Consider the following 144,179-nt stretch of genomic DNA (forward strand, 5'->3'; position numbering starts at 1 on the left):
TTTCTGCTGCTTCTTCATCCTCAGGGGGAGGACTCCTCTCATCGTTCCCCTGCTCCAGCATGGAGTCCCTCTCACGGGGTGCAGACCTTCAGGAGCAAACTGCTCCAGCGTGGGGTCCCTCCCACAGGGTCACAAGTCCTGCCAGCAAACCTGCCCTGGCGTGGGCTCCCCTCTTCACGGGTCCACCGGTCCGGCCTGGAACTTGCTCCAGCGTGGGCTTCCCACGGGCCACAGCCTCCTTCAGGTGCCTCCACCTGCTCCGGCGTGGGGTCCTCCACGGGCTGCAGGTGGAATCTCTACACCCCCTCATCCTTCCTCCATGGGCTGCAGGGGGACAGCCTGCCTCACCATGGCCTTCACCATGGGCTGCAGGGGGATCTCTGCTCCGGCGCCTGGAGCTCCTCCTCCCCCTCCTTCTTCACTGACCTTGGTGTCTGCAGAGTTTCTTACATCTTCTCACTCCTCTCTCCGGCTGCAAAAGCTCTCTCTCTCCAAGTGTTTTTCTACTTCTTAAATATGTTATCACAGAGGCGCTGATTGGCTTGGCCTTGGCCAGCGGCGGGTCCGTCTTGGAGCTGGCTGGCATTGGCTCTGTCAGACACAGGGGGAGCTTCTAGCAGCTTCTCACAGAAGCCACCCCTGTAGCCCCCCCTGCTACCAAAACCTTGCCACGCAAACCCAACACAGCCTGCAAACAACATAGTGTTTCCTAGCTACACGTGATGGATCTGCCAAAGCAAGTATCGAACCTGGTAGGGTGTGTACACATCTTACACAAACCACTTACATTAAAGTGGGAAGAAGGCATTAAATAATTTTCTTGCGAGCGAAGGAAGTTCTCGGAGACTCCACATTTCTCAAAGAGTGCAAATAATCCTCCCACAGCAGACAAGGTAGGGGAGCTCACTAGCTTCAGCTGCTGAAACTTACCCCCCCCACCCCAATTTTTTTCAGGTAAGTAGCAAATGCCTGGGCGCTGTCTCGGCAGGACCGGAGCCTAAAGAGGGGAAGAGGAGGAAGTTTGTGCTGCGCAGCTGCCTCAGCCATACCAGTCTCAGGGAGAACGGATGCAAGCTGTACCGGTGTTATTCTATCTTTCCGAAATAAACATTCTTCTGAGCTACTTAAACATCAGGCAGTTTTCTAGTAATGTTTTTCTTTGTTTGATTTTGGTTTGTTTTGTGGGGTTTTTTCACATGCCATTTGTTTTCTCCTGTTTCCTCCTGTTATCTCCATTCCCTGCTTTCTGCAGTCATCTTTGGACATTAAGCACTTTCTCTGATTTTAAAGGCTGAAGATTTAGCTGAAAGACAAGGTCAGGATACTTTGGCAAATGCTTTTAGCGGTGAATAGGTTTTGGTTTTTATTGTAATAGAGTCTTATATCTGTTCCTGGTTTTCTGAGACTTAAGGATTTAATAGTGAGAGAGCAGGCAGTACATCTAAGCCATTTTAGCTGGCAGAAATACTTATAGAATACCTATCTTATAGGTTTTTTGTGTTGCATGCATCCTAACAGTATTTTATATATATGTATATTTATATATACTTCTAGATATGTAAAAATATAAATATATATATGTATGTTTTACAGTTTCTGAAGTCAGAAGATACTCCACATTCAGCCTGAGCTGAAAAAATAATACCTTTTGATTAAAAAAAAAAAAAAAAAGACAAACCACAGGATTTACTATGTCAATATGACACCTTTGTTCATGATGGTTTTTATTGCACATGCCTAACACGGATTTCAGAAAGCAGGGCATGGAAGCAGATGCTTTTAAGGAGGAAGACTGTCTATCACAGCAGACTGCCAATGATTTGGCAAGCATGGTACCATCTTCCAAAATAATAATTGAGAAGGTCATGCCTTCTTTATCCCCAGGTTGGATCTACAACATGAATGAGTCCTCCGGCGAGCAGTGTCCATTTTTATACAACTCAGAAGCCAGTGGTATGATGGGCAACAGAAATGACTCAACACATAACTCGGGCCATGACCAAGCTTTTCAGCATGCAAGGCAATTATGTTATTTGGCCAGCTCTAATTTTTCTCCTCAAAAGCTGGCTTCCAGTGTAACCCAGGCTGGAATTCATGATGCAAGTGACACCTTGGAAATGTTCACTGCTCCTCTGCTCCCTGCCTTAGAGCCTGGGATAAACCATTGTGCTCCCACCTACAAAAACATGGAACAGGTTAGTTTGCTTTAAAGAATCACTGAATTTACAGCTGCATACTGCGTATTTCTAGTAGTTGCACAGCCTCTTTAGGACGGTAACTTTCGTGTCTGTCTATAGGTAGGAAGCTTTACTTGCAAACACTGGGAAGTGCATCGTAACTCTGTGTTTGATTATGTTGCTCTAATGCATCCATGAAATAAAGTGCTTTTCCCAAAAGAGAATTAATTTTTCTCTTGTTCGTCTTGTTGGATAGTTACTGCTCTCTCCTTCCCTCTGGTGAAAAAGATTGCATGTTCCGGCTCTGCATTCTCATGTTTGTAATGATTGTGAGGCATGTTCATGTTCTTATTTCTGTACATCTTTCTATCAGTCCTCGTCCTCCATCTCCTTGTTTAGCTTTTTTCCATTTCTGACTTTTTCTCTTCTTAGTTTTGACAAAGAGATGGATGGGAGTAACTCCACAGTGTCTCTTCCACTGAGTGCTCCATGTGCTTCTTATAAGAGTAAACAATACAGTGCCTTAGTTACACATTTTAAGGAAACTCGTGTTTCAAAGATAGTTAAATTTATTATTTAGGATGTGTCTATGCTGGCAGATCTCAGCCCTTTGTCCATTGGAAGTCTATCATAATTTTAGGCTTTTTGATGATATGAAAATCAGAAGTATCGGTGCTAACAAGGCTGCATGATCTGCCTCTTGCCCTAAGCCCACCTCACCTCAGGGCTTCTTTTCTTATTGCTGTTGGTACTAGAAACATCGAGAAATGTAGTTTGATACTATATCTTCATGATATTTTCAGACTTCAGGGCAGCAGGACCAGGTGATGAGGCAGCATGTGGAGCAGCTGCAAAGGCTGGTGGCTGAACAGCAGAAAATCATTGCGCTTTACAACCCAGGTACTTGGTGCATCCCTCCTGCCGCTGCAGCACCCTCGCCTGCTGGTGCTTGCACTCCAGCAGTGAAATGTGGCAGTTCCTTAAAGAAAGAGGTTTGGTGGTTGTTTCCAGTGGCTGGGAGCTCTTCCTCTGGCAGTCAGGCTAAAACACTCATTTCTTTACATATGCATAAGCTGTAAACCACAGAAAACATTTCTTTCCACTTTTGTACACTAAAATTCCAGGAGAACTATAAGGAGTCGTCCTTTATGTTTAATAGCACACCTCCTGTACAGACTTCTATTGAAGTATGGATTTGAATGGTGCTGCAGAAAATTATAGTATAGTGGTGATCATTCAGAAAAGCTGAAATATCCTTTTTTTCTGTACCTCTATATGAAAGCTACAGCTTTTATGTAGAAAAAAAGGAGAGGAAGAAAGTCAACACACCATGCTTCTGTTAAGACTCTTGCCTTTAATAGTACGGCCTGTTCCTCACAGCATGATAACAACTCCTTGAACGGCTTCATTTTACCAGTGGCATTGCCAGAAAATTCCATCTGCTCAGCAAGTAGAAAAAGAGGACACCCCTCCTCCCCCTCCCACTCTGTCTACAGTGTTAGCACGTTCTTTTCAGCTTGTGACCCCATGGTGAAAGAAGAATTTAGGGAAATTATGTAGAGTCGTGACGGCATTGGACAGGCTTTATAAGGGCTGCTTGTGCATAATGTCAGGCAGGGAGCATCCATAAGGGCATAGGAAGACCAAGTGATCCTTGGATTGCTGCTGCTCCTCAGATGACCTGCAGGGGAGGCAGCTTCACCTAACCCATGTGGTAGGAGCCTGAGCAGCCCAAGGCATCCCCCGTCTGCATCTCTGCATTGATCCGGCATCAGTTTTCTCAATCTAATTTCAAGCTGCTTTGTCAAGTTGAGGAGCTGCAAGGTCTCATTCTGCTAAGACATCAGAGGATAGTTAGGAGAACACAGTGATGGCACCTTGCATGCTAGAGTTCAGTGTAGCCTGATGGGCTCTTACAAATAGCTTTTCAAAGCTGAAAAGCTACTTTTCTTTTCAAAACTTTCTTCCCATGTTCTAACCATACATTGTCAAAGACAGCCATGTCTTTTGCTGCTCCTCCATGCATGTATAAAAATGCTTCATAGCGCACCTAGTTTGACCAGTTTGGACGGAATCATTTATAATGAAAATTCAATTTCAGTTGCCATATGAGGAACATCTGCTTGCAGAGGTCCACACAAAACAATAGGCATTACTTAGGCAGAGTTAATGACAATAATAAAACCACCAAGAATTTATGGTCTTTTGCTTCCCCCCGCCCCGGAAACTCTGGGAGCTGGCACTTGTTAGTTGACTTTAGGGAAACATGACCTTACATTATTGTTGCCATAAAAGAACCCAAAATTTTAGCAAGTTTCATCTACCTCACTAATGTATATAATAGCAATTATTAGCCAACAAAATAAAAAAGTATAGAAAAGTGGAATTAAAGAACATTGGCCAGGAAAATGCTTTTAACTTCCAAGCCGTGTGGCTGAGAGAGCTGCGGAGCATCTACACAAGCAGGAGGCGTACACTGGGGTATATGCACCAGGGCCAAACCCCAGCCCCATAGTGACCATCAAAAGCCTGGCTTTCAGCAGCTTAGGTTGTCTGCTTGTCTTGTGGGGACCTTTCTGAACTTCCCGATGACGCCAGCAGTGCAAAGCAAAATGAGAGTGAAGAGAACAAGAAACTTCACAGCATCACAGAAAGAACACAGGGTCACATCAGTTTGAAGGTCTCATTTTCAAACCCGATGCTGTGTGACAATCGGGTTTTTTGGTTGGGGAGGTAAGCAGGATCTCAACCATCAACCTTGCAGCCAGCAGCCAACCCACACCAGCAGTGATACCAGCAGGCCCGGCTGTCATTGTACCGATTTTCCTGATGGAGCTATGCCACTGCGAAATAGCTGTCAAAAGCCACTGCTGTATACTAGGGAGACAGCTTCAGACAGAGACAGGATGACGACTATGGCTGAGTAAATGAAATCTTCATGATCCTGTGCATGTAGCCTCAGAGAAAAGTCTGGTTGAAATGGCAGGCAAATGCTCAGCAAGCTGTCTGCGATGACCAGGTTGAACAAGCACGCAGTCTGTGGCTTCAAAGTTTTCTAATCAAAGCAGAACATTCACAGAGCAATTATGTCACTCATTAATCCCTGCCCAAATGCCGCAATCAGCAAGATGCTTGTTGTTGCTTCCACCGGTTCGCTGTGAGCAGAAGAGTTAGGCTGCAACGCTTTCTTCAGGTTCTCAGGAAGGACTGAACAGTGCGAGAAGGAAAGCGCCCTGGTCCTGCTACGCTGCATCGTGCAAACTTCTCTTCCCCCTGCCCCAGTGCTCTAAGTCACTCGAGCATTTCTGAAGAAAGGAAGTACAGTTTGTATCGTGAACGCAAGACCAAGATCATACAGTAAGAAATATATTTATAGGATGCTGTTTGGGTGTATTTACAGATCCACATACATTTAGCTAACATATAAAGCCACAGAAAAAATGGTTACTTGAATGAAAAGCTGACCAAAATCTGCACTGAAAGTTGTGATTTGTTAGTGGAGGCAGTGTAAGTTTAGGATAGCAAAAGACATTGCATAATCTGGTCCCATTAAGCTGTAAAGAGGTAAAATATGAAAAACTACTAGGGCTATGATTTATCTTATTATGATAAAGGTAGTTGCTTCAATATTGCCATGCAATTAAAGAAATAATACAGTGACCAACAGTAAAATCGAAACCTCATTGAACTACAGGTTGTCATTTTGATGTCTCATGGTAACACAGACAGAGGAGGCTCTGCCCACCTGCTAGCTGCGTGGTTAGAGCATCTGTGCAGAAGTAACGAGTTGGGCCGTCTTTTGAGTCTGTGCGAGACACGATTTGAAACCACAGAGCAGCCGTCTTCCAGAAAATGCCTTAGTGTGGGGGTGAGGCAATTTCAGTAGCAGGCACCCTCTGCTCTTGTTGAAGTCAGGTCACAGGACAGAAAGGAATCATGATGTGAAGAAAGAAAATAAGAAGCAAGCCTAGTTTTGTAACCTTATAAAGGGGTTTATTTCCTGGAAGTAGTGAGCCTGGCCTCTGCTCCCTGTGCAGAACTGCTTACGTCTTTTCCGCTTGGAAGTCTTCTCATAAAACGTGTAACCAGCCATCCAGAGCTAAAAGGAAAACCTTCCCCTCTTTTGCACTGAGGAGTGTCTCAGAGATACTTTGCAATACTTAACTTTTACCTGCTAAGGGACTTAAGGAGTCCTAGGGGAAGCGTGTATTTTACATGCTCAGGAGTACTTTGCAAATTTTCTTTAATTCAGCATCTCTGTAGCATACAATAATGTTGGTTATGACTGGTGGTTGCAGCAAGCATGTTTTACAATTTAAATAAAATAATAAAAGCAGAATTTGGTTATTTCACTCTGAACATGCAAACCACCAGGGAACATGAAAGCAACATTGTTTTTGTGCAATACCAGTTTAGCAAGAGATTTCTAGTTTGGTGCAAAATATTTGTCTTAAGCTTCTCTAATTTTTCTTCTCTGGTAATTATTTTTAGGCTTTTCTGTTTCTCCTGGGGTACCTTCCCACCTAGCCACAATGCCACCCCTTCCGTGCTTTCCAGCTACTTTCATTCCTGTCCAGTTCCCATCAGAAAATTCTTCCCAAGTTGAGAGCCCGGAGTGCTTGCAGACCTCTCCCTTGGCAACGCGCTCTGCTTGGCAAAGCAGATCCCCACTGTTAGTGCCAAATGAGAGCAGTTCAGAAATGTCAGGAGAGCATGTGCAGCTTTCAGATTCAGGTGGGTAAAAAGCGCTGGAAATCTGAAGCTAAGGCTATTGTGCAAATGTTGTGAATTTTTGCCCTTGCTCGTGACTGTTACTGATTTTATTGCAGGTCAGGGAAAGGTACTTTGTTTTTATGGTGGCTTGTTATAAAAGCTTTTAAAGTATTTCAAACTTGATTTTTAAAATTTTTGAATCACAGTCATCCTGCCTCTCGTATTGACAGAGAAATTGGACATTGTAGATATAAATGGAGCAGAAAGCCATTAAATTGGAAAAGCAAAATAATATGAAGTAGGGAATATGTTGTATTTAGGGGGATAAGCATGAAAAGCAGGAAGTGGATATAGCTTCCAAAGGTGAGAGAATGTGTTTCATTAGCTAAGAAGGCCTGGTCTTTGTCAGCTATCTCGGTGTTCCTCACATTGATATGGGGTTGCATCATTTGGAGAAAAAACAACGTAAGCTGCTACTTGGCATCTTCACTTTGCCAGCCTTTTCTTCTCTGGGAAGGTACCAAAGGGTGAGAAAGAAGAAAGAATGATTTGCAAGAAATCAAAAGTTGATTTCAAAATGGGGGGGAAGAGGAACAAACAGAAGCGGGAATGAAACCACTTAAAAGGGAAGAGGATGTAAATCAGACCTGCATCCTGGATTCCTTTGAACTTTTATAGCAAGTCCTGACTGTGAAGCTGTGAGACAGTCCCATAGTACAATTGAAACTTTAATTTCATATTCTTCAAGCTAGCTCAGGACCAGTACTCTCACTGAGTGAGCCTTGCCTCCTTCTTGTGCCTGGCACTATTATTTTCTTGCTGGGTTAACTTGAACCTGGGTTAGTTGCCCAGTGAAGCTTCTCTGGGAGCTTTAGAAGTATTTCCACCAGCACAAATGGGGACGTGGGGTGTGGATGAGGACAGCAGGAACCTGAGAGCAACATATTAGGATGGGGGGAGGTATGACTGCTTTTTTTGGATGGTAGTGATGACTTAAACCTGTGCTGTGTGTGTAAAACTAAGGCTGGAAGGTGCAAAGGCCTTAGTACATCAGGTTAACTCCTGACTGGAATCTGCCTTTGAAATATGCTTCAATGGAATGTGTGATTGAGAACTGGGCCGAACTGAGACCTTCCTGACTGTTGTGATGAGTGTGGGGTTTTACTGCTGGAAACATAACCACGAGTGTACCAACAGCTTGTATAACACTTCACATTCTTATTTAAAGGGATAAGCACGGAGCCATTGCTTCAGTGTACTGGGAGCCCCACAAAAAAACTTTCCAGACAAGATGGTCAAGAAGAGAACAGAGAAGAAAGCAAAGGTGAATTACACAGCTGCTCGGACACATTGTTCTTGCCTCGCACTGAGAAACACTAGTTGAAAATTACAGTGCTGGGGCACCTCTCCTATCAGAGCATTCTGGTGACAGCATAGCCCCACACATGAAACTGTGAGGGGGGACGCATGGGTTCTGCATCCCTTGCAGCTGCCAAACTGCTGTGTCATCTCTGGTCCCCCAGACGTATTCTGGTGCAGGGCAAGTGAGAATGTTGCAGAAACAGCACTTGTCTACAGCTTGTCTACCATCAGACCGGAGATTTTTGGTGTGTAGCTGGGAAAGACTGAGGGAAGGATGTAAAGCTTTTGTATTCCTGTTGTTGGACCAGAAAGTCCTTTCAGTATGTTGCAAAGGTCTTCAGTAGCTCTACGTGCATTAACGTGACGAAGTAAGCTACATAGCTCCTGGCTACAGCAACAGTGTGTAGTATGAATGACCCAGTAAAGGGTTTTTGCTTCAGCTGACAGGCCTAACTTGAGCTAAAAGAGCAAGTCTGCATTAGCTGGCACTTAGAAAAAAGATTAATTGAAGTGGGAGCCTTCTTGTAGTGAACATAGCCAGTAAGCTTCAATAGGAAGATGTACAAATTTGCACTTTTGTGAAATAGAATAGAAAACGCCCAGTTGGAAAGTCTCATGTGTACAAATACTGCTTGTTGAACTGTTTAATGAACTGGCTTGCAGGTCACATAATTACAGACACGAGTAGTTCAGTACTGTCTAGCAAAGTTCTGCAGTGAACACATTAACAAAGCATTACAAATATGTAGAGGCAAGGCGTACAAATCATACCATTTGCTCTTTCCTTATTTCCAGCAACTAGACTGACGGATCAGTAGCCTCTTTTTCTCACGTGTTGCATCCTTCCACCTACTTAATTCAATTGTATTCTGTGAAGTGTTTTTAAAAAATCAAAATCTTGCATATGTTGTTGAAAATATAAACATGTGTAATTGATTTTTATAATGTTTATTTTTCAGTTATTCATTTTACTAAAGACTTTGTTTTCATTGACCTTTTTTCTGCTGCTTAGATAACAGTCAGTTAAGAGAAAGGAGTTTCCCTGAAACTTTTTCTGCTGTCAAAGAAGAACAAAGAGAACAAGTAAAGGAGGAGATTCCTCCATCTCCCTTTGGCATAGAGGGGAAGATGAAGGCTGGAAACATAGAAGACAGGTGAGAAATGTTCTTAACCAGTCAGTCAAGATACAAAAGCATGTTTTCCTTGATTGTACACATACGGTATGTGTTATATTTGCAACACAGAGGCTCTTTCCTTTGCTTCAGAGTGGCAGGTATGCATGGGCAGAGAGTGGACAAGTCTAGGGACTGGCAGTTGATCTACTTCTATATAGTAGGATGCTGGTTTAGCCAAGTTAAATGAGCTGGTTTCGCAACTATGATCTTCAAAGGAGAGAAGTAAGGCAAAAGTTGGCAGGGAGAAATAACATCTTTTGTTATGCCGTCATTTCTTCTGCAGTGGCCTTCCATTTATGATGGCAGCATCAGTCTGAGTAGCTCATTCATTCTTGTCCTTGCTCTGCCTCTTCAGCTGGGCCAAGACCAATTTTTATGTGCCTATATAGTGAACAGGTCGGTGAAGTAATCCTTGTTAAAATTATCTGGAGAGAGAAATGTAACTTTTAACTGGGATCAGTTCTCAGATCTGGTTCATCACTGCATTGCAAAAGGAGCTGTACGAGCACAACGAGGGGGTGCTCGTGGCTAGGCAAGAATGGGTAGGTTGGCATTAGTGATGGAAGAAATTCTTGTAGAGTTGTTACCTTTCCTCAGCTGATGCAGATAGAAGCAGTAGCTTTTTGGCACACCGAGCCTTACATCAAGTGTAAAAGAGAAGCAGGAAACTTCTAGGCAAGTACAGGCTGAGACTAATTGTCATGAGTGTGGTTTAGTACGTTAATCGTGTGGGAGTTGGGCAGGGAAGAAAGACAGGGACTTCCAGAGCAGAAGGCTGGGTAGAGGTGGCAGGACCATAAGCACCTGTGGGCAAGTGGTCCTGTCCACATATACCTTTTTGGCTCAGCAGTGAACTTCTGAGGTCTGTCTCCCAGTCAGTCCCACTTGTTCTGCTTTGGCTCACATTGTGGTCTTAGCACGAGCCGGATGAAAGTAAAGCACAGAACGTTCCAGCTCTTCATGACAGTTTCACTATGGGATCAGGCTAGGGTTGGTTTGAAGTAAACTTCCCTGAAATGCGTATTGTCTGACATTGAGTCCTCAGCAGCAACAGTTTTGCTCTAGAAATCTAATGCTGTCAGGCCATGCTGCGTGCTAATAGACAGAGCCAGACTGACAAACGAAAAGATTATCCGTGGTACAGTGGTGTTAAGTAGAGGTGCAATATAGAAAGAACAGTAATGTGCCGCATAACCAGCACCTCTATTAAAACCAGGATTTAAAAATATTCAGTAGAAATTATTAGTAAGTGACTAAATTAAGGGTCTAAGCACATTTCCAATGAAATAAGATATGTTCATATATGCTGTATTATGCTTCATTTTGAGTCAGTGTTCAATTTGTCCCTCCACAACATTATAGACGTTATTTTTCTTCTCTGTCAGTCTTTACCAGCTAATTCAAACCACTCTGTCAGAGAAATAGTGAGTTCTTTGTGACTGTAACCAGCGCTAGTCTGGAGAAAATGCCTGAAATATTTTTCCTTTTGACTCTTTTTTATTTTTAAGGAGAGACTGATACCAGCCAAAAAATATTACTTGCTAAACACATAATTAATGTTTAGTCTAGGCAGGATGTTTTAAAGTGAGACTTAGATGTCGCATAATACCGGGCTTTTTACTAACATGCTTCACATTTAAAAAAAAAAAAAAATTGCAAGGAACATTTCAGTTCTAAACTCAACATCAGCTCAATGAGAATTATTGAAAGAAAACTATTGGAGAACCTTACAAACAAGTACTTCCTTGTTCCTTGCCTAGGCCAATCACACCAGCAACTGGTACTAGACAGAACATTTCTGAAGAATTTGTTGAAGAAGAACTTAAAGTAGAAAATCATCTCACAGAAAAACAGCAGAAGGAGCAGCAGGTACCATGCCATCAGTGCAATCACTTTGTTTTCATGCTCTCATGGGCTTGGGCATTGTGTGGGCTCTGCTTTGGCTCATTGCATGGAAGCATATTTTTCCACTGTTCTTTCACGTGATATTGGAAGGTTTTTCCCAAAGTAAAAAAACTGTATTATTCAGCTGCAGTCATATTCCCCTGTTTCCCACTGGATTTTTCTCTTTGCACATACTTTCTGGGTCATAGTTTGTGCCCAAGTTTCAACACACTTAGCTAAATTAGACTTCAAGGTTGATCTTGTTAGCTTATTTCATAATAAATGGTCCATGCAGTCTCTTACGTGCCACTAATGTGAGAATGGGGGCATTTCCAAATACAGTTTTTGTACAAGGGCCAAGTACAGTAACGCTGTTCTGATTTTTGCCTTACGTGCAGTTTGAGATGAGTTTATGTCTGACACCTCTAGGTGTCAGACTCAGCATTTTGTTAGGCTTCTTGACTTGGAAGATGCACATTTCATCACTCAGGAATTTTCTCTGTCTCCTTGGCAAGATAACATCTCAAACTGATGCATTTATATATTTCTGTGTCACGTTTTAAAAAAACACTCAAACTTCCTTTAAAAACAAAGACAGACGGAACGTTTCTCATCTTCTATCATATAAACACTTAGCATCATCTTAACCATCTGACTCTACTAATGAATTAATGGAGGTGTCACAGAGCGACTGCTTCTAAGTTCTCGTACCTTCCCTGTAGTCTTGGGGCTGTTACTTACGTATCCTGTTATCCATAGACAGTGTCTTTAAGACTTCTGGTGTCTCAGCTTTTTCAATTATCTGAATATATTTCTTTCTGGAGAATGATTCTCATACTGTGATTGTCAGCATTTTTTGGTGTTTTTTTCAGAGCAAGGCAAAAGTAACACCTCAGAAGGCTTTTCTGAAACGAAAAGAAGGTATGGCAAGGCTCAAAAAAAGTAAACAGAAGCCTTTAAAAGAAGACAGCAAGCATTCCAGAAGAGCTGGTTTGGACCGCTGGGGTCATTTCTCCCAGCCTGGCCAAGTGGATGCAGGCATACTGCAGCCAGGGGAATGCTCTCAGTTAAATCTGCAGGTCAGTAGCTCCACGCAGATGGGTACACGTGGAAAGGAAGGAGACTGTGATTTAGCTGACTGGGAGATAAAGGCTCAGACTGACTGTGAAGCAAAAGTAGTTGAGCAAAGTGCAGAAGAAAAAGAAGTGATTGGGAGAGACAAAGACACAAAGGAAAATCTTGTTGACTTACCACAGAGAAGATGGCCTGAAATCCTGCAACCATGTCCTGAAACAGTAACAGAAATGAACCTACAAGTAGATGAGGAAAGGGAAATTCATCATATGGATTCTCTAGGGCAAGCAGGCAGAACTGATGGAAGACCTGTGGAGGGTACCCTGCAAAAGGACCTAGGTAGGGTGGATCAGCCTCTGAAGGGTCATCTCACAGAGGGAGCAAAAACCCCCTGGGAAGTCCTGCAGAAGCATTCTCCACTTAGGGGTTTAGAAACAGATCTCATCAAGCAAGCAGAGTGGAGCGGAGGCCCTGCATTCACCCAGGATCAGAAGTGGGTTCAGGTGTGCCCACAGGAACTCGCTTCTGGGAGCCGGAGCTCAGAAAGCAAAAGACAAATCCATACAGGGTTTAAGATGGTCAATGGTAAGATAGTAAAAATTACACGTAGCTCACCTGAGGCTGTGGAGAAGGGAAGCTCATCCTCAGCCTTGCAGCAGGAGTGGCAAAGGAAGGGGACAGCTGCCTCGACGTGGCATGGTGCATCTTTGTCCTGTGAGTCAAGCGGCTTAGCCTCCAACAGTGATGATGACTCCAAATCTCATGATGCTCAGTATCCCTCCCAGCATGGGCCTCAGAGAGTAGATCATACTGACGGACATTTGGATATCTCTGACAATGATTATGCTAGTGATGAGCTCAGTGGAACTGAAAAAAAGTCTGTTAAAAAGTGCAGCAGATCACCCCGAAGTAAACAAGATATTCAAGCAATCTCAAGACAACAAGGTCTGTCCTGCAGCACAAGCAGCAGCGATTCCAGTGCTGGGGCTCTCAGGCTGAAAGGGAGCGAGGCGCTCTCTTCTCTTCACCAATCCTTATTTCATGTCACAAGATCAAAAAGGAGAGAACATGAGCCTGAATCAAAGAATGAGAACAGGGCCAGGGATGTTAAAAACCTAGATCTGCCATCTTCAACAGTGGCTGGTGAGATTCCTGCTTTCAAGATTAAAGAAACCCCTGCAGTGGAGGAACCACAGAAAAAACTGTTTACAGACACATTAGGTAAGAGCTACCTGAGTTTTGATTTACATTTATATTTCCATAGGGGAAAAAAAATTTCTCTTGGATTTATGACTCATTCTGTGTGTGCTCCCTAGGTATATGCCCACCTCTGTCAGTACTTCTCAGTCCTAAACTGGAAAAAACGTGAGGAGGGGAGAGATATATCTGTAAGCCCCATGTTATGCTTGGATCTCCATCGTCACTAGCCATTTTTCCTAAGCCTGTTGCTTGAGGTGCACTTTCAGGTGCAGACTTTCGGTCCCATGAGATGGGTGAGAGGTTTGGTGAGTCCCTGGAGTCAGTGCTCAAATTCCCTGTAGCTCAGCTGTTTTCCTCCCACTGACCCCTTGAGAGTGAGATGTTCACATTTTCTATTTAGCCTTCTCAGAGATAATGTGACTTTAAAAAAGGTGGGCAAAATAATTTCTCAAATTTGCATATTTTGTTCCTAACACACAGAGAGCCTCACATCAGTGGAAAATGATGATTTCCTAAGAACAGAACATCTTCACTCAGTTTGTCAGGCTGCTGTTAAAAAAGGGCTTCTGAGGCCTCTTTGAAAGTTACACTCAAAATAAGGTTGAACTATCATGTGGCATTCACATTCCTGAAAAGGAATTCAGCTACTGACACTGATATATACCCAAATCCGTTTCACTTATCATGATTTGTAGGGCTTGAATTGCACTACTAAGAACTATGCTGGGAACAGAATATTTGCATAATTAGGCAAGGGTAGTTTAAATCTGTTTGATAGATTAAACAATAAAGCCTACTGCGCTTACACAGTCTGTGGTGTTAAATACATAGAGAGGGTTAATAAATATTCACAAAGTTCTGTGTACTAACAAAAATGTCTTTATCGAAGAAACCCAGAACATCCTTACCAGAGGATTAGAGACTGGGGCATCTCATGGAGGAAGCCCTTCACTGACTGGGGTGACAGAAGAACAAGAGAAAGCAATGCATTTTCACAGGTAAATCTGAAACTGATTTGCGTGTGCAGTAAGGCAAGTATTTCCTTTCGGATCCTTAAAATCAGGGTGCTACATTCATACTTATTAGCTAGCCTCTTTTCAACTTGTCCATGTTGTTTCAGAACTGAAACCCTTATTCAGCTGTCTAGAGAACAAGTAAAGTGCCTAACTGAAAGGGGCCAACTCTGAAAACACTGGTGCAGTTTGGGTCTTACAGCTGAGTAATGCCAAATGTCTTTTATAAGTTGCTGAACATCTTCAGATTACGGTGAAATCAGTAAGAATTTGGATAATTTACTTTATGGGATCAGGCCTCTGATACAGTGAAGGATAAACTTCTTAGATCACATTCACATCAGAGTAGCCCATATTTCCTAAGTTAACAAAAAGTGTCAGAGTCAACAGCATTATTTCTGAAATACTTATCTTCAGACTAGACTGAGGATGCGTTTGGTACCACACAGATTAAGAACTTGAAAATTCGAGACTTGCTTTTGTAAATTGTAATTATTAAATGCTAAAAATTGTTTTGGTTTTGTTTTGCTTTGTTTTACATCTTCAGAGAAGTGAAAAAATTCCTTAGCGCAAAATTGCTGCAAGAGATAAGTTTTGAAACTATGGGGTTTGGAATGGGTGTGCCAACACAACTGTAACTAATTACAGGTTATGCGAATGTCTCCAATGAAAATTTAGCATGCTTACAATCAAATCAAATCTATATTTTTTAAAATGTGATGAAATCTGTTGGAAAGTACTAGGTACCATCTACTGTAAACACAGGAGAGATTCTTTTTCTTTTTACATTTCAAGCCTAGTTCTTAACTAGTGCCAAATGAGCATAATTTATTGTTTTGGATTTTTAGTATATAATGCAAACTAAGAAATTATTTTTCACATCTGCTTGTTCATTCCTTTTGATTTCAAAGATCATGGGATTAGTGCCAAGGGATTTTTCTGAATTACATTTATCAGTTTGTATTACTTCCTCCTACGGCTGTCTATTAACAAAACACTTTCAATGTCTTAAAAATAAATTATTTCATTAAAGGTCCTTCTTGTTTGTGATCTTGCAAACATATTGGGCGATGATCACCAACTGACCGTGAGGTGTTCCAGATGTGAATATTTGTAGGATTTGACAGTTCATAAAACTACTAATGAAATTAGGTGCCGCTCTTACTTTTACTGGTGTAAATTTTTGGCTGTGGAGGGCTGTATTGGTGCAGAATTACTGCAGTGCACTCTCTGCCAGCACAGCATTCTCTGCCGGCTGACAGTGCTGCCTCACAGATGACATGGCTTTGATTTTTCCATAATAGTGCAGGGTTTTAAAAGAGCTTTTTGTGGATTTATTCATGTCTTTAGCCATAGTGGCCCCTAGCATTTTCACACAGATGTTTATGCAAAAATACCTGCCTAGTACAATATGTGCATCTTTTTACTCACTTTCTGTTATTTATGAGCTAAAACTAATTGCAAAAGGCAGCTTCTCCTCCTTGACTGCATTGGCCCTGTGCTGATTTATGCAATCTGAGAATCCGCTTCATATTTTTAAACCAGCAAGCCTGCTAGGAACACAAGATGGCCACTACATTGACAGCATTTCCCTTGTGTCATGTTGACAACTCGTGCTCGCTGGAAGCCAAGAAAATCCTTTTGAGAGCAGCACAACATGCCTGGACCTGCCCCGTCTATCCATTCCTTCGTTTCCAAGCACTTTGTTTTTAGACCTTTGGAGGCACAAATAATACAGGCAAGAAGGTGCGAGCAGTTGGGATGCAATGTGTTGTGTGTATCTGGTGCCTAACAGAGCCTGGAGAGAGCTCAAGGCAGCAGCAGCCTGTGGCTCTACCCTTGCAGCGCTGAGGTGGTTACTCTTGACATCAGTCAGAGGATTCAATGATTTTCTTGTTCCTTCAACACGGACAACTTGTTTGCCATTTTTAGTACATAATTTCCTTGTGGTATTGACTCAGCACTCTTTTTGGAGCAACAGCAGTAACCAACAGGTTTGGCTTTTTTCCAATCTGCATTTTGCTAAAAGGCTTTTTCTTGGAAAACCACCTTTGCTTCACGGATGTTTTTGCCTCACAGCCAGCCTGCTGTGATGTGCCTCGTGCAGAGGTATGCCTGGGACTCATGCAAGAATTTGAGTTAGCACAAAGTACTTAGCCTTTTTTTCTATATTTTATAACTGTGATGTGCACCTAGTTCCCATTTGCAACTTATAGCTAGGTGTTGTGGTTTAACCGAGCAGGCAGCTAAAACAACCACAGAGCCATTCTCTCACTCCCCCCCCCCACAATGGGGTAGGGGAGAGAACTGATAAGGAAAAAAAAGGTAAAAGTCATGGGTTGAGATAAAGACAGTTTAATAGGACAGAAAATGATGATGATGATGATGAATAGAATAAGCAGAACAAGTGATGTACACCACAACTGCTTACCACCCATAACCAATGCTCAGCTAGTCCTTGAGCCCGCCTGCCTCCCAGCCCACCCCCCACTTGTATACGGAGCATGACATCATATGGTATGGAATATCCCTTTGGGCAGTTTGGGTCAGCTGTCCTGGCTGTGTCCCCTCTCAGCTTCTTGGGCGCCCTGCAACATCTTGTTGTCAGGGCAGTATGAGAAGCTGAAAAGTCCTTGACTGCTTGGCAACAACTACAAACATCAGTGTGTTATCAACATTATTCTCACCCTAAATCTAAAACACAGCACTACACCAGCTGCTAGGAAGAAAATTAGCTCTATTTCAGCTGAAACCAGGACACTAGGGTATGAACTGATTGAGGCTCCAAAGAAGTATTGTGTGTACTCCTGGCATCCTCAGTCACTACATTTCCTCAGGTCACGGCCTGTTTTCTAGCCTCGAGGCAAAGAGGTGCAGCGTAACACCTCCACATGACTAACCTGTTTTACCCTGCAGACCAGGGTCGCTGCACCGGAGCTGTCTGCTGGATGTGATCCCTGGCCCGTGCTCACCTCCAAACCTTGCCCAGCGTTGCCTAGCACAGTGCTGGATGGCTGATGCCAAGACCAGAGGTCGTGCTAGCGGTATGGCACTCTGGGTAATTGCACGCTTGGGTTCATGCTCCAGCTCTGATTAGATTATTTGTACAGATGTAACTCTTGTGCAGTTCTGAAGAGGTCAGTATCAGCTGAGCTGCTGGAAGGAATAGCTAGGTGGATTTTATTTTACAGGGTGCAAGAAACTTAAGACAGTACTGTTCGGTCTTCAGTGGAAGATGTTATATATAGAGCTTGCATCTTGCTTTTTGTTCTAGTATATTGTATTTCAGGGCAACTGGTCTGGATATGGAGCAGTGGTACACTGCACATAATCACATGGGTGCTATTGTTTGCTAATTTAACTGTATTAATGTAAGGAGAATTAATACTTCTATTGACTATTGACGAGATGTTTTTTAGCATGCCTTTAACCAGAATATTAGATAGGCTTATTTAAGATAGAAAACAACAACAAAAAAATTAGGTAATGAATTGTAAAGAGCAGCAAGATATGGAGAGTTTGTTTATCTCTTAGCATCTTTGAAAACTTTAATATTTTGCTGCTGAAGTGCTACACTCCATTACTGAGAGGAAAACATGAGGAAAACATGACGAAACATGAGGTCATGGCCACCTCCTATAGCTCTTGTTGCTGTTTGGGTAATAGCGATGGCCAGATGGTGGCTGTAGGTCACGGAGTGAGCTGAGGCAGGAAGCTAACAGATAATTTAATATCATATTAAAAAATTAACTAAGCAGCTGGATCATAGTCATACAAATATATTCCGTTTGAGGATATGTAAAGATTTATAGTCTTCCCCTCTTGCTGAGTTTTTAAGTGCACTTCCAGACCACCCCTGCCTTCAGACAGAGTTCAGAGGTAAAATCTCTTCTGGGTACTGAGCTCCCACATTTAACTCTTGAAGTATATTTACCTATGGAAAGTAAAGTACTTTATGCTCTTTCATTCAGGTTCATGGAGGTTCTCATTTGTAGGAATGACTGGGCTGCTGGAAACACAGCTCAGCCCACAGCCTTGCAAGATGAAGTGCTTCATAGGTGCAATGCCAGGGAACAAGCTGTGCCTTCTGAAGGTCTGCCCTAATTTAGCTATCTCTCTGAATAGAAAATATGTTTAAAAGCCTCTAAGTTCATGGTCATTACATTGTCAGAAAATTTCAATGAGAATTGTTCCATCTGCTCAATAGAATAAATTTTGCAGCTGAATGCATGCATGAGTGTTCCCAGTGATGAAGGACCTCAATTTTGACAAGTACTGATAATTTGTTGCCACTCCCAGCAGTATTGGCATATATAGGACATGCCCAAGCCCTCCAAAAACCATGTCCAAAGAAGGCGCATCTAAAGACAGTCTTTTGTTACAATATTTATGCCAACTTAAAACTTTTTGTTTACCTTCTGAACAGAACACGAATGGGCCAGCTCAAGACTGTTAGGAGCCAGGAGCTGACTCATCCTTTGGAATACAATAGAGACCAAATTCACCCACTGCAGAAAGAAAAAATTGCCCATAGCAAGTTCAAAGGAACATCTAGAGTCACTGGAGAAAATGTGAAATCACAAGAGATACAAGTAAGCCGTCTTCTGTCGAATAAATATGCAGTTGTCATCAATTAATATCCTTCCATGCAGGAATCTTATGCTAGTACCTGAATCCTGCTATTTGTCGCAGATGGCCAATTATTCATGCTACTTCTTGAGGACAGTTGTGTGTACAGTGAAGATGTGTCAGGTTGATAGGAGATTGCTTTGGTTTGTGTTTTAAATGTACATCCAACTTTCTTTACATAAGAAAAAAATTAGGTTGTGCCTTCTATTTCATAAGGAAGGTTGGGAGGTTCCCGTGTTCCTTCTACTTCCTTGTACTGGTTTTCCCAGATCTGAGCCGGCTCTTGAAAAAATTCCAACTCCTGCCATAGTGGGCTTTACATCTTTTTGATATAAAAAGCCATTGTGCCAGTGGCACAAAGTTATTTGCCATCATTCTCTATTCTCATCACTGAAGTGGGAGTTTGTTTATTTTTTTCTTCAAACTATCCTGGCCTTTGGCTTTGAGGTATTTTGATGATATCTAGCTGTGTATCTAACAACCTAACCTGCCTAAAAACATCCCCGAGTCATTTATTTTGGTTTCTTCTAAGTTCCTTTAGGGGGTTCTATCTGTTTGAATCCTCTATTTCAGTCGTCTTAGTGAAAATGTAATCTCTGAGTATCTGTGGCTATTATCTCTATTAAAAATAGCTCGACATAACATGACTTTAAGTAATTTTCGAGAAGAGTCACTGATAAAGAGAAGAAAAAAATGGTGAGCCATGTGAGACAGTGATAAAGGAGACAGGGACAGCTAAAATCTATATTTTTATAGGATAAAAGAGTTGGCAATGGTAATGCTCAGAAATGTCTGGAACAATGTTCTGCTGCAAAAGGATGTCTAAACCAAACAGATATATTTGACAGCAAACTGACAATTTCAATTATTTTCTTGACCAGAAAAATTTCAGAACAAATGAAACTGGCAAGACAGTACTTTGTTCAAACTTTCTATACTTCCTTTATTTTTCATTTGTACATTTTTGAGATACATATTTTTGTACCATACACATAATGAATGGTTTCTCTGCTCATGTTCCATATTTCTCTAGAGGTAACATTTACCACAGGAAATAATTAACTGTTTCAGGGAGGTTATTTTAGTATTTTGAATAAAAATATTGTTCATATCCTCTCTGCACAATATTTTGAAACATCAGCTTTATTTCCACCTGGGATTTAAAAAAAAAAATAAATTTATAATTTCTGCCAGGGAGTAATTGTGTTTCCTGTCTAGGTCTAGCCCTAGATATGAAGTTTGATTGATAGAATTGTTTTAATATTTTGTTCCCACATGATAACATAGTAAGTGCAGGTTCAAAAAGTTAGTTTTCCACAAAACAATTACAAAACACTTTCTGAGACACTTACCTGTGTGATTCCCAAGTTTAGAAGTCTGCTTCTTCTTGAAAATGCCCAATGGATGTGCCAAATTCTGACCAGGCAGCTCACAGCAAAGAAAGGACGGTGATGAGGACACAAGTGGGCTGATGGACAAGTGAAGGGAAAGTAGGCAAGGGTTGCATGTGACAATTGGTTGACCACAGAGGAAACTGCACATTTCCAGCTTAGCTCCACCAGCCTTGCATTTGCAGTATCCAGCATGGGTGCTCTGAAGGAAGAGGACTCAGTGTTGGCATCAGCACAGGTAAGGGAAGGAGAAGGGAGTAGGGAAAAATAATGGAGATGTATGTATATGGAAAAGTCCTCTCCAAAATGCACCAAATTTCACTACTTTCATTTTCCTGAACTCAGTTGAAAATGATGTCTTTGCGATCCCCTGCTGTTTGTAAGGACTGTTTAATTAATCACACACCCTTGTCACTACATGAAGATCTGATGAACTGACATTTTTGCCATTAAAATATACCTTGTATCCTTGCCTTTTTTTTTTTTTAAACATCCACATTTAATGGTGTTTGTTTGCATGATTAGTTTGCATTTCCTGCTTTTCCTTCACACAGCAAGGACTTCTCCCTGCTTGCTTTGCAATGGTTGGTTTGTTTTAAATACAGGAGTTTGTAGGGCAGTGGGCTTTTTTGTCTGGTTTGGGTTTTGGGTTTTTTTCAAGAAATTGTTTCAAATGTGTTCTTTGTGGACCTTTACATTGAAGACCTTTATACTGTAGACTTTTAAGCCGAACAAAAGAAACCATGCTTCCTTCTGGGTGTATAAGGTGGGCATGCCTAGTCCGGAGCAGGCAATGACACGGCACACTTTTTTCCTACTGGTAGATATTAAAAGAGCAGATTGCGGGACTGCAGGAGGAGTTCAAGAGAAATGAGTCTTGCTGGCATGCTGCCTACAGCAAGCTGAGAGACCAGGTTGAGATGCTGACCAGGCAGAACATGGAGCTTCGAGATGAGCTCAGAGTTTCAGAACATCAGAGATGGAAAGCAGAAGAAAAACCAGAAGCTGTGAATTTCGTGGACAGAAAATCAGAGACCCCGGTACTGGAAGATATTATCTATTTAATAGTGTCTGAAAAATTCAAGCATATTTTTTCTTTGGAGCTGGCACGGATGAATACTGTTCCTCCATTCCTGCCATGCTTAGCCTGAAATGGGGAAAATCAGCTCTGTAGTAAGCCATGTTAAAATATACTCTTTGTGTGGTCCTCTTCCACTTAGTTACCCATGAGGTGGGTACCTCTACAAGTTGATTCAGCCAGCCTGTATTATATCAGGGTAGATGTCTCCCTCCACTACCCAGGGAGTGAGTCTAAATAACTAATTGACCTTTAGTGCCTAAATTAGACAACTAAAGTCTCCTGAAATTAATTCCAGTATTTATGTATATAACACCATTTACCTTTTTAATAAAACAGATCTACAGCAAGATGCAGGCTGGTTTCTGGCAATAGATGTGGTGGGACTTTTTATTAAATCTCATTTCAGTTCTTATTTTGTGCTGTATACTTTCTGGGAAGAAAACACTGTCAGTGTCCTGCCTTACAAAGGCACAAGTTGGATTCCTGCATGGGAGTTACACTGAGGTGGAGCAGGAAAGACGATATAGCTGGCTAGTGTAAATGTCTCTGGTGATCTCCTGAAATCAAAGAGGTTCAGTCATAGGTTAACAGATTCTATTGCCCTTTCTCATTGAGTATCCCATTTGGTAATATACTTGTAGGGTTACTTGCTACCTCACTATATAACTGAGTAACTTCATTTAAGGGAGTTAAAGGAAGGGAGAAGAATGCAGTTAGTTACCCACTTCTTACACAGAAATTAAATGGCTCAGACTATAATTCAAAAGACAGAAGTCTGGTTTGAGTGGGTCATTTAATCTCCCTGTGTATTCGAGGGAGAAAAATATGGGCCTTTAAAGAGGGATCAATTTCATCCTATGTGCGTCACAGCGACAAGAACAGATAATTATCTTCTAGATGGTGCAGTCTGGGGAGATGAATCCTACTCTTCCACAGAGTAGCTGAACCTAGGAGAAAATAAATTTGAGCCATTTACTCCTAGGTATTTCCCTAATTTGCAAATCTAAGTTACAGTAATGTATCTTTGAAAGATGTTAGAACCACCAATTAACCTGTCCTTTGCTTTATGGAGTGAAGAAGTTTTGGTGTCTCTTTTTATTTGAGTTTAATGTACTTGCTAATGAGATTTTTCATCTAACAACTTTAAGTTCCATTGAAAATGTCATTTCAAGTTACATTTCACTTTATTATTAGTTTTCCCAAACCTATCTGTTCATATGACTCATCCTTTTACAGATTGTGAAGGTCAGAAAAAAAGATTGGTGTCACATGTACAGAATGAAAAAATACAAAAATTCCAATAAAAGTAAGGATAAGAAAAAGCTAATTGACTTTTGTTGTAGGCCACATTTTTGTATTATTTCTGCTGCTTTGGGACATTTGGTGATGTAGAACTACTGTTCAAGCCACTGAAGATTTTTGTAGTGTGAGAGTAGTATTAGGATGCTGTACATAAAGATGCGAGGGTGCCATATACAAAGATTGTTGTGTCTGATACTGAGGAGTTTCAGTCCCTAGCAGAACAAGATATGGAATTTCATTCATTGAGTTTAAATATCATCATTTTTATTACAACAGAAAATCAGATGGCTTTGAGGGTTGTTTGATTCTACTAGCTGTGACTTGAACTTAAAATTATGTATTTATAACAAATTCTCCATTAGGTTGCAGAAGCTATTCTGCGAGAGACAACATCTTCGTCCAAACAAGAAGAAAGATCATGGAGAGATAATCACAGGAGCCACAGCATCTCTCATGTGGGGCCAAAGACATCTTTGCAGAAACACTTCTTCAGAGATGTGAATAGCAAATTACCCATTCCTATTGCCAGTAGTCACTTTGCCACAGTTTCATATATTTATTTAAGAGAATGTTCTTTGGAATCAAAATTATGCAAATGAGAGTCTTTATATAAGCATGGTCGTGTGTTCTCGCAGTGGGCTTGTGCTGTGATTCAGTGTAACTTCGCTTGTAGTTTTTCTTCTGGTTTTGCAGTAGCAGGAGACAAAACTTTTTTTGCCTTTTCCAGACTAACTGAATTCCCTGTTGTTTGCAGATACGCTTGGAATTCATTGTACCTGCTACTTCACAGATTGGTTTTACAGGGAACCACCATACCTTGCTTCAGCAAACCATAAATCCAGCATTTTGCCATTTATGCCCTTACTTGCCAATAAGCACTAGTGGCCTTCTGCCTGATAAAGTCAGAGGGAAAATCACTTAGTTTTTTACAAGCTGTGACAAGTTAACTCAGCATGTCAAGTGAGATGCTTGTTTCCGACTGGTATCTCGATGACTGCTCCGCTACCACCAGCTTACCACGTTTCTTACACATCTCACTCTTTAGAATATATGGGTATCTAAATATCTCGTCGTGCTTTTCTTTCTCTTAGCTTTGTATTTCTTGCTATTTATTATGAGCATCTTGATTATTACAAGACCCCTTTCTTCCTTTTGCTCACATTTAGCTGAAACATGCTTTGTTCAATTAAACAGTGTCTCTGAAATTCCTCCTACCTACTGGAAACTCACCTCCTGACTCCATTGTCTTAGCTCGGATTAGCCAACACACTGCTCTCTCTGCCTGTTTAGGGACTGAAATCAAATGTAAAACATGTCAGATGAGAAAGGAGGCAGCTATTCCACTCTAGTGATCATGACAGTGTGTGGCTTGAAAATCACTAGACAGTGACTTTAGTGAATCCTGCATGGTGCCAGACATAAAAAGAGAAAATGATAAGAACAATTCTAAACTGAATATGCTCAAAAGAGCAGAATCAGTCATATGTGAAATAGTAGCTTCAAATAGGATGCAGATATTGTGTGCCTGCCTTCAAGATTGGCTATATTTTCAAGCAATATATGTTGTTTGTAAGTCAGAATGTGGAGGGTTTAGCTGCAGAAAGTCGTTTTATTTGTTCTATACTGATGCTGGATCTCCCCAGTCCCTGCTGCAGCTGGGATCTCTCCATTCCTGTGTGCTGCGGTGGACAGAATTACAAGCCAGACCAGTAATGTGCGATATACTATCTGCAGCTAAAGTGGCCAGTAAAGTCAAAAAGCTATCTTTGGTAGCTTACCCTGGAAATTTTCAAGGTATGAAAGAATTTGTTTCATCTGAACATCTCAAGCACTCTTGTGAAATGAGGGAAAACCAGGAACATTTATTCTACATAGAGACTCCTAGCACCCATTGAGTTCATTTTCCTCCTGTGGCACACAGCCATGTGCAAAAAAAATCATCGCTTCAGCAACAGCTCTGAGAAGGGGGGAGTTGAGGACAGCAGACTTTTGGGCTCGCCGTTATCTGAGCTTTCACCATCCAGCCAGCATCGGATCCAATCCAACTGGAATCCAGTACAAGCATGAGCTAGACTGGTGGGCATAGTGCCCAGACGTCCTGAGTGAACTCTGAAATGTTTGACAGAGACACACATTCTTTATCTGATCTAATGGCAGAAGAAGGCCTTGCAATGAATAGAGTGGGGGCCGATCATTTGAATCTAGAGTTGAAGGCTCTGGTAAATGGCACATGAAATAGAAGCCTAAAATCTGTGTCGTAGCAATAGATCTGACCATGGTGACTCACTTGTGTTTCCTTTGTATTTGAGCTCTCTTGCTAGCAGGGGGATGCTTTCCCTCAAAGATTCTGTGAATCTAGCAATTCTAAGATTTGGATATAGATAAAACAAACTCTCATGCTGTTTCTGTCCAGAATTGAGAAACTGTGCATGGGAACACATCAAAGTGAATGGGATAGCCTTGAGTAACAGAAGCAGAGATGCATGCCACAGGGACATGTGTATACCTGTGTAAGATATTTAAGTTAAAGCTAGCTAGGACCAGTGAAGCTAGAACTTCATCAGCTGTAATCAAGAAGGCAAAACAACACTTAACATTTGACAAAGCTAATAGAATGTGAAGATATGTACAAAAACAATTGGGAAGCAGATTTTTGGAAGACATGATTTTATGAAAAAAAAAAAACCTCAAACCAAAACCAAACCTGTCCGGGAGATTTTCTACATTGCTGAAAAAGACATATTCTGGTTGCCTATAATACTTTTATTAACGGTAATTTCTGTTGGTACTGTAGCATGACCTAGTTGGTGAGGAAGTGGCCACTTCAAGCTGTGCTTTAGTGACACAAGATAAATGTCCATTTTAACAGCGTATCATTAGTGATTCTTTCAGAATATGGCTTGAAAGATGTACAGGTTGGCCAACTGGTTAATATTTATTAATTATTAATGTTTATTAATAAGAATTCTCTCCCAACAAGCTGATTTCTGAATGTATCACATTATACATTTGGCAGGAACGAGTTGCCAGTTTCCTGCCAGACATACAGCTATGGATAGATGTTAGTGATTTCTATGAGAAAAGATACATTCATTTTCACGGGAGGAGTGTTCTCCTGAAAAGTATACTCATAACAATTCTTAATGTTTTTGTTGGAAAAGTTTCAACCAAGGTCAAATGTGCTTACTTCCAATCTTATTAGATGGATTTTGCTGTCTAATCTTGCAAGGGATTTTAATGACCTTTGAGCATGTTAATTCCTTGTCTATGAATGTTCTTCCTGACCATTTACTAACTCTGAAGCAGGGAAGTATGAATTCTGGGAATATGTAGACAGATTTTTGTAGCATTTGAATTTTCACTGCTTTATCCATGAGTATTTGTTGCTTTTTCTCAGCTTTTTGATCTGTTAGTGGGAATATAAATTCTATATGACACCAACTGTGGTATTTGATGTTGTAAGAGACACTTATTTACGGGAATTGACAACAATAATTGACAACATAATATTTTTAAAGTTTCTGTGGTCTAAGTGGGCCCTGAGTAACAACATCCCTTCCTGCTCTCCATTGCCTGCCTGATAGCATAGATCTGTAGAGCTGGAGGAACCTCAAGAAGTCACCTGGTCCCTCCTTTTGCCATGAGCAGGACCGGTGACACTGATGGTTATTTAATCTGTGCTTCACTAGCTCCCATGAGAAAGACCCAAAATGAGCTGCCATCTGCTGCTGCCTACATTTTCTTTTAAACTCCATCTCTTTTGTTGTCACCCACTAATCAGCTGATTAATTTTTATTCTGTTTTCAGTGGAGATGGGAAACACTTGATCTACCTTGTCCATGTTGGGAAGCTGTTTCTTCCTCCAACCCTTTGTATTAAGGGTCTGCATTTACTGGCAATCCACATGTTTCCAATGAAGAAAAGTAAAAAGATTTATTGAGACAATTTGATGGCTTTGTTTATGAAAGTCATGGAATCAAGAACCTCATCATGTGGGATTAACCCAAATACAGAGTACTTGGGTGTCTTAAAAAGTGTAGAGCTAAATTGCAGTGGCTGCCTGGGTTACAGAGATTGCTATGATTTATGAAAAGATCTCTTAGAATGACATCCATCTGTATGAAAAGAGAGACCACACATAAGTCACTAAGCCTGTCTTGATTCCTCTGACATTGCCACTTTAAAAATAGGTATGTTTGTGTATAATTTAAAAATGCATAATCTATGTGATGCATAAAAAATGAAATCAGCAGCTTTTACAATGGTATATGTAGGAAACTGGAGTACCTTTACGAACACTGTTCTGTACGGAGGATCCCTCAACTGAATTGGTTGTTCCTTACGTACATAGAGAACAAACCTCACCATGTTCATGGAAACACCTCTTCTTTCTCTCTGGCTTCATCTTGCTCCTTCATTTCTGCAGTCCAATACATCCTACTTCAAGAGCTCATTAGTTCTTCAAGTTAAAAAGAATAAGCATGTGCCTCTTCTCATAATTTTAAGGCCTGTATCTCTGGTCCCTTGCTAAGGCATCACCCATTGCATTGCATCTGAACATCCTTTTTAAAGGTGGCTTTTAGACAGCTCATGAGGTCTCCTTTTCTAAAATAGGCTTTCTAGGCAGCTCTGTGTTAAAACTCTTGCCATACAGTATTTTATATTTACAAGCCTTATGTAGATAGTTTTTTTAAAAGCTTTAATTGCAACATTCTTTCTAAAATGCATCACAGCAAAAAAAAAAAAAAAAAAAAATGCTGCCACATGTTAGTGTCCGGCTGAAGCTGATGAATATTTGAGCTGCTGTGGCCCTGTTGGCACTTTCTGGTTATGGTGAGCTGGTTCAAAACTAACCAGGCAGACAAAAGCAGTTCATTTTTGCCTGATTCTACTCACTGAGCCAGGTCAATCCCCTTCTGTGGTTGCTGGTGCCATGTAAAAGAGGGGCTGGAAACGTGGCTGGGGACAGAGGAAGAGGAGTGGGACACCAGCAATCTGGGCTGGGATTGGCTTGAGCTGCTGTGAAACTGCAAAAACGGCTTTTCAAGTTCTCTTAAATCACTTGGTAGTTTCAGTCTTGAGATCTTTAGCAATAAAGTGATGGCTTAGGAGCTCTTTTCTTCTATCGGTCTGCAATTTCTGACATAATATATCTTCACCAAAAATAGTTGTAAAGGTCTTTAGTAATATACCACTTGTCTCAAGCTGAAATCCGAGGCATATTTTGGCAGTTTGCCTACTAACTTGTATTTGAAATCATGATTATATTTGGAGAACTCAGGCATATTCACAGAATCTGCCTGCAGCAAACATCTCCAAATTTAAAATAGAAATCATATTCCTTCAATAATGAATTCTATTAATTTCCATACCTTTTAGTATCCTTGTCTGAAAGAGCTAAGCAGTTGCCTATCTCCTGCTCTGAACCATTTTACACTTGGAGGTTAAGATTTAGTCTTTTAAAATTCTACAACTTTCTGGTGTTGCAATAGGGTTTTCTTCTTGGCTCTTTCTTTATAAGCACATCCATTAAATTGTAATGCCATTTATTAATATAAATAAGAGATTGCTATTTACAACAACAAATCCCCAAATTTCATTGAACAAATGGAGAAAATTTTATAGCTGTCAAAAAATGGCGATAGTGACTGTTATAAGAGAATGAATTGTGCAGTCTTCCTGTGTTTGTGCTTTGCTAGTCCCACGTCCCTTGAGCCATAGCTCATGGACTTGGGCAAATGAAGCTGATGGCAAATGTATTCTTTCCATGGACTGCTGACACTCACTGTCCCAAGCAACCACTCTCCAGTATGTGAGACATTTCAAAATCAGAGTACTTGGTAGCATTGCCATGGGGTTTTCGAACATTTGTTTCAGACCATCATGTGGTCACTCCTAATCATTTGCCAAATCAATGCAATAGCGATTCTTCTGCTATCAGTTCCAACAGACAGAGACATCATCCCTTGCCATTTCTGGAATGCCTTCAGCAATGTGGGCAGTGAGACTATGCCTTTGTCTCATACTGCCAGGAATTTCTATGTTAGGTTCAGTACCTTCAAAGTTTTGACTAGGTGCAACCCCAGTTTTCCTGACATACCAACATAATGTTTTCTTTGCAGTTGCCAACCCGTGGCAGTCATTGTATAAATCCCATTTACCTCATGGTGATCATGCAGGAATATTGTATGTTTTCTCTGTGCTCTGATCTAAGGTCTCCAAGAAAAATTGGGGAAGTGCTTTTGAGCATCTGTGACCTTTCCAGTCTAAATATCTGCTATAGTGTGTTTGAAAATGTTCACATCTCATTTTCCTTCTGTGGCTCACATCTGTCTTTGGGTCCTACAAGGCTTGTGTCAGCCTTGGTTGATGGAGAGCCATGAGGGCAAAATGTAAAAAGGGTGGACATCTGGCAAGTAAAAATGAATGGACATGCAATATATTTTACTGGGGTCAGTTCAGTTGTGGTATCCCAGGGATGGATATCTTTCCTGTTGTTGGCAGGGTGGTTGGACTGAGGGATGAGAGCCTAAGGGCAGCTGTTGGCCTTGCACTATGCGCCTATGATTGCCATTGACTTGCATCATTGTCCAAGTAGAGAGAAATGTGGGAAGCAAAATAAGACCCCAAATAGAGAATGATGTATAAAATGTGTGTGTTTGGGTGTGTGTGTGTATGCCTACATACACAAATAAATATTTTCCTAAAAGTTTTAAACACTTAATGATGCACTTGTTGTAGAAGGATTTTAATGCTATTTGAAGATGTTTATATCAACTTAATACAAATGTATTCAAACCTTTTAGGCAATAAAAAGTTCTATGCAAAGGGATGATCCTTTGAGATCGGTGACAAAGGAACATCAAGAAAAGAAACCATCAAATTGCTCCTTTGGCAGAAGCACAACGCCGACTGGCAGGAGAACACCTCACCAGGGAAGACTGACACCTTTTGAATCAGAAAAAGTAAGTCAGTCAGTAGCAAGGTCTATTTAGACTGCCTTTATTTTCTTTTTACAGTATTGTTCAGAAGCTGGATTGGCATCATGATTGCTGTATACCTGTTGCTTGGTCTTCTTTCCCTGGTACTGCAGGGTTTTGCCAGAAATTTTCTTAAAAACTGTTCTAACATTGAGCTATTCGGGCACTTGCAGGCCAGAGCACGGGTGAATGCTTTGAAACCTGTCCCACCTGCCCTCAGAAAAAGTTCAGAGGTGGTCACATCCACCAAGTATCGGGGCATCGCACAGGCTAGTGGCTCCCTAGGGGTCCCCGGGGGGTCTGGCAGGGCAGGGCACATCCCACTGCCCCAGCCAGGGAGAAGGGCAGGCTGGGGATGGGAGTCAGGGTCAGGCCAGAATTGCGATCGTCAAAGCCCATAGTGATGAGGCAGGTCTGGGGTTACACCAGAAAGTCAGCCCATGGGTCAGGGCTGGGGTTTGGATCAATGAGGTGGATGGCCAGCCACAGGCATGACTGCAACACAACCCAACAAGGACCAAGTGTGAGAGCCACAGCTGAAATGCAGCTCCCAAGAAAAGGAGCGGGGGGACACCTGTCTCAGGCTTCTTCCAGCTCTTTCACCCACATTTCTTTCTTCACAACAGTTTGAGCCAAGGTTAGGCATCTGCACCATATCAGCGAGCTGGTTGCATGGCACAGGCAGCTGAACTCCAAGGATGGGGAAGTGCACTCCAGCCATGTCACTGATAGCTCCCATGATACAGTGAAGCATGAATTTATGTCAAGGCCTCTCCATTTTGCTTCAGGTTGTACAGCAACCTTCTCCTACTGGGAGAAGAACAGATGATAGGAAATCACCTGGAGCTGTCTCACATCTGAGTGGTTTTAAGGAGCCTAACTCATCTTCCTATGTAAAAGGTAAGACTGGTGGGGACTTGGAGACATCGGTCCCCAGCTCTTAGCTCACAGGCTATATGTTCTCACTAAAACTCTCCTATGATTCCTAGAAGAATTATAAAATTCCTATTTTACAAGAGAGGAAGAAGAGCTTGTGCTGTTGCCTGCAATTAACTCATTGCGGTTTTTTGTCCTGGAAGCCCAGAAGGTGAGAACAGATGTGGTCTGCACTTTGGTCCAGGACAAAGCACCTTCAGGAGGATGGGCAAGCTGTTAGCAAACATTATCAGTATAAGAAGCAATGTCTTACAAGAATCTGAGAGCTAGCATCTTTAAAAAAACCTTCTGACATAGGTATGGAAACATTTGGAAACATGTTTTCAATGACGCCTTTTGCTTTGCTTTTTTTCATAGGCAGGTCTTTGCCCATTTCAGATAGCTCAGAAGACATGCCCCTCTCACATAATCACAGCAACAACACCTACAGCTTTGCACTCTGCAGTAACAATGAAGAAACAGAGGTACTTCACCACGTAACTCTATAAAATAATTCAGTGAGTCTGTGATCTTAGTTTTCATATACAGCATGCTAATTCCCATTTAGCTGGGAACAATACTCTCTTGGCTTTCTTTTCTTGCCTCTACTCATGATAAGTGTGTTCTTTTAAACAATATTGCAATAGCTTACAAATAGATTTCTTTAGTAGATTTCTTTATTGATATATTCCTGCATGCTTGTTGGACATCATTAACAGATTTATGTTGCTAATTAATATTTTAATTTTGGCTCAGGAGGAAGAGACTTTTAATCTTAAAAAGACAGAAAAATCACTAAAACCTCAGAATAAAGTGGCTTTGGTGTCCACATACAGGAGAAGTGGCGTAACTACATATGACAACAAAGTACCTACAGACAATTCTTCTGCTTTTCTGGATGCTGAGGCAAAGGTTAGAGCAACTCATGGTTCTGGCTCTAATATAATAAGCAACTGTCTTCTTTTCATTTGTGAGCTGAAATAAAACACACCAAGAAAAGAAAATCTTCCATTCGCATTTCCTATGCTATGCAACGGACACAGAGCTTTAGGGATGGGTCTGGCAACTTCAAGCACTGTGTTTACAGCTTTTTACTGGAGCGAATCACCGTCCTGTGGGGAGCAGTACTCCCTGTTCCTTTGGATCCCACAATTCAAAATACATCACATCTTTAAACTGTAATTAACATTAGTTAGTAACTGTTCTGGGTGCTCTGTGCCAGATGTCAATTAACTTAAGGCTCCTTTATGCTGCCAGAGAGTGCTCATTGTAACAGTAAATTGGATGTGTAACATCTTGAATAGCCCTTAGTTACATAGTTAGCATTACCTACAGCTAAGAACCATGTAATTTGTTTTGGAAGAGTGGCTCTATCAAATACAGGTACCTTTCTTTGCAAATCAGTAACTCAATATTCAGAGACTGTTCTGTTCTTTGTTCTTGTGTTTATTCTCTTCCTATAGCGTAGTTTTGCCAGAATGCACTCTTGTCTCCTCATTTTTGGACTTTCTGTATGCTATCTTTTGCTTTGCAAACTGAAGCTCATTGGAGTTGATGTGCAACATTTCTAGTTCTGACCAAAAGATCAAAATCCATTACAAATGCAAGGCAATACCAGAAAAAAGGGCAGCTTTCCTCTGTGTGTGTGAAAGTAAATATGTTTTTTGCACAGTTGATTAAAATTAATGAAAATGTTAAAAATATTTCTGTTTATATAACGCTGTGATGTTTTCATAATACAGCCTCCAAAATCAATATTATCTAGAAGATCAGTATTACATCAAGAAAGAAGAAAAAGTGAGGAAGAGGTGCAGGAAAAAATAGAGTATCGTAATGGAAAGGTGAGATAAAATACGATGCAAAAATACTTGAAGAGATCACCAATAGCACTGCAGTATAGATGGGAATCACTGCTTCAGGTAGCCAGAGGCAATTATGTCTCCAATTAAGTGTCTGTTCCTTAAAGGAGAGCTGAAGTGTAAAGTTCACACCATGAATGGTAGGAAATATGTATAGCTGAAGGGCTGGAAATCTAGTAACCAAATTATTTTCTTATCTATCTCCCACATGGATTTGCTCTGTGACTTTCACCAAGTCCCTTTTGTTTCAGCTACCTCATTTGTGGGCTGGGAGGAATGATATGCTTACCATTAGAAAAGGAAATGTGCCGCTGGGGTAGTGATGGTGTTTTGCAGTGCAAGATTAAAGGCCATTCTTTTCTTTCCCTGGAAGTGACTCTAATGGCAGTGAGCTGTGCCAGCTGGACACCACTTGTGGGAGAAGTCTTTCATTATACACAGCTGGCTGCATCTGCAGTAGCGTCAGCACGTTGTGCTCGATGCAGCCTGTCCAGTTTGCTCAAGCCACCTGTCAAAATCCCCAGTGACTCCCCAGTTGCATTTTGTTGCATTTTATGCATTGCTTCCAGCTGCCCCTTGTCCTGAGGCCCAGAGCTCAGCATGGCAGCTGGTTTTGCCCATTTTCTAGAAATTCCTGTCTTCCATGAGGGGATGAGCAGGCAATTCTTGCTGGCTTCCCATTGCGTCCCTTGCCACCAAACTGGATAATTTGTTCCTGAGTGGCCATGTCGCCTTTCCTGCACAGCACCTCAGGAATGATCTTGAAAGGCTGATTCTGTAGTCTATGCATTGGAAATTTGGCGCATTGCTGTTGAGAAAGGTCATCAGCAAGGTGGCCAAGTGAGCTGGTGCTAGTTTCACGGCTGATAGACAGCTGTCACTGCTCATCTGGGCCAGATCTGAACTCGGTCCCAGATGTCTCTTCAGTTACACTACTCCAAGCAGGCTCATCCTGTTGAAACATTCTCTTGATATTGTCTGAAGGCAATCTATGCCCAACTGCAGTTGTCAATTCTGGGTAAGATTTTTGGCTAGATAAAGTGAAGACAGTAATTCAGTTTCGGTGTCTGTTCAGTTCTGGGCTTCTCTTCTCACCTCACCAATACAGGTGTTGATTAATGACACCTTCTAATGAGCAGTCATAGCAATGGCTTTTGCAAGGTAACAGTTGTTCGGGGAATACTGGTTTGAGATGCCAATTCTTTTATAGCTACTGCTGAGAAGGGCTCTGCAAAAGCTTCTACCAATCACAATTCCCTCTTGTAGAAGTAGAAAATACAATATCTATTGTTTTGATCTTCAAAAGAAAAATAATTGTGAAAAAAGTTCATTCTGACATTTTTACCACTGGATTTTATTCATAAAATTGAGTGGTGGGCTGGACTTTCTCGCGCAACTAGAGAGACAGGTCAAAATGGGGATTGATGCCTTTAGAAAGAGATATTAACACTCATTTAAACTATGTGGAAGTTCTTATAGCAATGTCTTTTGTCATAAGTAGGTGTAAGAACATCTTTCCATTACTAATTAGTAATTTTTAAATAAAATAATTTCTAAAAAACTAAAATCTCACAATCTTGTCCACAGTAATCATTACAATACCTGTTTGGAGAAATGCTGCATTTATCTTCCCTCAAACATATTTGGTGCTTTTTTTGCCTTCCCCCCCCCCCCCCCCCCCCCGGTTGGGACATATTCCCTTTTTGTGGGTAGTCTGATAAAATTGGAACCATATGGCAGAGCTATAGTGCACCTTCTGGTTGTCTTCTTCCTTGGACTTCACCAAATGAATTATATTACGGGATGTGATATATGCTGAACAGAACCAGCTGCCATAGTAATTCCAGGAAAATTGAATAACCAGAGGCTATGCTAGGGATGAAGTCTTCTTTGACCAAAGTATTGTTTGTAGAAGAGCACACTGATGACATTATTGCCCCTTGTTGTTAAGAAGTCTTCAGCAATTTTGCACATCTCTGCATGCAGCCACATTTAATTTTGTAGTACTAAATGTCCGTACAGGCTTAAGTTACTTGGAATAAAATGGTTGTTAACGTATATCAGCAGTCTGTGTTAATACATCAAGTTCAAACACTTTGGTTCACACAATCCAGAACCGGGGTCTCTTGAGTGACTGGTGTGGAATGTGTACCAGCATATATGAAATTAGCGCAGACAGTAACTCACTGAAGTTGGTCAAGAAAAAACCTGAATGGCTTCTCTATTGCCTCAGGGCTGTGTGCCTCACCTCACTTAACAGAGAAACAAGGTGGTGGGGTGGGAACTTGGGCCGAGTGCTAGAAGTGAAAAGAATTTTGTGAAAAGAAAATTACTTTTGGTCTCTTTTCACACAAATGGGGCAAAAATAATATACCTGTGCTGCAGAGATAGCTTTTGAAATCCAACAGCATAGCATGACTTACTTCAAGCTCCAATTTAATTGGAAGGCAGTGCAATGTTACTCATTTCCTTTATTTACATTAGATGCTCTATGTGTTTGAAGGTAGAAGTGGTGCTTACTGATGGACGTCGAATCATCACTTTCCGCAATGGTACTAAAAAAGAGATCAGTGCTGATAAAAGAATGACTACGATTAGCTTTTTCAATGGAGATGTAAAAAAGATCATGCCAGATCAGAGAGTGGTGGGTATCACATTTTTTTCTTTAAGGAAAACTAAATTATGAAGCGATTTTCCAACAAGGTCCTATCATTTATCTTGATCTATCAGTTCTGGGAGAAATTGATGAGGAAGGGTGTTGGTTTAACAACCCTGAGTAGGGAGACTGCTTCACCTGCAAGGACAAAAGTGGCAAGAGATGAAGGTAACAGTCAAAGAAACAAATGGGTAGCTGGCCAAGCAGATTAAAGGAGTCTGAAAGAAGGCAAAGGGCAGGTGCGGCCATCTGAAGCAAGGGCCAGTTCTTATACTTTTGTACGGTAGGTAGCACAGGGGGTTCTTTCCTCTTGGCATTATGTAAATATAAATAGTTAATAATAATGTGAGCTAGAGTGGAAATAAGTGAGGCCCTGGCAGCAGTGGGACTGTTTTAAGTTAATAGTGCATGGATGGGAGCCAAAGCAAAGAGATGGGAAGATGACTTTCATGTGTGCATTGCACGCTACAGAGATGAAAGTAGCAACATCTAGACACAGCCATGAGGAGGGGAGTGAATGAGAGGAAGGAACAGAAATGCAAACATAGATACTTTTATGGAGGGCAGAAAATGACCTTGAAAGAACTTTTTTAAGATGGCTTATTTTTAAGCACATTGTTATGGTTGAATCTGCTTATGCAAATATTGTGAACATGCTGCAAACACTTCACTCTCCTTCCAGATTTATTATTATGCTGATGCACAGACAACCCACACTGCTTATCCAGATGGCCTGGAGGTGCTGCAGTTCCCTAATAATCAGATAGGTATGCAAGAGCTCAGAAATGTGAACTACATGTGCACAAAGGTTTCTATTATGAAAGTGTCATCTGATTCTGACTCCAGCGGATTGGGCTTTTTCTTCTCAATTTGCATTGTCCTTGCATTTGACTTCCAGTATGTCCCATCACTTTACTGCTCAGTTTCCTCCTACAAAGCAAAGATAATAATGGGGTGTAAATGCACCTCTTCTAATTTTGATTATCTGATTATCTGTTCTTTAATTTCTTCAGCAGTATGCTGGATATCATTTCCATCCTCACTACAATGTCTAGAAAAAATCAGATCTATCTCTGTGTAAAGCAACATGAAAGAATACTAGACAGACTTTTTGCATCTTCTTTTCCACAGAAAAATATTATCCTGATGGCACACAAGAAATTTTGTTCCCAGACCACACAGTGAAATGCCTCTATAGTGATGGATTCAAGGAAACTTTTTTCCCAGATGGTACAGTAGTAAAAGTAGAAAAGTAAGTCTCGTGTTAATGACAGGAACCAGGCGTTGGGCACATGTACAATGATACCCACATTTAAAACTGTGCTTTGGTTCTGCAAGGCTGAGAAATTTCCAGATGAAAGGAGAAAAGATTTGTAACAAGGGTTTTGCTACAATAAGGCACTGAAAATTGTTCACTTGGATGATAGATGACCATTTATGACTGGCAAAGTGACTGTGAAATATTCCTCATTTAGTTCCATTTAACTATACACCGGCCAGGGTTGCTGGGAGATCACCAGTTAATAATCTGTGTTAATAATGTGGGTAATAAAGGACTCAGGATGAGGACTGTTGAGCTCTATTCCTAGCTTTTTTGTCTCCCTTTCTGATCTTGGGCAAGGCATTTCATGTATTATCTCTCTATTCCTGCGCATATAATGAGGAAAAATAACAACAGGACTTTCTTACACATGCCTCTTCTGGGCTTAGGGAGGATCCTGTTGTAAAATAGATCTCCTGCTTGCAAAATCTCGAGATCCCTGCATGAAGTCATCATGTAAAATGCAGATCCCACCACCCACTAGGTATTATACTGTGTACTGAATTACCTTTGTATTGAAATCCTATTGTGAAATCAGATCTCTAATGCCATCTCATGTAAATTCTGAGGTGAAGTATAACCTGAGAAAGTTGTCACTTGACATTATTTTCCACTTTCGTTGTGTCACATTAGACAGCTCAGTGAGATAGGTTAATAACAGGGAGTGCCTTCTCATCACTTCATTCATTGCTATTTCTTTCAGGAACAGAGATAAAATAGTGGTATTCAGTAACGGCCAAAAGGAGGTTCACACTGCGCAGTTCAAGAGGCGGGAGTACCCAGATGGCACTGTAAAAACAGTGTACTGCAATGGCAGACAAGAAACCAAGTACTCCACTGGCCGAGTTCGAATCAAAGATGAGGAGGGTAATATCATCCTAGACAAGAAGTGATTCCTCGCCTCAAAGGGCTGCACTGTACATAAGTAGCTCAACCCATTTTCCCGGCACTTCAGAACTGTTAGGAAGATTTAAGCCTTGTGAAAATGAATGGATGGATGGATCTGCAGGGCTGAAATTTGGTTTGGTGACTGGTGCTCAGTTTGGAATAACCTTACCCAAATGACGTGTCTGTTGAGTGAGACTTGAAGGAAATGCAGTCATGCCCTCTTTGTGTATGTAACGTCAAAATAAGTGCCCATAGTACTTCTCACCAAAGTGTTTGTTTCATGATAATGATCACACTTTCCCTTGTTTTTCTGCTAGTTAGTTACAAAAGTGACTACAATTAAAGAGCGTAGCATAAGAACCTCAAATCTACAAAGCTTTTTGAATTTCAGTTCAGTGCTGCCATATGCTGACTAAAACAAATCTACAGGTTGGGGTTTTTTTCTCAGTTAACCATCACAAAAAATGTGAAAGTGATCAATGTTTTCAGTTTGGTTGGGTTCTTTGGAGCAGAAGATCTCGGCATGCATCAGGCCTTATCACGAGCTGAACATTAGACCAAAACCTGAGTAGGAGTTCAGTGAACAGTCACACCTCTGGATGTTTCTTCCAACGTAAATTATTCAGTAATTATATGATCATAATCTAAGAACAATCTCATGCATTCAAAGACACAACGTAGTGTTTATTCCATCCTGGTCGTTATTCCAGATGCAACAGCCTTTTCTTCTTCCTCCAGCTGTCTTTCCTCAGACCTCCTCCGTGTTGCTTTGTTTTTGAATTAACCTCTCCCACTACTGCCTTTATTCTTCCAGTAGTGGAAAAATATCTCTGGTCAATGAATCTCCCCAGCTTCAAGGCTCTTTGGATTGCACTTGATACGTAGGGGGATTAATCATTTATCAGATGCTGCTTTCAACTGCCTTCCCCATAGACTGCCTGTCCATCATCTGTCTTGAATTTTTCTAAAGCACTGAAGCATTTCCCCTGCAGAGCTCAGTTCATTACCTGCCCATTGACTGAGAAGACCAATTATCTCCTCATGCCCTTCGAATTCCTGTAGCAACAAACACACTTTCATAGCACGCTGCTTTAGCCATTTCTTAGACCTAAGTGCAAAGTAATTGCAAGATTATGGAATTGCTCTTTCTTCTTTTGAGTTTCTAGTGGGTGAGACTGTCGACAAATCACCATTCAAATTACAGAGCATCTTTGGAAGAAATAGATTGAATAGAGCAAGAAGTGTTGCTAATATTGATCATACACATGCTGCAGTTTATGAATTCAATTATGATGTCCTGAATATCCATGCAGTTTGATGTCAGCTGGTGTGATAATAAAATTCCACTGGTTTTCCTTTACTCCTGTGTAACAAAGGAACAATTTATACGCCTCTGTTTTTCACTACTGAAATATTTAACATATTTCATGTGTTTTGTAAAAGGAAACCCTAATTAAAAGAAATCCAAGAGATCATTTCTTTTCTGTGTGTTTCACCAAGAATTTCAGTTTAGTGCTGCCTTATGCTGACTAAAACAAATCTATGTTGGCTTTTTTTCTCAATTAAGCATCATGAAAAAAGTGAATGCGATTAATGTTTTCAGTTTGGCTGGGAAACTAGATGTGATACTAATGTTTTGTAAAGAACCACTGTTTTTATTCCCAGGAATTCCTTTTAACAAAAGGTCCCTGATCTCCAGTTAATATGCTGACATTCTCTTTGTTTCTATAGTAATACAGAAAATGGGCTTTGTTTGCAGCTTTTAGCCTTAAATCACTGTTTGCCATTTAATAACTTGTGTTTATAATCCCTTCTAATTGTAAATTAAATAAGGAAAAATTTTGTTTGTATGCTGCTTGCTCCTTACTTCATTAAGCACTCTCTACTGTCCTTGCAGGAACCATTCTGATTCTGGAATATTTAGGCCTGCGGCTCTGCAGAGGTGTAGCACATGGGAGATAGACACAAGTCAGTCTCTCAGACTGTGTGCATGCAGACACGTATGCGTGCAAACACTTTGCTGATGTATGCATTCACCTTGTTAGCTCCTGCTTACAGGGAGGTTGTAGTGGTGCGTAAGTATGGGCCTGGTTCTACTTGCTGGCAAATCAACGGCAAAACTTCCACTGGTGAAATCAAAGGGCAAGACTACTGAGGATATCACAGTACTTTCGCCAGCCTGTGTCTGGCCACCGTTTGTACCAAGACATGTTTTTCAAATGATATTTTATAGTATAATAGCAAAGGGATTATTGAAATAAAGGCTACAAATTTGGTTTGAAAAGGAGAAGACAGAAAAACACCTGCATAAATGACAAGCTCTGTCAGGTATGTTGTAATTGGGAGTCCTTCGCAGACCAGTTATGACGCATGCCACGTTATTTTTCATAGGCTGATTCTCACACCGTCTCCACCTTCCACTTGCATTAGTTAACCAGAAATAGTGATGGCTCTACCAGCTATAGTTCATAGTTGTAGGGACACAAATAATCCAAATTAAGTGTGACTGCATATGAACTTAAACTGTAGCAATACACATACCTACTTTACTATGTTTTTTGTCCTAAAGGGTTTATAGTGAACAATATTTTTATGAATCCTTCAGGGGGATAGAATACAGTTGGAAAACCCACTTGTCTTTCCACAGGTTTTCTGGCATTAGCGGAAGCACACTACAGCCAATATTTGCCCTCAATTTTGATTCAAATTTAGAATACGTTGTGACTTCTGAACAGAGTTACTTCCATTCAAACAGCTGGGGGCAGCAAAGATGTACAAGGGAAGGGCAGCATTTTGACCATCATCTCAAGTGCTTCAGTTCAGTGTTAATATTTTTCCATGCACAGCTGATCACCAAAATTTTATTGCAAGCAAAACAAAGCTGCCTAACCACTGTACCCAACAGGTGGCTAATGCAGAGTCTGTGAGAGAGAGGTTTGATCCAGTCTTCTGAACGTTATATTTGCAGTTTATAATTCTGCCCTCTGATAACAAATTTTTCTGTTACCTTGAGAAGCTAATTATTTCTTTATTAAGAGTTTATCTGAAACAAAACACTGGAACAGTATATATGTTTTTTAAAAATTACTTTCCATAAGAATTTCTACAGAATCCTACTGGTTATAAAAAAAAAAAAAAGTTATTGCATACTGTTGTTTCATGCAATGCAAAATTAGTTTCTGGAAATGGAAATGAATGTCGGGAAGCTCTCCGGATTCTTCAAAAACATGATAGGTTTGTGCAACTCATATTACCTGCACCTTTGTAAACTGAGTGCATGTTGAATGCGTCCTGATGTAAAGTGACCAGTTTTACTAGTCATAAAGCCCCCTTAGTTAGGAAAAAAAAAGAAGCAAAGGTTGCTGAGAAAAATAATAAACAAAGACTGGCATTACTGAGGCTGTTTTGAGAAATGTAATTGTCCATTTTTATTCTGGGATTACTTTACTATTGCAAGAATTACTTCAAAAAATTAGTACTTTAATTTTAAAAAATAATCTCTCATGGTAATTGCTAAATTACAGTTTTAAAATTGAGATATCTAATACAATTTCAGTGTACATCTACCTCCTTCAAGCTAAAGTTGTCATTTATGATATGTCTGTATAACCTAACATCATGAAGTTACACAGAGGTTAAATAGCCTACCCTTTTCTTTGTGTTCTGCTGTTTTGATGGTAACTGTTTGCTCACTAATTTGTTTATTTCCTTTATGATGCTTTTTACATCTATCCCATCCCTGGAAGCTTGAAGTGCAGCTTCATTGAAAGGAAAAATAAGGACAAAATCTCCTACCCGGGAGATAGGCCTCTGGTCTTTATCAGAGAGGAAATAGGGGCGTATAGTTAACTCGTGGTTGCAGAAGTCAGGTGTAGGTAACCAGCGACTGAGTTGGGCAGACTTGTGTGGAGAATGCCCAGCTCCTGGGATTTGTTTATTTTTAGCTTCAGCTTTTGCTTGGGATGGTATTTTTGGCATGTTTATCCTTTCACACAGCTGGGAAGTCTGTGTTTTTATTGGACATGCTCTGGTAGTTTTCTTAGTCAGGGCAACCACCTTACGAATTGATCCTCTTGCAGCCTGCAGGGCAGGTTGTACTGAAGAAGCAGAAGTACGTTTAGCCACTTTTTGGCACGCGAGTAAGCCAGGAGCCTCCTTGGTGGCACTCTCACCATCTGTGCCCCAGGGCACCCGTCTTCTGCCAGCCTTTGTCCCGGCCACTTGGTTTTGCCTGAAAGTGTCAATCTGTTTGTAGTTCAGCAGTTCAACAATATCGTGAAGAAGTTTTCTTTTCACGGTGTCATCAATGGAACAGTCTAAACACAAGGCTGGATTGTAGTTGACTTCTAAAAGCCACGGCTTGAATTTGTCATCAATCAGGATGTCAAAGCCAAAGAGCTCAAAGCAATTGGAAGCCACCGGTAAGGGGGCTACAGCAAGCAGGGTGAGAATCACTATGTTATTGATCTTTTGCCAGAGGAGCATGTCATCAACCCCAAATATTCGAAGGTAAGAACGAAATTTGCTGAACGTCCATTTGCAGCCACAGCCAATCCCATCTTTGTATTTTTTATACGAAGCTCCATATTTGTTGATGCTGGTGTTTGTTAAGTGGGCATAGACATTGTCTAGAGAACTGAGGTCAAACTTTTCAGTGGCAAACCTCACCAGTCCTTCTTCGTAAGTGTAAATGGTGAGGGGGTAGAAACTGGTGACACAGACATAAAGGCGCAGATCCAGTTTATACCCTGAAATGAGCAATGGGTTGCTAATGTACTTCTGCACAATGACTGTACAGTCATATACTAAGTCTTTAATGTCTTGGAAAATGAGTATGCCCCTTCCACGGGAGAGATCCACAGGCTTGCAAATCCAGTAGCTAGGTCTTCTACCTACTGACTGTCTCTCCTTGCTGTATTCTGCTATAAATTTGACATAGTCATTGGGCATGATGAATGCCACTGGACTAAATTCATACAGAGCTGATCCATATGCTCCTTTCATACGTTTCAGATGCCTTGCCAAATAGTCTTTTCTGGTGATCCGGACAGCTTCTGGGTAGTGGTTGAGTCTCTGCCACGGTTTAATGCTGTGGTGGTCTGTCATGCGGAAAGGTGAGTTCCGCCAGTACAGGTTCCAGTCTGCATCATCTTGCTCCTTCTTGTCAAATTCAGTCCAGCCGCGTTCCAGTAAAACCTCACGGACTATGGCAGGGACGTTCTCATGGAGACGGAACACCAAAGGCCTCAAGACGTCTCTTCTATCATAGTCATCTGCCTTCATTTCCATCTTACTAGCTGAAAGAAAACAGAATTGCCATGAAGGAAACAATGAAATTAATGCCATAGATTGGTGCTAGCAGCCACCACCTTTGCTGTATTCTTCATGCCTGTCCCTCTGAACATATTCTCAAAGCATGTCACCCCTGCGTACTTCTATAGTCCATGATTGTGAAGTCAAAGGCTGTGTTTAAGCTGAAAGATATATAAAAGGGCATTGATTCCAGGTAGCTGTTAAGGTAGCACAAAGCACTGATTGCTGCAAAGTTATATATATGTCTCCACACTTTATTTACTTTTTCTTTGAGGTAGCTTACTACAGCAGTAGCTGTCCCAAAACTTTTAAATTCTTGGATACTTATTCTTTTTGGTTTTTGCAACTGCCTTCAGCCTAATGGCCATAACATTGCCTAGTAAGACTTGCTGTGCACTGCTGCATTGCTGAGACATTCTGCTAACTTAGCACGTTGCCCTGCTCTGAGCAAATTCTCTTGGTTAAGATTACAAAGCCCGATTCAAAACTGATGGCAGACAGTAGGAAAACGCCTACTGATTCCAATGCTCTTTTCCTCCTCTGACATATGCTGATTTAACTGATAATGTTCTGCTACTCCTCCAGTGAGGTTCTCCTCAGTTCCTGAAGAACAGGGCACATTCTTGTCTCATCACTTTTCTCTCAAGAAAATAATGTTCCATAGAAACGTATGTAGATTCTGAATGAAATACCATTTCTGCTATCTATAGTTGAAGTAGATGATGGTCTCTGTCTCTTTTTATGGGTAAGAAATGCATTTTAAGTTATTTTGGACATAGCAATTCTCATAAAACAGTTCATGAAGTGTGCTCTTCCCTCCCCAGCTAGTTGAATATATACAAGACTCACACTAAAACACCTGTCCCACTGGCTAGTGGCATAGCGGACAAAAAGTCCGATGGTCTTGTAGATTTGAGAATGTTGCCGTTTCAGTTTTTATTTCCTGAAGCCCTGCTCCCTGAGGATTAGACTCTGTGTTTGGAACACAGAGTGTCTTGGACAAGAGAAGAGTGTTTTTGCTGAGGACCGTTCTGACACAGCATTAACATACTGACCTCCACCTCCTCTCAAAAAGTAGCAAGCAAAAGAAATACAAAGTGGGCAGGACATACACTAGACAAGACTACTTCACATCCTATTAACAGAATGACCTCCTTGCTCCTTCTTTTCAGGTTGAGTTTTAGACTCCAGAATGAGTAGCCTTTGCCTTCCAAACAACTACAGAAACCAAGGGAACATGTCACACCTGGAAGTACTCAATGCAATGTGCAGCTGAGTTGGCCGGGGATGCTTTTTCTGTGGAAAAATTACAATTTTTGAAACAGGAAGCTTTTTTCCAGAGAACAAAAGTAATCTTTTGCCAGTTTTTTTTAATTTCGTTTGAATTTTCTTGTTTTGAAATTGTCAGAATATCTTATTTTCAGTTTTTTTAAAGACAATGGTTCAGAAAGACTTTTTTTAAATGCTAATTTAGTTTTAAAACTAAAATCCCAAATGTGAAATGAAATGCTTTGCCATTATGAAAATGCAAATTACATAATTCAAAAGTTTTGCAAGTCACTAAACAGTTTAAGATTCTCATTATTTGATTTGAATGTGAAAAACAATTACAAAATTTTTGCAGAACAAAAAAACCAGGTTTCTCTCTCCACTCTGACATGCGGTGATTCTCTCTTATAACGTAGCTATGTCTTGGCTGTCAAATGGATTCTGCTGCTGCTAACAGGCTCTGAGGGGTAACCACAAAGCAGTCACAGAGCTCTTCTACAAGTAGTGTTGTGGAGCCTGTAACAAATGCGTTAGAATGCAGAGAGCAAAGCCAGGAGAGTCTCAACAGGGGCTTGGAGGGTTTTAGAGAAGGGTCCTGGAGGTATTTCAGGGAAGCTAGGAAGCAGGGCAGTGGTGTTAGAAGTATATGGTTACTTTACCACAAGTATGTAGTGTTTAAGTTAAAAATATCCCTGGACCATCTTATATCCTGTAGTGAGGGAATCATTGCCTAAAAATGAAGGGATGTGAAGCAAGTTTTGGTGCAGGGTGTGAGGAATGAGGGTCCTAATGGAAAGGGACTTTAGACCTCATTAATGGGCTGAGATTGTGGCTAAAATTTGAGTTTCTGTATACGATGACTTTCTATATTCCAAAGTAATACTTAATTCCATATGCCAATAGTAGTATGTGTATTAATATAGTTATCAATGCTTTACATTAAAGTATGCAGTATCCATCCAGCTCAGGCTTAAGCCAGTGTTGGAAGGGAGAAAGATCTAAACTGCACTGGGATTGTTTCTCTGAATTCCCTTAGGGATCAGAGATTCCCTCCATCCAGCTCTCCACCTCGTACAGACTGTAGTTGAATTCTCCTTAGTAAGAGCTTTCCTTAGGTGAGGGGTTTGTAGGGAACAGGAGAGAAACATAGACTCATAGAATCTTAAGATTGGAAAAGACCTCTCAGATCACCAAGTCCACCATGTCTGCTAAACCATGTCCCGAAGTGCCATGTCTACCTGTTGTTTGAACACCTCCAGGGATGGTGACTCCACCACTTCTCTGGGCAGCCTGTTCCAGTGCCTAACCACTCTTTTGGTGAAGAAATTTTTCCTGATATCTAATCTAAATCTCCCCTGGCACAACTTGATGCCATTGTACTGAAGTGTGGTTATGATATAATAGGACTTACACAAAATACCACAAAGGGCAAAGAAGTCTCGCTGTGTCTCTTGCAGTCAGTGCTTCTCTTCAGATCCCAGGAAGCTGTGGGCTTGCTGTTGAGCTTGCACACAAACCTAACGTGGTGGTCCCAGGAAACGTTTGTTATCTTTGCTTCCACCTTCCTTCCTGGGCTCTTTCCTATCTCCTTACTAAACAGCACTATTTCACATGCTAAAATAAAACTAAAAAAAAAAAAACAAAACCAAAACTAAACAAGTTTTATAGTAGCTGGTTCAAATCCTTGGGCAAAGGCTATTAAATTAAGAAAAAAAATTATGTATTTGAAAGTAGCCTTGCTAAGCACTTGGATAAGTCAACTTATAGACTGCAGTTAGCTTTGTCTTTTCTGCACTGCTCGACATTGCTACGAGCTCTTTCAGTGAAAAGCACTGTTGTATGTGAATCCAGTGCATGGTAAACTGTGCCATCATGGTCTCTGCTAGGTAATCATAAATTAAGCTGTTAGTAACATCTGAACAATGAAGCCTTCTTTGGCAGTTTCTTCACGTCAGTTTGTATTAATGGAACATCTTTCATACCTCTGGCATTCAGGGAGTAGTTTACAGGAAATTGGCTCACCAAGCCTAGATATAACAAATGTCAGATTCAAATTCCCTGGTAATTAAGTGTAAAGAAAATAAAATACTTTAACTGACAAAGAACACCTACCTGCTTTTAAGGAAATCCTATCACACATAAGCAGAAGCTCCTGAAGTGCAATTATGAAACAGTAACTCTAAGATAAGGCACTGGTCTAAACGAATGAATACAAATTTCACTCACTTGAAGAGTCATAAATGCGTGCTCAGATGAATGCCCATCTCTTCACCAGCCTGCATTCCCAAAGGGCTCTGCATTCAGCCGATTCCTTAATAACTTGGAAACCCACCCACATTTTTCCAAAATGCAAAAACTGCTACAGCTGTCTCTGACCACGCTCAAGTTTAACATCTACCTACTGCTGTTGCCTACCGGCACCCAGAAGCGGAGATCTTCCCTGAGAAGAGCAGGATGCCGTTGTTTGTGACCTCACGGCTCCGGGGCCGCGCAGACGCCGCGGTGACAGAGCCTGTGCTGGCATCCCCGGGGAAGCGCTGACGTGAGCTTGGGCTTCGTGCTGGCCATGGCTGTTTCCAGCAGTTCATGCGTTCCAGTTGCTCGGTTTTACACCTACGGGAGGAAACATGATCCTTAATGGTTAGGCGTTAAAAGTGTTTGTTTGCCAAGTTAATGTAGAATGTCTCTGTGTAATTAAACTCAGCAGACCGATCAGTGGTCATTCCTATCATCTTTAAGCCCTCAGGGCCACAGATCATAATATGGAAGGTGCCTGCTTGGGATTTAATCTCAGAAATAACCATTTTATTTATTTCTTGAGTTGATGGTTACTGTCTGGTACATCATCCAGGTTCACCCCATCTGCCCCAGCCTACACAGCTTCCTCCTTCACAGGGCTGCTCGCCCACAAGGGCCCTCGCTGCAAAAACACCATCCGACGGCTCGCAGTCTGTCAGCGGTGTGATACTGCTACCAGCATCAAACAAACGTCCCTGAAGGCGCAGGAGTGAGGCTGAACTGGTGCACGTTGTGCTCATATTAACAAAAGTATTGGTATTTAAAGCCGTTGTCGCTGGTTATGCTGGGGTGGGGGCCCGGCAGAGCACCCCCGCCCCGGCCGCACCCGGTACCTCGGCCCAGCCGGACCCGCTGCCGCCGCGGGCCTGCCCTGCTCTCCGCCCGGATCGCTGCATGCCCCGCCGCCCGCTCCGGCCCACGCCCGGGCGGAGCAGTCAGACGAGGCGGGCGGGTGCGGGGAACGGCGGGGCCGGCCGGCGGGCGGCCGCGGGCCGTTGCTTGGCGATAGGGAAGGGCGGGGGAGGCCCTCCCTCAGGCCGAGGCCGGCAGCGCAGGCGGCGGGTCTTGGCAGAGTTCAGTCCAGCTCTTCCTTTCCAGGGCTTGGGGCGTTTGTTGTTTTAACCGCCTGCAGCCTTTTTTTACCCGAGCCGGCCAGGGAAGACGCACACCCAGGACGCTCGGAAGGGAGAAAATCCATCACCTGCATCTCGCCTTTCTCCTGTGTCACTCCTTACCCACTACCCTGGCTCACCCTTCTCCTCCCTCGAGGGTCAGCCCCACCGCCTGCCCAGGATGGACCTCTGTCCCCGCAGGCCGCATGGAGGGAGCCTGCTCCGTAGGGCCACCATGCACAGGCAGAGGTGTAGGTGTCCTGGGAGCTGCAGATTGAGCCCCTGCACGTCTCCCACCTCCTGAACCCCTGTATGTCTCCCACCCCCAGTCAGCGTGTGTGCCTGAGGCCCTCCAGCTGCTTGGACCTTTGGCTCATGCCATATGACACCATGATATTATGTACCTGAAGAAAGAAATTACTTAATCTATGAATATTAATTACTTGAACCTGACTATCTTATGTTCCAGAATGCTTGGATCCACAGGCTCCCCAGCTCCCCAGCACCTATGTCCTCAACAGAGATTAGTGTGTGTCCCAGCCTCAGTCTCTGCAGCCTCTGGGAGAAATGGCTCAGCCATCCTTTCTCAGGGCCTCTCCTCCTGTCTGGCATAGGTGGCCCCTCACTCGATGTCCTCATTGCCCACATTGTCCCATGGTTCTCTTGCATGAAGACCTGACTCTCCTCCTATACCGCTGTACAGTTTGGGACTGAGGATACCAGGAAACACAGGGCATTCAGCAGATGAGCATTAGCAAGCTTGTTACCAATGGCCAGGTTTAGAGCTCTTGAAGGTTTCAGGCACAGGACTGGAGAGGAATTCATCTTCCTACAACTTTGAACCCCAAAGCCAATGTCCATTGAGATGGCTACGCTTGCTCTTGTTATCCTCACGCAGTAAGAGTCAGACTGATAAAAGCTATTGTTTCACTGCAGGATGACCATGGTTGTTGCTGTAGGTGAGAAAAGAGCTTGTGTGCTGGTTGAGGACTCAGCCCAGACAGACCTCTGCTGCTTGGTGCCTGCTAGACTGAAGCAGGGTTTGGAGAGACTTCCTTGGCCATGGAAGGGCAGAGGCCTCAGTGACCTCAACCATTATTTTGTTTCTTGCATTTCAGTGAAGAGGTGTTCCTAGCTGAACTTCTGCCTGAAGTTTTTTTGACATACTATGCAGCAAAATGCCTATTGCCTTTATTGTAAACAAAACTGTATAAATTTTAGAACTGTGTACCATCCATGCATAATGGTGTCCTAAATGGCATTTTCTGTTTAGATCATGTCCAAGACAGATGAGCACCTTTATCCTCACCCTGTCCCAGGGGTCAGCATGTTTACTGTATCACCACATGTAGCTGTGGCTTCCATTACCAAAGTAACAGAGCTTTTACTCACACTACCTGTAGGATAGAAGAATTGATTTTCCCCTTATTTTACAATTGGGGAAATGTCTACAGTAAAGTTATGTGACAAAATCAAGAGTGGAAAACAGCTCCCCAAACCACAGCCCACAAAGTCCTGTCTCCCATGCTGACTCTGTTTCAGTGGTGCTGAGGTTTTCTCCAAGGTCAGAGCACCTTTTTCTTGGTCTTTGGTAGCTCCTCATGGTTTCAGCTGGAATCTGTGGAGTCAGTAGCAGTTTGCTGGTTTGCCATTGCTGAATTTTACTGCAGACAAATCCTGGGCACAAAGAGTACAAAACAATGAAGGAGGTATGCTGGGTTGACCCTGGCCACCAACAAAGCACCCACCTAGTTGCTCAATCACTCCCCCCACCAATGGGATGGGGGAGAGAATCAGAAGAGCAAAAGTGAGAAAACTCCTGGGTTGAGCTAAAGACAGTTTAATAGATGAAGCAAAACGGCATGTGCAAGCAAAGAAAAATAAGGAATTCATTCACTACTTCCCATCAGTGGGCAAGTGTCCAGCCACTTGCTGGAAGGCAGGGCCTCAGCGTGCAAAGCAGTTGCTTGGGAAGACAAATGCCATAACCAGGAACATCCTCATTTCCGCTTCCTCTCTCCCAAGCTTTTATTGCTGAGTATGGCATTGTGTGGTATGGGACATCCCTTTGGTCAATCTGTCTCAGCTGTCCTGGTTGTGTCACCTCCCAATTTCTTGCACACCTGCACCCTACTCACTGACGGGGGCAGGCAGAGTGGGAAAAAGAGAAAACTTGGATGCCGTGCAAGCAATAGCCAAAACACTGGTGCGCTACCAACTCTGTTTTAGTCACAAAATCTAAAGCACAGCAGCATATGATCTGCTTTGAAGAAAAATAACTCCATCACAGCTAGACCCAGTACAGGAGGAAAGAGGAAAAGTTATCAAGCTGTATATACTCTGAGGGAGGGATCTTCTTTTCTTCTGAGTACAATATTGCTAATTTCTGTATTGGGCTATTACAAATAAACAATAAATGATTACATTCAGATCAGATTTTCACTGATGTTCATCTCAAAAATCCCCTTTGCTTCACTTGCCATTGAACATTGCCTTTTAAAAGAGAGTCACAGGAGGATTCAGAGATGTATTTCACTGGGTGTTACCAAGATGAAATCAAGTTTCTGTATCAGATGAAAGCAGAGCAGGGTGAGAATCAGCAGCCTAGCAAATCCATCTGTAATCTCTGGGCATCTGGGAGGTCATCAGGATTCTTCAGCCACAGTAGTTGTGCCATTTGTAATTCCAACAGAGAGATTAACAACATGCCTTTGAGCTGACAGGGCAAAGGCACAAGAGAAAGGTGGATCTGTGAGGGAGCCCACCTGTCACCTTCTTTTCTGCAGGACATAATGAACTCTACTTAATTGTATCAGACCTGGAAAAGAAGCTTATCACATGAAAAGCCATGGAGCAACACAGGTGAAATCTGGAGGGGAGTCCGGGTGCTTGGGAACAAGGAATGTTAGCCAGATAATAAAGTAGCATGAAAGGTACTGTCATTTAAAAGCCCTAACAATTTGGGGATTTTTTTCCACATGAATTGTATTATTGATTTCTATCATGTTGTCACACTATATGGCACCTCATCCTCCTGTTACGGTTAATAGCTGAGAAGAAGTAATTTCAAATGTTAGCTCCATGGCATGTAGTAATTTAACTAGCCATGTAGTTTATTGCCGGGGGCAGCACTAATCTCGGAGATGAACAGCATCTGTCTTCAATTTCTTTTATGCTATCTGCCTCATACAGAGGATCTGATCATAGTGTCATTACCAGTAATGATCATGATATCTGTACAGTGTTTTCTCATCAAGATGTAGGGACGCTGCCCAGTAATTCCACTGTAGCACTCTTCTCCTTGCAGTAAAACTACAAAAATCCAAATCTGGAAACAATATAGTATGTATAAAACTCAGCAGAAGTTGAAATGAGATGAAGGAAATCCTCATCTGAGCCACTGCTAGATGCATATAGGTCTCAAGGACATATTACAGCATAGGCCCATCCTCCTTTTTTCCTTCTCACTCTATGACTTGCTCTGTTATCTGCATCCTCTTCACGGCTGGGTTCCCTGAGTAGCATGCCCTGGCTGTTTATCTTGAAAACAGCTCAGTCCGTGGATGGGAAAGTGAGGAAAGTTCATCATAACTGAATGACTTGGTCATGCAGAAAGTATCTGTTTTGGGAGAAAGCTGCTGTAAGTGGTGAGGGAAAAATTAGAAGCAGGAAAACCAAAAGGGAAAGACTGCTGGGACAGAGGGATGACATGGGCAGAAACACAGTTACCTGCTGACCTAAGACAAGTTGGTGGACTCAGCAGTTAGCAGATTTTGTGGTGTTCAGATATGAACTGTAGATATAGCCAGTTTATAACTTGATGTTATTTAGAGCAGGTGTTAAAGAATGCAGAACAAGATAAATCTTGATAAATAGTGGTTCCATGAAATGATGTGTGTTGTCTGCAGTCTGCTGGGCAACCCCAGTTGCTGTCATCTTCTGATGTTGCATATGGGCTTTTCTGGTTTGATTGTAAAGCTATGGTACTAGGTCTGATCCACAGATACAAAAATATGAGAACTTTGTGTCTTGTTTACATTTATTAATTAATAAAAGAGAAAACATTTAGTTTATCATCTGTCTGAAAGGGTGAAGTCAGATAATCTCCACTTATAAAGCTGAGATGTCAAAAGAGATTTTTACTCCTAAGACATTTGCATTATACTGGCCTTGAAATCTGTTCCTTTACTTCCTTTCTGGAGACAGTACATGTTGGAACACCCTTGGAGACATGCCTGTAGGAGCCGGCCAGTTTGGTTTGCCTCCATCGCTCTGACCCTGTTGGATTACATGAGTGTTTCCTGGGTGAGTGGTCCTACATTTTCCTTCTTTGTACTAGTAGGGGTTCCAGGGGAGCTCTTAGCTTCCAGGTATTCAACTGCTCCATACATCACCATAGACAACACAAGCACAGACAATAAAATGTACAGTTTGATGTAGACTTGCAGTTTGGTACTATAACCAAAGGCAATGACAAATCCAACTGATTCCCAGAGACGGTAATTGGCAAAGGCAGCCTCCTTGTGTTTCTCAAATAAAATTCCATAGAGTCCTAGAAGGAGAGAGAGACATGGTTTGTGAAGATTAAGTCTGAAACCATATATTTTCTGCAAAGGGAATCAGTAGACCACAATGGTGAAGATAGACCCTTCTTCATAAATGTCAGAGAAAGGGAAATACAAGCTTTGTCTTAAAACATTTTTGCACTCCCAGGGATTGTTATAAGTGAAATAACAGAACAAAAAAATGACAAAATAGAGAATATCAGAGAAAAAGGAAAAGAAAATGGGAGGAAAAAAGAAAGGATGGGTTTTGTTGAAGTAAGATGGCAGGAAGTTTATTTTTCAAATTGTCAGCCACAAAAGCAAAGGTTTTGGCACTGACAAGTAAGTAGTAAGAGGAGATGGCCAGGAATGGCCCTTGACACTGTAGCGTCCCCATGTATAACTGTTGGTATGGTTATACTAAGTCCTTACAGGCTTTCAAAGAACAGGCACTTTTGTGTAGGGACAGGATCCTTAAGGACCAACTTGCTCTTTCAGTGTGGGCTAGAAAGGATCAAAGAACCATAGGGACCTCCCTGCTGCCATCCTTCACCACTTTTGTGGGGAACCTGCATGGACCCTGCATGCACTGTCTACCTGTTCTTCAAACCATTTCTTTCACCTGCCTAAGAAGGAGATTTGCCTCTCTGAGATAACGGAATCACAGAATGTTAGGGATTGGAAGGGACCTCTGGATATCATCTGGTCCAACCCCCCTGCTAGAGCAGGATCACCTAGAGCAGGTTGCACAGGATCATGTCCAGATGGGTTCTGAGTATCTCCAGAGAAGCAGACTCCACAACCTCTCTGGACAACCTGTTCCAGTGCTCTGTCTCCCTCAAAGTGAAGAAGTTTTTCCTCATATTGAGATGAAACTTCCTGTGTTCCAGGTTTTCAAATTTTCAGCTCTTGGATCGGTTATCAAAAAGAATATCCTTGATGCATACAGAACCTCTGGACAGCAGCTGGAAAACTTGCTCGACATAGAGACCTAGTTAACCTGATCATCCTAATGCAGTCGTGTTCACTGGAAAGCTCCCACTGAGTTCAGGTAGCTGCACACCCACAACTGGGAGTCAGGGAATGATTCCCAGCCTCTGGGTCTGACTGGTTGGGCACACAGGGAAGGGGAGAGCACGTGGTTTCCTCCAGGTGCTGAGCTAGCATCAGTGGTGATAAAGAAGTTGGAGTTTCCACTGATTCAGCTGTGGCGTGCAGGGAGGGAAGGGGAGGAATATCATGAACCTTGACTCTTCTCACCCACTTCTGTGTCTAACAACACATCTGTTTCAAATATGCACATTCAGCCAAAAGGCACAGAGGAGTACAAAGTTCTCTAGAAATCTGGGTAAGGTCAACTAACCCTTTAGTTTTGTTAAGAAGGGGAAGACATCATCTGTATGTAAAAATTCACTGCTTCCTGATGACTATGGGAGGACATTTACTGAATGATTCAATTCAGACATGATGGAAAACCCGGCCAAGTGCAACACAAGATATACTTAATTCATTAAACTGCCCGAGTGTAGTATAGTGTGAATTATTTGATAATCCTTCTTAGTTTTGCCTAATAAATGAACAAGTACAAGTTGTTCATACAACTTTGCTGATATGCCCTGTGTTATCTTCTGAAAAGGCATTAGTGAGGAGAATTTAATTTAGGAAGGTTTCTGATGTGTAAAGATTCTGGCTTTCAGCTGGTACCTGCTTTCACTTGCTATTTTGAAGCCTTCATTTTTTGATCAAAACAATGGAGAATTGAGTGGGGATCTAGTCCAAGGTTCAGCTATAGGAAAGGCTGACTCGGCAGGAAGGTTCTTGTTTCCAGGATGCATATATGGTATTAACTAGCAGTTACAGAGGAGCACAATGGTGGTTTTGCCTCAAATCTAAACATTTATCCCTACCACAAATGCTGTTGAGTGCAATGTGGTGCAAGTTGCCTGGCTGAAGCTTCAGCAGGATCTGCCGAGCTGGCTGAGTGAAGAGGCTGCCAGCTCTGAATTCTTGCAGCTCACTTCCATGGAAATTATCCTCCCTGTTTACCAGTGCCCATTTTCCCACTCCTTCCCCTGGTACTAGCAGGCATGGGTATGTAACAGAACTACTGGAAATCATTTGAGTCCAGGTTTATAAACTTTCCAGACTGATTCATATCCTTGCTAAAGATACCTGGAAAGAACTTTATTTTACTGCAGTCTACCCAGTAACTCTGTGCTACACAATTGCTGTGCCCCAAGTGCAGTTATTGCCAGGGGGGTAATAATAGCATCTGTGTTCAGGTTAGATAAGAGAGGGCACTACACACTCTGAAATGAAGCAGCTTTCACTGGAAATAAATGACAGTGTCCACACACGTACACAAACATATTAGGAAGCCTTTATAAAATGAAGTGACTCACCTACTGTGAGCCTATATATCCTCTAGGGGGAACTCCAGTATTAACTATCTATGGCAGGCCAAAGTAAGTTGTCTTTGATTATCATAAAATGCCTTAAGTATGCAGCACAATGCCATTGTATTTTTTCAGTGGTTAATCTACTGAGGCCCAAGCAGCAGTGATGGGAGCTTGCCAAAGGAAGGACCACAGACCTCAGTCCCCAGTGCTGTTTTAGAGGTCTTATCTCACCTCATAGCCTTTGGAGCTGGGAATTTCTCATGTGATGTATATCTGTATAAAACTGATGAAGGGGGGGAAGAGATTTAGTCCTAAATGAGCATGTCAAACTGAAGATCCTGTTCTGGGATGCAGCATTATGGAATAATATCACTGCACCTCTGTTAAGATTTCATGTCATCACTTGGTGTTTCATTGTGACAATGTGACAAAGCAAACTCTTTATAATTTTATAACTGAGAGATGTAGAACAGCTGAAGAAGGTAAGACAAAAAAAGATGCTGTGCCAGCATAACGAACATTTGGGGTTTTTTCCCAGATAACACAAACGTGAAATTTTCATAAGTACCCTGCAGGAATTTGGGAATGGAGATGACTTGTTACAGTGTTGTAATAGAGGTCAGTCTTGCCACAGCACCGCAGACTTCACTTGCCATCAAGTAAGCATGAAGCGTTGTCCACCATTTATGCCTCATCCTGGGATGGGAACTGCAGCCACTTCCCAGCCACCTTCTCTGACACTTAGGTCCTCTGTACTTATCCCTTTTCTCCTAACAAGGGTATCAGGTCCATCTTTGTCAGTCATGCAGGGACCTTACTGAGGAGATGTCCTTCTCAAAGGACAGTTCAAATGTATGTAAATCCCTGAAGAAAGGGTGCAAAGAGGATGCAGTCAGGCTCTTTTCAGTGGTGTCCAGGAAAAGTGGACAAGAGGTGATGGGCACAAACTGAATCTTAGGACATTCCCTCTGAACATCTGGAAAAACTTTTTCACTGTGAGAGTGACTGGACTCTGGCACAGGTCGCCCAGGGATGGTGTGGAGTGTTCCTCCCTGGAGATATTAAAAAGTTAACTGGACATGGTCCTGGATAAGTGGCTCTGCCTGGGTTGCCCTGCTTGAGCAAGGGGGTTGGACCAGGTGACATCCAGAGGTCCCTTCCAACCTCAGCCCTTCTGTGATTCTGAAAGAAGCCAAGTGTCTGAGGGCAAGGCTTTCTGGAAAAAAGAGCAGCAGAATAAAGGGCTGGTCCCTTATCCTAGTGGAAGAATAAGATATGGCTCTCGAGAGTGTTGGGAAGTAGCCTGATGAACAATCAGGAAGACTGTGGCCGAAGAAGCAGGAAATGAACAACTTTACTTCAGAGAGAGAAAATCCTCACTGATGATGTCCTTCCATGAACCTGAATAATGAGAGCACTGATTTAAAATTGTACCAAAGGCACAAGGCTGTGGATTAGGATGAGAGAAGATGAGAGGGTGTCCCTTGATGTATGTATTAGCTCTTCTCTAAGACATATGAGCTGGAGCTTGTGGAGGAACAGAGAAGTTTGGCTGGTCACTTCCTTGTGTGTAGAGGCTGGCACTGAAAGGAGATCAGTGCTGGGCAAAGGCCTGTGGTGTTTTCCCTTTGGCTCTCTAGGAGGAAGATGATAATTTATCTAGTGGGTGAAATCATATAAGCTACTGAAGCAACCAGAGGGACCAGAAGGAGGGAGGCCAAGACACATAACCTGATGTGGGCTCAGATGAGCTAGTTCTGTCACATGCATATTCCTATGGCATCTGCCAAATACGAATTTGAGATAGAGGAAAACAATATTCATTAAATAAGAGGCAAAACGCAGGAGCAGATGGGAGAGCATTTAACTGTCTTACTGACACAGGCATTGATTTAAAAAGAGTGTGACTGACAGTCATCAGCAGACTTTGCTTTAAGTCATCACAGACTATGGCTCTTTCTCACTGTCTCCAGCATTTTGGAGTCTGTCTTTAGTCTCTATAAGAGAACTTCCTTGAGGGATAAGTTTAAATAATCCCTGATGGAAATTGATTTGTATGATTGAGAGCAGCCCTGAGGAGGAGGACTTGGGGGTACTGGTGGATAAAAAGCTCAACATGAGCCGGCAGTGTGCGCTTGCAGCCCAGAAAGCCAACCGTGTCCTGGGCTGCATCAAAAGAGGCGTGACCAGCAGGTCGAGGGAGGTGATCCTGCCCCTCTACTCCACTCTCGTGAGACCCCACCTGGAGTACTGCATCCAGCTCTGGGGGCCCCAGTACAAGAAAGACATGGAGCTGTTGGAGCGAGGGCCACAAAGATGGTCAGAGAGCTGGAGCACCTCTCCTATGAGGACAGGCTGAGAGAGTTGGGGTTGTTCAGCCTGGAGAAGAGAAGGCTCTGGGGAGACCTTACAGCAGCCTTCCAGTACCTGAAGGGGCCTACAGGAAAGCTGGAGAGGGACTGTTTACAAGGGCATGGAGCGATAGGACAAGGGGTAATGGGTTTAAGCTGAAGGAGGGTAGATTTAGATTAGATGTTAGGAAGAAATTCTTCCCTGTGAGGGTGGTGAGGCACTGGAACAGGTTGCCCAGAGAGGTTGTGGCTGCCCCCTCCCTGGCAGTGTTCAAGGCCAGGTTGGATGGGGCTTTGGGTGATGTGGTCTAGTGGAGGGTGTCCCTGCCCATGGCAGGGGGGTTGGAACTAGATGGTCTTTAGGGTCCCTTCCAACCCAAACCATTCTATGATTCTATGATTCTATGATTCTATGACTCTACGATTCTATGATTTTATGATTCTATGATTCTATGATCAGCTCATTATCTGAACTGTCAGTACATAATAATTGTACTGTATCATAAAGCAGAAGAACATAAAAGATGATGAGAAAAACTGTAATGCATCAGATAAGAAGTCCAACGGTATACTTCCAGTAACAGACTCCTAACATAAAAGTGTAAGAAATGAGACAAGTATACATCAATCTTTCCCCCTCCAATGCCCTCCTGACTCAATCAAAGACATAGGGACTTTCTGAGTTGGAGATTTCATCTGGACCACTAGGCTTTAATAGCCTTCAAGAACATTTTCCCCTGAAGTGATGTAATCCCAGCTTAAAAACATTTACATTTTTGGCAATGAATTCCATACTTTGATTATGCATTGTGTGAAAAAAGCATTTATTTTGATTTCTATAAAGCCTGCTGCCTGATAACTTTATTTGATACCACTAGTTTTGCTATTAAGAGAAATAGTGCATTTCTAATCACCTTCTCCATATTACTAATGATCTTACTGACTGCCTTCCTTACTTATCACTTGTCTAGGCTAAAGTGTTCTAGTTTGTTTGTCTTCCTTAAAGTGGAAGTGTCCCATGACTCTGCTGCTTTTTATTGCTTTCTTATGCCTTATCACATTGGATTATGATTTTTGAAATGGAGCAAATCAGAACTGCATGGATTTACTTGGTTACATAATGTTGCTCTCTGTGGTTTTCTCCTTCATTTTTTTTCTAATAACTCCTAACAGCCAATTTGCTTCTTTTGTTGCTGAGCTATGAGGTGATTTTTTATCCAGAGTGCTCTCCTTTATTGCAAAAGACAGACTAAATGTGTCACTCTTCTTAGTTTTCTAATTTTCTTTGAAATACCTATACTCCTCAAGAATATTTATTCTGAATATCCATTAGCATCTTCTGCAGTGTTCTTCTCTCTTCATCTTGGAAAAAATTGTTTAATGAGTATTTTACTTTCTTCTTCTCAACTTGTTCTTATTTCTTCTACTTTCCAATGAGCTCACATATTTCTTTTAGATGCTGTCTTAAACCCATTATCATTTTTATGCACGCGTTGTTTTATAAATACAAACATGCAGATTTTTCTATCTCAAGAGAATACATTTCATTGTCACCAGGACTTACCATTAGTTTGTGTCTGCCAAATGGCATCAGCTAGGCCCCAAAGAGCAGGGAATACGAAAAAGACAGCAAGCTGCTTAGGATGAGGTTTCCATAGCAGTAATGCTATTATACAGGCCATGTTTGTAACTGTAGCTGTTGATTTAGAAAGAAAGAAGAGAAATATAAATGCAATTACAAAGAGGACAGATAGTGGTAGATGACACTTTCAAATTCTTCCCCCAACTAGAGCACAAGGCAATCTGAAAATCTTTCTGGTTCGCTGATATTTGCACTGACTGAGTTGGTATCACATGAAATGCAAGACAATGCAGTCCTTTGACAGTCTTTAATTAATAATTCTGAGCAGCGTCCTGAGCTGAGAGATCCTCGGCACTGATATGGCTGTTAGCGCAAAGGACAAGAACCGCCACTGAGTAGGAGAAGGGGCTGCTGAAAGACTTGCAGTCATCATGTGAGACATGTGGGAAGGGGGAGGAAGCACCCTCCTGCTCTCCTTACCTAGTCCTTAAACGTAGATTTCCTTTCAGGGCCAGAGGAGACAGTTAAGGATACACAGAGGGTCTGGTGACTTTTTGTCTGTCTTTTAAAAAGTGGTTTGTAAGTGAGTCACTGATTCCTCCCCCCATAGGCACACCTTCACAGGTTGAGTACGAAGACTATTAAACAGAACCAAGAAGTTCAGAGGTCTTGCATTACTAACACTATAGTTTTTGTTGTTGTTGTTGTTGTTGTTATTATTATTATTATATTATGTTTTTTTAATCTAAAATGAGCTTTGTAGAGTGAGACATACAGACACATGCAGAAGAATCTCTGAACTAGTGACTGTAGCATAAAGGACTCTATATTTCTTCTTCCTTGCACAGGTTTAAAATTCCCTGTGGAGGAAATGCCTAGAATGTCTAGATGCACATTGACTCAGTCAGTGATGTTTCTAATAATACAGATTACTGTGTAGTGGAAGTAATGTATTAGTACACTTCAGTATAAATAGCTTAGTGGATACAGGGACACAAATGAAATATTTCTTGGTATTTTTCTGCCTCCATTACTCTGTTACTCATTGGAACAATGTTGTCTGGAGAGGGAAATGTTCTTAAATATACAAATCTCATCTCATGGCAACCTGAAAATTACTGTCCCATACACAAGCCCTCAAGTTATTCTAGCCTGACATGCTGACGTATGACTTTCATTTTTCTCCCTTTAGAACAAGTAGAGAAAAGGACATCAGGCCAAACTTCAAAAATTTTCCTGAAATTCCAGACTGGTTGCTGAAATTTCCAAGTTCACCTTCTCCTGGGACTCAAATCAACAGCGTATCTCATGACATTCTCAGTTGCTTTCTCTCCATAAAGTTGAGGAGGTTTCACCCCAGTGGAGAAATCCTCCGCAGGTCTAGCGTAGGCCTCAACATCTGTGTTGTAAGATCATTTATCACCAGTTGCGATAGAGCTATAAAGCATCAAAGCTGTAGGGTACTTTCTGAGTAGATGGCACCCTCAAAAGCAGGATGAACTACACCACCAGCAAAGTGATGTAAGGCAATGATCTCAATACAGTGGTTAACTGTGCTGCCTCTCTCCTCATGAATGAGTTTGCCTCCAGATTGACTTTGGTTTTTTAATTGATAGCTGGCAGTGAGCTCTTATGCATGCAAAGGGGGGAGCACTGGAATTGATATATTACATGAGGTGATCAGTCCTTCAAGCAACCATTACATACCTAATGCAAACAGAAGTTTTCTACCCGTGAACTGAGAGATCTTTCCAAAGAGCAGAGAGCAGAGGGAGTTTACAGCTGAAAAGCAGATCATCGCATAACCAACATAATGTATCCCCAGGGCACAGGTCACATAGGTCTGGAAGAGAAGAGACAGTGGTGACACATTTTCTTCAGTGAAAATATGCAGCTAAGGTTCAAGGGTAAATATATTTGGTAAATAGCCATCATGGATGAGATCAAAGGAGCACAGCTACAGAGTTTGCTGACAAATCTCTGGCATATTGACATAGTTGGCCTTCAGCAGTGATATTTCTAATCCAGTTCCCAATCAGACTGATGCCATGCAAACAGTAACAAGCAGGAGAAGAAACAAGCACTGCTTACTATGCAAATAAAACTGCTGGAAGTGGCACTAGGAATTTTTTGCCCTTCACTTCATAGCCCAGGAGGTGAAAATTGACAGTCAGCACTTCAATCATTACAGAGCAGCTCCCAAGAACTGAAGAGGACCTCATCTATAAAAGCATACAGCCAATGGAGGTAGCCATGGAGTGCCCCTTTGAATCCATTCAAACACAGCAGCAAACGCACTCTTCCATCTGCTTATATGCAAGCTTTGAAAGCTTAAGTGTCAAATAAGCAGCTCAGGAAGTTTGCCTCCTTTCTTTGGAGGCTTTCTCAACAAATGTCTGGAGAACACATCTGCTGTGTGTCTAGGTTTGTAGAGGAACTAGAGGAGCAGAGGTTTTGACCATTTCAGTCCGTCAGAGTTTGGACCTGTTGCTCTAGTGATTGGTGAGGGCTTTCAGCCAGCCCCATTGAGGGTTTGCCCTCTTACCATAAAGGTTCTCAAAATAAAATACATGGTATGTGTGCTGACTTGCACTTACACAAACTCTAGGGAAACCAGAAGGAAGGAAGATATAAAAGCTTTGCAGACTTCTGGCTTTCCTCCCAGTTTGTTATTTACAACAAGCTGAAGAGTTTGAACCTGTAGCTCTCTGCTGTGGCCTCCACTGGTGAGTTAAACACTCTACAGCATTCTTTTTAAGGCTGTTCCAAGGGACATATTTACTGCTGGCCTCTCCTGTTTGAAGATGTCACCAAGAGTTCATTCAAGCAGAAGGAAGCAGTAATTTAGTAAACCACAAAGCACCACTGAAAACATCCTCATTTGACAAGTAAATATAGATCAGATGCAATAGTAAGACACAAAGGCACAAAAATCAATCACACACAAATAGATTTTCATTGTCATCCACACCTTTGTGTAGTCACCAGAAAGAAATCCCTGTTCAAACCCACTGTACATTGTCAGAGGGATTAGAAGACACTGTCTTTTATCTTTAAGATGCTGGAAAGTTGCTAGGAACGTAGACCAAAAGGATGGTGTCTCTAGTATTTCTTTCTCAGTCTCTGCTTGGTCAGATTTGATCTGGTCCAGAAATATAACAATCAGCAACACAGCTAGCACACCACTAGCTGCAAAAACAAAACAAAAAGTTCATGAAAAAATGAGGAATGCTGGAAGAATGATGGGAAGTCGCTTGCTGCTGTCATTGTTCTGACTTAGTGCTTAGCTCTCTGTGGGATGTTTTGGCAGATGCATCTGATTCCGCTTCAGTGTAAAGGCCATTTCTGTGTAAACAAGAAGGCCTGATCTACATTCACATCTTCTGCATACAGCTGCGCACCTCGCAAATCCCCTCAGCTTAACTGTGACTGGCCTGCTGTGACAGCCGCCCGGCCAGCTGCACGGCCGCAGAGGGTGATCGCTCACCCTTCCAGGGCAAGCCAGGGGTCGCGGGGACGGGGAGCTGGCCAGAAACAGCTCCCTCGGGAGCTATCAAAAGGCTTTAAATCAACACGAGAGAGGAATATTCACTTCCAGTGCCAAGGTTTTCATGGCTAGGGGGGATCTTCCTTCACATACATGGAAAGAAAAATAAAAGGCTAGAAGTAGAACTGCTGTCTTGGATCCTAGTATATGCTGCTTTTTTTTTTTGTTTTTTTTTTTTTTTGTCAGCTCGGAGCCATGCTTTGAGTACAGAACATGTGCTATTTTAAAGATGATAGTGAGCAACTCTGGATGACTTCAAAAAGATGGAAGTTACAGCTTCCATAATTTCCTAGCAGAAGCAGCATATGAAAGAGTACATGGAGTATTTAATCAGAAAATTATCGTGTGTATCAGTCTAGGTTTCTTGCTTGTAAAGTGAATCAATACAATTTTTTTCATGTTATAAGAAGATAACTGTGGCTCATAATATACATTAAGCAGCCACAGATTCACAACTGATTGCTTCGTTACAGATGCAAGGCATGATTATGTTTCCTGTCTTACTTATGCTGACTAGAATTCCATCCATGGAAACAAGTGGCGTTCCGAGTAAGAGGAGAACCAGGCACCTCTTCCCATCCACATTGCCTGTTTAACGTGCTCCTACGTTACTGTGTATGGGCATGCTCTTTCCTGTGAACTTTTAATGTCCAAATACATGAGCATATTTAGATTAAATTGGCCTCAATTTTTTGTTGCTTATTATTTCTCATCCATGTCTCCTAGAGTGAAATTGTATTCTCCAGTGTCCTAGTCCTCCACTGTGGCTGAGCTGTAAACCCTTCGTGATGTAAGTCGCTGTCAGTTCTACTAGGGTGTTTATTAGTGATTGTGGGCTGACTGCAGGACTTATATGGGAGAGAGCAGGACATCCACATTTGCAGGACAAATATTCTAACAAATATGTCAAATGAATCAAGAGTGATTATAGGAGATAAGTAACTGCATGGCTTAATAGTGGTTGGTATGAACATAAATAGAAACATCCACGGTCCTCGAGAAAACTAAACAACAAAAGACTTTTCCATTATTGTCTCCACCCAAGCTGGGCAAAATATGTATTCAGCAACCAAATAGAGGAGACATTTTAAAAATGTCTGTGAATGAAATATTTAGCTATTTGGTTTCCCTCGAGGTAGGAAAAGACATATCTTTTATTAAGAGCTTAAAAGAAAAATGAAACCCTACTGACGCGGGGTCAGTAGACAGCAGGGTTGCATCCATTTTGCATGAGCGAAGCCTAAGGGAGTGCTGTGTGTTAGTCATCAAATTTAAATTTAAACTTGTGAGCCAAACCTGCCTTGAGCAGAAAGGCATCAGCTCCAGCACACTCTGGAAGGGAGGTGGGGGGATATTGTTTGCATTTTCTCACCAATTAGGAATGGAGGTTGGGGAAGGAGGGAGGGTTTGCTGCGATGCCCTTGTCCGGTGAGGGCTGGCTCTGAGCAGATCACATACTCTGTGTTTGAGTGTATGACACCTTCCGTGCATCTCTCTCAGCATAGAGAGTACATCTATGTGCAGAGACTGCAAAGATATTTTAACAGAGCTAAGGTAACATATTGCCTTGCCAGATACTTCCCCTTTATTCAGAGAATAACTTGTTTTGAGCTGGATACTTTTTGAACTTTCCTCACTGAATGAATCTTTGCACATTTATTTTTGTCTTTTCAATTTTTCATGGCACCAGCCTTTCCTGTCTTTGATTCCTTTCTAGCCTTATGCAAGGGAGGTCTATAGCAGCTGTAGTTACTAAATGGGAGACATGCCAATTCACCTAGTGCTTCTCGTTATCTTCGCCTTTCACACTAAGGTAGTATAATTCAAGCATCACAGCTAAGAATTGACTGAAGTCGTAAAATCTCAGCACAGATCCAAAAACCTCCCCCCCAAATGACCACATGTTCTGGGAGGCATGGTTCGGGTCCACCTCTAATTACAGTGCATTTCTTGTGCTAAAACTGTTTTACATGTGGTAGGACACCTGCCTGTTCTGATAGGCATCCCCAGGTGACTAGAAGTTGGTGAGTTCAAGTACCACTAGCTGGGCTGCTCTTTGCATCTTGGGCTTCTGCATGCATATATAAATCTGCCCAATGCCCACAGTAACTAGTTCATGAGAGCTGAGTGAATTTAAAACTATTTCATGCATAACTGGATAAGCTGCTGTAATCCTCTAATTGCGATGTGGGCATACTTTTAATTCTAGTCTGTAGAGCAACATTGACTGTGGGTGAAACAGTGGGGTGACCATATTGGGCTTCAGCTTTATTCCAGGTGCAAAGTGTAAAGAATGTCTTGCTCCTTTAGACAAAAATGACACAGGGCTGGCACAAAGCATTGGAACCTATTTAGGAAGGAGTTGTTTACAGCTCTGACATATCCTATTTCCTTTTAGCAAATTGGATTGAAGGAGGAAGTTGGAAACTTAATCTGCAAAGTCATGCTAGGCTTCACAAATAGTAGGTTCCCCATCAGTGACAGTCATTAAAGATTGTGTGAATTACTTACCAGTGTAAATCCCTAGCAGAGTGTAGATTAAGGAGTTGGAGGGTTCTGCTGACCCAGTGGCGTTAGTGGTATCAGTCATGCAGTCATATGCTCCGCAGCATGCCAGGTTTTCTTCCGAGACTTCCACTAATTCAGTAAGAACCAAAAGAAAGGCAGGTCAGGGGAGAGATCAGATGAGTGCACACTATACGTAATGATATAAGGAGAAGGGAATCCAATGCTCGGTAATTGGTACTGGCTTCGAATCCTTCCCGATTAGAGATGTTTAGCTTCAGAATCCCAGTTTAACACACAAAAATTTGGTTTAACAGAAATAGTTGCTCAAGACAGAACACTGAATTGATGGTTACATGTAGACTTGGACTAAAGCCAGAGGCTGAAATCTGAATCCAAGCTCAATTTGCGTATTCAAAGTTCCAATATGTATCTGTACCTCTTAATCATAATACCCCACAGGACAGATGCCTCAGTGTACACCACCACTGAAGCGATACAGCCAGAGCACATTATCACTCTCCAGATAATTTCTGTATGTGTTATAGGAACAGAAATCACCCCGAGACACCTTTTTGTTTTATAAATTCAAATTACCATTACCCACTAATGCAGTCTTCCAAGAAATCAGCTTTTCCTGACTTTATTACTTTATTACTGGCTTTATTACTCTTTGAGTACATACTTGAAACTCTATCAGTTTGGCACGGTTTGGAGTAAGACCTTTGCTTTGTTCAATCGCATCAGTGTTGTGCTGGGCATGTGTCAAAGCCACACACACGCGTGTACTCACGCACCCTGTGTGTCACCACGACACGGTACCCACTTCCTCCAGTACCCTCTCTGTAGAGAAAAAACTGCTAACCCAAAGTGTGAGCCTGAATAAGCTGTGTAGTGGGGAAGGATGATCAAAAATCCATACAATTATTTCAATGCTTTCACTGCAGAATTTGTCACTGGTCCAAGCATAATAGAGGGCAATATACTGTACCTTGGCTGATTCCTTAAGCAGGACTTGATCTATAATTTTTCAATTAGGGTTATTGTGTAACTACTTTTAGTGTGTTTTTCCTCATTGCTTCCAATCAAAGCTGCTGCAGTGTGAATCAGCTGTTTAACTAGCTTCATAAACAACTTTAGGTTCAACATCAGATAAAACTTAATAACATAAAGAAAATCGTTACCTTATTATAGCCAGTGGCTACCGCTACACAGTTTTGAACAAACAGACCCTCAGCAAAATTACCATATGCAAAAGGTGAATCACACTAGTAAAGCGTGGAAGTGTGCAAAACAAGTTTTTATCTGTTTGTGCGTCATCTGAAGATGAAGATGCACATGCAATTAGTGATATGGAAGCTGCAAGGCAGGATTTGCTCCATTCCTCTAAATAAGGCTGCAATATTGATAAGTGAGAAAGGATGACTCTTGTAATTTACATTGATTGCTGTCTTCTGTTGTAGTATTACCTCATGGTGTAGCTTGCCTTGCTGCATCTGGATGCAGTGATGCAGGCAATATGTCAAGTGTATACGCATGTCTGAATTTTATGCATTTTGATTCTGCAGATACATACCAGATCTTTGCAACTGCTCAGTGAAATTATACATTTTAAGTATATGAACAATATGGGTAGATACCTTTGCTGCACTGTCAGAGGAGAGGAAAAGAAGTGAGTGACTGGAAATCCTTACCCCCTTGTCCCCCAAGAAACTGCCTCTAGATTAAAGCTGACTCTCACTGAGAAGGCACAGTTGGGAAGCTTATGGTATGACTGCTCATCACCGTTGTGAAGATATGCAAGGCCTGTGGCTTTGAGAGCTGTTCACAGCACACCGCCCAGGAACACAGCATTTCCTGAAATCCTGCACCACAGCCTCTGCCCTGCAAATGAAACCAGAATGGCCGTTCCCTCCTGAGACATCGTGTGGCTCGGTGATCAGGTCAGGAGGGCTGTGTTGCACTTAATGCAGTCCTTTAGCATTCTGCTTTGCTGGTGTTTCATCTATAGTTGCTTGGATTTAAAGGAAGCATGATTCTCCATAAATATCACACCTTGTGACAACTGCTTTGCCATAAACTCAAGGATTCAAAGATTAAAACCTGATGCCAGCTCCCTGACATTTAGTTTTAACTTAATACCTATTTGAATACCCTCCAGAGGACATAGTGTTTAACTGAGACAGGGAAGAAAGGTAACTTCTTGCTATTCATAGCAGCAGTGTATATGGAAAGCTCTTTCCGTGTCCATCCTGTTCTGACTTTGACAGCATAGGAAAGGCATGGGAGACTGCAATGATAATACACTGTAGCACTTTGAATCTCTAAGGTGGTGTCCAAGTATTAATTTATCTTCACAACTGCCCTTTTAAAGCTTACACCAATTACAAGCATGGGAAATGAGGGCAGCGCTGTTGAGTGATTTCTTCAAGCTACATTGGCATCTGCTGTCTGAGCCTGAAATACAGCAGAGGAGCCCTGGCATGCAGACTCCTGCCAACAGCTACTTCTATTTCTTCTTGACAATTCTGTAAAGCACTCATTTGCAGCAAGCACCAGCATCAGCTTGAGTAACCTTGAATGTTTAACAGCAAATTAATCCAATACTACAAGCTTTGCAAAAAGGCTGCTTCAGTGTTTTGCCTTTTGTTTTAATCCACTTTAAATAGAAGTCAGATGTGAAAGACTGTCACTACCAGCAGCCTATCTACGCTTTACAACACAGGAGTGGAATTCAAAAGGAATTCAATAGACATCTATTTGTGAGCTAGTTGTCTGAACTCTCTTTATAGCTGATGAAGAGTTGATAGAAAATAGACACTTCCAGAGAGCAATTTAGCCCATCTATTTCAGACATCTACCTTCAGATGAGCTAAGTCACATCTGAAGTGCCCATTTCCACTGACTATGAAGGCAATTGAGGGTCACCAGCTTGGCTACAGAAATCTACCTTTTAACCATCTAGAACTAGCTGTGTTTATACAAAGAAGCACCAAGATTTTTAAATACATTTTACCTTTGTTGGAAGCTTGGCTAAATATCAAGGATGAGATAAGATTTCCCCAGATGCCAGAGGACTGAAATATCAGAAAGAAGACCCCAAAGTATTGGTTGATAATGTCCTTCCCATTTTTTCCTGCTTTTTCAGCATATGAATTGCCAGCAATGGTGAGATAAGTGCATTTGGCAGACCAGAGCGGTGCTCCTCCTAAACCCAGGATCACAGAGGTAGGGATTAGCGTGTACCTGCCAAAGAACACTTTATTTAGCATAGTTATCAGCCATTAGCATAATAATCATTTGCCTAAAGATCTGGATGCAAAAATAGACATCAAAGAAATAGATTTACCCTTTGTGTGATTCAATAAGTATACTAAATGGAACCAAGAAAGGGCCAGTCTTATGAAGTTTAGGATGTGCAAGCAGTCCCAGCTGTGTCCAGGGGCTAGGCTGGCTAGGCCTGTGCTCATGCGCCCTATCCTCTTGTAACGGAGCATTAAATTGCACCTGCGCTTCAGAAGATGGATCACAGTAACTTTCCTCTGCCGAGTTGCATCCCCTGCCACCAGAGAGCAGAAGTAAATTGTTCATCCCCCTCTGAAAGGGCAAGGCAGGAGCTGACCTCCTCCTGTGGTCCTCTATTCCCAGAGCCACTGGCTGGAAGACAGCCTTCCCTTCAATCTTTTTAAAAACAGTCCTAAAAGACATTTGGATTTAAAATGAAACTTCTGGGGTTTTGTTTTGTTTTGGTTTGGTTTTTGTTTTCTTTTTTCTGAATGGAAATCTCTGCTACACACATGAGTTAGAAAAGCAGCTTCGGGTGGGTGGATGGATGCATTCATTCTGGCTTTTTGCACATTTTCACCTCGCTGCTTCATCTGCTACTGGATTTATTTATCCCTGTTTCTTGCAGGTAACACCTTTTGCATCCAACTTCCAGATCCGCAACACAGGTAGAGTAGGAACTGAGAAGAAAAATAATAAAGAACTTCTCCCTTGCTGATTTTGTTCAAGCACAATAGACAGAGTTAAAGTATTTAAATTGTACCAGCTAGCATAGAAGTTCCCTAAGGAGAACGCGATGTAGCAGCACATGGAGCCTGCGATGGTCCACTTGCAGCCCAGCTTCTTGATGAGGACTGGAGGGAGGAACATGGACGATAAGATGAGTGCAGCATAGAGAACACTTAGGGAAGCAACACCCAGGCCTTCTTCTGAGTGGAGACTGCTCTGCATGGACAAAACCAGTGGTTGAGACAAATTTTATCACAGGCACATGTTTCTATGGTGTACAGAGAGTGGCTTCAGGCAGCAATAGACACACGGAAGCTGAGGCTGGGTATTACTGTCTCCTTTCCCCAAAGCATCCTGATTATGGATTTATATGAAAATATGATACAGAATCAGATGAGGATTGCTTAGATTCAAAACCTTGGTAAGTCAGACTTTTGATTATTTAATGTAATTCGTTTGAGTTTCTCTTTGAAAGCAAGCTGAATGAAGGATAACCTCTTTTCTTGGCCTTCCCTTTTTGTCTCAGGCAGGAATATCCTCAGATCTGCATTGCAAGGGCTGACTTAGCAACAGTGGAAGATTCTTTGCTTTAAACTACAGGTCTGATAATTTCTAAATTCTTCAGAGGCAAAGGTCCAAATATCCTAATATGCTCATAGGAACCCTTTGTAGTTGGAAGTAATTGATTCACTCACATTTTCAAAAGGGAGGATTAAGATTTTACTGATCTAAACAGGTTTTATATTTTTATGCTCTAAAATAGTTCTCTTATCTTGCTACTGTAAAAGTTGCAATGAGAAGATCAAGGTGCTGCTTATCAACATTTTCCTGTTAGTTTTCACTAAAAGCTTACGTGATCCGGTATGATTTTGGAAGAGGGGAAGGGAGGGCGGGGGGTAGCACTGGAGAGCGCTGGAGGAGAGGGAGGCTGCTGGCAGCTGCACCCAACACTTCCAAGCCCTGCGGTGGCTGCGTGGTCTGGCCGTGCAGGACCATGGTGGCAGCCATGAGGCTCCCTTGGTGAGAAGCAGGCATCAGGACAGTGAGGTGAGGAGGGAATCTTCTCTGTCAAGCAGTGTCAATGTAGTTGGGAATCGGAATGGTTGTTTTGTAAAAAGGCAAAGAGGCTTCCTGATCACTGAGGTCTTATTTCTGAAATACCATATGCCTGGTTTTGTCAGATACAGCTTCCAAAAATTAGGGGCCAGGACTCCAAAATCATATGATAAGCTTAATTGTTACTGTTTTTTTGGGGGGCGGAATGTTGACATAAATGATGTACATTTTTAATGCTTCTCCTGCAGGCTACAACAGAATAAAATAACCTACTTCTGATTGTGTCTCAGCAAGTCCTCTATAACCATCAAGACAAAGTGGAGGGAGAAGAAGGTGACTTCGTGAATCAGCACCATGGCCTCCTGCAGCGTTAGGGGAGGCTTTATGTTCCAGCACTTAACCTGAGCATGCACCATTTCAGATGGTGGGGCTGACTCATGGTTTCTTGGGTTTATCATTCCCGTCCTCATTAGTCTGCCCAGCTTGTAACATCTCCATCCATTTTTGGGACTGTTTTTGCAGAACTTCCCTGAACTTGGAATTTGACAGTGTCAGCGAGCAGAAAATGTTCAAGGAGAGAAAAGAGAGATGTACAGAGCTAGCAGGGACCTCCTCCTGTAATGAGGTCAACCCCTTGTTATTGCAAACAAGTGTATCGTGTTTGGCATCAAGCTCCACCTTGTAAGCATACAGATTCCCACACCAGTTGGAAAATCCTTCTAGAACCCAATTGGTCAGGATCATCTTTTAATATACTGCCTAAACTTCCTCATGGATGGCTTATATCCATTTATTTGTCATTAGACCAGCAGAGTCTTCTAGTCTGAAAAGTTCGTCCTCATGTTTATTTACTCTGAAGTACTCATAGACAGCAACAGTAACCCTCAGTCATTTAGTATGGCCACACTAAACAAGCCAGCTCTGATGGTATCCTGAATGTTCAAGTCATTCTAGAAACTCCCTCTGCTACTGTGTTTTAAGATGTTAATGCCAATACAAGCCACAGCTGCCTTTGATTTTAAATAATTTTTTTTATTATTATGATACATCATGACATCAGGAATTATTGTATTATTTCATACTTAACATTATTTAATGGATTGGACATACACATTTTTTATTTTACATTGCTTTATGATAATAATAATAAAATCATAGCAATTACAAATATTCAGAACAAACCCTTTCCACAAATGGAGTTTGTTTTCCATTTTTTATTATCTTATTTTCAGACAAATCTCAGAGAAATTTAGTTTTCATTCAAGCAGCTTTTGTGGACCTAAAGAAGTAGCCTGACACAAGTATTCAAACTATGAGAAGTACTAGAATAATATATTTAGTAAATGCTATGGATCTGAGTGAGGGATACAGTGAGGGATACTAACCTGCCCCAAATTGACGTCGTAATCCACCTCATAAAAAATATTGCGCATGCCGTCCTCACAGAAACCAGGGAAAGACTGACAGGTTTCACACAGCCAGCTGGCCTGATGATACACTTCCAGCCAGTGGGAGATGCTCCACTTACCTGTAGGCTCTGGAGTCCTCCATAAGCAGTGAAGAGAAGTAAAAATCCGAAAGAAATGACCAAAACATTCTTAAGATTCCTTTCCATGTTGATTCATACAAGACAAAAGGTCAGCCGGTGTGCAGAGCTGATCCAATTATTCCAGGGGATGCTTTGAGTTGGAGAGAAACAGCTTAGGTTTTGTCGGAAAAGGTCACTTCTCACTGCATTTGTAGAGGAAAGAGTTGTTAATTATTTGAGGATTGGCCAGTGAACTTTACTTTTTCTGATACTGAAAACTCTTTACAGAGTTGTTACTCATTCACCTGTAGTGACTGAGGCAATAACGAGCGCTCCCAAAGGACATCAGTCAGTTTTTATTAGATAGCTATACAAATCACTTGCAACACTTGGACTGACTTTAGTATTGCAGTTGTACGTTATATGGCGCTCTCCTATCACTAGCACAGAAGAAAAAAATTGCAAGCAGTGGAATGCCTGTCTGGCATAAAGATACACAAATCCATGAAGGGCAAAGATTAAAAGATCGTACAGAAATCCATATTGGGCCTATTGCTTAACTAAGGTTACAAAAGCATACTTGGAAATGAGACTGTTTGTGTTACACTGTTGCCTGCACACACCAGCTTTATATCTAGGCAGCGTATCAAAACAAGGCTGCTGGCTGCGGGCAAGTGGGAGAATCTTCACCCGTGGTGAACCCTGTGGCTTTGGTGTTTCAAATTTACCAAGCCGTACTCATGAAAATAATTTTCCCCCATCTTTCCCATCAACTCAGAAGCCAATAAGAAACATGGATTGAGCAGATAAATGAAAAAGCAACTTCCCTTCCCCTCCTCCGGACTGTGGAAAAAACCCCAGCCTTTGTGGGATATGTTTTGCCTTGCCCGTGCTGCCTGGCTCAAGGAGTGAAGTTTCCCCCAGCCACCCAACCCTGCCGCGTTTGCCTCCGCTTTCACCTATTTTCAGAGCCTGCCCTTGCGCAGTTGCGTTGTCTCTGTCCGTGACAAAGTTGTCCTGCAAGTCCTGACTGAGCTTTTGAATATCCCCCATCTGAGCACGCAGTGTCCTCTCCGCCCCAAAGCCTGGCAAGGTGAACAGACCCTTCCTGCAGCTGTAGCAGAGGACGGATTTCAACCTGGGAGCAAAGTGGAATCCAAAACAGTCCATGCCATAACGTTAACATATTCAAGCAGAGGTGGCCTGTAGGGTGTCCGTAGTGTCTAGTGGGAATGCACAGCTAAGACTTGGTCTAAATCCCACTAGATGGCACAATTTTGCTTCCCACAGGGACATTCGAGGGTGAGGGGAGGAGGCTTTAATGCACTAATTCATTTAATACATTAAAGAGGTCACAGCCAGTTTCTGCTTTGGAGAAAATTCCAGTATGTGCCTTTTCATTTTCTTCTTTTGTCTTATAATCTTCTTGAATGAAATAATGCAGAAAACATAATCTTTTAATTCTCTATTGTTAATGGTACTTCTATATTGCAAATCTAGATAGTGAAATGCTTTTTATTTTACAGACTACTATGCTCAGCATGCAAACACTTTCAATTAGATCACAATGCTACTCTTGTTTTGCAGTGTTTGTAATCCTCTACATGGCTTATAAACCAAACTGGAGGTACTTTGGCCCACTGATTTCCAATCTTTTTAGCTTTACGGAACCTTGCACTCTTCCAATGCAGATCCCTGCTTAAGAAATTTACACCCAGTGATAACATGCTGGTTTCTGGTTTGGACCCCTTAGAAATAGTCCGCAAAATTCTAGGGGTTTGAGGTCATAGGTTGAAAACCACTGAAAAAATTAGTAAGAAAATGTAAGAATAATGCTTATCCTAAACAAAAGCATAACTATCACGTGCTTGGGCAGAGGGAAGAACCAAGGATAGTGCAAAGCACACTCAGTTCTAAAAGCCTTTATTTTAGCGCTCTTTCTTGACATTAGCAGTAATAACAACACAGGTTTAAAACAATCAGCATTAACTGGATGCTATTTTTAAAATGCAGTGTTGGATAGGTTATCTGATCAGCACTTCTGCTCTGGAGGAATTCTTAACCCCTAGCTCAGTCACGTCCTCTTAGCAGCAAATGTTGGAGAGCATACGGGAGATGGTGGAGTTTTTTGTGTAGGGTTTTTTTTTTTTCTCTCTTTTCGACTGATCAAAGACGTTTCAGCCTGTTCCACATCCCTTGCCCAGAGCTTTGGGCTATCCAACTGCCGGGTCCTGAGCCCCTCCTTAGGAATGTGCAGAGTCTTTACCAAGGAGATGTGATAAGGCCGAGGATCTCTTCCTTTTGGTACCAGGCAGCGGGCGGCTCTGGCAGGCCTGCTGTGTATCACCCTTGACACCTCTTTCATTCTTTCTGCCAGTCTAACTAAGATTAAGTGAGCCTTAGGAGCTGTGCACTGCGTGTTGGGCTTAGCTTTCACATAGCCACCAAACTGAAATGTCTTGCAGAGCACGATCACAAAAATGGGAGATAGAAGCAGCCGGTTAAATTCGTGACTCCATCCCACAGCCAGTCATGTTTATTTTCCTGTGTTTATTTTTAAAGTGTAAAGGAGGGCAGCCTTTGCTTAAAAGATTATAGCATCAGAAGCTAATCTTCGGGGAGTTTTGTGCTTCATAATTATCATTTCCCTATTTACTCTTTGCCAGTTAAATATATTGTTTAGGCAGTTATTTTAACAACAACAACAAAACAAAAAACCCAACACCCGAATACTCACCATAGGATTTTCTGTCTTAGGAGGCTTTTAATTGATTAGCTCCTTGGTGGTACACAGTGTCCCTTGAGTCTATCTGTGGAAAGGGTGAGTGTTTTTATATCCCAGCTGGCTAATGGTTTGGCCACCCACATAATATGGGCATGTTGCAAGAGCTGTTCTCAGACCTGGTCCTGACCGGCGCTGGTCTCTGAGGAGCTGACACTGGGCAGGAGTTGCAGAGGACAAGTGCTTGCCCATGGATGCCTCCAAACAGAGGGATGGGGAGAGGGGAGAGTGGAGACAGAGTCTGTGTATTCCCACTTGGAGAAATGAAGCTGATTCCTGCCCTTTTTCCATGGTGAAGGCATTGCAGACGTACAAGAGGGGAACATCAGGACAGAGCCTATTCTCCTGAGCTCTAGCAGTACTAGAAAACCCTTAGCATACTGCCTTGTGCTGGAGATCTTAACCGTGGCAAAGCCAGCAGACTGCATGGTCCTTCTTGGTAAGCTACAGAGAACTACCTGGCTCACATTCTGAGCTGGTTGAACCCATGTTGCTGCTATTTAATCCATCCTGTTAGACACATGAGCCCTGAATTGTCTTTCCAGAGATTACTGTGGGGTTGTCAGGACTGTCCTTTGACTAAGGTACCACCACCCCAAATGATCACCTTCTGGGGATGTCACACAGAAGACTATGCATGGACTGTAGCAGTGTGAGTGTCCTGAGGAAATAAATTACTTCTCCAGAGTCTGGGGCACCTGTAAAGCATAAGGCTGGTGCAACAGGCAACATTAAATGATCTAGATGTGAAAAATTTTTCACACTTTGCAGATGGCATAGGAAAGCATGGCTGACTCCTAGGAGATGCCCAGACATGTCCAACTCTACTGCAGCCACTCTTTTTTTTCAAAAGTCCTGTTCTCCCAGGAAATTAGCCTGTCCTGACATACCGGCAGTGTTCCCACCTTCCAGACCAATGTCTGAGTTCTCCATTTTTATTAGCCCCTTCAGAAGAAAAGGAGCTAATTAAAATTCAGGGCTGCTTGGTCCAGGCTGCCTACACAGAGTTTCCTTTCTTGCTGTGAAAGCCTGGCCATGTTGCTGTTTTTCCCCTCCTCCTTCACCTGTGTTGGTGCCCTGCTGATTTTGGAGTTGAAGCAGGAATGACTAAATGTGACGCACGTGCCTTGCAAAGCCCAGCCATTCCTGACAGGGGTGTTAGAAAATACAGGCTGTTACATGTTGAGAGAGGGTCACAACTCGGATGTGAGATTCATAACACTGAGCTGAACAGATCAAGAGTAAAAGCTGTTTTCTCCTGGGAAGGGAGTTGCCAGTCAGAGAAATTCTGCCCACAAAGTCAGAGGAAAAGAATTTTTGTTGTGCAAAAGGCTCCAGAAGTGTGAGTTGCTCCTGTGTGCCTCTAAAGGTCTAAAGATCTCTCCTTCCTCCAGCATTTCAGCTCTCATTTCCAAATTTCCTATATTTCCCTTCTCTCCTTTCAAATACTGCTCCTTTTCCACCATGCAATGCATCCACAGATATTGTCCTTTCATGTGTTCTCCCAAGACCCCTCTACGTGCATGGCTGCATAGACATCAGTATGCCACTTCTGTCTGAATCCTACCTGCTGACGTCCTCTGTCTTTCTCTGGAGGCACCAAACTGTCTATCTCAATCTTCCTTTATGTCGCTGATGAATGCCGTCCTTCCTTACTGCTTTGCTGTTCACTAGCCATCACTCTGCCTTCATCTCTCTGCTTCTCCCTCCGTACCTCATCTCCTGAGCACCAACAGACTTTTTGTTTCTTAAGGGAGTCACCTGAAAACTGCTGGTTGCGTTCCCATCTCACAGGTCGTTACGCTAATTTTAGCCTCGCTGTCTGTAAGGTCCCTCTCCCTCCTCCCTCAACACTGCTCATAATATCTGACAAGGCCCTTTTCCAGCTCCACTGCCTATCCCTCAAGGAAGAAGAGGAGAGATGCCTTCTCCTCTGGGCTGGGAGCCAGCTCATGGTAGAAGAGGCACCAAAGAGAAAAAGAGCAGAGAGGGTGCAGGCCATAAGCTTGAAGGCTGCTGTGATTTTTTTTTTTTGCCACCGTGCAGGAGACTTTCTCCTCAGGGCACTTGTCTGCTCTGCTGAATCCAGCTGTCCAAATAACCAATATTGTTTCTATAGTGAAGGCAGAACTCAGTTTAGGATAGGGTGATGTGATACCGGTCCAGGCTCACTCATAAATTTTTATGAGCTGGTGAAACAGTTCCTTTAAGTGTTGGGCTTCTTATAGATGTTACTCACCTCCTGAGATTTTCATCTCTCTTGGCTGGAGCTTTCAATGCATGAACACATCTATGAGGGTGTTCACAGATACTAATTCTAGCCTAGGGAGAGATTCAAGCATTTTGAAGGTAAGCCCCTGCCCTGTGTAGCAGCTGACCTCTCTGCAGAGGACAGCTAAGGAGATCAGCCTCTCCAGGCTGACAGCTGCCCGGGAACGACCCCCTGTTCCTCAGCGGGAGCTGTCTTGCATTCATTCTCTTATATAAAGGTGCTTTCATCTGGTTCAGACTCAGCCTATTCACACTTTACCTTCTTAAAACTGTTGCCTGAGCACTGACATTGTGCATGTGCCTTGCCCTGCATTTTGGATGTTTTGGAATAGCTGGGGTAAACCCGTTCCTAATCCTAAACTGGCGTCTGTGACTCAGTTGGTAGGACTTAACACCCTGCTAAGATAAACATGCCACTGTTGTGATCTGTGCTTTTATAATGAAAGGGTAAGGAGGCGGATCCTGCATATGAACAATAGACTTTTGTATGGCAGCAGCTCTGAAGTCTTAAGAGCCATTTACTGGAAACTGCTCTACTGCATACTAGTAGTTCACATGAGTATGCATCAGAAATTCCTTGCACACACCCATGATGTGGGCTGGGAGGATGAGACTCTCTCAGCACCTCAAAACATGTACTTTCATCTTTCCTGTTTGGTTCAGAGGTGGCTGCTCATGTTATTAATGTCCACTCTCAAGCTAGCACAAAAAAAAGCATCTATAATGCTCAGCCAGGAAGCCCCTGCTTTTGAAAGGCTATCACAAAGACTTGTGACCAATTTATCTCCTTGCGGAAATAAGAAAGGGAAGGAGAGTGGGGCTTGATCCCCGAGACCATGCTTAAAGGCATATTGGTGTAGACATCCCGGGATGTGGAGGTTCTCACTCTCCAGTGCCTTCCACCTTTCATTTGTCCATTAGCTGCACCCATGGCTACAGACTGGCATAAGAGGAATATTTACCACCTATTTACCAGCCACTAGCCATCAATGTATCTATCTATGGCAAATAAAAGCATGAGTCCCTTCCTCTGTAAGCCTTGCTCTCACTCACTTCTGCTTTCTGTCACTGAATATACTATAACCCCGTATAGGAGCAGGAGCTACCAAGCTGCAAAAATGCAAGCAGAGGCTCTTGAGGCTGAAAAATAATAAAAAAAGGGCTATTCTGTACAGGCTGGTGTGCAGTATGGCATTAGAGAAAGGAGTTGTCATAGGCAAATAAGAAGATCTATTAGAATTAATCAGAATAGGTGATATATGTGATTTTTTGTTGTTTTCTTTCCTGCAGTAAATTTTTATGATGAAACTTCTTCCCTACCCCCAGAACATATCACCAAGTGCCTAGGGCAGATGATTACCTGTTTTACCTGGCCTTTTCTGTGACAGAAAATATGGGGAAGCTCCATAACCTTCTCTTATGGTGACAGAGAGTCTCTCCCAGGCCTGAGCAACAGACTCCTTCCCTTGCCCTCGTACCAGTAAATCATGCAGCCATCCAGGACACTGTTTCTCTACCAGCCATCCCTGACCCTTTTCCTCCCATCCGCAGTCCTGCCTTCTCCCACACACATCCCTCCAATCACAGGCCCATTAGTCTCCATCTCCTTGTGTTCAATCAAATCAAATCAAATTACCTTTTCAAGTGGCCTCCTCTACTTTGAAATTATGGAGCTATGATAGACTTCCCTGGAAACAGGTACCAGAGTCCAGCTGGGAACGTCTTGACAGTTGCTGCTCTGAACAAGCTTCACATTTCCCATCTGTTTTACGGAGATTAGCAAGCCCTCTGTGCATTTCTAATCTTGCACTGATCTTTATAGAAACTGCCCCGGTATGTTTATAAGGGTTGTAAAACTCTTAGCCCATCCTTGTTTGGAAACTCCTCCTCATTTTGTCAGTCCTTATATGAGGCTGGAACCAAGAAACAAACAGTATTTAGGAAGACAGATACATACAACTCCAGCTTTTGCTTATCATCTGAAATAAGAGTAATTACTATGTCGCTTGCATTCTTGCTTGCGTATTTCTCATGAATTGTTAATGTTCAACCAAAGTGCTCCCACCTCCAGAGAAGTGCTGAGATTGTAACCAGAGTCACTCCATCCATTTCACAGAAGACATTCCCTAACTTCAGGATGGTGAAGACTATCAGTCAACCCCACCACGGTATGGTGGGCACATAGTGGGGACCTGAAGGTGAAAAGTGACAGCCTATTACAACCGGTTCCTTAGTCATTTAGGAGTACCACAGGAACAGTCACTACATACAGACAGTTCCAGCCTGGATTCTATATCTGGAAAATCATCCTTGCTCATTTTTTTTCCTATTAAAAGTCACTCACAGTCTGTTCCAGGATCCACTGCAACCACTGAAAGAATGCTGACTTTGTCAACAGTAGCTTTAGTCCTTCATGCACTGATGGATGGATGGATGTGCTTGGCTTTCCCACATGAGAGAGTTAAAGCTTGGTGAAGTCAGCTTAAGCAGGAGGCTAAAGACTTCCGAGCATTGTAGGACAACTCTGGAGAAATGTGGAGGAAAAACTGTCGGAGCAGCAGGCAGGAAATCTAGAAGCAATATCTAGTTCCTAACAGACTGCTAACTTCAATGGTTTCTCTGTGAGAAAATGCATTTCCATTCTGTTTGCTAGATTCCCTAAGGCCTGTTCATGGTAGCTTTTGAGTGGAACTGGGGCTGTAATGAGATACGGTTTGGTACACAATGGTGCAGGCTATAACCTAGCTATCTGCTGTGCATGCTCCCTCTGCAAAGATGAAAACCCAGCCAGGAGGAGTCATATGTTTCTTGTCCTTTGCATTGCTATTGGAGAACCACGAGGACCTTTATCCCAGGGGCTGAAAGCATTCAGGGCTTCATTTTGCAATGAGTGGAGCTTAAGCCTGTGTTTTGGGTTGCAAGTCAAGGTCCTGATATGGGCTATTAATTAATTATACTTTTAAATCTTCCTCCTTTCTATTTAAGTTTTGGGTGTAGATGCAGAATTCCAAACTAGAGATCAGCTTCTGCTAATACAGAGCTCTTTGGCAGCATGAGTAACTCAAACCGCAGAGAAATAGATTAAATATTGCAGCCTAAAGAGTTTGCTGAAATTATAATTCAAAATGGGTAAAAGTCCTTTCATTTTGGCTTTTAAGGAGAAGCGTGACTTTCCTAAAGATGTAATCTGTGAGGCATGTCAAAGGTTTTTGACATTTGAAATTATAGCTCCAGTACCAAAGAGATGCTGTCAATTTGTAGCTTTGTGCTTTTTCTCTCTGTAAATGTGAATAATTCCTTTAGCCCTCAGTATATCACTAGTATATTGTTGTTTGTGGAGCTGCTTGGATTTAGTAGATGAGAATCAATAAATGAACCATTTACTGACTGTGAAATTGACTTTTATAATTGATGACTGCTGAAAATGTATGTGTATCTGAGGGAAGCAAAAATCAAACTGCATTATATTGTATGTTTGCTGCAGATCTGAAAGAAGTTGATCCTTTTGGGTAAAAATCACAGAATCACATAAATGTTGGATGGAAAGAACCACTGGGTGTCACCTACTCCAACCTCCCACTCCAAGCAGTGCTGACACCAGCACCAAGTCAGATCAGCCATGACTTTGTTTACCTTGGGTCCTGAGAAACCTCCAAGGATGGAGCCTACACAGACTTTCTGTGCTGTGCTACCCTCCCAGTGAGGAAATGTCTTCCTTTGTGTAATGCAGAAGTAATCATTGATGGTTTCTATTTACTTTCAATTTTATGTTAATATCCTTCTGGTAGGAGAAAAAAGTCCTACCTGCAGAAACTTCAAGGCGGGGGGGAACTTCTTTCTAATGTCAGAAATCAGGCATCTCATCCACTCAACTCAATTAATCATCTAGGATCCCTAAATGCACTATTAATGGGGAAACAGTGGCACTGCCAGATGGAGATTCAGAGAGACCAGACTAGGTACTGCCCAGAATGAAGGGCCTTCTGCTACTTCATCACTGAAGGCGGTGGGATTGTTTATGGAATCAGCTGGCACCTAAGGTTATCGAGTCAGGGTGTTTTCTGCTCATGTGTGTAATAGACTGAAACATTATTGAAATGTAAGCAGAAAAAATTGATTTGAGGCCTGGAACAACATAACCTGGGCTGAAGTTAATGTTCCTGTACCAAAGACCACCACAACATTTATCTCCAATGAAATAACGCTGGACAGTGGGAGTTTCCTGCAGATGGTTCTGCTGATGAATGTTACTCCTCAGGCAGGAAGCCCTGCTGCTGAGACTTTTCCCAGAGACACACGTGAGCGAAGTGTTCAGCCGCTAGATGCTTATGGAGAGAGCCTGTTATTTTACAGACGGCTTGGGTATACAAGCACTGTGTGCTTAGCCTTACACATAAGTAGCACAGAGTGGCCTCATAGGGAAAGGAGTAGCTGGTCAACAGAATTCATTGTGAAATTTATGATAAGTAGATGGTAATATAAGCACTTCTTAGAAATTACCGTTGGGCAAAATTAGGCTTATAGTCACAAACTGTGCCTTAGTCTTTATTTTGGGTTCATACCTTGAATTTTTTTTGGGGGGTAATGGGCTAGTGCAAATCATTAGTCTTTGGAAGATTGAGAATTTGGATCTAGATACAGAGTTAGAATACCTATTGTTAGTCTTTACAGGGTTTATATACTTTTCCTACAGAGTTGCCACTAGGCCCATTTTTCTTGAGTGGAGTATTCTGGTCCTCCAAATGCTATGGGATTTTAGGAACTTCCTTTAAGAATTCAGAAGCACTGTTTGAGTTGCTGCTCAGGTTTGAGTGCACTCTTTCTGTCTGGTTGAAGTCTTTCCATCAGATAAATTCTCTGGTATTGAACTTATTTGACACCTTGCCTCAGTAACTTCCCTGGACTTGCTCAGCATACTAATTTTCCTCAGTGATTCTTCCATGTCTATTGAGAGGGTGAGAGTCTCACTTATGTTGTAGTTGATCTTTCTTTTACCCTATTTATCATATCATCTTCCCCCCTCCAGTCTCTGAGCTATGAGTTGATAAAGAGAGAAGCTGAACATAGCAGATATAGTTGACCTGTCAACTTGAACCTGGAAACCTGCTCCTTCAGCATCTGACTCTGTTTAACAAAAAAACTGGCATGGCGAATTACCAGAGGGAGTTCTGCCTCTGACTTTCTGCTTTTCCCTAAGAATTTTTTGTGAAGACTTATTTATTATCATGAAGCATATAAAATGATTAAAAAAAAAAAAAAGCAGCCTTCCAAAGGCTCAAAGGCTCCCCTCAGAAGTGTGTTGGCAGAGGCTTTGTGAAAAGGGAAGCAAGACTTCATGTTAAAAGCTGCAAAGTCAGTGTGAAGATCCATAAGGGTCAAGCATCTTCAAAAGGATGGGGGCTAATGTGTAGGTACTGTGTCATGATAATCTTAAAGGTCTTTTTGAACCTAAATGATTCTATGATTCTATGGCATTCTGTGTTTGTATGCACTTACTACTTTTGGCAACTAATACAGCAAACCCGCTTATAAACTGGGGCCAGACAAATCAAGTGACCTAATTTTCATCTAATTTAGATGAGCTCTTAAGTTTAAAAGCCAAGGCAGGAATTTGACAATTTGGTAACATGAAATACCGCTTTGTGTGTGGCTACTAAAATTGCACTGTATTTAGAAATGAGGTGAACAAATAACATTTTTTGGATTCTGTTGTTCCCTAGCAGAACAGTTGTGGGCACCAAGGAGAAAAATTGAAAGAGAAAAAGAAATGTGGCATGTGACTTAAAGAGCTCCTCTAGTTCTTCCGTGTGTTCCATGGCAGGATCATGTCTACCTAAGTCATTTCTTAAATGTTTGTCTAATCTCTTCCTAAAGATGTTCAAGGAAAGAAGTGGAACCAGCTTCCATGGAAATCTATTTCATACCTTTTACAAAGTTCTTTGAATATATAACTTGGTTCAATCTTGCTTCTGTAGGGACCAACTATTGGGGCCTCACAAATGCTGGGCAGAAGAGAGAGGCAGCTTTGTATGTCCTGCAGACAACATCCCTGTCTATAAAGCCTTGGGTGACACTTGTAAAATCACCTTGAATTCTAATCCTCTCTTACTTGTGGTCTGTTCCAGAGTCATATCTTCTGCAGACGTAATCAGGTCCTTCTCTATTCAGGCCTCCAGATCATGAATTAAATCACTAGGCAGGACTAGATCCTGGATAGATACCTACAAAACCTTGCTTAGTTTCTCTTTCCACTCCAATCATGAACCAGAGTATGTAGTTGCTGAGTGTAGCTCTCTGCAGGTTTGCACGCAACCTGCACTAGTTTCATCAGCACTCTAGCTTGCTTATGAAAATGTCGCCTGAACCAGGGGCAGGAACATAACAAAATAAAGATATGGGACTCCTACTGCTTCTCCTCTAGCTACAAAGCCTGTTACCCATTACAGGGAGGAAATTATATTGGCATGACATAATTATTTTTCTTAACAAGTCCATTCTGGCTGCTACTCATTTCCATTTTCCCATCAACAAATATTTTGTAACAAATAGATCTACTCTTTTTTTTTCTCCCCCCCCCCGAATTGAAGTTTTGATGATAGGCATCTAAATTTTCAGACATTTTTCCAACACTTTTTAAAGACAGATGTGATCTTTACTCTTTGCCTGTATACAGATATTTTTTAAAAACCTTTCTATACTGGAAAGAGGGATGGAAATATGTGAATTTTAAGATAGTAAACTAAATGGACAGGGGAAAGAGCTGGCTTAGTAGAATAAACCATTGGAAATAAAGGTTGTCGTGAAATCACTTAATAGACCTATGCATTGAAGAATGAAAAGAAGTGCTAACCGCACTTCTTATCATGAAATACTGGTGCTGAATTAAGAACATACAAGTTAACTCTCCTCGATGTTGGTAAACACAACTTCATCTAGAAACATAGGATTTCATTGTTTGCTTGTTTAAGCATAATTTCCCTCTTCTTATTGGGAAAACTGAATTACAGAAAACTCTGACCAGGCCTGTTCAGGACCATGCAGTTTAGTCTGGCTGAGTTTTCAGATGAACCTTTGAAAAGCAGTCTTGTCTGCATTGAAAAGGTATGCAAGATCCCTGCAATCCAACCTTTGGCACAAAGCGTATGTTTGCCATAACAGCAAATCCTATTTTCCTCTTTAGCACATGGCAGCTTTCCATTTGTTTCCTGCACTGTGTAGTCTTTCAGGTGTTACTGTGTATTTGCACCACGTAGTGCAAATGGTCCAGGAGAGCTGCAGGGAGCTGGTGCGGAGGAACTCCCCAGACTCAGTGCTGTGAAAGGAGCTACAAAACCACCCCGTTCTGCATTGTTCGTTTCCAAGCACTGAGGGCCCGGGTCCACTCTGGGGAGAAGAGGATTTTGGGCCAGAGGGAATCTAACATGATCTGAGCCCTGAAGCTGGACAGCAATGTCTTGGCGTAGCACCATCAGACTGTCAGCTAGGCAGCCAGGACACAGGTTATTTGTGATGGGAATCAAAGTAATGCTGTCTCAAATACATCCTCAGGCAGACTTCCCATGTATTAGGGTAAGTAAGGATCTTTGTAGCTATTGCATTGGGTGGTCCTGCCTATCTAGGCATCATTGGACCTTTACTGATTTGTAAGAAAGTCATCACTGGTACAAGGTGAAAATATTTGTTTGTTTTCTCCAAATGGAAAACTTCAGCTATCAAAGGAGTGGTTAATGCCCAGTGCTAAAGTAAAAAAAATTATTGTATGGCTTCTGCTTATCCTTGGTTTCCCACAAAACAGTGGTGAATGCCCTACAAACAATGGCACTCATCTATACTCAAGGTCTACATTACCTAAATTTCTTAATCAAGCAGACATTTAAGGTTGCTTTATAAGCAAATAAAATACAAATGATCTCTTCATCCCACATATAAACACATTAAAGTCTTCTGGGAATTACACACTGTAATCTTTCTCTTATGCTTACTCAGATGCTCCCCAATGTGAGTTTTTACTGATTGCCTAGAAAGCTCTTTTGCATAGATCTGCACACACATTTGGGGTGTTTGTGATATGCAACCCAGTAAATCCAGTGGGTTTGAATTAAGTGGGTTGAACATCACCAAATGCACAAAGTCATACGTGGTGCTTCCTCTCTGTTCCTCTTAAAAGCTAATTGACGGGAAGCTGTATTGTTGGCTGATGAGCTATTACTGTCTGTGGAGAGGCACTGCTGTCAGAGTGAAGTCTTAGAGATTCCAGTAAATTTGTAATAATAGGAGAAGAATCTGGGATTGTTTCAGTCTCAAAGGTCACATCTGTACTGATGTGAACCAGTGTACTCTCACTAAAGTCGATGAGAGTAGGCAAACTTACAATAGCTGAGCACTAATGCCTGTATGTAATTAATCTGTGGGGCTTGGGGGTTTTTTTCTGCCTGACTTGGCACCCATTTAAAGCCAAAGTACATTAATGGAACTGTATGAATTGCCTGTAAAGGAAGGCATATCTTCTCAGAAGCTTCTGCCTTGCTGATGAGCGCGTAGGAGTAGCATGTTGCTAGTCTATCCAAAATTATTCTAAGAGTAAACAGTCATCTCCTCTTATATTTGACGTGGAAACACAGGACAGGAGAAACAGTGTATTCTGAATCATTCTTTTACTGCTGGGGAGTTAGGAGCAGATCCACAGAAGAACATAAAGCTTTGCAACTTTCAATGCATCACATTTAGGTGATTGGGAGAGGAGATCTAGAGCTGATCCCTGTTCCATGTTTTGCTATTTCATATTAACCAGTACATAGGATAAAATACAAGACCCAGTATCCAGTCTGCCTGTCTCCTCTGTCACCACACAGTGCCTACATGTGTCACTGGATTACAGAATCATTCAAACGCTTACTGCTTTTCCCTCATCTAATGCATCTTCTGGTCTTTCTGTAAAGTGGGAGAGGCACCATGGATCATACAAGCCCGTAAGCTAGCAGGCTGGGCACCCTTCTTGCAGGAGGTGAGAGAAATGGGCTTGAGTACCTGCAGAAAGAAAAGGGAATTGAATTTGTTTCTCACAGCCAGCCCTACAGAGGTGTATTAGGCACATCTCAACATCCTCGGGTAAAGTCCCTCTGAGGAGACAGGCCCTATGGGAAGTATTCCCTAGCCTCTCATTGCTAATTATAGGTGTAATATACTAAATGCAGCCATCGGGGAAGTGATACTAGTTAAAGAACTTTAAGACTCTCCAGCTCTGGAAGGTACTGTGTAAAATCAGCTGCTATCCTGGTTTGCATAGACTGTGCTCAATTACCCATAAACTTCATTGGCTGTTGGGTGGGTCCTGGGTTTTAAAGATTCCTGGCATCCTTTTATGGATGGATGATTTAGAATCTTAAATGATAGCTTCTTCTCTTTTACGTTGCTTGACTACTTCAAATTTAAGTGCTGCGCTATCATACATTTGAGTGTTGCAAACTGGGATTATTTATATTTTCTTCCTAAAACCCCCAGAACTTCAGTGTGCTGAATTAGAAGAATACTAATGTCAACACAGGAAAAAAAACCCTGAACTCCTACTCTGGAAACATCACATGCAATCCCAGTCAACCCCGTTGAAGAAAAAAGCAAGATGGGGGGGGGTGGAGTGTGGAAGGAGTGAGGGAAGTCTGTTAGATAGGAAGAGACAAAGAGAGTAAAACAAAGGCCGAGAAGCCATGTGCTTGCTATCTACAAATAAACACTACGGAAGGAGATTTATGTAGGTTAAAGGACAAAGATGGTGCAAGATCAAATAGCTACAAAGTAGCCACAGTTAAATAGAGGCTGCATATAAGCAAGCTGACAAACCATCAGAGGAAAGACATTCTGGGGTGTCTTATCAGGAAAAGAGACTTGAGAAAAACCCAGATAATTTAAAGAATAATTGCATCAATTTATGAAAGTGACAAATGGCACCTGTGAGACTGAATTCAGTAACCCAAGATGTCCTGCTTAGTCCTGTGTCAGCCTTTCAGTGAAAGGGTTGTTTCTTGCTAATTTTCTAGGAGGTTTATTTTCTCTTATGATGGAAATGGGTTACAAAACATGCATTCTGATTGTTGTTCAAGTTGCAAAACTAAAATATTCAGGTTCAGTGGATATTATTCATTCAGGAGTGCACATTCAGGCAGGAGGATACTATTCTAGCAGCTGATAAGCTGGAGTAGAAACTGTCCTGCTTTCAGCCCCAGGCTGCCTGAAATGATTTTTTCAGTGTCCTCCATTCCCTGTGCTCATGAAAGCACAAAGACAGCACTACCAATTCTAAATATTCAAAATTATAACCAGAACCCTTGCTGTAACTGCTAACATCATCATTTTGTCTTCAAGACAGTAAGATTTCAAGAATCATAAGATGTCATTTGCCACTTGGTTTTGGAGATACAAGCTTCACTTTTTATAGTTATGAGGATAACAGCTCACTGTGTTTTTGTAAAATGAGAGCTGTGATCCCTGTACATAATTCTAGAAACTGGGACTTCACAAAAATACCAAATAACAGAGAGAGAGAGTCAAAAAAGCGCCTCCATCAGCATGCCACTTCTTTTTCCAGACAAAAACATAAACCCAACCAACCTCTCCAGAAAGTACTCTGGTGACATGAGTATCTTTATAACCCATCCTTCCTAGCAATGGGTATGGAGGAAAAAGCAGCAACATGGAGGTGCAATGTGAGAGGAGTACTGGTTTGTTGCGGGAGCAGGGATCAGGAAGGGCAGAAGGGTGAGAGGCTTCCATGTGCAATCTCAATTCCTGGAGGCACCCTGGTCCGACTGTGCCCGAGCAGGCAGAAGAGGAGGGACTATACTTGGAGCTAAATAAGGAAAACTGGCCCCTGGAAGAAGTGGCAGGAAGCAGAAAAGTTTTTTGGAACCACCTATGATTTTAAATACTTGCTTTCAGTAAACCATACCCAAATGCCACCAGCACAAGCTGGAAACAAGGGCATTTCTACTTGAGAGCAGCAAGGCCAGGCTGACGCTCCCCAGCTACTTGTAGCACTCAAAGTAGCAATGTTGGAAGTCCCTCCAGTTCTGGACATGATGTTCCAGTTAACAAAAATCAGCCTGGCACTCCTGACCGTGTCCAAACAATTGGGGAGCCTGAACACAAAGTTACGTGGTCAATTAGTTAAACATAACATTGCAAGGTTTCTTGACCTTTCAAAACTGGAATGAATTTCACAAACAGGAAAGAGTAGGAATGAAGCAGAACAAGTAATTCAGAAACCCTGTGGGTCTAATCTGCCAAAGCCTTGCACCTCCAGCCTCATTTCTGGTCTCCTAGCAGGGGAATTCATGAGTGTCAGCAGATTTCCAGGGGTGAGAGCAGAATCCTGCACAACCTGCTTCACCACTTCTGCTTGTGTGAATTAGAAGAACATGGTGGTTTATCCCTATTTTACACTGACAGAAATGCATGTCCCTGCGTAGCTCTGGCAAACACCTGTCCTGGCTGGGTTATTAACTGAATGTTCATTGCGTGTGACTGATGCACCGAAGTAAGGACATAGGAACAGCTGTACCAGTTCAGGCCCACGATTTGGTTTCTGACTGTGCCATAGGCAGAGGCATGGGGAGGAATAAGGCTGGGGCAACAGCATACCATGCTCCTCTCTTCCAATATCTAGTTGTTTTCAGGTTATTTTCCGGGGTCTGACATAATACTCTTTAGTAACCCGTAGCTGACGTGGTTTAACCCCAGCCAGTAATGAAGCACCACACAGCCGCTCGCTCACCCCTCCCCTCCAAGGGGATGGAGAGAAGAATGGGGGAAAAAAAAGTTGTGGGTTGAGATAAAGACAGTTTAATAGGATAACAAAAGAAGAGAATATTATTGTAGTAATAACAATAATAACAATAACAGGCATGAATATTAATGATGATGACAAAAGTGATGCATAAATGCAATTGCTCACCGCATGCAGAAGGAAAAAAACCCAACCTGATGCCCAGTCTGTTTCTGAGCAGTGAATCTGTCTCCCAGCTATCTTTCCCAATTATATGCAGAGCCTGACATTATATAGTAGGGAATGTCCCCTTGGCCAGTCTGGGCCAGCTGTCCTGGCTGTGCTCTCCCAGCTTCTTGTGCACCTGGCAGGGCGTGGGAAGCTGAAAAGTCCTTGACTTAGTGTAGACACTACAACTACCTAGCAACAATTAAAAACATCTCTGTGTTATTAACATTATTATGATACTAAATCCAAATCACAGCACCATACTAGCTACTAGAAAGAAAATTATCTCAGCCAAAATCAGGACATTAGTTGATCTCATCTTCAAGTACTTTGGGTCTTTTGGCCCCTAAAAAGTACAAAAAAGTACTTTTGGCCCCCAAAACTGTATCAACATAATTGTGGGGTTTCTTTCCATTTCATTCCCTCTTTCCTAATATATTCCTAATATCTGATCTACTTTTGTAACTGTGCTAAGCCAGCACTGAGTTCAAAAAATATGCATGGAGGAAAATTCATGGCTGGATGGCACAGCGTTTACCCTCATGTTACCCTTCAAGCTTTCCCCTAGCAATGAATACTTGGCTGAATTAAGGGAGACATGCAAGGGCTGAGGAAGCCACAGGAGAAAAGGGAGAAGCAGCAGTGGCTGTAAGTGGGGAAGCAGCTTTGGCTGTGCGAGCTGGAGGGCAGCATCTGGCTTCCCTTCCAGCTGCTTTCACTCTTCCCTCAGCAGGCTCTTGAGGAAACCTGGGCAGCAAAACACAGAGGATGAGGTACACAAAAGGCATCACCCCAGTACCCTCCTCTGGTGGTTGCTGAGGATGGCTTTTCGCAGCACCTGCTGAAAGCTGCTGCCTTTACAGCTTACCCTCTGTCTGGCCTGGGCACGCCACCCTGTGCAGTGCTTGCATGAAGCTCCCAGCAGATCTGCCCATCAGGAACAGACATGGTCAGGGAAGCTTATGCCAGTGAGACAGCAGCTGCCTGGATTTATTGGTTTTTTTTTTTTCCCTCACCATGATTTGCATGCTCTTCCTTGATAGCTGTTACCTTCTCCTCTGGAAATAGCGGTTGCGGTCTATTTTCCTGTTTGTTATACTTTGGGAGTATTCGCAGTGAGGTTTCCAGGGCTGCCCATCCCGGCCCCAGCACCCCATTCCTCCTTTGCACCCCTCACCCCTGGGCACGCCCCCTCGGTGTTCCCACTGCTGGGACCTGCGGGCACCCCACGGGTATTCACAAAGATAAAAAGAAAGGAAAAAAGAAGAAGTAGCTCATGAATAAATGGACCTGCATCCCCCCATCATCTGACAGTCATGCAACTGCCTTCAGACCAAGCTGCAAATTGTTTTGGGCCAGTCCACCCTTGGGGCAAAGCTGCATGGGGAACCAGCGAGGGCACCCCAGGCACTGAAACTAGTGGGAACACTAAGCCCCCATGCCAGATCAGAGTAGTGACTCAGTAGGCAGGGTGCTGCTTGGTGGGTTACCAGCAGTGGTATGAACGACACCATGATCAGGCAGGGCGTTTCCTAGGGGAAGCCTCCTCCCCCATATTGTCAATGTGTCAGCCCTTCTCTGAATTCCCCAAACTTAGGAAACTTGGCTATATAATTTGTGGTGGTTGGAGATTACATGTGCACTTTTCCCAGGGAAAAATAAAAATTAAATAATTTTTTTTTTTTTAAAGTACAGAAAAACCTGGAGATGGCTTGATATTGAAATAACAGGCCTGAGCACTAATTTGGGAAGATTTGAACTGCATGCTCAGACTGGCCTCTACCTTAAATGAGCACAATGAACATTAGATCCAAACTCAGTGGAAACTTGCATCTAAATGCAGATGTGAACTACGTGGTTTGAATTTTTCTCTGCAGGAAATCAGTTTTATTTAAGTAATTCCCATGGTTTAGCCCCAGCTGGCAACTAAGTACTACGTAGCCGCTTGTTCACTCCTCCCCGCCCCCAGTAGGATGGTGAGGATAATTGGAAGAAAAAGGTAAAACTCATGGGTTGGGATAAGGACAGTTTAATAGAACAGCAAAGGAAGAGGAAAATAACAACACTACTACTAATAAAAGAATATACAAAGCAGGTGATACACAATGCAATTTGCTCACCACCTGGAACCCAGTGCTCAGCCTATCCCAAAGCAGTGATCCCTCCTGTCTGGCCAGTTGCTCCCTTATATACTGAGCATGATGTCACATGGTATGGAATACCCCTTTGGTTAGTTTGGGTCAGCTGTCCTGGCTGTGTCCCCTCCCAGCTTCTTGTGAGAATTAACTCTATCCCAGCTGAAAACCAGGACAGTAATACAGTAGTCGTCAATTTAGGCATTCAGTGAAAGGGACAGTAGCAGGGTACCCTGGGGATAGTCCCTTTTTAGTTGCCTGGAAAAAATTTATTGCTGACAAATCCATTAAAGCAATAGCTTCCCCTTAAGCCTGTTAATACTCAATGATACGGGTCCTTCTGTGTATTTACTGACCGTGCCTTTGCTGTGAAAGCTCATCATTGGCACTGCACCTTTTGAACCGAGGAGAGGTGCGTGCACGTGGAGCATCCAACACTGTGGTGGGCAGCACGGCTGGAGAACATCCAGCCCTTCCGGACCTGCCGCCATTCACACGCTGCACTGACATTGTGTAGCTCCTAATATTTTGCTGCCCTAGGCAACCACCTGTTATGCTTTTTTGTTGCAAAGCCAGTCTGCCATGGAAACACTTCCAGCCCACCAGCAACTGCTGTGCTGTTAGGTCATTATAGAGATGAAAAACGTGGATTGCAGATGTACGCATTGGGACCTGGAACAGGAAGTACTGTATTGCTTTGGGATTAGGCTGCCTCTACTCTTGTTCGTGCCAGCAGAGTCTGGGGCAACTTCCTCTGCATCACCTGGGACTCTGTTTATGCCATGGCAGGTAGAATGGTGCACTCAAACCCTGACTTTAATAATTATTGATGTCTTTCGTGAAACGCAGTACTAAATGCTGCATAAACCAGCAGAGTGACCACCTCGATGCCGCCAGGAGCTGCGCAGAAGCCCAGGGTGAGTGTGCTGCATGAACTGCTGTCCTCAGGACGGGCAGGGACAGGGAGCGATGTGTACGAGCTGTCACTGCGAGGCGGGCGGTGACACAGCGGCATTGTTTCATGGGACTGAAAGCAGCAGCGGAAGGATGACAAGGATTTGTCCCACTGATCCTGCACACGCACAACCCACGTCCCTTTAAAGCCATCGTGTCTGACCCCAGTGACTCAACATGAGGGACACCATCGAAACAGAAGGGAAATACCACAGGGCCACACAATTGTTTCCAAGCAAGAGGGTTCCTGGTAGAGAGCCAGGTGCTAACACCCAGCCTCACACGGCAGTCCGTGGAGTTGTGTGGGGGCCAGGTGCTGCTCCGGGTGTGCGCGCGCACGTGTGTGTGTGTGTCAGAAGCTGGCCTGTCCTCATGCAAACTGAAATAGGCTGTACATTTCTGTGAGCTGAGGTCTGCTATTCTACTTGCGTGCAGGATGTACAGTACATCTGGAAGAATTAATTTCTCAGCCTATTGTTACTTTCTTGTGGATCAGACGTTTGCTGCTTCTGAAGCCTGTTGACTGTATTCAATATCTCTTCCTGTTTAACTTCGTTATTCCGGCCTCCTACTTTTTTTTTTTTTTTTAGGACCTGTCTTTTTATTTTCCCCTTGAACTAGAGAATTTGCCTGAAGTTTGGATGAGTCACAGATACCGTATTTCCTCTTCTCTGAAGCACATTTGCATTTTTTAGGAATTACAGCTGACAGCAATCAGCCATACGTTCCAAAATATCCTTTCAGGGAGGAGAAAGGAGGAACAGTGATGCTGAAATCAGCCTGAAAGGTAAATGACTGAAAGAGGGAGAGAGACAAGTAAGACACAGGGAGTCTTAGAAGGGCAGCCGGATGCAGGCACTCACTGTGCAGCATTTGATGGCGGTGCCTCAACTGATAACGTTCCTGTAATCAAAGACACTCTGTCATACCTGTCAGCAGCCATTCAAGCATATCACAGCCAACTCTAAATACAAATATCAGAAGCAAAAGGGGTAAATATCCAGACGGTCAATTCATTTCCTCTGTTCCTAGCCCAGTATTTTTTGAAGTGAAGGAAGTTTAGTTTATAATACCGGCAACCCTGCATTACCCCATCAAAGCCATTGTACTGGTTTTAGCTGGGAAAGAGTTAATTTTCGTCATCATAGCTGATATGGTGCTATGTTTTGGATTTGTGATGAAAACAGTGTTGATAACACTGGGATGTTTTAGTTCTTGCTGAGCAGTGCTTACACAGCATCAAGGCCTTTTCTGCCTCTCATGCTGCTCTGCCAGCGAGTATATTGGGGGTGCACAAGGGAGTGGGGAGGGGACACAGCTGAGACAGCTGACCCCAACCGACCAAAGGGATGTTCCATACCATATGATATCACGCTCAGCAATAAAAACTGGGGGGAAAAGCTTGCTAGGGGTGCCATTGCTCAGGAACTGGCTGGGCATCAGTTGGCTGGTGGTGAGAAGTTGCAGGGGGCTTTTTTTTGCTTCACTTTTTTTTCTTGGTTTTGCTTTTCCTTGTTTCCTTTTTTTTCCTCATTAAACTGCTTTTACCTCAACCCATGAGTTTTCTAACTTTTGCCCTTTTGATTCCCTTCCCCATCCCGCTGGAGCTGGGGGAAATTGGGCAAGCAGCTGTGCAGTGCTTAGCTGCCTGCCGGGGCTGACCCACAACAGCCACACAGCTCCAGAGCTGGGTGTTCCATGCTGTGGCTCTCACCTGGCCGATTGCAGTAATGTATTTTTAAAGCTTTTCATTTTTGTCTCAGAGATCAACTGAAAATGGAGTTTCCCAGCTTGTCTTGTGTTCTAAGCTGTTTCCTAAAGCGGGTCTTGTTGTTTTGTTTCTCACCTTTCTGTTGGATTTTTTGTTTGAGGGTTTTTTTTTTTTTGGCATAAAGCTGTAGCAAGTATTTACTTCATAAAGAAATCTGCTAATGAGGCTATTAAGAGCTAAAGTTTACAGGGCTGCTATAGCCTCTATCTTTTCATCCCCAAATTGTAAGGCTGTGTGGGGCTCAATAATAGAAGTCCTATCTATGAGTATCAGAGTGAAAATCAGGCTGCTCATATGCAGTCATTGACAAGACAGGCTAATTCCAACTGTCTCTCTCTTTCCGTGTACCAGAATACTTTACATAAAAGACCATCAAGCGCTCATCCATAGGAGAGAGTATTTGTGTAACGATCAGTGATGGCACACTGCAGTGAGCTCGAGCCCCAGGAAGGGTCATCCTGACCTTCAGTCATGACTAGAAGAAGATCGTGTTACAATCTCACTGCACTGAACAAGTTATTCCAGCAAATCGTCTGTAACTTCAGCACAAGGTAGGCTCCGTAGCTGCACTTTTGAAGAAGCATACGGAGGAAGGAACCTGTTCTTTACATTTGCCTCCGTGAGATTTCACTGCACAGCTGAAGGGTGGAGCTAGGAATTTGCAATGTGCATAACCATCCTGCTTCCTGGTTGTCTTCTCATTCCCAGTGTCCTGCCTTGTCTCACCTCACAGTAAACTAAATGTTACCAATTGTCCTCGATACTTCCAGGCAGTGCACAGGACCGACAGGACAGGAGAGTGCCAGCACTCAGGTGGTGCACTGTGGGAGGCTGGTCCTCTGAAGGTCTGCTTGGTGGGGGACAATCTTGGGTGGGAAGGAAAGGACAGCAAGGAGACTGAGGTACTCATTATCCATTAAAAAAAAAAAATCTCTCTGTATTGCTTATTTGTCTGAAGATCTGCTGATAAATCTCACAATATTGATAAAAAGAGTAATGGAATGGGAGGCACTGACTATTGTTTTTTGGTTATTTCCCCAAATCTGTGTTGGATGAGATATTTCACTCCAGTTAGTGATCTGTCCCTCACTTCCTCCAGGACTATCTTCACCCTCTTGCAGTTCTGGGGAAAGCATGACCCTTTCTTCTCTCCACATGTCTCAAAGACATTCCCCTGATGAGAGGCATGAAGGCAATTTGAGGTGGATGGCCTTCAAGCCCTCCATTTATGTGTGAGGGGCAAGCTAGTTTAATACGATCACTGCAAAATGGGTAGAATTACCTGAACAGTGTTCAAATGGGGTCTTGCTATGTGTGAACGTGATCCCTAAGCAGATTGAATGGTGTCGGTAGCACCCTGCTGACAGCAGATGGTAGGATATTTGAAGGAAGGACTAAGGATCTCAATGAAAGATAAGAGACTAAGAATTCCAAACTGCTTGTAGCAGGGGAAAGTATTGCTTGTGAAGTTTGCATGGCCATTTGCTCCAGTGTCATTGGTGACCATGGAGAAAAAGCACAGGTGCTTTGAACCTAGCCCTGTCTGCTGCTGGTAGTATCTGGCAGATGAGTTACATTAATAAATGCCCAGTCATAGCTTCACTGCTGTTGCAGTCATTCCCTGATAGTATTGGAAATTTTGCTTTGTTTGCTAAATGGGATGTTATTTACACAGCTATCCGATTTATCACCACTGCTTTACTTTAATGTGGGTGAGCGTGTCAGCCACAGCAGGGCTAATAAAAGATACTGGATCCACAGCCCTAGAAATTGAAGAGGTGGAGCTCCAGCAAGACATGTCCTTCCCAACAGTTCCTTGCCCAAAACATTGGGAGGGAGGAAAGGGGAGGCTATTGTCTGACCCAGTGAGCCCTTGCTACTGGGAAAGCCCCTCTGGACCATGGGCCATCAGTGCCGTTTAGAATAGTGCTTGAGTTCAGAGCTGACTGAGGAACAAGGGGACTCCTTCTGATGAGCTTGTCATTTCTTGGACATGGCTGAGAGCCATCTGTTATTTTTTCACATAATTTACTTCCCAATAGCTTGCCCATTCCTAGTTGATTTGGCAGAAAATCTTGAGATTAGCATAACAGCAGTGACTGTGGTACAGGCCTTTAAGATCAACTCAGTGCTTTCAAACTTCAAATAGACATCTGGGTGCCTCGCTAAGCATGGATTAGCCAACTCCAACTCTCTCTGCAGACTGTGTATTCTGACAGCTCTTCTTCAATGAAAGTATGAGGAGTCCAACCACTGGAACTCACTGCGCCTACTAATTCACTGCACGCCTCTGCCTCCTCCTTTCTTAAAAAGATATCAATCACCATTCATGGGCCCCAGTGGCAGTGTTGGTTTTTTCCCCCAGCATTTGGCAATCTAAAGTAAAATCCATAATCTGTGTTCTAGAGCCAGCAATAGTGAAAGCACAAGTGAGTACCAGGTATCAGCCTTTCAACCGTTTCTGCCCATACCCTTATTAAAGGTGGCTTTTGGTAATACGGTAGCAGCCAGTGTCTTATCTACGCTACATTTCCTTCTTGACAATGCTGAAGATATAATGTTGGAAAGTTTGAAGGAGATAAATCCAAAGCAGACAAGGGCAATCAGTTTTTCTCCTGGGATTTAAACCAAGAGGACCTACTACTGCCAATCACAGTTGTCATGCCAGAGTAACTTGATATAAATCACTGGAATTACAGATAGTGCAAACTGTAAAGGTCTAGGACTCTCCAGTTCACAAAGTCTTTGCCATAACCACTTGTCCATTGCCTTTGTTGTCTCTTGCCTTAGTGCTGTGAATACCAGTGAAGTGCTGGGACATGAGAGAGAGGACTCTGCTAGTCTGAGAGAAGTGGAGCTGGAGCAAAGGGTCATGCAATACAATACAGCAAGACTCAAGGCAGAGATGCTCATGTCAGCATGTAGGAATGCCAGACCCAGGAGTAACCGTTGAGATGCTTAACAGGGTTGACTTTCAGGTATGGAGGCAGCCAAGATAAAAGCAGGCTTCAGTGTACCTTGTTTCATTCCTGCCTGCAGCCTCCCTCATGTTGATGTCTCTGTGTCCCATACCCCTAGTTTCTGCTGCCTTAGTGCCTTGAAGAACGTTGTGCCTTCTCCAAGAGGACACACTAGGAGGTTTAGCAGCCACGATAAGCTTTTGTGCCTGAAGTTGCTTTGGATGACAACCTGCCAAAGGACAGAATTTGCCATTGTGTCCCCTCTGGCCCTGTGAAAAGTGCCACTGTGACAGCTGGTATTCCTGATCCTGCCAGTACCTTTTGGAGCACTGATTGTACTGAAGCATCAACTTGCAGTCCAGTCAGGTCTTGCTTTTACACTAACATTTTACCTGCAGTGCAGTGATGCTCTGCAATTGTTGGCCAGATAGGATTCTTTATAAAGTATTCTCAAGGGATGTCCCTTTGGCTCCTTTCATTAGGTCTGCCATTTCTCACACTCACATATGCGTGGGTCTGCATGTATATACAATCCTGAATGAATTCCTGGTGATAATTTACATTGAAGGTGTGCTTGGATAATAGTGGACAGCCTCCAAACAAGACCTCAACTTTTTGGAACAACTTTTGAAGTGTTAAATTTTGTTTCCATTCTGCTTTGGAATAAATTCAAAGCTTTTCAATGGAAAAGATAAGGTTTTCAGTTCAGGCTGTCTCTCAAGAAATGGCTAGAGTCCACCTTAGAGCTTGGAGACCTTCAGTTACAAACTTCATCAAAATCAGTATATCCTGGTGAAACATTTTGGCTTTGACTTAATCAGCATTTTTATGGAATGGCTGAAAACTGAAAATCTTCTTATTAGTCCGCACATCAATCAAGGTATCTTTATCTTTAAGATGCCTGTTTACTCTGTGTATTTGTTACGAGCTGAAAGATTGTGAAGATGACCAAATGGTGTAACACTCCAGATTGAAAGACTTTTTGAACTTCCTGCTCTGCACAGATTCTATTCTTCCCTTTCAAGTGGAAAAATTAAAGCAGTGACTAACAAACGAACATTTGAAATTGGGAGATCTCCCTACAGACTGCAGAGGTTGCTTTACGCAGGAAGTGTTGTTTCCAGTAATTGAATATGGTGATATAATTTATAGCTGCTTAGCCACAAGTTTGCACAAATCAGCCATAATGCTCCTGATTAATTAGATTTTGTGTTTATCACACCACAATCTTCAGGCCAAAGATGATAGTTCCCCTTTTATTTACAGCCTTCCAGGAGGCAAAAGGCTTCTGAGAACTGGAATTGCTTGGCTTCCCATATTGCTGCCAGTTAGATGGGCTGCCCTTCACACTGCAGCATTTGTCATGGTTTGCCCAGCACCGTATGTCCTGTTGCTGAATTAGCTGTCCTGTGATCCTGGGACACATGCAGCATGTGCAGGTATATCCACGTGAGAATGTGCCCACGGATGCATGACAATCGTTTGGTGCTGTTCTCTGTTTGAAAGAGATATTTATTTATTTATTTGTTCGTTTGTTTGTTTGTTTTATGTGAATTGGGAAAGCAGCTCCTAGATTATGAGTAGGTTTTTTGTAGATGATTCCAGGATTGGTTTGTGGTTTGGTGGTTGGGGGTTTTTTTAATTTTTTTTCCCCAGCATTTAATGCCCTCAAGTAATATAATCCCCATGCAAGATTATATTGCTTGTTCTGGAACAGGTCTGGTTAGCTCCAGTGAAGCAGAACACTGATATGATAGTCTATTATTGTTACTTTCTGTCTTTTAAAGCACTAGCATTGAGTTTAGCATTGACTGAAACACAGGAGATAATGGGCAGCCTATTGACTGTCTCTGAGCTCACTGCACCCACAGAGGTTGGGGTGGGAGACGGTGATCAGTTCCTCGCATAACACTGCAGCAGTCTTTGCTGCTGAGCACTGTAGCTCCATCCCCATGTCATAGGTACAGATGTCAAGGCCATCACTGGATTTGTCAAATCCTTAGTCATTTGGGTTCTGGAGAAGAGAAGAAATTAAGCTGAAAAGTGAGAGCTCTGGGATTTTTCCTTTAGTAAAGAAAGTAACATCGTGTGAAGTGCCCTGATATATATGGTTTTGTAGTCCCAAAATACAAAGCATTGTTAAAAACCTGAACAGAAAGCCTGGTTTTCATGCAAACCCAAAGTAACATGAAGTCTGTGCTGAGGGGCAGGTGAGCCCTCTTCCCAGGAGCAAGGCTGCCCTCCAGCCTTGCAGGAGATGAACAATTTTGACGGTGATGGAGGAGGTGAAGTGGTGAGTGTGGAGTGCCAGGAGCACACCTTCCTCACCGTGCTCCTTCCCACTGCCTGGCTGTCACGGAGGTTCCTGGAAGAGGGGAGGATTCTCTGGTTTGCTTTGTGGGAGCAAGTGGCAGTCATGACTAAGCTACAGCACTGAAAAATAATCGGGTGGTATCAGCCTTTTTTCAAAACAGGGAGGGAAGAGATAAGGAAAAAAAAAAAAGGTGGGTGCATGGGAAGGTTTGTTGGCATGTGTAGAAAAGGTGGAACTCAGTTCCACAAAGGAAATAAACTATGATGTATAACATTCCCTGTAACATTTCACTTTGCTATTCAGGAAGGGCCTTTTTGAAATCAGTGGGAGTTTTTCCATTGCTTTCAGGGGATTTTGGATCAGGCCCATCCAATTGTTTGGCTTGCTGACACATAGCTGGCTCTTTACCTGTTGCTTTTAATGAATGCTACTTGGGAAAAGCATCCATTTCCCCTCCGCTCAGAAAGCACCTAATGTGTCATAGCTGCAACCTAATGTGTTGAAGTGAACGGGTGGACCCAGCAGCCCAGTAACTCCCAGCAAGGGAGGTTGTGCAGAGGACGTGGCTGTGACACGGTCTTCTGGAAGCTGGACCCTGGGAAGGAGCGATCGGTCCCGCTGAGCAAAGGCTGCTTTGGAGCCGGCCACTGCGCCAGGAGCAGAGGCATGCCCTAACCCTACCCCCTTACCGTACGGGTTCCTTTTCAGCACGTGGCCGCTTTGGCACCGGACTCTGCTCTATGCCAAGCAGAGGGTTGGGGTTTTTGCGTGGTTTGGGGCGGGGTTGAAGTCGTGTGAGTCTGTAGCTTAGACATCACAACTCTTCAGCCAAAAAAAAACCCCAGCTGCTCTACAAAATCGGAGAAATGCCATCCTTTTCTCTGTCGATCTACAGAGGAGAAGGGGCAGAAGCGGAGAGGAGATGCTCACAGAGGAGGTTAGCAGCAAGGTCAAGCCTGCCAGTTCCAATCACGCTGCCTGTTTGCAGCTTTCCAGACAGACTTTTATGATTCTGAGTATCCTGGGGGAAAAAACAGTATTGGAATCCTATTAATTATCTTAAAAACAAAATACATAATTGAGTTGTTATTTTTAATGGCTGAGAAACAAGTGAGGCCCAATGTCTATCTAAATGTAGAATCAGTGAGCGCTTTAATGTGCCCAAAGTCAGAAGTGAACCTTTGTTTCTCCTTAAAGTCAAATAAGCTGCTGAGCGTGCCAGGTGGGTGTTACTGGCCTCTTGCTTCAGCCTCTCCAGTGCTGCACTGTGCTGCAGCGCTTCCCTATAAATTGATTGTTCTGGCTTTGCAGTGGCCCTCGTTTGGAATTTTTCATGCTGATACTTTTGTGTGTCCTTTCTGAGATTACTTGGGATTTTGCTAGACGCTGCTGAGTTCAAGCCAGTCCAGCAGCCACTGAGGTGAAAAGACTGTTTCTCTTTGGATGAGTCCACAGTTCTGACAAAATGCAAGAGATTGTTATCACAGGTGGGGAAACCTGCTCTGACTTCTTAGGACTTCTGGGTAATTACTGTGGAATTGTTTTTGATGAAGTGCTTAGCTGTGTAGCAAGTAAAGCGGAACACCCCTTCCTCTCACCACACAAGAGGTGAAAAAACAAACAGAAGCCTTTAGGATTAATGCCTGTGCTGCAACCAGGACAGGCTAAGGACAGCACCAGGCTGGCAGGACAAGGAGAAGAGAAGCCTTTGCCTCTGGAACCACAACACCGCTCCAGGTATGCTTATTTGGAATGACTCTGAGGGCCACTGCTGATCTCAGAAGGACCACAAGCAGGCTGAACACAATCTTTTCTCCAGGATGGCCACCACCAGCTAAGGATGCCAGAAGTAAAGGAAAATACTGTTACAGCATCCTCTGCTCGCTTCAACATGCAGCAGAAGTGCATAGAATGTCCAGCAAGGAATTTCTACAGGGGTGGTCACAGCTCCGATGAGGAGCATGGTGTAGGAGTGGTGAATGTGCATTAGGCACGGCACTCCAGTAATGCAGATGGGTAGCTGAGGTAAGGAGCAATATTTCCATCAATGCTCATACGTCACCATGTACAGGGTGTGTAGCCGGGCAGGCTCCTCTTTAACTAGGACGCTGCACAGCTTGTGAGCCAAAAGGTTGTGGCAGAAAGGGAAAAATTTGCAGATGCCTTTTTGTGTAATATCTATCTAGCAGCTTTAAAGTATTCATCTCCGTACTATCTAAGCACACAATTTCCATCCATGACCCTATGAATTCCTGTCTCTCACAAGGTGTGGTTATGTTTTATAAGTAACCTTGTGCTGGCTGGCTGAAATATGAGCCCACAGTGTTTAGACCAATAATACTGTACAAGTTGTAGTGTTTTCCTCAGACTCCAGGGTATCGGTTAGCTGCAAAGCTGCCAAAGGACATTCCACTGTCAGAGGAAATTGAGTGTTGGTGGGCAGCCCAGAGCCCAAGTGCATACTTTATAAACTTTTGGTTGTTATAGGGGTGAGTCACACAATAATCATCCTACTATCAAATTCACTGTTGGGTGTGTTGTTTTTGGTTTTTTTTTTTTTAACTCAAATATCTTGGAAAAGTTGCCAATGTTTTCTAGAAGTTTAATTTCTGAAAGTGGGAGAAAATGACACAAAGCTAGCTAGCTGACATATTTATATGTGTGCAAATACTACTTTAGTTGTGCACTGTTTGGTAAGTGCCAAAAAATATTTAAAAATATCTTTGTATCATCTGAGGCTGAGGAACTCTGACAGAAAAAAGGGGCTTGGACATCCCTGTTGTCTTATGCCAACTAGTCATCTTTCAGTATTAGACGGCCCTTCACTGCTGGAGAACAAGTGGCTTTCTAACTGGACAGCATCATCAGCCGGGTAAGTAGGCAGTCACTCGCAGGAGGCATATATAAATATTTATATATTATGCATATACAAAATATTTTGCTGCCAAGGATTAACCCAGTCTGGCGTAAGATAGAATTTGTTGGGGTTTTGTTATGCCGAAGTTAAGTTTTTAAAGCAGAGAGCCTTTTCCAAGAGACCTCCTAGGGTAGTGTCTGGGGCGATCAACATTGTTTATGACGAACTCAAGTGACCGGGCTGTGACGGCTGCCTCTGGTCTGTGTGCTGCCCTACACAACCAGTGGTTCCTGTGGGGCGAGTGGGCCTGGGCAGTTCCTCAGAGACTGGGAAGGAGCTGTGTGGGCCTGGAGCGTCCCCCTCTGCCCAATACTCATTCCAGTCTTTTCCCAGTGCCTGCTCTCCATGTTGCACAGAAGAAAGGCCCATCCCCTACAATCCCAAGTAGGGTCTTCTGCCATGGGATCCTCAGGGTTTCTGTTTCCCCTGAGTTTGTCTCCTGTGGTATTTCAGGCAAGGGAAGGGTGCAGCGATGCCTTGGTCAGGGATGTCTTCCAGCTCTTTTCCTCTCCTGTGGTGGAAGAATTTTAACTTGGCCTCTGAGGCCACCAAGGTCTTGCCCAGCCCATTGCAGGCTGAGTCTCCATGAGTCATGGGCCAGCACCAGCTGACACATCTCCTCCAGCTGTCAGGAAACGGCTTGTAGTCAGAGAGGCAGAAATAGGAGGATGAAAGGAGTATCAGCAATGATAGTCCTCTCTTTTCACTTGGTTACTTCTTGAATTAATCTGTTTTAAAAGCCATTAATATCCTGACACCATAAATGAGGAGAAACCTGTTTCATTTAAATGACATTAGGAATTCATTCTCTACTTTGAAGCCATTCTTCCTGCTTTCTGCTTTGTCCTTCAAAGACATCCTGGAAAAATCAAACCTCTCTACTCACACTGCACAGTCTCCATGTAGCCCTTCTTCTTTTTTTCTAAAATACACCGCAAGGGAGCAAAAAAACTATAGAAATGCTACCTAGCCCTCAGACAAGCCAGGAAATGGGTGCCCTCCTCAGCCATGCACCATTCTCCATTCGTAGAAGTACTGGCCCAGAGGTGAGTCAGTAATTTCATTGCTGGAACTGAGTGTCTTGCAGGCAACACTGATGCTGAGGAGTAGGGACCTGATGGCTTTTTTTGCTGAAGATAAAAATAATTTCTGATAATTGTAATGCAGTAATGTTAAGAATGAGACAATAACTGTCTTTGTATTGTGCACATAAGCAGCACAGTAGGCCTTGACTACACATCAGGGTCCCTTGAGAGCTACCAATATTAGCTTGACAACCCCAAATCCATATCTGGGTATTTCCTAAGCCTGTCTCCCCGTCATTTCCTTCTAGTGCTCAGGGGCCATATCAGCAGGCAGGAATTATTTTCAGAAGAAAATACTCCTCATTTTTAGTGACTCAACCTCCCTTTTTCCTAGGGAAGCTGAGGACCATGCCAGGTGGTGTACTCTACAAGTGTCTTCTGAATGCTGGCTTAGGTATCGGGGCCTTCTCAGCTCTGTGCAGTCACAGAACGTTTCCTGACATTTTTCTCTGGAACAGCTACTTGTTTCATCATTTTTTCACCGAAACCACCTTTTCCCACTGCTACTGCAAAGCACATTGTTCTTGCAAAGGCTGCATTTCAGTGGTTCAGTGACCCATGTATAAACTAGCCTTTGTACAAAAATGCTTAAATTACTGTTTTGCTGTTTGAAATGAGCAGTGCTGCAAAAATGCTAAAGTTTATCACTTGCTGTTTTTATTTCCTTCCTTTGGAACAGGAATGAATGAAACAGTTGTGATAAATAAGACTGTATTACTCATGCCTTGTACGGCTAACTAGTCTGAATCTCAGATGAGTTTGGGGTTTTTTACCTCTGCAGGACAGATATTACTATCTTTCTGGACAATTTGCAGTTTGAGTATTGCATTTGGTTTGTTATCTCTCCCCATGGATTCAATCCGATGTGCCATTCTCCTTTGCATGCCACTCCCTCTCCAGCACAATGCCTTGTCTTACACACTGCATCCAGGCAGTGTTGGGTTTGCCTGCCTCACAGTGTCTTGCAAAGCTGAATCAGCTAGGACTCTGTCCATACTACTGAAGCTAATAAAAGCTTTTTCATTAACATTAATGGGAGTTCAATCTTCTTTTGGTATGCAGCTACACATCCTGAATTCCTGATGATTTTTAGCAGGACCAAATGGCACAAAGCCACTCCAGTGCAGGCCAAAAGTGTGCACGTACCTCCCACTGACGTGCACTGGAGCAAGACACATAGTAGCTATTGAAGGTCTTGTCCTTAGACTTGTAATGCATTTCAGGGATTTGGTATGAAAGATACTATATATGCACAGCTCAGTATTATAAAAGTAGGAAGATAAATATGTGTGGTATTTAGCCAGCTCAGTGGCTTCTGTTGTCCAGTACAGTGTATCCAAGAATGACCAAAACAAACCGCTTCAAAAAAAGTGCAAAAAATCCCTCCATCCCACATTAGGGAGCTATGGGATAATTGCTGCTAGTGCTTCTTCCAACCCACCATATTTCATAGCTCACTAGTGCACTGAAGCTTACAGGTGTACATATCTTCTAAAACTCTCACATCACTGTTGAGAATTAATATTTCTGGTGCTAGATGCTCTTGTTTTCTGTGTCAGTGACTGATCCTTTTATCTCTCAGGTGTTTCTGGGGCCATTAAGTTGTCCCACTGAAACGTGTCCAATTAAAAAAAACACTTGCTGCTGGCACTAAGCACAAATGTCTACCTCTGATCTCATAGTGATCCCTACTGGCACAGCCCAACAGGCAAAGTGAGGGTTGTTGAATGGTAAGCAAAATTTTTAGGGAACCATGTTTCAATTTCAGTCTTCCATGAGGTGACTTGTAAAGACAGTGAACAGAGATGATTATTTTAAGAATTTTGAACGACCTTTTGTCTGTGTCCTTTTAAATAAATGCAATTTAGCTAGTTTTCCCTCCTCATGTAATAATCATGGACTACTACTGCTGTGCTTGTTAAGCATGTTCACTCTTCACCAGATGAAGCTTACCTATTAGTGCAGCTTGCACTAGAGATTATTTAGTGCAGCTGAATCCCAGTTTTTGCTCATTTTGTGGCACACTGCTCATTAGGCAAGATGAATGATGTTGTCTCTGTGTAGAAGAACAGAGTGTCAGTGCTGTCTCATTTTCAGTTTGTATCTCATTACAGACATCCAGTTTCTGTGGTCACCGAGTTTCCCCTTGTTGCTTGTTAGCTTTCCTCTTAGTGTTATCTCCTCATCTTTCAAGGATGCAATAGTCACCTCTGCAGGGCAAAGGATCTCAGTAGGTAGATTGTTTTGCTGAGGGAAAAGCACACACATAGTTTAGCATTTAATGAACAGACTCTGAAGAGGTGCATTTAAATCAGCACTTAGGTCTGAAGGTGTATGGAGAAAGAAAGATAAAATATTGTCATCAATGGCAAAAGAAGTTATATAAAATAAGGACAACAGGATACTATGCTGTAAACATAGAGCTAAGATGCTTAGATTTTCTTGTAGGTCAGATCCAGTTTATGAAACACTAGTAGACCTGTTGTAGACCTAGTGTTGAATGCAGGTGCGATGAGGGCTGAGACAAGGTATGGCTGTTCCTTCCTCATGTGATGGGACATGTGGGGCTGTGTCAGGTGGGGGAGATACTTCCCACAGGATAATGGGGTGAGGGAGGCACTGCAGCTACAGCTTCCTTACACTCACATGCTGAGCAGCTGATGTCTGGGACTTCGCCTTGCTATTCCTCCTTTTCACTGTGATATCTTAGTGTCCCTGCCAATGGCCTCATGTCATTTCCCTGATAGTAAGCGTGTGTGGTTTCTTCCCATGCCATCCCTTACCTACACCCAGCTCTTTAACCCCTTGAGAATCCCTTTTCTGGAAGCTGCCCTGCTTATCCTCGCAGAAGAGTTCGCTACAACTGCCTCAGTGCAGAAGGAGATTGAGAAATTTTAATATATCATTTCACTGCTTTGCCAAAAATATTTCTCTTTTTCCTCTAGATGTTCCCCTCTTGGTCATGACTGACAGCATACCGACTCTGGTTTCTGCAGGAGGCTTTGCTTCCTCTCTTCCTCCCACAGTAGGGACAGTTTTTGCATTTCTGCAAAGTGGAAGTTTGAAATACCTGTAGAAGTTCCAGGAATCAGACTCTCTGTGACCCTTAGCTCTTATTCACAGTATTCCCCTGTAGGAGGATTCACTCTTGAACATACAAAGTTTAACTTAAACATGGGCCCAAATCAAGTGTGGTATCTGCACATCTGTACAGGTTGAGTGACAGTCAATTTCTGAGCTGATCAGGGTATTGCATCTAGGTCCATCCCCGTCATGAGCTGATCTAGATCTGCTGATTAAGAAACCTGTAACCACTGGGATACATCAAAATCAGGATCCCATTCTGGATTTTTGAGGCCAAGTGTGTTCCTTCTCGGGCAGCTGGAAGCAAGGAAAATTTCAGGTGGTCCAACTTTGCACTACACTCTCATTCTTCGCTACTCTTTCTGCAGCATGGAGAAACCAGTTCCCCTTCTGGACTCAGAAGTAAGGATCACGTAAAATGATAACTTAACAGGAAGGAAGGGAGAGTTGGCTGTTTGACTGTATTCTCCAGTTGTTGCCATCTTTCTGGTGGCTTTTTATAGCCCCCTGTAACTCAGACAGGCTAGAGCATCCTTGAACTAGCAAATGGCTGTCCCTGCAGAGGCAGCGTCCATGCATGGGAGAGTCCTTTTATATAACAGGGCCCCAGAGAGTAGATGGGCGAGTATTTTCAGCAGTGTGCAATGATGCTATTCAGGTAGCAGTGAACACTTTGAAGAGCATCCTCTGCTCTCTGCACATCCGTGCTGTGTTGCTTAGCGAAGAGGAGTTAGGGAAAGTTGTCGTTGCCAACAGTAATGCTATCCATGCAATCCATGTTGCAAAACAACTGCAGTGGAGATGAGTGAGCAAATCTGTCCAAAATGCCTTTTCTACTGAGGAGAAAGGGAAAAGGAGAAACCCCTGTACAATGAAAGACATATTTTACCAAGCTGACTGGAGAATAGAAAGACCGACATTGAAGTGCCTACTGTAATGTACATTTGACAAAAAAAACCCAAAACCCAAGAAAAGGTCAAAATAATTTTTCAAAGTTAATTGAGGTGTTTTTTTTTTTTTTCTTCAGTACAAAAACTTTTCTGTCTCTTGTATTTGAATCTGCTCCCAATGTGCTGTACTAAGCCAGTGTGTCTATCTCCTGCCTTTAAGAAGGGCTATTGGGCTCAACACTTAGGGTGGGATTTCTTTAAGTTCATGTTCAATCTGTTTTTCTCACTGGACTTTTATCTGTGTATCTGGGTGCACTGAAGCAGATGTGCTGCAGATAGGGAACATGCTCCCATTTCTCCTTTTGTTTCTTCTTGGTTGGACTGGAGCTGAGTACTGTGTAAAGTGGCAGCGGATTTTGGTTTCCTATTGCCCTTGTCAGAGAGGGTTTATACTAGAATAACAGCCAAGCTGTGTATCTGTGGTCTCCCACTGTAACTCCTGTTGAGATAAAGAAAAGAGGCTACCTCAGCAATTAAAATTGGAAGACGTCTCAAAAATAAATAACATCTCCATGGTTCCCAGCCCCAGAGGCTCCATATGGACTCACCCAGCTGGGCATCTCTGGAGTTTTGGCTCCAATTCAAGAGGCACGACTGCTATTCACATGTGTGTTTCTGGGTCTCCATTTCTGCCCCATCAACCCCGCTATGCACACAAGCCATCCCAGTATCCATGTCAGTTTTAACACTGACTTGCTGCAGATGAAAGATGGCCACCAGCTCCAGCAGGTCACTATAATCCCCTGGTAAAATATCCACTGGCATTGGCAAGAAAGCCCCTAGGGAATCTATCTTCTGCAAAGACAATGATTAAAAGAGATGGTTGGGGTAATAGCACTTGATTGAAGGGAGAAATACTTTTTCTAGCAGAAAAATGAGCACTTAAAAATGTTCGGCCAGCCGAGGACAATTATTCAGCTGGTGATGCGCAAGTACAGAGGGTAGTTAATCCATTTAAAATCACTCTTGCAGTCAGGAGAGTGACGGGAAAACGCCACCAGCCTGGCTCTCGCTCTGAGTGCAGTCAGGAGGTCTTTGGGGATGGCTGGGACCAGGCTTGTTGGGCGCAACCCCACTTTTCCTTACCGTGACTTCTCACCAAGTGTATCCAGTTGGTAACAAGGTGTTTTCTTCCACCTTGCAGACCTGCAGAGGTAGCCTGGGGTCTGAGCGTGAAGAGGGGAATTATTTCTCTCCCTCCCAAAACGTTGCCTGTAATACACAATCTACTTCCAAGATTTAGCTGACAATGCTCTGTTGTTTCAGGAGCCCCCCCCATATACCGACTGCCCACTGTGGCAGCACCAGCCCCACAGGAGAAGCTGTTCTTACTGTCAAAAAAAATACAGAGGCATGACTGAAATGCACGCAGAATACACTGACTGAGGAAAACAAAGCCATTGCTGTGGTCTTTCCCCCCACTGATGTGTTTTAAATACTGAGTCACAAAATCTTTTGGTTTTTTTTTTTCTTGGGTGCACTAGGATGATGAAGGGAGAGAGAGCTGGTTTGTGAATGATACAAAAATGGCAGTTTGCTAAATTTACTCAGAAGGCTTCAGAACTAGTCCATCCTGGGATTTGTCAGCAGCAGGAGCTGAAACACCTGCTTGGATTTCCTTTAACTTGCGTGAGTAAAACACTTCAAAGTCGCTTATGTGCCACAAAAGAGGGAAAGGAAGAAAAGCTTGAGCACTGGCATGCTTCCCCGCTGCCCCCCTTTCCCTCTAACTGTGAAGATCTGGATTCAGATGCTCATTTGCACCAACACAACAGAGAGAGAGAAGCCTCCCGGTTTTGTCTCGTTTAAGGAGAATTACAAACCACCGAAGCACTGCCGTAGAGGATCAGATGCAAGCATTACCTCATCACCACGTAGTGTTATTGGCTGGAGATATCTGGAGGTGGGGTGTTGGTGCCTACCCACTCTGTGAGCGCTGGGTTTTCTCATTATCTCTTTCTCTTTCTTTCAAAACAGCTGACCCTTTTAATGGATGTCACCTACAGGGACAGCCCGCCTTTGTGGAACCGTCTTATAGAACCCTGGAGGAACAGCACAAATGTGATCATAAAGACATTGAATAAGATCAATAGGAGCAATTTTAAAATAAATAAATAACTCTTTAAATGCAATAAGCAATTGTGTATTCAATATGGCAGTTTTAACCATCCCTTTAAAATTGCTATTAAATCACACAGAACAGCTCTAAAAATTAGGTAGTCATTAGAATCCATAGGGCTTCTTGATTTTTTTTTTTTTAATTAAGTCTCTGTATGCTTCCTAAAGCTAAATCATGTCATTTTTATTCAGGACCACCCTCTGTCATTAGCTTTCAGAAAAGTCATCAATGATTGCAGTGAGCATGAAAAGCCTGGTGATGACATTACCTACCTCTTGTGAGGACCTGGCTCCTCAGTCATTGAGAACATATTGCCCTATTGGGATACACCAGGAAATTAGAATTTCAGCCCTAAGGTAAATCCCAAAATACTTTATAGGGGAGAAAGTTACCTTTCCTTTTACAGACAAGGAAAGCAACAGCAGTTTAAGTCACCTGCTAATGTGATACCTGCATGAAAGTGGCAGAATCAAGACTAGAGGCACTATGTGAATCCAAACAATGCTTTTGCCACTGGCCTTGGTTTTCACTTAGATCTCACTTCTGTGAAATTCCTTTTGGCATAAAAGCAATTCAATGTAAATTAAGAAAGGATTTCAAGGTTTATCTCTTGATGAATAACATGGCCAGGTGCAGACCCAGTTCCAAGACCTTCTTCAGCATCTGTGCCATACAAAGCTGTATGCCATGTGTGCTACGAACGGCCCTTAATCCTTTATTTCCTTTATGGTGGTTATTAATAGGGGACTGAATTCTCTCTCTCTTTGTCTCTCTGATGTCGCTTCCTTTGTTTCCTTTCAGGAGCAGCACAAGGGGATAGAGAGCAGACAAACTGCATTATCCTAGTAATTAACTATCTCAGCAATATAGTGGCACCACAGCAGTGGTAATGCTGTGTAATAATTTGCATACATTAGTTTTCATGTCCCAGGAAAGCAATTTCTGTAGCATTTAAGAGGAAAATAAGGAGGGGAAAAAAGGGAGAGAAGAAGGGTTGAGCTGGGGTAAATATATGATTTTTAACTCAGAATTGTATTCAAAGAAAGAGAATTATTGAAGCTCTGAAAGTGCTTGGAGCCTTATTAACATGGATGCAATTATTCCTGAAGCAGTTAGTTAACAGTGCTGATCCAGTTTGGAGAGATATTGAGCACCTTTAGGACCCACTGATTTCAACCAGCGCTGTGGGTGCAAACTGTCTCAGCCGTAAGCAGCATCGTGGCCCTACATGTGCAGCGCTTGTGGTGCTGCACAGGCACTGCTCCCTCCCTGCACTGCTGCCTGGCCTGTGGATTTCAATTCCTGCAAGAAAAAGAGCTCTGAGCAAAAGAGAAGACCCCCAAAACCTGTCACCATGTCAGATGATCATGTACTAGCACTGTTCCCGTCAGAGAGATAGAAGCTTTGGCAGTGAAAATTTATCTGTTGCTGCCAAACTCCTTTGCTGTCTGGGCTCCTTTACACATCAGGGCTGTTAGAAGAGCTGGAAATGGCCTCCCGGGCATTAAGGGGAGATAGGGGCTCTTGGATTTGGGGTACAACGAAGCAGTCCATTGCAGAGGCTGGTCAGAGGTAGGGAAAGAGACTCGAGCTGCAGCTGCCGTGCTGCTGCCTCTGCCAAGTCTCGGGTACCCCGAGCTGTTTTCGGATGGGTGGGAACCTGCAAGCTCTGTGTTATCTTCGCAGATATTTCTCCATGTTCATATCCATGTGACCTCCTGGCATGTGGCCCTTAAATTCTCTTCCTCTTCTTTTTGATGATTTACTCTGTGACTTTGGGAAAATTACTTAATATCTGTGTGCCTGAATTTACCCATCCATAACTTGGGTGTATTAATTAAACAGCTTCCTCAAAGGGACATCGTGAGGTTTAATGAATTCATGCTTGCAAAGTAATTTAAGATTTCAGATGAAAACTGCTAGAGAAGTACAAAATGTATTATAATTAAAACAGAGAGGATACAAAATAGTAATAATCAAAAGGCCCTGAAGCTGCTGATCACTGTAAGGGGGGAATATTTGTACTTGAAGTTACTAATAAAAATATCAATCACTGTGTTACAAAGTAAAGTTTTCCAACTACATAGCATTAGTTAATACTATGCTATTTATTATTCCGCTTAGTATTTCCATTGTCTTTGCACAGAAAAAAAAAATCAATTAAACTGATTTACTATGTACTTATATCAAAAGAAGATCAGCATTGTGCCCAAAATATGTCAGAAGAGCGTAAAGCCCTGGTGTGCTTGTTCGTATGGCTATCTTTACTCGCAGCAGAAGTCCTGTTGTGGTTTAACCCCAGCTGGTAACCAAGCACCATGCAGCCACTTGCTCACCTCTCCCCCTCCAAGGGGATGGGGAGAAGAATGGGAAAAAAAACCTCGTGGGTTGAGATAAAGACAATTTAATAGGATAACAAAGAATGATAATAATAATAATAATAACAACAACAACAACAACAAGTCAACAATAGCAATAGCAATAACAATAACAGCAGTGATGCATAAATGCAATTGCCCACCACCTATGGAAGAAAATCACTGATGCCCAGCCTGTTTCTGAGCAGCGAATCTGTCCCCCAGCTAGCTCCCCAGTTCTGTACGGAGCCTGACGTTCTGTGGCAGGGAATGTCCCTTTGGCCAGTCTGGGTCAGTGTCCTGGCTGTGCTCTCCCAGCTTCTCATGCACCTGGCAGGGCGCGGGAAGCTGAAAAGTCCTTGACTTGGTGCCGACACTACAACTGCCTACCAACAACTAAAACCATCAGTGTCCATAGGGTGATTCACCTGAGTGAGTGCAGAAGCTTTTGTGGAAACAGGGCCTTGGTATGCAGCAGCAAGGGAATGAAAAATCATCCTCTCACCACAAACAATGCAGTTCATACGGAGTACTAAATCCTTGGAAAGGAAACAGAAATTGTGTGGTGCATCCCAAAGCCTTTTCATTTACTGTAGATTTCACTACGTAACACAGAAAACACGGGGATTACTGTGACCTTACACACCTCCATAAAATGAAGGTTATCTTTGCCCATGCCCAGCCGAAAGCTGAGAGGAGGAAGGCAATGACTCTGGCGAGGTATTTCAGAGAAAGCTGTTGGAGAAACAGCAGAGCAAAACCACAGGAGAACAGGCAAGAACAGAATGTGTATTCTGTTCAAGACACATCCAAAATAATAATAATAAAAAAATTAAAATATTTTGCATCTTGATCCAAAATCCAAAAACTTTTGGATCCCAAAACCAAGCCCAAGATCGACTGAAGGCTTGTCAGTTGTTTCAATTACATTCTTGTAAACGCTATAAACCATAGCCCTCGCTGTGCGGCCTGAAAGGCCTGGGTCCCCCGTCCATAACAGGGGAGGCAGCTGACCCCTGGGCAGGGAGGGTACCTGCCAGTAGGTCAGCGCAAGCTGTCAGCCTTGAGAGGAGGTGTGGGGGCTGACCTACCTTACAGATGGGGACAAGTCCTCAGACAATTGAAATGGTCATTGGCTTCTGTGCTTCATGTACAGCTAATACCAAATGAAGGGTTGTGCAATCTTTTAAATAAAGATGATTTTGCTGTTACGGGGCAACTTATGCATGCCCTGTCTTCAGAGGTCAATGCTGAATTGGGGGAGAAGAGATAAGAGAGGATTTTGAGTGTTTGGAAATGTAAGGGATTATGTTGGACTTTGAATTTCAGTTTCCTAGGCATATCTTTGAAACTTGGCTCTCAATGTAGGTAAAAAAATAAGTATGTTTAATGTATTCTAGGAACTGATTTTGTTTTCATGGAGCTGCATTTGGTCCCTCCTGAGATGAAATGGGTATTTGTCCTGGCATGGGAGAATCTCAGAAGCTGTCTGTTCTGGGCATGGCAAGCCCGAAGGGCCCCTGGGCGACCTCAGGATCCTGGCTGACACCAGCCTCTGAGTTTTGAGAGCTCTCTGGCCTCAGCTTCCCATTTGGCAGCTGGGGACGTCAAGCAGTACTGCTCTTGGGACAACAAACGTACAGAGCCTGGTTCCTGTAAGCCAGTTCCTGGTTCATCCTCAGATGACGAGCTCCCAGCAAAGCAGATTACACAGTGTCCGGTTTAGGGAGGTCTGTATATGCTGTATAGATCTCAGCATCCTTGGACATTGTGTTTTGATGAAGTATACATTTTAGGTGCTTAACAGGGAATGAGAAAGAAAGGGATAACCCGCCTCTATTGAAAAGACAAAAGGGGAAATGTGGGAAGTATTCCAGGCCTCTACTACAAAAATACCTCAATGTATTAGTCATCTGAGTGATTGCAACATGTTCTGACACTTCTGATGCCAAATCTGTGACTGAAATACCAAGGAAAGCCAGGTGTCAATAGTCTTTCTAGCAATGAGTGACATCCCAGATATAGATTCTTTGAAAAAGCCCGTTCTGTGTTAGATGGATTGGGGTCCAAATGTTTACAAACCCAAACTCTGAGTCTACCCGCACTCCGGGGAGCATTTGTGGGTCTGACAGCGCCTGCATTTCTAGACTGGTACAGAAAGCCTCAGCCTTGGTGTTGTGAAAGTAAACATGTGGGTGCTTTCACTCAGAGCAACTTCACAGAAATAAGAAGTTTCCTTAGTGCTGTGGGCAGATGTGACCCACCTGTGGAGCTGGGACTGTGTTACATGAAGTAGTTCATGCCTTCAAACAACTGGTCTGCTCTGGGGAAATGGAGAAATAATTTTCCCATTAAATCTGTTCCTGCCTAGTGTATTTCAGATATTTAGTGCTCAGATTTCTTCTCTTGTGCTATGGACAGATACTGAAGAAAAATAGAGGTATGAGGCAACTGAATATCACCCTTCACATACATTTCTCGAAATACATTGCAAAGGTGAGAAAATGCTCCTTTCTCCTGCTCTCACCAATGTAAGGGGTATAAAGCCAGGACAGAGGTTCTGCAGGTGGCTGAAGAGAGTGATGGGAGAGGTGGGAATAGGGTCCCCATGTTCTCTGTGTCCAGGGGTGTTCCAGGCTCAGGGGAGCAGGGGAGGGCTGACAAATGAGATGGAGACAGCACTGTAGTCATGGGCTCTCAGCTTGCTCCCCTGCTAAGTGTCAGAGTCCTGTTTTGTGCCAAAGAAGGGAACTTTGGAAAGAGCACCAAAGCACATTACATTATGAGGAGAAGTGATCATAAATATCTCTTTAGTGGAAGACATGGTTCTTGCTTAGAGCCATCTGAATTATCAGAGGGTTTAGTGCTCACTACATTGGATTTTTACTTGTTTTTAGCATTTCAGGTTGTCAATAAAGCACTTAAGTATATACAAATATGCCGAGTGTGGGGTACTGTAGGTGTTAAACCAGAAAGGACCATGAAATATCCTGGGTTTGACTTCCTCCCTGTTAGAGGCTCCTAAGCTTCATGCAGTTACTTGCATACTGATTTCAGTAACTGCTGCTTGGCTAAAGCAAGCTTAATCCTGATTTGAGGATGTCAAAGATGCAGGAGGCACCACTTCCTTTGAGGGTTTACTCCACGAGCTTCTGTCTTACTGGAGGGACTAGGGATGAGCCTGGTAAGAGGAAGAACTGAAAATAAGGTTTATTTATACCTTTGAAACTGCATAGCTTTATGTTTGGCCATTCAGTCTAGAGGTTTGCTAGCTGCTTGTTTATCCTGGGAAAATAATTTCTGTATACTTTGTCAAGTCATTTCTTGATGTTTGTCCTTTATCTTGACTTTCTTGTCCTAAGCAATCTGAGCTTCTTCATTCTCCCACTGTAACACATTTCCTCTGGCTGATGGAAAACTTTTCTGGCTCCTTTCTGCCTCTCTTTCCATTTTCAAGTGTATTTTTTAAAACTTAGATAACAGATTTGTCTGCAGTATTCACCATTAATCTTGCCAGTCTCACATACTCCGATAAAATTGTTCATCTGCTCACTCCTCCTCTGTTCAGATACTCCTCTTTTCTTGTACAGGGTCAAGAACCATGGAAATGAAAGTGAAAATTCCTTTTTTCTAGTTCCAAATATAGCTAATTGTTTGGAATAACGTGGTGTGGATTTCTCAAAGAAGAAAATGAAAATATACTAAATAGGTAAAGGAAACAAGACAAGAGCCTGAAAATAGCCAACTGTTCTAGAATAGCTCCAAGAATAGCTCATTTCCTATACCTCTAAACCTATTCTTAGGCTAGTCATTTATGGGATGAACTCTTAATGTACTTCTCTCGACAATGTCTCGGTTAAGGAGGTCTAAGTGAAGTTGGGATAAAACACAGTCTGGCCCAGTTGCAGCTCAGTGCTTTCTGTGTCTGCATCTCTGTTGGGATTTATACTCATGTGCATGTCACTGCACAGCTGCTGGCTGTTCCAGTTATCCAGTCTTTCATCTTCTCACTGATCTGTGAAGAACATGGGTAGAGCTTTTCTCTTCACTTGGAGGAGATGTTGAGCCATGAATGTGTCTGTATTGCTAATTTTACAATGACTTCACATAAAACTAAATGTTATTTTTTTATCACACTGACAGTGATCCACCTTTATTACTCTTCTACAACAAAGGATTCCAGTTTAGGATCGGAAACAACAGCTACAAGCAGATGTTTGAAGACATATTTTCAAAAAGTTGGATTTCCTCAGCCTGAAAATGAGACCAGCCAAACTGATATTGATCAGCCAACTTTCCAGTAGAAATTTTGGACAACCCTTGAGATTCTGGCGACTTCTTTGAGGTGCTCAAAGAGAAGTAGAGCTCTTCTGAATACCTAGCCAAAAAACACAAGAGGCAATGAAGCGGAGGATTTCATAACTTAATTAAAAGTGGGGTAAAACAAAGCTGATTTATGAAAAACCATCAGAACAAGGCAAAATTCTAGAGTCTGAAATTGAGTTCATAGCCAATTATAAATTTTTACATTTATAACAGACCAGTGGATTTTTTGATAATAAGCCAGTGGACCATCCCTGCTCCCACTGCAGTCAATGCAAAAGACCTCAGGGAAAAGCAGGACTGGAATTTCTTTAATTACCCATGTGTGTGTGTGTCTATATATATATATATATATATATATATAAATGGTTGTCAAGCCCGGGCAAAACACAGTTACAATAAAAGTCAGATTGATCACAGAATTCTAGCCATTTTTTCTTGTCCCCCGATCTTATTGATTCTTTGTGGACTCCCTAGCTGTTATTTCTCTAGAGCAGGAGAATGAGGGCTATGAGCCAAACAAGCTATTATTTATTACAATCTGTAGTGGGAGTGATGGCAGCTGTTGATGGTAGTTTTTCATTAACAGTTAAGTAAAGCCAATAAATGTTGTAATGCACTGTGCAATGGCAGATGGTGAGCTACAGAAAGAGTTTCTACCTCACCCAGTGCTCCATGTTCATGTCCACTTTGAAATACCATCTAAATAGAAGAGTTTTAAAAAGGACCACTTGTTCAGCTACCTTATTCCCAAATAACTTTTATGTGTCTGGAAATGTAGTCCAAATACAAACTGCTAGGATAAAGCTGACTGCTTGACACCAAAAGGAGGAGAAAATATCCCTTTCACTGACAATCAGGCTCCTACCTACAAGCACAGTTTCTAGCCTGTCTTAGGCTCTTTTTCTTTGCAGAATTGAGTGGATGCCTAGGTCTGGAATAAAGCACCATCCCATGCTGAAGCTCAAACTTTTACAGCTTTCTTTTCCAGAATCAGTAGTGTAGGTTAGGATAGAAATGCTCTTTCCACGCTGTTCTTTATGTCCCACTTGGCATTTCTCTTGGAAACTTGCTCATTTTCCTGGTGAGTTATCTTTATGCTCAGATTATATCATAAGCAAAAGGTGGCCTCACGCAGAGAAGCCTAAGCCTGACTGTTTGAAATGGAATAATCTCAAGGAGAAAAGCAATATTTGGTTCTTGAAGTTCAGTGATATTAGCCTCTAGGAGAACTTTTCTTTTTCTACCAGCATCTGCTTCTACATGGTTTATGATCACTGGCAGAAAGTTCTTGCTGGTACCAGCAACTGCATTACTTCGGATACTGTAATGTTTACTATAGTACAGGATCTAGAGTTATGTTGTAAGTGGTTTCCCAGGAATTTTGTAGTGTCTTGCGTATCTAATGATGGTAATACACTTCAAGCATTGTCATTTTTATATTGAAGAGAAAAGAGTATAAATAATGGATTGGACCAGGGTACTAAACCTTTAAGTAGTTCCCGAGTCTGCTAGTGGTCCCTGCTGTATTCTGAGTCAGGAGCTAGTGAAAGCAGCAGTGCACGTATAGGCCCTCCCTGCCAGTAAATAGACTATTTGATGCCTGAAGCATCAGTGTAGTTTCTGTACGTTATTGCTGTTATATAGTGAGAATGATGCAGCACCATATTTCCAAGTGAATGCACAAACTTCATGAGTCATAGCTATGTTCTGAAGGGAGGGATGGAAACTCATTTTTGGTTTATCTGTACTGCAACACCTGCAAAGTTAAAGCAAAACAATCAAAAATATAAAATCAAAGTCTGGTAAATTGATATGTTGATGCCCATATATGAAAAAGTAACCTAGCGCTGAAAAGTAAAATTACTGTAGTTTAATCCATGTGCTCCAAGAAAGCTGCTACTCCAAGAGTGGCTGGTAACAGCAGGTGTATTTTCCATGTCCCAGCTGCTTCATTGCTCTTGTTTGGTGAGATCATACCATTTATAGAAAAATCACTATAAACAGCAATCCAGCCAAAAGGCATTGCATAGACTCTCTGCAATACAGCAAACATCTCTCAGCAGGATCATTAGTGCAAAAGGTGCAGTTAGATGTACGATGCTGTAACTGGCATTCTGCCTCGAGGGTTAAACCAAAAATGTTCTGCTCTCCCTCAGTCTCTTGCTGCAGTAGAAATGAAGAGCAGCTGCTTGTAATGAAGGTAGTGTACAAGCTGGAAATACATGTGCCGCTATGTTGTATGCTGCTTCTCCTTCATCCAGGCACTGGGAAGGGGTATTTGTGAGCTCTTTGCATACACTAATTTCCACCCTTAAACCATTAAACATAAACTGTGGCACTTTCTGTATCTATGAAATGGGAGTTTTCCAGGGCTGTTAGGAAAAAAAATCAGTAGCAAAACATTTAATGATGACATTTTTAAGACTAAATAATGAAAACAAATCAGCATTTTTCTCATTAGGTGAACCTGTGGAAGCTCTTGTGGATACAGATTGGATCTGCACAATCTACAAAGGACATGTTGATCTAGTTGTGACTCTTTTAGGTACTGAGAAGAACATGCAGAGCCAAAACCTTATTTTTGCATGACACTGTGGTCTGTTACAAAGTGAAGGGACATCAATGTCATGGAAACTTCATTGTTGCTCCCAGCTGATGAAATCCTCTTTATCACCAGCATTCTTGATATACCTCATTTCACAAAAAGAACATAAACTGCACTTATTTATTGTTTTCTATGAGGAAAGTCAATGAGAAAACAGAAGAGAGTTTTCCATGGGGGAGACTGCAATGAATAGTGTTCCTCCCAAGTGGCTGCAGCAACACTGAGAGCAGAATGGTGCCTGCCTTTGCATGCAATTACAAACAAAACGTCTGCAATCCCAAATCAAAAGGGACCGCACACAAATGCGTAAACCATCTCTTCAGGAGCTACCTATGCTGTGTGGGCAAATGGTTACGAGCATCTGCATTCAAACATCAGGAGATCTGTAACTGCAGCCCAGGACATTATAGAGGTGGCTCTGATCCATAGCACTCGAACCTAGACTGGAAGTGAGCCCCAGGCTGCAGGAGGACCCCCTCTTTGATTCAGGTCTAGACCTCTCTGTTTAAATTTAAGAAACACTGACAGTCCTATTAATTTCCAATAGAATTACATGTTCATCTCCTATCTAAAAAACTTGTTATGATTGGCATTGGTGGAATGGACCTTAAGGAACGATTACCCTCCTCTAGGCGGCATTGCTTCCTTCTCCTGTGGAGCTCGTGGTCTCCTCCCCTCTGGCAACTTCTCAGTTAAATCTGGAAATTAGCACCGGACACCCTCAGCAGGTTTAGGAGCTCTCCCCAGCCTCTGCCGAGTGTCCAGCCCCGTGCCAGAGGAACGGCACACATCTGACCAGGTGTGTGAAGCCAGTAGATGCTACAATCTCTGCCAGTGCAGCCATCCGCTCGCAGCCTACGGGCGCGGAAGGTCTGAGCCCACGGCAGAGCTCTCGGCTTTATAAAGCACCCCGGTACAATTCCTCTTCGGTGGTTTTTGATTTGGCTTGGAGTGATGGGGGGAAGGGGAAGGGGCTGTCTTGCTTTTTGTTTCCTCAGCTGGGGACTTCCACCATGTCATTTTCTTCTGCGCATCTTAAGTCTCCAATCAGGGGCAATTATGATAGCACATTATGTAAATATTAAAGACAATTGCAGAGCTTTAATTAAAGCCAACTTTTTGTTTCTTTTCCCCCTCCCTCCCTCACTCCTCTCGATTTAGTCGGGAACACAATAAACTTAATCAGCTGCCCCAAATTATGCATGCATTAGCCCGTGAGATTCAGCAAGGCCAGGCTTCTCAAGGACAAAGAAATATACTGAGCTCCAGCATCTCACTTTGTTTTCTCCAGCCATCTTTTGTGGTGTGTCATGGGAAAAATTCTAATGAGTCTCTCCGTGCTGCTGGAGGAATTCCTGTCAGGCGCAAGCAAGTTGCTGTCTCTACTCTATTTTCCAGATACGAATTTTCTGTTACCCTGTCCTCTTGCAAAGAAGGAAAGTTGCATCAGGATAGACTGGACTGGCAGTGGCTGATCATAATCTACAACAGTTTTGCTTTTCTGGAGTTGATTTTTCTCCCTTCTCACACAACTTTAAGCTTTTTGGCACTGCAGCACACTGACGAACACATGTTAGTTTGTATCTATAAAATAGTTTCTCTGCGTCTACTTTCATTGTGCATGGATTTGATTGTGCTTGTCACAGTATTTTTTTTAAAATCTGCTATAAAGCTGAGGATGTGATATGAAGTCTTCTGCTTCTAGGGAAATTTCTGGCACAGTGGAGATGAAGAAGAATTTGCTAACCCTCCCTCCTTGTAAGTCTTCCAGCTAGCAAAATTGCTTAAATTAACAAAGCTTCAGGAGGGAGATAGATACACGCTGTCCTTCTGACTTATCTTTAGCAGGGGAGGTTGCAGGCTGACCCGTCTTTTTTCTATTTTTTTTTTTTTTCCTTATCTCTCTGCTGTGGGTTTAAAGACAAAATGGTTTTCATCTCCAGGTCTGGGTTCTTTCTGCTGCGACCCACGGGGTTCTGCTTCGTGCTCCCCGAGTGTTTCAAATGCGAGTGTGCTTCAGATTAGCCTGGTCCTGTGGCTCTAGACAAATGAATTGTTTCCTGACGCTGGCGTTCTCGATCGGCAGCGTGCCCGCACACGTGCACACGCGGGGAGGAGGAGGAGGAATAAGGAGGGGACGAGGAGAGGGGGCAGCTGTGGGATGTGGTGGTGCTGTCCCACCGGAGCAGCGGCTGGGCTGCCAGAGCCACCTGGAAGCACGAGCTGGTGCTTGGGTGCTGTGCGTATGTCCCTGAGCTCAGCCGTCATTTCGAACGTACGCTGCATCGTAGTGGAAGGAAGCTGCTTCGACCAAATGGTTGTGGGTGTTCTTTTTTGCTCATTGACGGAATAGTAACTTGCTGCTCTTGGTATTAGGGAAAGAACCCTGAAAATGCAGCCGTCTGGGAATATTTGTGCTTATTTATGTCAGCGCGGCAGTCTCGATTTAAGAAGACAAAGCAAAAATAGAACTTTCTCCTGGTATCTGGCTGGCTTGCTCACCAGCGTGCCACACATAGTTTAACAGTAGACAGGCTCAGCGTGTGCCCAATGTGGGAAAGCACCAAGAGGAAATGAGGCTGTAATCTGAAGCATGACATCATCCCATCTACCAAACCAGCACCCATGCTTAATTTCTCCGATCAAAGACAGATATTTACATATGTAAACTGAAGCCATTTGCCATGATAAGAATTACATCTATACCGTTTAACACCTTCCCTGAGACATTATCCACCATTATGGTAGAAAATACATACCTTGGGTTCGGTTTGGACTTTGTGTGCTGCCATGAGGAAGCAGTTCCTGTAGCGCAGCCCTCTCTGCCCGTGGATATTGAAGGTGGGAACGTGCCTCCTCTGAGGTGCAGGGAACCGTCCAAGAGCAGAACCCTTGCAAGGGACCACGTCAAGAAGGGAGTACAGCTCTGGAGAGGCACAAGGGAGAAAGGAAAAAAATCTTTGCTTGCCATCTGTGCAAACCAGCTTGTGCCCACCAAGGTGAATTCAGAGGGGCTCCCCAGGAAAAGCTGAGAATTTGTTATCCTGTTTCTATTGTAGCTACTCGGGTTTTGTTTTCATTGTCAGGAAGGTGTTAATTTTAGTGCAGATTAGCTCACTTTTGTTTCCCAAGGTCGGTATCATGTCAGGTATGTCCCGCTAGTTTGGGACACAATGCTTTCTTTATTTACCTACCTAACAACAAAATCTACAGGAGCTTAGGCCCTATAGGGGTATTAAGTAGTGTAGATCTGGCTTACTAATTATTTCTTGCTAACACTACTGGTTTTTCTAGTGAAGACACAATCTTAGGGTTTTTACTGCCTCAACCATGCAAGAATATACTATGAATATACTAATTACTCACAGCCAATGGATTTATTCTTTTAGCTGTGGTGTAGTGAATTTTAGCTGTGCTTTAAGTCCCAATTTTCTGAGCCCATAAAAATCTCTGTTCATTTGGATAGGTGTTCCCCTTCCTTTGCTATAATATACCAAGGTATATTACATTTCTCAGCAGAAAATGCTGGTAAATGAGAACAAGCTGGAAAGTGAATTTTCAATCAGAAGAAGAGAGTTAAACTATTAAAATTAGTGAGACTAAGATGATTTTAAACATGTGGTGAGTAGGAAATTTTGCATTAATTTACCTGATAAGTGTCTTTCTTCCTCTTAAGCCTAGAACAAATAAGAATACAACAGCTACTAAGTCTTTTCACAGTCTCGTCTCCAGGTTTTAAGGATATGCCATTCAGCATTTACATTTAATCTTCCATTTCAGAGGAAAGGTACCCTTTGGTCTGGCTGGCTCTCTTCTTTTTATGGAACAATTTTCAGAATTCGGTTGTAAAGAAGAGAAAGAAGGTCTTGTTCAATAATAAAGTTGCAAACATTCTGTCTTTTAGATCTTGGCAACGCCTACTTGCCTGTTGTGTAATGTATTAGACTGTTATTTGTTTGGGGTTTTAATGCCCAGTTCTCACTAGCAGGACTAATGCAATGAAAACCCAAAGGATTTGACTTTGTTGTGATAAGCCAGAGTCTCCACTGAAGGAAATGAAATGCATTTGCTGAATCTCTGGACAAAAGTTACCACAATAGCTTTAGCGCAGTTTTGTTAAAGAGGCTTATTGAAATAACGCAATGGAGAATTGTCCAGTGTATTGCTGCACAGCTAGAGGGTAAAAGTCCTCTGCATGCTGCTCTTCAATATCCCAGGTGAAGCTAATAGGAAGCAGCTGCTTCACAGGGAGAATGCAATAGCACTGCAGGTGTAAAAGGAGACCAGTGGTCTGAGCACATAGGGATACAGAGAAGGAAAAAAATGTTCTCTTATGTGCATAAGAAAGGAAGAAAGAGAACAAGCTGGTGGGTGGCAGCTGTATCCCCCAAATCAGTTTAGAGGAAAGACAAAGACAGTTTAGAAAAAAAGCAAGGTAAATGCCAGGTCTGCCACATACGGTGTTATGCAGAGGGTCACTGAATAGCAAACAATGATGCATCAGGTACAAGTACAATCAGGTGTATATACAGTTAATGTTACCTTTGATATATGGCTTATGAAATGAGATAACAATCATAAAACATTGTAACGTGTAGAAAAGCCCTCCTGGGTGGAAGGAATAGGGTAGCAGAAGGAATGTAAGAGATGTGTAGCAACATTATTACTGTGATCACAAGGCGTAGGCTAGCTGGTGAGGGAAGGAAGAGAGGAACGAGAAAGGAGAATTGTTTGAGGCATTCAGGTAGTTCTTGTTAGGTCCTAACGTCAAGCCATTATGAATCTAGGGCAAGAAGCCCATTTCTTCATCAAAGCACTTCCCCTTGCTGCAACGCGCTGGTGAGAAAACTGCAAAGTTAGTGGCACTGTCAAGGAGATGAGGAATTGTCTTGCTTTTGTATTTTCATAAAAAAGAAGGCAGGAGACATATCATTAGGAGCTTATCTGGTATAAGTCCTAGAGTACTATTTCTGCTGGGGAAAAAAAAAAAAGAGTAAAAAAGGGCAAAAGAAGGAGAAGAAAAGAATTTGCTTCAGAAAGGAAAGACGTATGGATTGGAGGTTACATCAGATGCTGGGCTCTCTGACTTCAAAACAGTAGAAGACATGAACTGGTTAGGAGCCAGGTAAGACAGCTTGAACAAAAGGCACATTTCCATTGAACCCATAGTTGGGTTTTGCCAAAACTTTGTCAAAATCCAGCTGTCTCTGCAAAACATACTGGTTTTGGAGAAACAGCAAATTTTAGCAGCTCCATTTTCCCCATATGCCACACCCCTGGTTGTAGTTAGGTTTTAAGCCAAAATCTCTCCCTAAATTACCTGATGTTACATCTCAACGCTTCCCCTATTGGGACTGCTAGTTCAACTCCATCATCTGCACTCTAAGTTGATAGAATTGCCAATAGTATCATGCCACCAGCCATGGTGAAGCACAGCCTGAAGAGCCTCCCTTTCAAGTGAGCATGAACTTGGAGGTCTGGATCCGGTCTGCCTTTAAGTTAAAGACTTTCTGGTCCTTTTGGACTGTTCATGAATCTGGACCAAGAAAATCCCCAGTGACCTGCTGCAGAGTTTCAACTTCTTATTACTTTGGGTCCTTTCTGTCTCTGAGGTATAAATGCAAATCATAATGGTCTTTCAGATGCATTTGGAGCAGATGTAATACCTGCAGGTTTTGAATTAGTTTTCTTAAGGTCCTGTTGCAGTTATACATTGTGTGCTTCCCCCTGAGGCCACAAACCTTTTTTTTCTTTCTCTATTCCACCATTTGTCAGTGATGTAAACTCGAGGACTAAAATAAGAGACTTTTGCACCACATATACTACCTAGCTCTGACCTGCTGCTATATGATTTCTGTCAATGGGATACAAAGGTACAAACATGTGGGCTGTGGTCCACTTGCAGTTGGACCTTGGAGAAAAGCCTAAGAACTGACAGCTTTCAGAATTGAAAGAGCATCCCTGGATGACAGCAGGTAGAAATCAAGATTTCTAGGGGGAAGTAACCAATTTGAGCACTCACATATGTTTATATTTTATATTTTGCAAATATAAACAATCTTTGTAAAGGTAAAGGTGAAATATACTTGTAGGAAACAAATTGAGCACTGAGATTAGCTGTCTTTATACTTTGATACCGCTCCTATTGGGCAACTACAACTAGAAGCCTGCAGGCCTCAGAGGCTGCCTTTCCATATCCGGAGTTTCATTGTTGGCTAAGCTTTTTAGGTTTCTGGTTCACACGTACGGTATATGTATGCTGAGTAATTTAGCCGAACAGTTGGCTCATCAATATTTACATTGGAGACCTTTATAAATAACCCATCAGATTTCCACACACGTTTGCTAAACTTACAGTTGTGACATCCACCACAAGCCCCAAGAGCTTGCCTTTGGAAACAGTTGATGGAGGCTAGTTTCTACACTGCTTGGGAGAAAAAAAAAAAAAAACAAAACCAAACAACCTTTGTTGGTGTTTACATCTGTAAAATCTGCCTTCAGAATTACTCCGCTGTGTCACTGCTGTGCTGCATTGTTTTCAATTGTCATTTGGCTATTTGGGATAAATGAAAATGAACTAGTCAATGAAAAGGCTCCCTGGGTTTTAGTGTTGTCAGTAAAAATGAGAAAATTGTCTGCCATTATCACAGAATATCCCTAACCAACACACAAGTTGCTTATCATCATAGAGAATAAATAACATGTTGAATTTATTTCATGATTTTACATAAACTGATAAGGAGCTCTTCTTTTCCAAATGATTTGTAGGTGAATGTGATCTGTTAGTATCACTCTCTTTTTTTCTTAATAGGAATTGTTAATCCGATGCTGCAATGCTTCCTTTGGAAGGGATGCAAAGAGCATCCCAGGTGTTGAATCTGGAGTGGGTGACCTGAAGGCAGTGGCATTGTGCTACCTGTAGCCAAGCCTTGCTTCTTGGAGTCTTTTCAGTGGTGCTGAGTTGAAACTTCCTTTGTGTACTTGCGTGTGTGGTGTAAGATCTTTGCTGTCTTTCTGTCCCGGGGTTGAAACCAATGCGCTAATTCTCGATGACTGCAGTAGCACCTCCTGCTGTGTGCAAAGCTGATCAACCTTGCCTGCCCTTCCTGTCGATTTCTATTTACAGCCTGCTGAGGAACTCAAACATTTACTGTGGAAATGGGGCGGAGGGAGGGGAAAGAAGGGAAGAGCTCCCTAAGAGTGACCCTGACGCAGGGGAACACGTCTCGCTAGACTCTCTGCTGATGCAGAGAAAGGGGTCTTTTTTCTGAATACTCCTCTGAAAACCTAACTTCAGGCACTCAGGTGAGTGCCCTGAGGGAGGCTGTTGGAAGGACAGCATGCCTGGTGGAGTCGCAGTGACTTGACAAGCGCTTGTCTTGATTCACTGAACCTTCACATTGACTGTGTTGCGGGTTGGTTTTTGTAAGCATCACAGCAAGAGGGGGTTTTAAAGAGGGGTTAAAGCTCTGTAGACATTTGTACAGGCAACAGGAAGTCTTCACAGGCAACAACCTGGAGAAGAAAGAGAAATGCTGTCTCTGGATATCTGCTTCTTCCTGTTGCATCCCTGTGGCTTGCAGAAGGGAGGCACATCACATATGTGTCATGTGAAGCCCCGGCAGCCTTGCATCTTGCCATGGGAAGGGGGTCTTCCGTTTCGGAGACGAAGGAATTGAGCAGGATCCTCAGGAAGGGGTGAACTTCACTATGATTTGTCTCAATGAGATCTTTGATGAAGTGAGAGTAATGATAACTTTGACATTTTAAGGAACTCTTCTTGCCCCTGGCAGCACTTCTGCTGACAGCGAAGCCACTTCTCGGAGCAGATATTTTAAACAACAAACACAGTTAGCTTGTTCAGTGCTGCGTGTGTCACTGAGGACTTATCTCTTTGGAGGAAAGGATCACACACAACTGGTGTGCACCATGGCAAATAATACTCGGTATCACAGGCAAGAAATGAACTTTTAGCTGAAGTAGCTTTGATCACTGCTGATTGCTATGATGTTAAACGTTGCTTGCCCTAGATTGGGAGCAGCCAACCTTCCAGAGCCCGACAGGCCAGAAAATAAAATGTGTAAAGTCAGAGAATCACAGGTTTTATAAACTACTTGATTTAGCCTTTGGCAAGTATTTTTAGCATAAAAACTAATACAGTTATAGTACGCAGCATCAAATGTATGTATGTGACTTACTCTTTCACCAGTTTAATAAATGTCTAAACGTGTATTTTAGTATATTATATTTTCTTTTCTTGCTAGCATAGCTATTTGCTTTTTATATACCAATAATGATGAAATGTTGCACAGAAGCAGGCCAGTTCTGGCCTCGATGACTGTATCTCTACCAGCAAATAAATCAGACCAGGGCTCCTTCTCCAGCCCTGACAGGAAGTGGCACAGCCTGCAACCATATAGGTAAGCTGTCTTCCTCCCAGAATGAAGTAACCTCATCAATATTGCCTGTTGTGAAAAATCCCCAGCCCCAAAACGTGCCCTGGCATTGCCTGGGACAGTTGGCACAGGCCAAAACTGTGCCAATAAGCACACCAACAGTTAAACAGTGGAGATGCTCAGGTGCTGGTGGTTGGATCCATGCCCTGGCCCATTTCACTTTGCTACTGCAGTTGTAGCTACTGTGATGTATAGTGCTGTTTATGTCCTGCAGTGATTTTCCAGAGAGGTGGCTTGCGTTCTGCTGTGCACACACATTAAGATTTGCAAAATGCAACACCTTTTTGTGGTGGGCCCATGATAAATAAGAAAGCCTACAGGAAAGTTATACTCCCTTGGCTAGCCATGGAAAAACAGAGCTGTCTCCTCTCTTGCCTTCGCCAACTGGTCCCCAGTCCCTGCAGAGGGCCGGGCACCATCCATCAGCTGGTTGGCAGGTCTTTACACAGCACCGTAACTGCCAGTCCCTGCTTTTCCGCCTCTGCCTCACAGACCTTGTTTGCATCTTTTGAGAGGTACAGCAGCTTAACTGAAGAGGTGCCTCAGTTGCTCCTTCCCCCTTGCAAGGCTTCCCTGGCTGCCGTGCCATGCGGTGGGAGCTGCGTGCCAGCAGCGCACAGAGGGATGGGGTGCTGCTGCCCTGTGCAGCCCCATCACCCCACCAGCTGGTCCCAACATGGACTGGTGGGCTGGACAAGAGGACACAGAAAAGGATGCCTGATATACCAAAGAACTGTGGATGGCTTGGGAGATATATTTTAGCCAGGCACTGGTTTAGCCTGATTTTTGGATGCTGTATGATATGCAGTGGGGTGTGGAAAGCCAAAAAAGCACAAAGCTCTCTGCCTGCTGAGGACTTTCTCTTGCTGTGTTTATCTAACCTGACCATTGCCTCCATTCAAATTATTTTCTTCATGTTTTATAGAAACTGCCCAGTAAGGTCTAAGGAACAGCTCAGGGACTGATTAGGCACAATCCACGTCAGGCTTCAGCAGGCTTAGCTGTTCACTCCAGTCGTGCCCATTGCAGGGGGCAAGACCCCTTGGCAATTGTGTGTGGATAGCATTGCAGCAGAAGCTGTCCGAGTGCCTCCATCGCAAAGGCATCCAAGAGGCTGAAGGATGAGTTTAGCAACTTCTGAAAAACAAACTGATTTTATAGAAGCCGCAGTCCAACTCCCGGCTTAGAGCCACTGATGAGGATGTGATTTAGAGGGCTGTTTGAGCAGGTACAGAGTAGGTTCTCTGCCAGTTTGAATCTGTATCTCTCTAATGGGTCAGGGAGAAAAGGCACTTCTGCTTTTGATCAAGTTAATGAACTCTCATACTGTGCTGGCTGGAGCAGATGAGGAGATACGGATATAGACTTCCATCTGTCTTTTCTGTGTGCTGTACAAATATTGCAGCATGTTGTATGAGAAACATGCAACTCCAAGACCAATACATAGGCTTTGTAATTTCATTTCTTTTCAAAGGACTATTAATAGTAAATCAAACATCAGTTTAACGTAAATGGAGTGTGGGTGCCAGGTCTCCCTTTACAGCACAGCATATGCGTGTCCTCAGTCAGCTTAATTACTGCAACGGGAGCGTTGAAGCTTGGAAAAAAGCCTCCACCAGCATTTTGAAGGTGGAAAATCCTGTAGAACCTTGATTTTTGCTGAGCTATTTGGAGTTCACAGAAGACTTAAATTCAGTGGGAAAACAAAAACCTTTCTGTTGTCCACTGAGACTTGATTGATAGCAAAAGCAAGCCTGGCAAAGAACCAGGGAAGTGAGAAATTCCACTTAAAGAGCTTAGGCCTGACTGTGGCTTTTTTTTTTCCTTTTCCAAGAAACAAAAGACCATGTCCTTGTCAGACAACATCAATGCATCTTCCTTAGGGCTGATTAGAAGGTTGTTGTGGGAAACCCTGGCTAAATTACAGAACAAAGTCTTGCATGCGCTCCTGCTAGACTTCTCCTAACTTGCTGACACCTCTTCCTTCTGTACTGAACCACTGCTCCACACAGCCATTGAAAATACCACTGACACATGTGGTGCCTTCAAGCTGAAGGGACAAAAGCCTGAGTGGAGAAATGGAAAAACAGGGGAGGAAACAAAATTTCTTTCAAGGAGATGTTGGATTTCAAGTTCTCAGCACATTCATAGGTTGTTGATTGCCAAGAATGGTCATGGGCTTGGATCACTTCTCCTTTTTATACTAACTGAAGATGTAATGTTGCAAGCTCTTAAGCTTCACTGAAGAATGACCTCTTCTTCCTTGGACCTCAAGTCATGCTCAGTACTGTTTAACTACTTATAAAACTAGATGCTTTCTTTCAGTTAAAGGAGTCTAGAAATTATGGTGATCTGTTTTTTAAAAGACATTTATTTTTGTTGTCCTTGAATCTTAATCAGGGAGTTGCATTTAAGCTATTAAACCTTCCGCTTTTCCCTTCCCTTGAAAATAATAGTTGTTATGGGGAAAAGAGCATCCTCTCAGCTGTTTTTTAAGAGCTTTATTTTAATGATGAACTCCTGAAATGGCAGTGGCAGGAAGCAAGGAAATACAGTCTAATATCAAGACAATGCTGTTATCTTGGAAATCTTGCAAATCTACATTTCTCCATCCAGAAACTGTATTTACTGCAGTAAGGAGGAAATATATGAGGCAAAAAAAAAATCTGCGTGAGAGTGTGTCTGTGTGTAAAACTGCACATAAGACAAACTTAAAAATCCTTCTTGATAAAATTAGCAAAATAATTTTTCTTCCTTTTTTCAATACAGGTAGGCATACAGCAACTTCTTGCAACTTTCTTCTAGACGTTGACACTTTCACCTCTCCAGATTGGATTGGAGATGAGTTTGTGAGTGGGGGCTCCTGTAGGTAACAGTAGCACTGGTCGGTTTAGGCACTGCCAGTACAGATGTGGGAATCATGAGTGAGAATGTGTGCCTCCAACTCCTGAAAGACCTGCAAGACGATGTCTGTCTTGTCCGCACTTTGGGCTAAGGAAAAGAATGTCTATGAGTGGGGCTGATCTTTCCTTTCTTGAGCAGTCACCAAAGGGGACAAAATCACAAATTCCCGCCTATATCCTGTTCCACCTTGCTGAGTGAAGCTGCGCATAGGCAACACTCAATATACGTACACAACACTGCATTATTGATCAAGACAAGGTATGACCATTTAACACTGCAGCTAACAACTGGAAAGCTCTTGTCTTTGGTGATGCTAAATATGTCCTGGCACCTGAGGGGGACTAGAAGCTGTAGAAGGAAGCCCAAGTGTGGTACCATTAGACAGGGTGAGCCGTTGGTGGGAGGGAATGGCCAAAGCTAAAGAAGGAATTGATTCAGTGGTCACACAGGAAAATAGAAGGGTAAATAATTTTGACTGGAATAAAATGTTGGTTGTAATTTTTTGGGATATTTTGGTATACTTTCACAGTATACTTCACAGTATTTTTATTTCTAAATTCACATCAGCATCACATACTATTAGCTGTTGAGGCTTGCTGAGGCACCAAAGGTAAAGGGACACAATAATAGAAAACACTTCTCTCTAGCCACTTGTGACAGAGAAAAGGAAAAGAACAGAAGACTAATGGTAAATATAGAAGAGGGCAGAAGAAGAGAAACCACATGCAGCGGGGAAGGGAACAAAATGGACTTTCTGAAAGATCTGACCTATGCATAAAGAATAGCTCAGAGTGATGAGGTGACTAGAGCAGGAGACAGCATGAGGACGCATTATTGTTCTGGTCTGAGCCTTGTTTACTACAATATCACCTAAAGTTTAGTGAATTTGTGTTAGAGACCTTTGCAAAGGCTATGTGTTATGTGTTTCCACTTAATATGTGCGCTTTGAAGAGGTAATTAAAAATGGTTTCCCTGTCTCATGGAGCTCGGCTACTCATCCCCCTTCTGCACATCCATTCCCTGTGGATGTGCAGCACAACTGTTTGCTTGGCCACTTGGAGAGCAAATCCAGCTAAAGACTAACCTGGGGAGAAATGTTTTCAGCCAGATCTATTTCCCGATCTCTCAGTGGCTGAGCTGGCTTTTGACAGTTTAAAGCACTCATCATTGTGCACGTAATACCATGATTATACACCATGATTATACACCATGAATATACACCACACGCCCAGCAAGGCAGGGAAACCTGGTGGTGAGGATGTGTCTGCTGCTGGGATGGTACGTGCAGCAGAAGTGGTGGACAGATAGCTGGAAGTGGCACTGTCTCAAATTTTTGTGCCAAGATTTGCCACAGGATGTTTTAAGGAGGCATGACATGCAGTGTACAGTATAAGATGCAACCACAGAAACATCAAGAAAATGTGAAAAATAGAAGAGTGAGGAGTGGAAAAATGTAAGCAGGGACTCATATTTATGTGATTTTTTGAGTGACTTCTTTATCCTTTGAGATTTACCCTAAAAGCTGTATTTTTTCTCCCTGCTCTGGGGATAGTGTTGCTTTTATTTGGTATTATGAATGATATATTTTTACTCTCCAGTTCAAGCAGAATACAGTCCTTTTCCTGAGAACAAGTGTGGTTTTCTCCTTGCTAGATGGCTTGTTATTTTTGTTCCATTCAGTTAACGTTATATATACTTCACGGGGTTTTGTTCTCCTTTAAGATTTGTGGGACTGAGATTGGTTTGTTATTCGCATATAATATAAGCTGACAGGAGCCGTAATGCAGGAGTATGATTACACAGAATAATTCATAGGGTTTTTTTTCTTCTAGGCAAACAGATGCAGTTGGAAAGTATGTTTGTTTGCAAGGATGGCTGGCTGTCTTCAGTCCGTAGCAAGCCTGGACCGTCAGGGAGTTTTAGGGTGTAGAGGGTTCAGGCAGCTGCTCTGGTCATTTCAGACTCCAGATGTACAGCAGAAAACTCCCTTTTCCTCCCGCTGAATATGTTAAGAATAATACGTTGTTAGTGGGGAGGAAAATATTACTTAGAGGAATGAACAAAGGAAGGGGATGCTAGCTTTAAACCCTGGCTTTGTGGTGTCCTTTTCTTTCTCACTCTGAAACCAAGGATAAAAATATTTATATTCTCGGAAGGGATTGGCGGCATCAAATGTTTTATAAAGCTTATTCAGAATGAATCTAGGCAAAAAAAACCCTAAAATGCAAACCAAGAACCAAAAGAAGATATTTTACTTCTTAGACAGAAAAATGGCCAGATTCAGTGTGACTGAAACTAGATATTAAAACATGTTAAATTATTATGATCATTTCAGGGGGAGTGGGGGAAGAGAGAGACTTAAAATGAAGTCTAAAGTCCCTGTTCTCAAAATGTTTCTACCTTCCATTTTGAAATACTGCTTTGCTCTCAGGTTTAGCTAATCTTAATTTTTCTAAGAAGTAAAATGAATGGTTTGGGTTTTTTGTCTAACCAGTCATCTGAAAAAACGGTTATATTCATGGCTCTGTTTGAAATTATGAAATGCAAATGTGTCCTTCCCTGTAAGGGCTGTGTGCTCAGGATCCTTCCACCCTTCTGCAGAGCTCTTCTTACATCAGCAGAAAACCAGCCTGTTTAGGCACAGGGAAAGCCCTTCCAGTGGTGAGAATTAGCGTTATGAGCACTGGGGGAGTGCTGGAACTTGCTGGTTACGTTCAGTACAAGGCCACTGTCTACAGAAATTAAGTATGGATTTAAAGTGTTGTGGGTGCGCTTATTCACAATCTAACTTGCAACTTCTCTAGTGGCTTGATAATAATTTTGTCTACTCAGTGACCTCATCTCCTCATTGCTGCCAAACAAAAACCAAAATGTGTCTTAACTTTTGCTTGTAAAAACGAGGGATGATGAATTTTCCATCTAGGCTCTGTAGATGCTCATTCCCTCCTGAACTGTCACTTCAGATTCTCATAGTTATTGCTGAAAAGGAAATTTGTGGAGCGCTTTTTAAATATACTTCACTTTTCTTTTAAATGATGTCTCCACATATTTCTCTTAGCTAGGCTCAGACTTGTGCGAGGCACTTGAGGTTGAAGTACCTCTGTGCATTTGGATGGAGTCTGACGTAGGTTCTCTCAGGTTTTTCAGAGGTTACAGCAATCCAGAACATTCTTCTTTTTTTTCTTTTTCTTCAGAAAAGGGGCTGATGCCATGCCTCCTTTATAGCATTTGGGACTGGAGAAGAAGATGCAGTCATTTAATTAGTGTGTGCATATCACCTTGCATTCCCCCAGCTAGCAAATCCTGCAAAGTACTAAGAACACTTGGAAATGCTTCTCAGGTAGATGGATGCGAGGGAGGGATGAAGTGAGAGAAGGTAAAAGTGAGTGGGAGGAAGATTTGGCTCCTTGGACAGGGTCAAAGACACTCTGCTGCCATGGATTGCCTGCCTCTCAGGGTGCAACACCCACACCTGGACTGTGGCTTTTCTTGGTTTCCCTCTTTGGAGGTGTTTGCATCAGAAGAAAGAGCCCCTTAAGAAAAGCTGTCTGAAGGGCCCTGGGAAAGGAGAGCTGGCTGATGGACCACTAGAAAGGAAGCCCTAATCACAACATGAGATGGCAATGGAGGCTTCGTATCGGGAAGTCCTACATGTCAGATGTATTATGCTGCTTATCCCAGTCACTGGTGCTTGTTCATATAATTAACTTCTGCAGATCCAAGAAGATGACAGAAAGAAAACTGCATACGGTGAAGCCTCAGCTAGGGATAAGGATTAAATGAAGGTTCAGTGAACTACTTAGCAATGAATGCCATGGCACTTCATTGGGAGCAAAATATGGGTGGAACAGGCAGGGGCTGGGCACATATAATTTCTGGCGTTAGGTTAATTGCGCTGCCGATACTCTGCAAACTGCTGATGGAGCAGGAGTGGCTTCTTGCTGGACTCTGCCCTTGTTGATGCCAAGGGGAAAGTCTGGTTCCCACCTCTTTAAAAGCCTTGCTGAGTGAAGGAGATCACTGGCAAATGATTGCAAAAACATGCAGGAGAGACTTCTAAGTGCATATGGGGGGAAATTCTTCATCAAATGAATGGTAGAGATAGTGCTGGGAGTTAAGCAGGATATTCAAGAGCGCGGGTGAAAGGGGAGGAAGGAGATCATTGCTATGCAGGGAAGTGCCCTTCAGTTGCACATGCACTACTGTGGGGCTCAGCTGTAACACCATCTTCACTAGGTTGCACTAGAATTATGTCAATTCCTATTTTGCTGGGTTTACCCTTGCATGCAGTGTGGGATGGCTACTGACAGCGGCTGCCAAGCATAAGCTAAGGGAGGTGCATGCCCAAGCCACGAATTAGATAGAGCATTTCTAAGGCTGCTGATGAGAATGTGGTACCGTATTCCTTCATCAGGACAACTCAGTCTGCTCTCTGAAAATCAGCTATCAGGTATTTGCATGGTAGTCAAGCCTCTACAGAGCAGCACTTGAGCTGAAGAGTTTTTTACCCCATCTTGTCAATTACCCAGAGAATCAGAAGGCAGCTTTGCTTTCCCTTCTGCTTAGCTGCAGATAGGCATAATTTTATTTCAGCTAACACTGCCTGATTTTTTTACCATGCCAAGTAACTGAAATATGAATACCTCTGGGGAGTGGAGAGAATACCAAAAGTTCCTGTAGTAGAAAGTGTGATGATCAGTTAAATTATATAGTTACAGAAGCTAGGATTTGAACCCTTTAGTTCCCAAGACCCATTGGTCTCCGTGAGTTGGACCGAAGAACAAATCCCACTGTTTTCAATAGTAGCCTGACCCAGACCCCCTCTGCAGCCAGTTTGCAGATGCTAATGATACTTCACTTCAACAAGCTATGATGGGAAAAATTATTGTGGGCAGTCCATCTGCCAGGGCTGGAGAACATCTGTGAAGACCGTGGTGAAAAAGGCACACCTTACTTGCAGATTTCAGATGCAGCAAGAAGTACCACTCAGCTGTTTGTGACCACACGCATGAAGCACAAGGCAGACTTAAACGCTCCGAAGAGGGGTCAGTCCATGGGAGTCTGAACCACCCACACCAAGGCAAAGGGGGAAGCGAGTGACTCAAGCTCCTGGGAAATTTGGAGGGATTTAGGCTTGTACCAAGACCAAGTGCCAAGCTACCTTGAACTTTGGACTGTTTGGATTCCAACCTGGATCTAAGCTAAGCAGCTCAAGCCCTGTTCTGACAAAGAGATCTATTTTGCACGCTATATAAAATCGTGTTCACCTGATTTGGTGTCTAAGAATACAGTTCTCCTTCAAAGTATGTTTTTATGGAGTTAGTTTTATGGGCTGATGTATATGGAAATCACGTTATAAAATATACATACAGAAATGCCCTGTAGGGTATTAAAGTTTTGTTCTACAGGCACTTTAATGATGTCAAGGATTAGATCTGTCTCCAGCTCTGACGAACACAGAAGAGAAACCTGTTTACAGTCAGAAGAAGAATAAAGTGTTTTGGCACAAGAGTCTTACAGAGATCACCTGAGACCAGATATAAAGTTGCAGGTGATAGTCCCATGCGTGAAAATAGTATATGCTCCCTCTCTCCTTAAAAAGCAGAATTAATTACCTGCTTTGAAACATGCACACACAAACACACACACAGAAACAATGCGTCCTTTGCGAACAAGAAAAGAATCAATTTGAGCTGTCAGATGACAAAGTGATCCTTTTGCATTCCTTTTCAGTTTTAAATCATAGGTTGTGTTTAAAGCAAATTTCCATGTTCTCCTCTATCTGAAAGTAACTCTTTGAAAAGTAGAAATTAAGAAGGCTGACTCTATTTGTCCAGCTAATTGTGTACTAAGTTGGTAGAGTACAACAGTCTTATAGTTTTGGAAGGATATGAGAAGGTCTAGAAAAGGGGTGAGATCTACCCTGGATAATGTCCTGATGAAATATACAGCCAGGCATTGAATATTTTTATTTATTTATTTATTTATTTATTTATTTGAACACGTGAGGAAATTAGGTCATGGAAGACCTGTAGATACCATGACATCTTGCATGTAAGCATTTGAACCTGAACGAGATCAAAACATCATTGTGTCCATACAGTAGGTCCTGAGCATCCTTTATTCAGCACCTTGAAATGCCATTTATAACAGTACAAAATGAGTATAAAGTATGACTGAGGTAGTGATCTGGGTATTATTTCTCACCAGCCTCAAAAAAAGTCTCTGTAGAAGGCGGCAAGCACTGCAGAAGAAGGACTGGGGATATTAAGTAGCTTGTCACAGAGCAGTCATTAATACACTGGGAACAGAATTTGCAATGATGAAACACGGTGTTTTAGCTACTAAAAGTGTTTCTTTAACATCTTGCCGTGTTGAGGAAGGTGGGGAGAAGAGAGAGGGAGCGGGCTGGTTTCCAGCACGGGGCTGCCCGCGTGACTGCCTGCCCGTGGAGCCTGGTGAGGCTGCGGGGCATCTGCCTTTCTAGCTACACCGAGATGCAGAGGCGATAAAACTAGGTTTATTAATTTAGCAGGGGCCAGAAAGGTCATAACAGGCTCAAATGTTCACATGGCCTCTGTAGGAATTTTATGTGGTTCCAATGCAGGGATCTTGCCTAGGCCTGGTGTAGAGGAACATTTTAACTCAGAAAGCTGAATCCTACTGCCCAAATTTTGATTGATTTGTGGGTTTAATCTACTTTTATTGTTTACATCCTTCCTCCTCAAAACCATTGCCTATGCATACATGTTGAAATAGAGGGCTTATTTGATTGTGATGATTTTCCTTTCCGACAACCATTTATTGACTTACCTTGAATTACAGAATTGGAAAACAGCTGACTGCGAGGCTATGGGAGTAAATACTGCATTGCATAATAAAGTGAAAAGTAACTGGAATTAAAAAAAATCCCACCCTGAGCCTTTGCTGAATGGTGCTTGGGAACAAGAGTTTGTTTCCGTACAGTGCAGCTGGTGTCTGACGTGTAGTGTGGAAGGTCAGCACGCACTTTCTGTTAATGTACAGGTGCTACATTTTCCTTTTCTTGACCTTGCCTGGGTTTCAAATCTGGCTTAATCCCTCCCTCAAGAGAGTAGTATAGCAGCAATAATCACTTAATTTATGCCCACCCACAAGTGACCGCAGGGGAAGTACACAAGAAAATCTTCCTATTGATTTCATAGGGGAATAGGAGAAGAGATTATGTTAGACAAGAAAAGAGAGGGAAGTATGAGAGAAAGACATGCGTATGTTTTTTCCATACTGGGGTTGGTGTATCCTCCAGGCAATTATTTCAATAGCCAAGGGTATTTGGGTATGTATGGCTGATGGGGAAAACAGAGACTTCGCAAAGTTCACTGGACAGAAGAAAAAAGTTTTGTCTCACATTTCTGAAGCCTGGTATTTGGCATTTGAAATGCATCTTGCATGTGGTTTGCACCAACTGCAGTCAGAAATAGCGAAGTTTCACCTGAAAAATCTCTTGTAGCAAAAGTCAGAAGCCCAAACTTGCGGCCATTTCTTTGGCTTCTCTTCACTCCAACCTGCAAAGCCTCCAAGGGGCATTTTCTGAAAACATATATTTTTCCTCTGGAATCCTTTGTCAGAATGAAATCTTCTAGCTCTAAAAGCGAAGACAGCATTTACCAGTATACTGCATTGCTCATCTAATGGATTTCTATGTAGGTGGAAAGATACTCTAAAATACTGGTCATTTCCTGTTTTACAGGTGAAGTGCATTAGATACTACTCACTGTATTTCTCAACTGTTGGTTTCTTTTTCCTTTTTTTTTTTTTCTTCTTAATAATAGCTGCTTTAAAAGAGCTATTTGCAGATTTTATTTTTTTTTCTGTCAGAGTCTTGCTCTGGCATCACCAATTTGGAAAGCAACTGCAGCCTAAAAAGCAATCATTTTGCAATGACATTGGGACATAAAGAGAATTTAAAAATGTGCCTTCAGTGGAGATTACTACATCAAAAAAAAAAAAAAAAACCCTCAGAAAACACAAAACTCTGAAGCAAAGAGCCACTTACCTTTTAAAGTTTCACAACAAAGGTGTCCTTGGCAACTGTGTGGAGGGTAGCTACAAAAGAAAAAGTTACCTTAGCATAGGAAGAACTAAGCTGCTAGAAACAAGAGATGCAGGCTCTGCACTGCAGGCACGTGCAAGGGAAATGGGGGAATGGTATTTAGGACCAGCTGTTTCCATGGACAAGTTGTCCTTGTGGTCCTCCATGGAAAGACGTGGAAAGGCACCTGGGAAGATGTGCAAGCCCAATACCCATGTCTGGGGCAAAAGCCTGATCACTGTTCCCTGCCAGAAAGCCATTACGAGGTTTCATGTGTGAATATGAGGTTTCATGAAGATATGCCTTGCCTGCAGGCAATTTCCTAAAGAGAGATCATGTTTGGGAAGACTTCTTTCATGCAATGTCATGTTGAGTGACTGCCCCACATGTGGTGGTGGGGGACATGGAGTGGGGAGGAGCAGAAAGGAAGAAGGACAAACTGTGTCCTGCTCCCCTCATTTAGAGGAATGCTGGGAGGGGACATCTTGGGTAATCTTCTTCCATGGGTTCAGAAGTGGGACTGTCCTCCACACCTTTTTCACCCAGCAAATGAGCTAGATTATCCTTCTTCACGTCCATATATTTTGTTTTCTTTTTAGACTTACTGGGGAGCAGATGAAAGTCACAGACCGCAAAAAGGGTACCAGAGATTTCTCAGTCCAGCCCCTTTGCTTTCCTTCTCTCAAGTGTTGCATATTCCTATTTTATTTCAGAAAAAGGTTCATAGAGTTGGCTCAAGACAGCAATCAGCTAGCAGAGCACAGCGTGAAAACTGTCCCAAAGGGCCTCCGAGGGCCAAGGCTGCATCCAGGAAAGTGCCAAAAAGCCTTGGAACAATGGCCATGAGCAGCTGCAGTGGATTTCTGCCGCCTCGACATTTCTCTTGTAGATGAAGAGAAGCTGAGAAAGGAGTAACTATTACTGTGACCTTGCTTATGGCTCAAATGTCATGGAATCCTAATTTTTATTTAAGAGGGGCCAATTTCACTGAGAATTTAATTGGAAGAAGCTGTGATGCAACGGAGCAGAAATTAACCCACAGAATGTATAATTCATCTAATTTCCAAAGGTTTTTCTTGCTGGTCCCTTAGGCCCTAAGCACACCCTGGTCTGTGTTTGGGATGAGAAATACCTGATTTCTCTTGTCTCTCATCAAATTAGACTAGCACAGCCAGTACTTAGAGGATTGACATTCCCCAGAAAACTCTGTGTGTGGTCCCTGGTTCAGCTCAGCAAAAAATTCAAATATTTTCAGACAAAAATACTTAAGGTTATCTTAGTCCCAGGCTTATATCCCCTTGTTTTCTTAAGGCAGATTTTTTCAAGCCACCTTGTTATCTAGCTGGAAATAGAAAAAGCTGCACAAAAAATACCTTCCCATTGCCCATCCGTACATGCCCCACACCACCTAGCATAGAATGACATATTACTCCCAGAATGAAGTAGCAACTTCCATGTTTCCTCCCAAGCTATGTTATCCGAGGGTGTCTTTGCAAGAATACCTTTCCAAAGCTGCCACCTTTTTCTGTGGACCTGTTATCAGCATGAAAATGTGCGCTACTGTGCAGGGTGCGAGTCTTTCCTGGCCTCTGCCTCGCTGTTACATGAGCAAAACAGCACACCTGTCCAAGGGGGCAAGAGTGAGCTGAGAGCTCATTCAGTCTTCAGTGTGTTCATTCATCTCATCATCTTCGTTTTCTTCCAATTTTTTAAAAATCATATTTATGAAGCGGCTTTATCCAAGCCTGATGATGTGTGCTAGTTTTGGCTGGGATAGAGTTAATTTTCTTCACAGTAGCTGGTATGGGGCTGTGTTTTGGATTTGTGCTGAAAACAGTGTTGATAACACAGGGATGTTTTCATTCTTACTAAGCAGTGCTTACACAGAGCCAAGGCCTTTTCTGCTCCTCACCTCACCCCACCAGCGAACAGGCTGGGGGTGCACAGGGAGTTGGGAGGGGACACAGCCAGGACAGCTGACCCCAACTGACCAAAGGGGTATTCCATAACATATGACGTCATGCTCAGTTTATAAAGCTACGGGAAGAAGGAAGGGGTTGACATTCAGAGTGACGGCGTTTGTCTTCCCAAGTAAAGGTTATGAGTGATGGAGCCCTGCTTTCCTGGAGCTGGCTGAACCCCTGCCTGCCCATGGGAAGTGGTGAGTGAATTCCTGGTTTTGCTTTGCTTGTGTGCACGGCTTTTGCTTTACCTATTAAGCTGTCTTCATCTCAACCCACGAGTTTTCTCACTTTTACTCTTGTGATTCTCTCCCCCATCCCAATGTGGGGGAGTGAGCGAGCGGCTGCGTGGTGCTGAGCTGCCGGCTGGGGTTAAACCACAGCATGATGTATCCATCTCTTTTCTTGATCCAGAGCTGAACTTGCTGTGCTGATACCTCCCTCCTTAGCATGGAGGCTGCGATGCTGGAGCAGGCTGTCCCTGCTACCATAGTGCACAGGCCTTTCTTGTGTGTCTTTGGCAGCTCATGTACTCTGACTGTGTCTGCTCTCCACCTATAAAATGGCAGTAATAATCCTTGACTCACAGGTAGGATAAACTACCTTATACCTGTAAGGCCATGTGGACACAAACTTTGCTTGCAACACTCTAGCTGTAGCAGCAAAGTAGCTGAAATCCCTAATATTGCAGGACGTGAAGGGCAGCGGAGTGAATGCAAAATGCTTGGCTCTTGGCATTCAGTGCAGAGGTTTCTCCTGACATCCTGGAGGCCCTAATGGTGGGAAGGAAATCTTTCCAGGAGAATTTTGGATACCAGAAACATGTTGACACGTCAGCATTGTACATTGTGGGTGGAATATCTCAGGCGTGACCCCTCTGCCCTGTGCAGCAACATTTCTGCTGCTGTGTGAGGCTGGGGTCCAGAAGTATGGAGAGCACATCTGGGCTTTTCGAAGCAAGATTTGACCCTATGTACTGGGCTTCAGCCTGTTCTTATTTTTCCAAGCTTAGTTTGAAATATAGAGCTGAATGTCTAAAGCTGAAAAAGGAGTAAAGCTGAAAAATAAGTCAAAATACGCAGTCCAGCAGCCTACAGCAAAGTAACAACCTGGCCATGCACCTTCCCATCCCAGCCATCTCTCTCTAGCAGCAGAGCTCTTGCACGCAATCAGCCCAGCCTAAGTCATCCCGTGATTGTTTGCTTCCTGGACTCACTCTCTGGCTGTTTCTTCTCAGCTCTTCATTCATCTGTGTTGATCAGTCAATTAGATGTTCAGCAAAGCTGCCCACCATTCATTTGACTTCACGCTCTTATACGCAGTGCTCTTGCTTGTAAAAATTGCTAACCAGTCCAAGCTGATGTTTAAGACAGCCAGTAAACATGTCCTCGCTAGTGATTGATGAGGGGTGTTTCTGCACAGACTAATGAATGCACATATTGAGATAGATGGATTTTATCACATCAGGCTTTACACCACTTCCTCTGGGACAAACTTTATAGACGCAGTAAGATTTTTACAGCATCTGAAAAGACTCAGATACTGAAAGGTAGATTTATACACCCTCTCGTTTTACAAATATTGTCTGCAATCAGTGGTCAGCGTAGTTGAAAATAACCTCTTTAGAGGATTTTGCCCTTTTAACTGCAGAAATATAAGCTAAGTCCTGAGGAGTGCAGAAATAAAATACACAACATGGTAAGAATTTAAAATGGAAAAATTTAGGTATTTTATAGTTGGTTGCTCATTCCTATAACCTTAATTCAGCTCTTCTTTCAAAAGAGGTCTGTAGATACAATCAAAGCTTGTAGGTCGTAGTTTTAATTCATTTCATATCCATTGTATTATGTGGTGTTATTTTTACAGTGATCACAGATAGTTGACTATTAACTTAATAGTGGAATTTCATCTTTGGCAGTTATTCCTAGCTTTCTCAAATGTGTTCTTTTGTCAGTCTCTAAATAATGACAATTTCTTGAGCCTGACCTATTTACCATCTAGAAAGTACAGATTCGGAGATGGATTACCACTTAAGCCATAGCCACCTAAATTACATGGAAGTGTAATTAATGACCAGCTTTAATGAACTTTGTACTGTCAGGGCAATGAAAAGTTAGCCTTTCGAGAATTAAACCAGCCAAAATCTGCTCTACTTTTCTTGTACATGGAAGCTGAAGTACATGGAAGGTAAATTTCTGAAAATGATAATAAAATTCTTTCCAAGACCTGAGTAATCATTGACTAATCCAGGAGGAGCATAGCAGGCTATTGATGGTTGAAGGTCTGATTTATCTTTTGTGCTGGTATAATGTTTTGCATTTAATAGATTGATTTCTGATTTATACTGCTGTAACCAAAAGGAAAGTCTATTTCCAAGGCAGAGGGGAAGTTTGTTATGACAAATAGAGAGTGAGGTTTTCAAAATTCTCTAAGCAATTAATTAACCCACAACTTCAAAACAGAAATATTCCCCACACTGTGTTTTCTAGGACTTCCTCCAATATTATTTTAAGGGTCTCAAACAGACATCCTTTCCCTGTTCCCATGAGCAACTGCTGTGCCATCTTTAAGATGGCATTGTCTGCAAGATACCCCGGCTGCTTCTTTTAAAATATTCCTTCTCCCAATCTCATCGCATTTGGAGGCACTGTGGAAAAGGGGTGATTCCCCAGCTGTCATTCACAGCTCCCCGGTGGGACGTGGTGGGTGCTGTCTGCTGCAGCAGTGCACCACACCGTGCAGAGGGATCTCCAGCTGGCTCTGCGGACCCTGGGTGGCTTCGGAGGGGAAAATGGATTTGGGAAGCCCTAGCAGGGCTTCCCAACAGCAGAAATGTCTTGGAAAGTCAAGTCAAGTGCCTTGAAAGTCAGGAGGAAAAAGAACCCACTGCTAAATCTCTAGAAAGCAAACGGTGGGGCATGGGCTGACCATGCACGGGGAATGCACATGGCAGGTTTTTGCCTGGGGTGAGCCAGGGCTGAGTGCCCCAGCACCTGGGAGCAGCCATCGTGCACTGCTTTGCACAGAAACGAGGTGTCACCTGTCCTCTGGCTGGCAGCTTCTTGTGTTTCTGAGAGGCAGTGTCTCCCACTTGGATTCTACATCCCACTTAACCTTTACTTTGGGAAAGAAATACAGCTGTTGGGTGCACGCCCATGGAAGTTTCCTGCCTCTGGCACACGTGATGGACTGACAGCGTTAGTTCTTCTGCTAATGTTTTGCAGAAGACTGGAGCTAATGCATGCTTCAAGTAGAACATGTCTTATAACCTCTAGAGTAGATGCTGTTTGACCAAGGTGTTTTCAGGCTTTTGCACCAAATTCTGCTTTCATTTACTTATCTCCTCTTCTGCTCCTCTGATATTACTGTTGCTCCTACAGCAGCTTAAAAAGTCTGCCTTTCATCTACCTATTGCTATTTTATCAGTATTTAGTGCTGGCAAACCCTCACTTGCTGTTTGAGTTAAGAGCCTTCTGAGGCATCCTCAAGCCTGTGTCACCTCCTGTGTAAGGAGGTTTGCCCTTTATTAGTTATTGCTCTTGGATCTCCCCAGGTAGCAGAGTCTAGGGAAAGAAGAACTAGACCCCTTGCAGGAGTTACCCACAGTTTACATTTATGTGCCATTAAGAGACATGTCTATCTCGTCAAGTTTTAATGACTGGGGCTATTCTTTCTATAGATCTCCACACCCAGACAGAGCACTTCAAACAATGCAAAAGTCTTTCGTCACGTTCAGTGTATTTCTACAAACATATGCAGGATAAAAGATTTTCGGCTAAAACTATCCAAGAGCTTCAGACAGTCCAGCCACTTCTTCCACACAGATGTGCTTTTCATCCCACTCCTGAAAACCCTCCTTAACCAGGGCTGAAATTCTAGTCCTGTAAAAGCCAATTAAGCACTTTGCCACCAACTTCAGTAGGGGCCAGATCTCTGCCCAGATGTTCTTCCTTTGCTTTAACATCTTCCTGCACTCCTGGGCCCCTAGTACCGCTTTGTTCCACTCCCCTGACACACACTTCATTCCTTTTCTTCTCCTCGATGGACAAACAACTATTTCTGGCAAGCATCGGAAGTGGCAGAGGATGCTTGCTAACATCCTTGCCAGATGATGTCTCAATACAAGTGGGTCAGTGTCGTGACCAGCGCAATCATTCTGGGGGATACTGTGCCCTCATTCATGACAACAATCAGGCTCTCAGAATCCCTCACATAAAATAGCTGGCAAGAGCATCCTGTTATCTCTCTTTTTTGACTGTGTTAACTGGTACAGGCTACTCCGCCTCATGCACTCTGCGCACTGGGTACAGCTATGTGAAGATTTCAATTTAGTTCTTCAATTGCTTTTTCTGCTGGGCCTCATCTAATTGCTGTCAGGATGCATAGCTGGCGCTTCAATTGATAATGAGAAGAGGTAGGAAATGCTTTTGAGCTTTAAAATCTTAGGACAGCTACTTCCTCTTCCAGAAAATTTGCTAAGCTTCTAAAACTTGTAGAAATAATTAGTCAATGTGGGAGAGAACTTAGACTGTAATACTAATGTGCTAGAATTCAATCACTACACATACCATGGCATCATTTCAATAGATACAGCTTAGCAAGCATTAGATTTACAGCCATGTTTCTGCAAGTTTGGTCTGCACAGTTAAATTCTTCAGCAGTCCTCAGGACTTTCCTGGATTATTCTCAGCCAGATAGATCTCATCTGCCTCCCTTCCCAATCCTAATAACCTCCCATATACGGTCCCCTTCTCTGGCTGGCTGTCTTTGCCTCCTTTGGTGTTTGGATCTTAACCCTTCCTTTTATTTTCCCTGAAAGTTTTGGCTTAACCACTACTTGAAAGACAGAGGGGGAAAAAAAACAATTTTCAGGGAATTGTCCTAAAAATGTATTGGTGGACTTTCAGACAACTTAATCTAATAGTTAATTCGTGCCCAAGCATTTTAGGGGAGGGAGAGTGGTTTCTGAGGACCGACAGCTCCTGATTAAGATCCTGCAGGAGTGCTGCTTCTCAAAAGCTAAGGGATAATAG

General features: G+C 42.6%; 3 protein-coding genes across 11 annotated transcripts; 1 reads left to right on the forward strand and 2 right to left on the reverse strand.

Annotated features, from left to right (window-relative positions):
- The first annotated feature begins 812 nt into the window (after positions 1-812).
- On the forward strand, positions 813-38,378 carry LOC129204357 (uncharacterized). 3 transcript variants are annotated; one of them, XM_054820214.1, is made up of 22 exons: positions 813-893; positions 989-1,146; positions 1,885-2,195; positions 2,981-3,077; positions 6,669-6,911; positions 8,119-8,214; positions 9,265-9,406; positions 11,188-11,296; positions 12,184-13,606; positions 14,475-14,583; positions 19,025-19,190; positions 21,443-21,658; positions 23,364-23,498; positions 29,808-29,966; positions 30,770-30,881; positions 31,275-31,381; positions 31,653-31,808; positions 32,639-32,737; positions 35,259-35,399; positions 36,094-36,178; positions 36,543-36,663; positions 37,436-38,378. In XM_054820214.1, the coding sequence occupies exons 2-22, from the start codon at positions 1,068-1,070 to the stop codon at positions 37,623-37,625; spliced, it is 4,296 nt and encodes a 1,431-aa protein (XP_054676189.1). In that variant the 5' UTR covers positions 813-893; positions 989-1,067; the 3' UTR covers positions 37,626-38,378. The 3 variants fall into 3 exon arrangements, with proteins under 3 accessions (XP_054676189.1, XP_054676190.1, XP_054676192.1); XM_054820215.1 differs by having other exon boundaries at positions 23,364-23,456; XM_054820217.1 differs by lacking the exon at positions 989-1,146 and having other exon boundaries at positions 832-893.
- Positions 38,379-41,080: 2,702 nt separating this feature from the next.
- On the reverse strand, positions 41,081-45,655 carry TTLL2 (tubulin tyrosine ligase like 2). The gene is made up of 2 exons (XM_054820219.1): positions 45,614-45,655; positions 41,081-42,917 (listed from the first exon to the last, which is right to left on the reverse strand). Exon 2 carries the CDS (start codon positions 42,907-42,909, stop codon positions 41,245-41,247), a length of 1,665 nt encoding a protein of 554 aa, XP_054676194.1. The 5' UTR covers positions 42,910-42,917; positions 45,614-45,655; the 3' UTR covers positions 41,081-41,244.
- A 5,771-nt stretch (positions 45,656-51,426) lies between these two features.
- On the reverse strand, positions 51,427-77,842 carry UNC93A (unc-93 homolog A). 7 transcript variants are annotated; one of them, XM_054820223.1, is made up of 9 exons: positions 77,828-77,842; positions 71,139-71,341; positions 68,589-68,770; positions 67,557-67,786; positions 64,547-64,672; positions 61,460-61,677; positions 60,196-60,331; positions 58,471-58,602; positions 51,433-52,164 (listed from the first exon to the last, which is right to left on the reverse strand). In XM_054820223.1, exons 2-9 carry the CDS (start codon positions 71,223-71,225, stop codon positions 51,899-51,901), a joined length of 1,377 nt encoding a protein of 458 aa, XP_054676198.1. In that variant the 5' UTR covers positions 71,226-71,341; positions 77,828-77,842; the 3' UTR covers positions 51,433-51,898. The 7 variants fall into 7 exon arrangements, with proteins under 7 accessions (XP_054676195.1, XP_054676199.1, XP_054676198.1 ...); XM_054820222.1 differs by lacking the exon at positions 77,828-77,842 and adding an exon at positions 72,098-72,240; XM_054820225.1 differs by lacking the exon at positions 77,828-77,842 and adding an exon at positions 71,444-71,555 and having other exon boundaries at positions 68,589-68,679.
- Between the last annotated feature and the right edge of the window lie 66,337 nt (positions 77,843-144,179).

Source organism: Grus americana, chromosome 3 (assembly GCF_028858705.1).
Source record: "Grus americana isolate bGruAme1 chromosome 3, bGruAme1.mat, whole genome shotgun sequence".
Classification (NCBI taxonomy): domain Eukaryota; kingdom Metazoa; phylum Chordata; class Aves; order Gruiformes; family Gruidae; genus Grus; species Grus americana.

Coding starts and splice junctions, on each gene's coding strand:
- LOC129204357 (XM_054820214.1), top strand. CDS start 1,068: ATGCAAGCTGTACCGGTGTTATTCTATCTTTCCGAAATAAACATTCTT. Junction 14,584..19,024: donor AAAGCAATGCATTTTCACAG/GTAAATCTGAAA, acceptor CCTTCTGAACAG/AACACGAATGGGCCAGCTCA. Junction 31,809..32,638: donor TTCTGGATGCTGAGGCAAAG/GTTAGAGCAACT, acceptor TTCATAATACAG/CCTCCAAAATCAATATTATC.
- TTLL2 (XM_054820219.1), bottom strand. CDS start 42,909: ATGGAAATGAAGGCAGATGACTATGATAGAAGAGACGTCTTGAGGCCT.
- UNC93A (XM_054820220.1), bottom strand. CDS start 68,248: ATGTCTTTTAGGACTGTTTTTAAAAAGATTGAAGGGAAGGCTGTCTTC. Junction 61,678..64,546: donor TCTGCTAGGGATTTACACTG/GTAAGTAATTCA, acceptor TTGTTTTTGCAG/CTAGTGGTGTGCTAGCTGTG. Junction 58,603..60,195: donor AAAACTTCTGTTTGCATTAG/GTATGTAATGGT, acceptor CTAAATCAACAG/CTACAGTTACAAACATGGCC.